This window comes from Leguminivora glycinivorella, chromosome 7 (assembly GCF_023078275.1).
Source record: "Leguminivora glycinivorella isolate SPB_JAAS2020 chromosome 7, LegGlyc_1.1, whole genome shotgun sequence".
Taxonomy (NCBI): Eukaryota; Metazoa; Arthropoda; class Insecta; order Lepidoptera; family Tortricidae; genus Leguminivora; species Leguminivora glycinivorella.
In genome coordinates this window covers 13,722,220-13,857,529 of record NC_062977.1, presented here as the reverse complement: position 1 = coordinate 13,857,529, position 135,310 = coordinate 13,722,220, and the positions used below count along the sequence as shown (strand labels likewise).

General features: G+C 36.7%; 1 protein-coding gene, 1 long non-coding RNA gene and 1 pseudogene across 2 annotated transcripts in view; all 3 read right to left on the bottom strand.

Annotated features, from left to right (window-relative positions):
- Positions 1-9,788: 9,788 nt before the first annotated feature.
- On the bottom strand, positions 9,789-11,595 carry LOC125228371. Its single transcript, XM_048132916.1, has 2 exons — positions 11,316-11,595; positions 9,789-10,546 (listed from the first exon to the last, which is right to left on the bottom strand). Exons 1-2 carry the CDS (start codon positions 11,523-11,525, stop codon positions 10,019-10,021), a joined length of 738 nt encoding a protein of 245 aa, XP_047988873.1. The 5' UTR covers positions 11,526-11,595; the 3' UTR covers positions 9,789-10,018.
- Positions 11,596-15,810: 4,215 nt separating this feature from the next.
- Positions 15,811-122,319, bottom strand: LOC125227836 (annotated as a pseudogene).
- A 12,652-nt stretch (positions 122,320-134,971) lies between these two features.
- The window catches only part of LOC125228149, a 3,517-nt gene continuing 3,178 nt past the window's right edge, over positions 134,972-135,310 (bottom strand). The window contains exon 7 of the long non-coding RNA XR_007177256.1: positions 134,972-135,310. This exon is cut by the window's right edge and continues 118 nt beyond it. This is a non-coding gene — a long non-coding RNA (uncharacterized LOC125228149).

Genomic DNA, 135,310 nt, shown 5'->3' with positions numbered 1-135,310 from the left:
ATTTTCATACATATACACATTAGGTAATAAAGGAAACGACGAAAAAGTTAAAACAATTTCGCAAAGAAATACCTTTACAGTGTATTTGACGCTACTTTTCCATCCTAGTATACGTAAAGTAATGAGTAGCAAAGAAAACTTGGCCGAAACTTTGAACGGGTAGGTACTAATAAACGTATACATACAATACACGTGCTTATGTATATGTAATTCGCAACTTCTGTCGATTTAAGTAGATGCTCGGTCGTTCGAATTTTATTCTAGTCACTCGTAATGAATTTCCTATTTTTCACTCTTCTCGTAATATACTAGAAGGAGAAAAGAATGAACCGTGAACACGTCACAAACATATGATTAAGTTACGCGGTGTCGCGGTACCGGAAAATTGTTTGTGACGTTCAGCTAACTATGCGCATATTGATACCACTCCACTATTCGCGGGTACTGCAAGCAAAATTCAAATGGGATATATCTCAATAATAAGAGAATTGTCAAATTTTCACGTCGCCGAGCATGCTAACAAGAGTATCGATATCATTGTTTCAAGCTTTTATTTTTAACTTGCAAGGTATGTAAACGTGGACCTATATATAGTACATATGTTTTTGTGGGTTAAGGGCCGGTTGCACCAAACCGTCTGTCTCCATTAAAGGGTTCGTTAAATTTTATTGTATGGGAAGTTCCATAGACGTCTGCTGCGTGACGATGATGTGTCTGTCAAGTGTGGTTGATGCAACTGGCCCTAAATCTTGCATGTTAAAATCTTAACTTGTTGTTCTCTTGTGTGTCAAAATTATGCAACTAAAATTATGCACTGAAGTTGATCCGATGATGAAGACAAGATATAATATGTGGCTGTCTGCTATAGACTCTTTCACCAAAAATGAAATTTTTGCCTATAACTTTTGTTTATAAGTTACTAGCTTTTGTCCGCGACTTCGCTCGCGTTAGAAAGAGACAAAAAGTAGCCAATGTCACTCTCCATCCCTTCAACTATCTCCACTTAAAAAATTACGTCAATTCGTCGCTCCGTTTTGCCGTGAAAGACGGACAAACAAACAGACACACACACTTACTAATTTATAATATTAGTATGGATAACTATCATGAGATAATATTTACCTTTAATTTTAAATAATAATCCATAATGCGCCTCTCATAAATGAGGACAAGTATTTGTTCGGAGAGGGTGGATAGAATTAATAATAGCTTTCCGCGTAATAGATACCTACCTCAGTGTATCGAAATGCTGATGGTTATTAGGTACAAGTACGTAACGTGTTCGGAAATGTTTGAGTAACGCATTATGTTCGAGGGCCCAAGATCGAATGTTCGTTAAACAATAGGCAGGACTCGCTATAATTATACCGGTATTATTTTCTTATTAATTCATGTTCGTATTTGCCCTGTTATAATTGGTACATTATATTATAACGACCCGGAATGTGAGTAGGAAATTCTAGTAGGTACCTATATGTTTTATTCATACAGTTTATGATCATTATTTACCTATAGGTACCAATTAGTAAACTTCAATCCAAGCACAATAGATGATATCAAAACATAATTGCTTGTAATGGTGTCAAAATGGCTACTAAAAACTTTGAATGTTGAATATCTTTCGGTCCCGTTAATTCAAACTTTAAAGAATCTTCTATAGGAGTATCTTAATGTATCTAAAGGGAAATGTGCGGAGGCAAACACTTTCCTGTGTTATCTGGGGCGTCGCCTGCAGGAGAGGGGTCACAATCTCCGCTCCGGGTCGTTCTTGGCGCAGACGTTGTCCATCGCGGTTCAGCGTGGAAACGCGACCAGCGTGATGGGCACCTTTACGTCAGGAACGATGCGGGGTGGGTTGTTTGATTAATGTTATGTAGGTAGTTTGTTTAGTTAAGATTTTATGTTTTGTTTGTTTTTTAACAATTGTAATATTTTACTGAGCAACAAAATTGTGTAGATGATCTAAAGAAACTGTATGTATTTGAAATGACAAAACTGAGAAGAAAGACTTAGCTCGCTATAATCTGGCTTGAAAAGATTCACCAGACCTAAATTAGTTTATTTGTACCCTATTTTGTTGCCAATGTGTTTCCAGTTCTGACTGTCCAGCTACTTCCGAACATCTTCCAAAATAATTTTTCCAAGCTCTTTTTTCCTTCAATTTCTCAGAGCTATAACAGTTACTTCCCTTTGGTTTTACGGCGTACCTACCTACCCTAAACTTATAACTACGAACAAATGAATAAGTAGTCAAAACTTTTGCATTCAGGCTTTTGATGTCGTGGGACGTGATATAACAAATTACCAACTGAAGCCGAGGTGTGCCGGTGGGTTCGTCCACAATTAACCTTTCCGAAGTACAAGCCACGCTATTATTAGAGTTCCGTATTTTCAACACGTTTTCATTTCTGGCGTCTCCTCTGTCACTGCTAACTTCGTGCAGTAATATTCTCACAGATGGCGATAAACATCTGCTAGTAGGCAACAGGGACGAATTGTATAAAACCTATAACCTGCAAACGGAGTTCCGAAAATCTGTTCTATTTAAACAACTTAGGGACTCAGACTCTGTATTGCCCGCCTCTGCCACCCCTATACTTTAAAGAAAGTACCGCCCGTTGCTCTAATGATCGGATAATTTATCTGTATAGATTTAATAAAGGGACTAATTGAGAGCCATTTAACATTGAATCCATCGTTTAGGTTAAATTAATGAATTTCCGGGAGTGTTTTCTTCATTATTTTCCTCTTCGTTCGTCGGTACAGGCGTCATCCATATATTACGTCACAGTGTAAGGGGGGGGAGGGGGTCATACTAAATGTGACAATCCCTGTTAAAGGGATACAAAAAAGCGTGACATAGGGGGGGGGGGGGTCCAAAAACCTGAAATTTGGTGTGACGTATGTGGATGATCCCCAATGCGTAATACGGATGTATTAATTATTCATTATTACGCGGGCTTTCTAAGTCCCCGGGTCAAAAATACTTACACATAAAGTATTTACATGTAGGAAATGTAATAATGCGGAAATATGCATGAAAATAGAAATAGGTTTGCCTTCACATTTTAAAGAGACGATAAGTTTGAATTTATGTTCAAAAGCTTTTACCGGTAGGTACAACTGCGGTATGATAAAGAGTACGATTTTCTCTAGAAGCATTTTATGCTACGATGTTATATTGCATACCCTACGTTTAGGATGCAAAAATCTGGGTTAATTTTTTAGTCTTGTATAAAATACATACATACATACATGTAATCACGCCTGTATCCCATAAAGGGGTAGGCAGAGCACATGAAATACTAAGTTTCTGTGCCACGGCAAAATAACTCCGCTTACGCTCGGACCAATCAATATCCGGACAACATGAGATGTCTACTTCTATAATCCTGTTAATAATTCCTTTCCTGATTATTTAGATTTTGTCCGGATGATTTGGTGACTTCTGTTCCTAGACTCACCAACAGAACAGGAACTTATGTTTGCCGCGTTTAAATACTTCTCTTTAAAACCAGCCAAGAGCGTGTCGGGCTACGCTCAGTGTAGGGTTCCGTAGTATCCCGTATTTTTTTCAAAAACTGTTCAACCTATCAAGTTCAAAATATTTTTTTTTCATATTTTTTGAACTTATGGTTCAAAAGTTAGATGCCCCCCCCCCCCCTTTTTTAAATTTACATTTGGGGCACATTTTTTTAACTTTAGGAGCGATTATTTCCGAAAATATGAACATTATCAAAAAATTACTTCTTAAAGCCCTATTCATTTTTAAATACCTATCCAACAATATATCACACGTTAGGGTTGAAATAAAAAAAAAAACAAATCACTCCCCACTTTACGTACGTACGGTTTGGGGGGGTTACCCTAATAAAACATTTTTTTTTACTTTTTATTTTACCACTTTGTCGGCTTGAATGATATACATATTGTTACCAAATTTCAGCTTCCTAGTGCTAACGGTTACTGAGATTATCTGCGGACGGACAGACAGACATGGCGAAATTATAAGGGTTCCTAGTTGACTACGGAACCCTAAAAACCACTTTTCAAGTTATCTCGAGAAGAACTTGACAAAAACCTGTTGCTGACTTGTTTAGGTCAGTCCATGCGGAATTGAGGATTGAAAACTTTGTTCACACAGAATAACTAATTGACTAACAATCTAAGCACTTTCTTGTTAATTATTTAACGGCTCTCCCGAGATCTCTTGATGAACAATTAATTCCGATGCTGGAATTTCTGATTTATTCGTATTATTACTCACTTAGCAGGTTTAGGGATTTTATGGAAACTTAATATTAAATTTTTATTTAAATTAGGTAACGGTCTTTTTTAGTGTTTTTTATTTTTATTAAAAAAAAAAGATTAATTACATAAAATCAAGTAGAAAAAACATAGGGGCCATATGCTATCAAAAAATTTAAGCGCTGACGTATAGGACAGGAAAAGATACTTTATTAAATGATTATTACCTTTCTGTCTTATCTTTTTTACAGCTTATTATTAGATTAAACGAACTTACCTTAAGTGAAGTTCTATCTTAATAACATGATTCTCTCTCCCTGTTAAGAGAGTCCCATCCCTTCCCTTGTGTATATATGCTAATATACTTTTCCCATTTACAGGGTTGCTCTAATAATCTACTGAAATATACTTTAAACGAAATGACTTGTCGTACCGGATGCCATAGACTAGACAACTGGAGCTGTTCGAGCTTCTTTTTTAAAATCTTTGAAAATTGTGATAAATGTTGGATACAATAAAGGTTATACAAGCAGTCCAATGGTAGTTTTAAAATTCATGTATCTCAGATGAGCTGAAGGCGAATATAAAGTTAGCACGTGACATTTTGATAGTCACGATGGCCGTATACAGAGTGGGACCTGTAACAAAGGCGAAGAATTGAACTATAGGCTATTCTCCTTATACTGATCAACATTTGTTCGGCGACTTTTAAAAATAACTTGTATTTTGATTTTTATTACCCTTGAAAGTCTTTTCTAAGAGGTAATGTATTGCTAATTCTGTTAAGTCTAAAGTGTTGAAGCTAATATTTATTTTGTATGAAAAATTAAAAATTTAAAGACTTCATAATTTTTAAAAGTCACTGAACAAATGTTGATCAGTATAAGGAGAATAGCCTACAGTTCAATTCTTCGCCTTTGTTACAGGCCCCACTCTGTATAAATGAGACGGATTTAAGATGTAAGTAGATAAACTTCGTAAAGGGACGATGAATGCCGCTGCTTCTCGGATATCATATTATTCATAAGATTTTTTTTTAATACCACGTCGGTGGCAAACAGGTATACGGCCCGCCTGATGGAAAGCGGTCACCGTAACCTATGGACGCCTGCAACTCAAGGGGTGTCACATGCGCGTTGCCGACCCATTAGAAACTTGTACACTCCTTATGTTCATAATTATGACGTGGACATAAAATGTGCCTATGCTACTGCGTCCAAAAAATATATGATATGAAAGACCACTCTGAATGTGATCTAACTTTGTGTGGTATGGATGGCTCATCACTTCGAGTGTGCATCCAATTCAGGAATATTAGAACTTTAGTGAGTAAATTATAAACTGAAATAGATACCATACACTAAAGAAAAAGCTGGTAGCGAAGCCGGGAATCGAACCCGGGTCTCCAGCTAACGCGGCTGACGTGATAAACCGCTACACCACCTCGACCGCCGAGGTACCCGTCGAAATTTCTCTAGTGTATGTTATCTCTGAAGGCTGGGCGCCTTTTTCTTTAGTGTATGGTATCTATTTTAGTTTATAATTTATATATAGTAGTGTTACTACTTAAAAAAAAACAAATCAAAAATATTTAATAAAATAATTTGATTTGTTACCAACATCGTTTAGTGAGTAAGTTCTTCTTATTACAGAAAAGTAGATACCTGTACGGACATCGTCTTCACAGTTATAAGGTTACCAACTAATCCATGAGTCCATGACGCACTGGTAACAATGTGTAAAATAAGCCACAAATAGAGCAATATAATTTCGATAGTGCAGATTAATTGTTTTACGCTTATAGTGACTTTGGTATTTTTATAAGAACAGCATGCACTTTCGTCCAGAACAGTGACATTTGGTGCAGTGGAACTGCTGATGATGGTCAGAACCGAACTCCTCAAATCTGAACGGCACGCTTATAGTGACTTTGGTATTTTTATAAGAACAGCATGCACTTTCGCCCAGAACAGTGACATTTGGTGCAGTGGAACTGCTGATGATGGCCAGAACCAAACTCCTGAAATCTGAACGGCACGCTTATAGTGACTTTGCCATTTTTATAAGAACAGCATGCACTTACGTCTAGAATAGTGACATTTGGTACAGTGGAACTGCTGATGATGGTCAGAACCGAACTCCTCAAATCTGAACGGCACGCTTATAGTGACTTTGGTATTTTTATAAGAACAGCATGCACTTTACGTCCAGAACAGTGACATTTGGTGCAGTGGAACTGCTGATGATGGTCAGAACCGAACTCCTCAAATCTGAACGGCACACTGATAGTGACTTTAGTATTCTTATAAGAACAGCATGCACTTACGTCCAGAACAGTGATATTTGGTGCAGTGGAACTGCTGATGGTGGTCAGAACCAAACTCCTCAAATCTGAACGGCACACTTATAGTGACTTTGGTATTCTTATAAGAACAGCATGCACTTACGTCCAGAACAGTGATATTTGGTGCAGTGGAACTGCTGATGATGGTCAGAACCGAACTCCTCAAATCTGAACGGCACACTCATAGTGACTTTGGTATTTTTGTAAGAAAAGCATGCATTTAAGTTCAGAACAGTGACATTTATTTAGTTATGTTTGTTAAGCATATTGAGTTTTCAAGTCAAAGTTTGTCAAGCTTTTCTTATAATCGGATTCATGAGGAATTGAGGAAACTCCTCAAACCTTAACGTTATACGTATATTCATTTCTGTTGCCATCTAATAATTAAAGCATTAAAAGCAGTTTTAAAAAATACCTACACATTTCTACATAATCCAACATTCGCAAGTAGCTTTCACCAGAACCCGAAAGGCGACGGTTTTTTTTTTATTAAAAATTATCCTATTAAGGTTGACAAAGTAAACTGAAATTAGAGAAACTATCACTAAAATATAAATTTAAGGCAATTAACGTATGCGGAATGAAATCTGGACAAAGTTTTGATACCGTATAGAGTAAGTAAATAAATAAACTAAAATAATGTATAAATGCCAGATTAAAGTTTACATATCTGTCATTTAAACTGGTAAGTTTGATGAGTATTGGATTCCTTTTCTTGAAATTATGGTCAATCGAGAAGAACGACCTCGCTAAACTGTTTATATTCTACATACCAATTTCCTATGGCCGAATGCGAAGTCCGTGGAAAGTTTTGTAGGAAGGGTTAGAAGCTAACAGTCGATTTATAATATTTTTGCGTCCTTTTTCTTTACAAAAACTACCGCAACAAAGCGTGGTTCAAGGAAACATTACGGCATTGGCAAATTTTCTGGGACAAATTTGATTAAAAGAAATGTCGGCCCCCTGAGGCACAAAATCTTACAGAGAGCTCGAGGAAGCATTCGAATGAGGCAGCGAAAGTGATTAAAAATATCTAGAAGACGTGGGTATCAATACACATTAAAAAAAGTTAAGCCTAATAGTCTTCAAAAATAAAATATTGGGTTGGTAAGAAAGTAATGAGCGATCGATTGAATTCCACATAAAATTTTTGAGAGAGTTCTAGAATCTTCTATGGTCGAAAGTATATAAAGGGCGAGTCGCACAGTTTCTCGTCAGTCATTCACTAGCTGTCGCCGAGCTAATATAAGGAAGAAAATGGACGAATTAAAAGTGCATGTAAGGCATTGCTTACTATATGAATTTCAGTCTGGCCATTCAGCCGCCGAAGCAGTGCGTAATATATGTCAGCGTGTTGCTCCTGAAGTTGTGTCTGAGGCCACGGCGAAACGATGGTTCCAGCGGTTTCGTAGTGGCGACTTTTCATTATCCGTGCCCTATCCCTCAAAACTTACAACTACAATTTTACAAGTGTAAAGTTACAAGTTTGTAGTAGTACAAGTGTGCGTACCACAAAATACAGACATTACAAAATTGTAGCGGAAAATTCTGACAAATATGTAAATTGTATCGACAAGTTTACAATTCATTGTATCACAAAACTTTACAAACGATACACATATTTTCCGGAAAACGTACAAATTTGTAGCTGACAATTGTTTTGTGCTACATTAAATTGTGGTAACAGTTTTACATATATGTATAATTGTACGTACAAGTCAACAAAACGAGTGTCACACCCTCTTACAAATTTACGAATAGACACATTGCGGTATATTTTATCATATTCACTAATATTTAGAGATTTCAACCCTTAATTTGTACCACGAAATGTTTAGTGCAAGTAGCAGTGATAGTGAAGAAGAATTCATTGTAAGACGTCCAAGAACATATAGGGAAAGAATAAATTTAACTTTGACCATGACGGATTTTACATTTAATCAAAGGTTCAGAGTGAGTAAATCTACCGTCGAATATCTATTGCAAACTATTGGTGGAAACCTTAGACATCCGACAAGAAGAAGTCATGCTCTTGATCCTAAACAACAGTTACTGACTGCTTTAAGATGGTTGGGCTCAGGATCCCAAATTCTATAAATATTAGTTTGTGGACCAAATTTAGAATTTTTTTATGTGAATGCACGATGGCCTGGCTCCGTACATGATTCACGGGTTTTAAGGTGTTCATCGTTATCTCGGCAATGGGATGACGGGTGGCGACCTTTCCCTAATGCAGTAATATTGGGTGACAGTGGATATAGTTTGAAAAAGTGGTTAATGACCCCAAATATTCCAGCTCGCATACCAAGAAACGCAGCATTGGATCGATTTCTAAGTGCTTTCAAATCGATGAGACGAATGGTTGAAAACGCACTGGGGATACTAAAAGAAAAGTTTCCGTATCTTAACCATTTAAGACTACAACCTAAGGTTGCCAGTACAGTTATTTTGGCATGTGTAATATTGCATAATTTGGAAAAGCGTATAGGCTCAAACGCTTACCTGGATACTCCATTGACAACGGACACAGAACAAGACATTCAATACAATATTGAAAATAATGACTTTGATGACATTGAAGCTATACAAGTATTAACCTCCTTAATAGAACACTTCAATTGAAAATTACTAATTACATTTTTTAATTTACCAATTAATGATTATAAAATAAAACAATAGTTTCGATAAACGATGTTTTTATTTTAATGTTCGATTACAGATTACAGTAAGTAAGTAAGTAAGTAAATATTCTTTATTGCACCATTTTACATGTTATATGTATACAGAATGTTTAGTGAGAGTATAACTAGGTAACAACAGACGGTCTTATCGCTAAAAAGCGATCTCTTCCAGACAACCTTAGGGTAACAGTCATAGTCAGATAATTAAAATCAAGATTTTTTATGATCAAAATCATTTTAAATCATCAAATTTAATATGTCAGTTCAATGGAAAAAATCTAGTATTTTTTAAATATCTGGCCATGACTATATAGTATTAACTTAGGTACATAAAACAATGTACATACCTACCTACTCGTATTTACAACGTGCAAAATTATCTCAACTTATTAAGATAAGCCCGCTTTATCTCTTGTTTATGCTACAGTGGCAAACAAGCATGTCGTCCCACCTCAATCCCTAGAGTATATTTTATTGTAAATAATAAATTATTATTATTAACATTAAACAGATGGGGAGGGTTGGGCGGTAACCCGATACGTCGACAGAATGGTTTTTGAAATTAGAACTACATTGTAAACTACAAGAAATTTCTATTTCAATAAAAAAAATTCTCAACTTATCGGGTTGTACCTCCAATCCCTTATACCTACTACCTTATACCTACTTTTAGAAACTCGTGGCCTTTAATCTGTCAATTAGGACACCACAGATTAAACTATGTATAATTTCTATACTAATTAAACTATTCAGACGTGACAATACTTTCTGTGCTCTCAGTCATTGTTTCTGAAGGCTCGTTTACCAAATTAATTTGAATAATGTTGTCATCTTGCATATACAAAGGCAATGTGAATTTGGAGGGTCTTGTAACATTTAACTCTTTTTCAAGTTTCATTAATTCTAAGTCCAATTTGTAGTTTTCTCTTTCCAACTTTGCAATTTCTAATTCAAGTTTCCGTTTCTTCAATTGTAATATCTCATTAGATATTTTTTCCCCTTCCGATGATCTGGTAGATGCTAACTTTTTTTTTATAGGTGTTGGTAAAACCTTTGGGCTTTGAGCAACATCTTTTTCTAAATTACACTCAGTTTCTACGGAAAATAATTCAGCTGATTGTGGAGCACTTGAACCGGAAGATTCAGCACAATCTATTCCGTTTATGACTGGGGACTCCTTACCAATAATGGTTATGATTAAGTCATCACTGGCATCATATTTCATTTTTTTTCCTCCTCCTGAACCCGTTTTAAAGCGATTGTCTCTTTTTTCCTGAAAGAAAATTCACGATCATGTTAGCAGTAAAAATTATTTAAACAATTTACGTATTAAATTTCATTTTTATAACTCTTCGTTTCGTTCGTTTTTGTTACTCTACTATTATAAAGAGTGTGGCCTGTAACAAAGGCGAAGAATTGAACTGTAGGTTATTCTCCTTATACTGATCAACATTTATTCAGTGACTTTTAAAAATGATGAAGTCTTTAAATTTTTTATTTTTCATACAAAATAAATATTAGCTTCAATGTACGCCATTATTGTTGTCATTGACGTTGTCTGTCACACTTTAGACTTAACAGAATTTGCAATACATTACCTCTTAGAAAAAACTTTCAAGTTATTTTTATTTTTAAAAGTCGCCGAACAAACGTTGATCAGTATAAGGAGAATAGCCTACAGTTCAATTCTTCGCCTTTGTGACAGGCCCCACTCTGTATACGTTAGGTATACTCGTACGATTATAAATTTATCACATTTGAGTTTCTAATGGGTGGCAATGCGCATGTGACACTGTTTGAGTTGCAGGCGTCCATAGGTTACGGTGACCGCTTTCTATCAGGCGGACCGTATACTTGTTTGCCACCGACGTAGTATAAAAAAAAAATGTTTTTTCAAGATAGAAAAAAAGGTATCTTCAATTGGTGCATGTGCCTTAAGGTTTTTTTGACATTAAGTATAGTATAGTTTACAAAATACTGGATAAAAACAAAATGCATATACTTACATTGAGAAACCGGTAAAAAGGAATGTAAGTACTTACCATTGTACGTCTTTTCCAATTCTGCCACATAGTGTCTCTTAAATACTTCCAATCTTTTTCCATTATCCCTAAATCGTTTAAATTTTGTGTTATCTCTTTCCATTTGTTAATTTTGATAGCGTGTGTTAATTTGTCAGAAAATTTGCCAAAAAGAATGTTTTTGTTTTCTTGAATGTGGTTTAAGATGGTCATTTTGTCTTGTAAGTCCATTGTAATTAAATATAATCAATCTAATTCCTTCGTAAGTATTGCGTAAAAAGTGAAACTACCTTCAATATCAAGAAGCTAAATAAATTGTTACATATTTGTAGTTGTAATATTACAATTTTTCGCTTGTATATTTTACAATTCACAGTCCTACAATTTTATAGGTGTCATGACATACCCTTATTCTTTGTGATACGCTTTCACAAAAGTGACTTATTTGTACACTGCACACTTGTAGCGAACACATATTTGTAATTATTGTGGTACATTATTATGTTTACAACTCAACAATTTTGTCGAATTGTACGCTTGTAAATTTTTGTGGGATAGGGCACAGATCAACCTAAGTCTGGTCGACCGGTGAAGATTGATGTAGCCAAATTAAAAACCTTAATTGAAGGAGATCCGAGGCTAACGAGTCGTACTCTTGCTACCGAGTTAGGCTGCTCTCATGTCACCATAGAAACACATTTACACGAGTTGGGAAAAAACTACAAATACAGTGTTTGGATACCGCACGAACTTGATAGACATCAACTAAACCGCCGTGCCGATATCTGCTTACAACTTCTGTCTTTTCGCCGCACATTCAACTGGTTGGACCATCTTATCACTGGAGATGAAAAATGGGTCTTATATATAAATCACACACGCAAACGTCAGTGGCTAGCTCCAAACGAAAAAGGAATAGAGGCACCAAAAACAGAGCCTCACCCGAAAAAGTTATGCTGTCCGTTTGGTGGGATATTCATGGTATTATTCACTGGGAACTCCTACCAAGTGGAATGACTGTTACCGCATCAGTATACTGTAATCAGCTTGAAAATTGAAACCAAAAAATCTGTCAGAATCGTCCACAGCACGCTAAAGTTTTTTTCTTACACGACAATGCTCGCCCACACATTGCAAAAGTGACTCGGCTAAAGCTATTGGAGCTAGGTTGGAAAGTGATACCTCATCCACCGTACTCTCCAGACTTGGCACCTACGGATTACGCATTGTTCAGATCGCTAAGCAATGCCTTGAATGAAAAAAAGTTCGATGATCAAGTAGAGCTCCTGGTCGTGACCGTGTTTCGTGTACCCGTAGCCGAATCTCCGTTGCCGTGTTACTCGGCAACGGAGATCCGCTCCGTTTGCTCCGTGTGATTCGGCTACGTGTAATTAAGATACGTAGCTACGTGTACACGGAGATACGTATCTTATTTATACGTAGATCGGATCCAGTCGTGACCGTGACGTTTAGTGTAGATTTTATGCGTGTCACTAAGACCCCCGAATGTAATGCAAGGGGCGAGTTTTTAATTTCAGTTTCCATATTTTTGCATTTTAAATAAAGTTTTAAGAGTGATCAAAAATAATAAGATGCAAATATTATGTTGGAGGCAAAAATAATAGACCAGTACAAATTGTAAAAGATGTGTATTATATTAAAAAAATTCGCGTATAATCAACATATAAAAAAATAGGTAAAATTCTTATTTTCATTCACATGACACAGACTATAATTAATCAACTTTTTTTAAATAATCTAACATGTACAGTCAGCGTCTTATAGTTGGTAGTATCCGAAGTAGTCAAATAGTTTGTTATTTTTGCTTTCACTTAACTTCACAAACAATAGGAACACATGGTACTTAACAGGTAAATCCCAAAGCTGCTTGAAGGTAATTATTATCAATGGCCCGCACACTATTGTTTGTTATCTTTATCTGCACGTGCAACTATTTCTTAGTATTTTCACCGACGAAAGACGGTTGTCCAGACAGTAATAATATTTATGAACAACAGTGTATATTATTATTTCACTTAAAATACTTTTAAATTGTTGCATTGGTCTACCTGTAGCATTTCTTACTAGGGAGTAAATATTAATTAGAGATATTAATATATTTATTTGGATGGACTTTCATATTCATCGACATCGCCAAGTAGCTAGTACCTACCTGAGGTGCGATTTTTGATTCTCATCGGGTGGCTTATTTCGTACTAAATAGTCATCGGCTGCATACAAAACAAGGCACCGGTGAGATTCAAAAATCCCACCAATACCACCTCTGGTTTTTTTTGTACAAACTCATAATGTCTGGTTATCAGAGAACAGAATAATACCAATATGTAATTACTTAAAAAAACACCTGGAATCAAATCAATGCAAAGACCACGAGTATAACACATAATGCGAAGGGTCCGTTCGACACTTACAAGCTCTCTTTCAACAACCGAGCGGAGAGGAGCCGAAGCCGAGATTCGCGGGAACGTAGCCGAATCAAGAAACGGATACGTATCTTTGACGTGACCGTGTAGTACGGGATCTTAGCACCGCCGGTGCTAAGGCTACGTAGCTACGGTTCCGCGTGTAACACGTATATCACAAGCCCTATGATCAAGCCCATCTACGACAATACATAGCTGAGTTTTTTGAATCTAAACCTAAGAACTTTTTCGCCGATGCTATTCATTCTTTACCAGAACGATGGAGACAAGTAAATAAAAATATTTTGAAAATGATTAAAATAATAAATTAAATAAAAATTACAATATTGGTTATGATTCGCTCACTTTCTTACCGTGCTAACCGTTAAGTCAATAAATGTAAAAAAGCAGCTGTTTTTGTATTTCTGGGTTTATGAATGACTAATAATATGTCGATTAAATGAAATTTCATGATAAGAAAACTATTATTTGCAGAACACTTAATGATCCTACGGACAAAAATGTGAAAAATGTCGAGCAAACGAAGCTTCTTTAAAAAGTTATCATATGGAAGATAAATTTGAAGCTTAACCTCGCATTGGAGAAAACTAACTCTTTTATTTAACGTTATTTAATACATAATTAAAATCATGAAAGATTTTAAAAACAAAGTATGTTATATTTATTTTATAAGAAATTGAATTTTGTCCAGATTTCATTCCGCATACGTTATGGTTACTTGATAATTGGATATCAAACGAACACGTGGCACCTGAAACAATGAGTCGTAACATTATAGCAGCAGTTGTAACACTAATGATTGATCGGTACTCAGAACTGCCAACTTTGTTCCAGTCGCCATGGAAACGGCGTGGCCTTGGCTACACTTATTAAAACTTCGGAGTGGCGTTTGACATATAGGGAGATAGATAGCTACGAAATAGATATAATCGGGAGCGTTTCGTGAGCGTTTGTGCATTCGGCTACGCACACGGGTCTAAAGCCAAGAGTAGACTCGTTGACGCTCTGTATCGCAGTTTTCTATATAGCTCTTCTGTATTGGTACGACAGAACGATTGTACTCTTGGCTAGAGGCTCTGGTCTAGTAAATATCGCTGCTCATGCCGGCATTCTTGGCACTTATGGACAAGATTAGAAAGTGACATAGACCTTTTAATATTGTGTTCAAATTTTCTAATAAGACTAATTTGGGTCATTTTTTTCAAAGTTTCAACCCCACTTTTTTTGGATTTGGAATTTTTTATGTGGTTTTCACTCAGAATCTCGAGCTCTTTCAATTCTAATAGAAGAAAAAAAGTGTCCCAAGGTTTTTTCCCATTCCGTTACCATTTTTTAATACATTTTGTATGGCGGTTCGAAAAAATGTATGGAAATCTTGGGACATTTTTTTTCTCCTATAAGGATCGAAAGACCTCGCATTCTGAGTATGAATCGCGTGAAAAATACCCACGTTACAAAAAAAGCGGGGTGGACAACTTTGAAAAAAATGGCCCATTTAAACAATCGATAGTTTCGATTACGTCTTGTTGAAATGAAAAATTTGCTTGAAGTTATCAAAATATGGGTTTGTAAGCTGCATATAAGGGTACCTACATAAAAGTAACATTTATTAAATTTTATTTTGCTAAATTGCTTACATGAAAGATGGTTTTATAAAATAATATATGTAAATCCAAACAAATATTTACAGTGAACACGTATATTTGGTACAGTTTTTTGGTGTCGTTGAAACATTAGGTACATCAGACGAACAACATAAATATTTGTATAATACAAAACAGTATATACAAGGCAGGTATAAAACTTACAAAAATATTTCACTCGTAAAGTGCCTATAGCAGATATGAACGTCCATTTGTAAAGCTTAGGCCCAGTTGCACCAACACTAACCACATTTATTTGTCAGACTGATTTACGTTGAAATTTCCCACAAAATCGCGAACGCTTAAGAGGATAGGGACCATCGATTCTCCGTACAAACCTAGTTTTGATTTTTCCGTACATTTAAAACGTACACTAGTTTTGATTTTTTGTCCCTTTCCGACATATTGGTGTGATAACACGGATATCGGCTTGATAACTTTAGTGTACGTTTATGAATAAGGGGGATTGTATTTTCATAGAAATGACTAGAAGGAGATTGGTAGATTTATTTATTTAGATTTTATATAATATTTATTCATGATTTTTATTTTTTAAATGTAAATTGGATTTTAATAGACATTATGATTTTTGTACAAAATTTTAGTTTTTGAATAATTGCTATGCCCTATCGTTCGATCTATTTCCAATTTTCAATTACTATGAGAATTAGGAGCATTTAAAAATTGTATAAAATAATCAGTCTTCCGCTCCTAATTTTTGCATTTATCAAAAAATAATGAGGAGGCACACTCAAAGGTTATGACTGATGGCACCACCTTATTAGTCCATTGCACAGATAAAGAATAGCCGTAGATTACTACGGCTATTCTTTATCTGTGCAATGGACACTATTAAGTGTAAAAATATTTTCAATATTGTCAATATCAAGGGAGAAAAAATAAGGACTAAGTACTTTTGTATGAAAACCAGATTTGAGATCAGTCGTCCTTTCCGTCTTAACAGTGATAGACGGTTCGGTGCAACCGACCCTAAAACTGTCAAACAAAACAAATTACTTCGCTTGTAGTATATTGGTTTAAACTAACACGATTTTCACTCATAATATTAAAACAGACGGCCAGAGTGCCTGATGTGACCACGAACATACCGTGACTTCAAATATAAGCGTAAGGGATACGCGATCAAGTCCATCTCTGTTTTAAAATTATTTCGCTGACATAAACAGTAAAATAACCTTAGGATAAAATAGATACAATACAAGATTTTATAATCATTTGAAATTAATTTTAATTAATTTTAATAATGTAAATAGTTATATTATATAAATAACTTAAGTAGTGAAATGAATAAATGATAAATAAATACATTTTGTAAGTGAACATTAAAATTAAATTAAATTAAGTTTGAACCTTCTTTTGCCGTACCTCTCGTCTGAAACACAGGGTTTCCCTAGTTCGGGCAAATGTAAATCATCGATAATTTTAAGTATTTGTTGGATGTAATGTAAATATGCAATACTTGTTTTCAATAAAAATATGTTTATGTTATTTTCCAAGTATTATTTCGGTATTATTTTCAAACGTTGAGTTTTATCCTATGTTATCAAAATTGAATTAAAATCTATGTAAGTATATGTTAAATTAGTGCTGTGTACATTAACAATCATCGACGATAAACGATGAGGACAGTAAATAGTAAATGCATTAAATAATGACATAGTTACTTCTCAAACTACGTTCGTAATAAATTTGTTTGGACCCTAATAGTAATAGTAATTAACACAATCATACTTAAATTGTCACCTACTTATATAAAAGGACCTAAGAGTTAATTTTATTAACTCATAATATTTGACTAACAATCCCACTAATATTTTACTTTACTAAATTATGGTATTTAAGAATAAACAACTAACCTATGGATAGAAAATAGTTTTCACGTCATGGCTCAAAAGACGCGAAGACTATTATCAGATCTGTTTACCTACTATGTACAAATTTACAAATATCTAAAACACTTAATGTTTATTTCCACTCTTAAATACATCTACAGTATTTTATTCATTATCTATACTATTAGTAGTCCTTACACAAATATCGATGTTTCTTTTTGTAGAGAGCACATCTGAAACAAAATACAATAATTAGTGATTGAGCAATATTCGTTCCCTCACTAATTTCGCTAAGTCGAAATTGTGCTACTAATAGTTATGACTAGCGAAATAAGAAGGCACAGTAATGAGATAGGTATTTGGTAACTCTACGGAATAATTGTGATTGCTAATGAATGTTTCGCTGGCAACGCTTTACTGAAACTCTCATACACTTAATCAAGAGATCTTTAGCCTAAATGGCTCAAAAGGAATCCTAATGTTTCATTATCTCCATGACTTCAACTGGCCTAGCCAAAGTGACAATCGTAGACGCTACGTAGCGATCCAAACGCAGCTGGCTCTGTCGCGCATACAGAAGAGCGATAGGAAGAGCTTACGAAGCCTAAGTGATTGTGACATTGCTAGATACCTTTATTATCCTGGCATATATCATTAGCTTTTTCATAAAATATAAAGACTATGAATTGTAATTTCACTTTAGGACTAAGTAATAAAATAAAAGTAACTATAATGTATTTTCTGTACATGAATGATTCCGAGAATTCAGTAATTTTATCATTATGTAGGCGTTACCGATAAATAAGTACACCACGGCGAAAGCGAAATCCAAACGACCTTTCGAATTAGGTAAAATTAGACATGTGTAGATTGTGTAGTGTATTAAACAATGTATTTGAAATTTCGAATGTTCACTCTTAGTTAACACGTTCGCTACGGCGTCGGATATATTCGACCCGATGCTGATTACGTTGAGAACTAGCGGAGGTGTTAACATAATGAAATCTAATTAATGTCACTCAATTAACCAGCGTTTCGGTTGTACAGATGGCGTTGCCAAGGTGACTATGACGAACACCTGCCCTACTATAACGAAACCGAGAAATCCTGTCTCCCTACACTGTCATATTAGTGCGACGTACCTAACTAAATAACATTCTTATATTAGGTACAGTGAGAATAAATAAATAAATAATAATAAATAGATATGCACCGTGTTTTTTGTTTTCCGTTAAATTCGACACGCAGTTAGGTTCATCATCAGGAACCACCCTGTATATCGCTTTTACTTAAATTCGAACAAAAAAAATTATTTTTTTTTCGTTTCTACACCGTGTTTCACTTAACACTAAAAACCTGAAAACAGTTTGTTCAGAATCGAGAGTAGAATCGATTGAGCTATATCTTGATGGGGGTAATATTTTTATTTTTATTTGTATTATTAGTCACTTTTTACGTGCCCATTCTATTATATTTGTAATACAACATTGTGTATATCGCATTGTTAGAGGTTGTATACCTTTTTCAGTCATCATCATTCGCCTGCCCTTGTCCCATTCATTTGGGGTCGGCGCAGCATGTCTTCCGCCTCCATACCTCCCTATCATCCGTCATTTCATCATTCACTTGCTTTCGCTTCATATCATCTCTCACGCAATCCATCCACCTTTTCCTCGGTTTTCCTCTCCCGTTACTTCCTTCCACACTCATTCGCAATGCTTTTCTCGTCACATGACTTTCATCCCTTCGCATCACATGCCCATACCATGCCAGACGATTAGCTCTTACTTTTTCTACTATCGGTGCAACTTTCAGGCTTCCTCTTATATACTCATTCTTTATCTTATCCATCCTTGTCACGCCACACATCCATCTTAACATTCTCATCTCTGTTACATGCAATCTCTTTTCATCCATCACCTTTAGGGCCCAGCACTCATGACGACAGGTCTGATGATGGATTTATAAATTTTACCCTTCAATCGAAGAGGCATCCGGGCGTCGCAAATAGTTCCCGTAACCTGTCGCCATTTCATCCACCCTGTATGTTTCAGTATTTAGGGGTATTAATACTGGCTGGTTACTTGGATGATTATTTTTTTCCGCTACGAGTTTGACGTTGTTTGTCAGTTTAATCTTAATGTTTATCATAAATCATAACAAATGGAACTAGTACCTAATTACAACCTTGTTATTTTGAATGTTGGGTTTAAATTAGCTTACTGTGATTACCTGTCGATTTGAAGTTTACTGTGACAAAGCTTTAAAGTGTTTTACAATGACATCATAGCTGTCTATTGGTAAACCTTATGTCGTTGCAGTAACGTACACAAATAAATAGTTTTAATGTTTATGATGGTAGTTAGTAATTATTTTATTGAGTGTAGAGTTAAAAGTCGAGAAGAGCTGTACAGAAAATTAAAAATTCAATTTAAAAAAAAAGTAAACATCAGATTAAAAGATGAATACTCTAGATAAGTTTAAAAAAATAAAAATCAGTTGGGGTGTCTGAGGTTTTGAGTGATACCGGAAACACGTTGTATACATAATAAATGGATTAATTAGTGTGAAAGGACCTTAATTATAACATCTTAATTATAACAATTATAACAGTCATTGTCAAGTGTTTGACGGCACATGTCAAAACGAATAACATTAGGAAGTGGTACGGGAATCGTTCTGCTACACACGTGTTCAGTTTTTTTTAATAATTCGATAACCGTAAGAGTTAAGAGGCTCTTAGAGAAATTGCTTGTATTTGAACTAAAAAATAAAGTTAACGGAATTCAATCAAAACAGGGTGTAGATAAAATTTCCGTTCGCAGTCAGAAGTATACAATTTTAATCATTTCATATATTTTATAGATACACGGATTTGAAAAGGGATGTTTTCGTTTAGCGGCTGTTGTTTATGTATTTTGATATTTGATTCAATAAAATCACCCGTTGACCACGAACGGCACGAACGCTGTAAAGAGTTCGAAACGTCGGGATGAATTTTAAATTCATTATACGCGATTTAATCCGTTTCCATAGTTTTATTTCATGAGCAACTATCGCGGTAACCGAAGACAATACTTTTTGAGCTTCTTTAAAATGTATGTATTCTAGACACGTTTGACACGTTATTTATCCCCAACATTTGAAACTGACTGTATTTATAATTCTGATGATGGAATGAAATATTGAAATGTAAGTTCAAATTGGTCTGAGAGTAGTTGAAAAGCGTTGCTTTTTGGCTAATGTATTGCTTTAAATTCATTATTCGTAAGTATAACATTAATTTAATATAGTTACCTTCTATGTGCTTTAATTCTACAACGCAGATATGTATCATATCATATTATATTAAAGATGAAAGGATGCTTTGAAGTTATGGCATTCAACAGGTGCATTTAAATTTCAAACGAATAACGAAAGAGATCAAAACTAATAAAGAATACACATCTTTATGATTGAATAACACTTAGTGATATACACTGTGTTTTTATTGAATTCCGTTAACTTTGGCATAATTATAGTTAGGTCTATGGCATAGTTAGTTTTCTTAAATTCGTGTTTCTAAAAAACCATATACGTGCGATAGGTGTTACTACAATTGCTGATTGAGAAACATAATTAACTCACACTAAGTAAGTGTCAAAACTAGGACATGTTAATCGCATATTGAACACACAAAGCCCGTTTCTTAATAGCAATTGATGTAACATCTACCGCAGATTTATGGTGTCTTCGAATTAAAAAAAAAACTAACTGTGCTATTCTGTTTCCCATAATGGATCTGTATGCCCAAGTTAACGAAATTCAACGGCCAAGAGCGTGTCGGGCCACGCTCAGTGTAGGGTTCCGTAGTTTTCCCTATTTTTCTCAAAAACTACTGAACCTATCAAGTTCAAAACAATTTTCCTAGAAAGTCTTTATAAAGTTCTACTTTTGTGATTGAAGTTAGAGGGGGGGGGTGACACTTTTTTTCCTTTAGGAGAGATTATTTCCGTAAATATTAATATTATCAAAAAACGATTTTAGGAAAGCCTTATTCATTAATATATAATAAATACCTATCCAACAATATATCACACGTTGGGGTTGGAAGGAAAAAAAAAATCAGTCCCCACTTTACATGTAAGGGCCAGGGGTACTCTAAAAAAACATTTTTTTTCACTTTTTATTTTACCACTTTGTCGGCGTAATTGATATACATGTTGGTACCAAATTTCAGCTTTCTAGTGCTAACGGTCACTGAGATTATCCGCGGACGGACGGACGGACGGACGGACGGACGGACGGACGGACGGACGGACGGACGGACGGACGGACGGACGGACGGACAGACAGACGGATAGACAGACAGACAGTTGAAGTCGACTAGTCTTGATTTTATTTGGACGTTGTCTAACAATAAAATTGTATATTAAAATATTACTTGTTATGTGGGAAATTGAGTCTTGAGGGATTTAGTCAAATCTGTGGAGTTCTATGAATAACATTTTGACGATTCAACTATTGAAAGTTTGTACGGAACCCTCGGTGAGCGAGTCCGACTCGCACTTGACCGGTTTTTTATTGTCTCTTTCTAACGACATCGACAGCAGAGCCGCGGGCAAAAGGTAGTGTCATATAATATTTATTTATTTATTTGTAACTTTTAGTTAATCAACAATGTGGTACCTTTTGCTTGAGAACGCCACATATAAGTACGTAACATACACGTGTAATCCGTGGAAGTCAGTACCTACGTTTGCTTATTAAGAGGATACGGTAGCGAAAATGCTAAAATGGAAAGGAGCCCAACTTGGGAATTTTAGTTAAATATACAAGTGTTATTAACTAGATTTTTCGAAAATCTTGTCCATTAAGAACAACTCAATCAAAAGATATTTCAAAAAAAAAACTTTAAAATCGAGGTTCCGCTCTCGACTCTTTCCTCCTTCAAAACTTAATCAATCGGAACGAAATTTGAGAATCTGAATAACAATGAAATAATCTATGTCGGACCGTTTAGCTTTTTTGGTTAATTGTTACCAATCTTGAGTATCACACCTTTTTTTGCGCCACAATGAAAACGGCCGTTTTTGGAAATTTTCGATTGGCTCTAGAATATTTAAAAGCAGAATATCAAAAAAATCAAAACGGTCCGACAGATAAAAATAATAACAATCTGTGTTGAAAAAATCATTGCTGTATCTTCAAAAACCAGGGAGGAAATAGTCGAGAGCGTTTGTATGGAGAATTGACCCCTACCTTATCGTCTTAAAAGCTTGTTTGGATTATCTCGCAGGTCTTCGTATAAGCGCAACATCCAACTCATAATAACTACAAAATAACATCGGAAGGCTTTATACGATGTTAACTCTCCTATTTCATTCACAGATTGGCAATCTCCATTATCATTTTACGTTAGTTTTACAATAACAAAACAATAATATTAATTTGCGCGCCGTCGCCGTTCATTTAAACTTAAGTTGTTGACTTTTGATAAATCCCTAAAGTTTGGTTAAAATTGCTTACGCATTCCGTTTTGTCGTCGGAAGGGCTGGAGTTTCTATATTCAAACAAAAACGGGTGTTATGGTACGAGAACCACCTAGCCAACGTCACAATCGCTTCCACTTCGAAAGCGTATCGCAGTTATTAACTCTCCTTATCGCTCACGTATTGCCGCGACAGAGCTAGACTGCGTTCCGATCGCCACTTAGCGCCAACAGTTGTCACTTCGGTGAGGTCGGCAGAGGCATCCGTTGAAACTTTTTAAATACCTACTTAAGCCTTCATTTTGACTGGCCTCTTCTTCTTTTTAAATATTTGCTAGATAACGTAGAGTTACAAGTAGTACTTTATTCTAAAATTATGTTAAAACTAGCTTTTGCCCGCGGCTTCGCTCGCGTTAGAAAGAGACAAAAAATAGCCTATGTCACTTTCTGTCCCTTCAAGTATCTCCACTTAAAAAATCACGACAATTCGTCGCTCTGTTTTGCCGTGAAGGACGGACAAACAGACACACACACTTTCCCATTTATAATATTAGTATGGAAGTATGGATTAGTATGTATACATCATTAATTTATTTTTGTTATTTATATTATTATTTATTTATTAATATTAAAATAATAGTTACTAATCAGGAGAATATCTAATTGAAAAAAAAAAGATATGGAAAAGAATAAAAACAATTTGCTACCTTCTAAACTTATCGCACACAGTCTTGATAACCGTCCCATAAGGGGTAAACCTATAAATAAATAATATAGGATATTCTTACACAGATTGCCCAAGCCCCACTTTAGGCTCAAGAAGGCTTAGAGTTAATTGATAAACATCTATCAATTTGACATAACCCCGGACGTGGCCTCCGCGTGCGTAGCCGAATGGCATTTCTCCGACGCCAAACGAAAACGAAACGCCGCGCCAGTTAGTCTGGCTCTGTCGCGCCAATACGCACGAGCGATAGAGATAGATATCTACTAGCGTTTCGTTTCGTGAGCGTTTCGTGAGCGTTTGTGCCATTCGGCTACGCACCCAGGCATTGCGGGCAAATAGATAATCCAGCGACATTATCAGCACGCACGTCCCAAAAGCCTCATTCTATTTTCCTTACGTGAAACCACGCTTTTTTCGTGGCCATTAGCGACAAAGGCCAAACATTAAACACGTAAAATACGGCGAGGATAAAATAGAGATACAATTAAACATGCTATTAAACATGTTAATATTAATATGGTTAAATGTGACGTTACATGCCTAAAAGATCCTTTTGATTTATCTGTAGGAAGGACGAATTAGTGCGTTTTCACAATATCCGATCCGATATCGGATGTCGGACCGATATCCCATACATTACAGGCGCCATCGTGGATTTTTTCTATTGAAATCCTTCCGACATCCGATATCGGATCGGATAATGTCAAAACGGCCTTATGTTGGGATTTCAGATGAAAATATCATTATTGACGACCAGTTTGGCGTAAAGGATAGTGACTTTCTTCGCTAAGCCAATGAATGGTCCGAGGTTCGATTCCCGGTAAGGGTACAGTCAAGTGCAAAAATACGTATCGATTTTATCCGCTCAAAAATATGTACCGAGACCTTATTCCGCCGACATAAAGTGCTATGGGACATATTTTTATTTTTACACTTGACTGTACTTACTTGTGTGATAAGCACAGATATTTTTTTCTGCGTCATGGATGTTTCCTATATATTTAAGTATCTGTATATGTATAATATTATACTCGTAGCGTTGTCTGAGCACCGACAACGCAAGCCTTCTTGAGCTTACTGTGGGGCTTACTCAATCTGTGTAAGAATATAAATAAATAATAATAAATAAATATTGGGGACACGACACCTTACACAGATCAACTTAGCCCCAAAAAGCAAAGCCTGTACTATGGGTGCTAAGCGACGATATACATAGTTACTTAAATAGATAAATACATACTTGTATACATAGAAAACATCCATAACTCAGAAACAAATATCTGTGCTCATCACACAAATAAATGCCCTTACCGGGATTCGAACCCAGGACCGCAGCTTAGCAGGCAGGGTCACTACCGACTGAGCCAGACCGGTCGTCAAATGTCATATTATATTCATTTATTTTTATTTTACTTATGCACTTGACTCAAAAGGCCTTCTTGTAATGGAAAGGCACAAATAGCTTACCTTCAATTTTAAATGATGCTCTCTTCTACCACCCTGATGAGGGCGGGACTTTGTCGCTATAGCGGCCCGGTCACCTGTGCGCGAAACACTTCATTAGTTATCATTAAGACGATACAGGAGGGGTCAATTCTCCACACAAACGCTCTGGACTATTTCCTCCCTGGTTTTTGAAGATAGAGCAATGATTTTTTCAACACAGGTAAATTTTTTTATCTGTGACGACCGTTTTGATTTTTTTGATATTTTTATTTTAAAAGACGCTAGAGCCAGTCAAAAATTTCTAAAAACGGCCTTTTTCAATATGGCTCACAAAAAGGTGTGATACTCAAGATCGGTAACAATTAGCCAAAAAAACTAAACGGTCCGACACAAATTATTTTTATTCAAATTTCATTCCGGTTAGTTAAGTTTTTAAGGAGGAAACAGTCGAGAGCGGAACCTCGATTTTAAAGATTTTTTTGCAATATCTTTTAACTGAGTTGTTCTTAATGGTAATTTTTTTTTGATAAATCTACTTAGTTAATAACACTAGTATATTAAACTAAAATTCCCAAATTGAAAGGGGGTTTCCTTTCCATTTTAGCATTTTCGCTCTGAACATGCACGATTATCAGCTTGGTTTGTTTCATTAGTGTTTTCCCAAGTTTTTATAATGCGTCCCATTCTACTTTCAGTAGTAGTCTTTTTCGATTTTGATGATATTTGTTGTTTGATTTCTAGTACATTCGGTATTCGTAATTTCGAATCTGTTCTCTTAATTGTAGTTCCATACAAACTTAGAATGAGATTAAAGACACGTGCATAACGAATTGGCCGGAGTAAGAGAAGGACACAAAACAAATGTGAGTGTACACGGAAAACGTCCCACTTTGTCGATTGATATAAAGCAGTTTTGTCAGTTTATTCATATGAAGATACAAGTAAATCTCGCCTTAATGACAACCGACAAAGTGGGACGTTTTACAAAACATACTCACAAATATACTACTTATTCAAAGATGACAAATGTCAAAGATGAATATGATGAAATAAGAACGAGTGACGATAACAGAAAAGTAAAATATTAGAAAGCTGAAAGAGCCTATATAAGGACTTGACGACAAAACGAAAGGGTTTCATAAAGTAGACTAGGCCTACGCATCATCATAATAAAGTAACTGCTCTTTCACATCGGCGTAGGTAGGAAAGTATAGGTTAGATGAACTTGTTTGCTCCGGTAAAAAGGTTTTGTCGTGTACTATCCCCAGAGGAACGCGAAGGTTTTCCATCAACGACACGTGAAACATGGACGTCGTTGACATAGCCTAAGTTTGTATATCGTAAAAAGTACCTATGTTGGTATAAAGGTGTACCTTAGTTACACAAGCCTGAGCTTTTACTATGAGTTTGCGACGTAGAAGTTACTACATATAATAGTTTCGTTACGTAAACGTCATCGAAAATAACATAATTATTATATTCATCCTCCTTGCGTTATCCCGGTATTTGCCACGGCTCATGGGAGTCTTGTTTACGAAAGCAACTGCCATCAGACCTTACAACCTGAACGGTAACTGGGAAGGTCAGATGGCAGTCGCTTTCGAAAATTTAGTGCCTACGCCAAATCTTGGAACTAGTTGTCAAAGTGGACCCCAGACTCCCATTAGCCGTGGCAAATGTCGGGATAACGCAAGGAGGATGACTAGAACTAAAAATTACACAGGTATATTTTGCGTGACGTTTACGATATCGAGTAACGTATTCTAAAAACTCATAGTAATGGCTCTGGAGGGAAAATAGAAAAGCTATAAAAAGAGCAAAAGTTACTTTGTGATAAATAGAGACACGGTCCTGGATGTTGAAATTTAAGAGTTCTCGGCTAGCTCAGCCGAATTACAGCTGCCATGCAGACGGAGTTTCGTTCTCGTTTGACTTTAGTTATACCCCTTTAAAGGGGCTCCACACGGTTTTCATCGATTTATGACAAGTTTCGAGTTGAAACTCCTAAATTTGCACTACACAGCTACATTAAACAGTTAGTGCCACTTGCACCAACGAAAATGGAGAATTAACCCGAGGGTTAACCCACCATTTTATATGGAATTTGACAGATGACAGCGCAGGTCTAAGTGGTTGGTGCAAGTGGGTCTTAGAATTAATAGACCAACTATTCGTAAGAGCCATATTATGAAAAAAAAGTACTTATTTTTTTTCCAGTGCGCCCATTTAAATATTTGACCTTAGTTTGATTGCTATAGGTACTAAAATGTTTACGCCCAATAGTATGCACTACAATAATACGTAATTTTTAAGAAAAACAAAAACCGCCACTTGGGGTTCTGGTGAAAGGTACTTGCGAATACCTATAGGATTATGTAGAAATGTGTAGGTATTTTTTAAAACTGCTTTTAATGTAAATCTTTGATTATTTGATGGAAACACAAATAAATATACGTATTCCGTTAAGGTTTGAAATCGAGCTTGACAAAATTTGAAAACTCAATATGTAAGCATAACAAAGAGAACAAATCTCCTAACAAATAAATGTGACTGTTCTGAACTTATATGTATGCTGTTCCTATAAAAATACGAACGTCACTACAAGTGTGGCGTTATGATTTGAGGTGTGGGTTCCTTAACACAGCAAAAGGGAATGTACAAGTTTCTAATGGGGTGGCAACGCGCATGTGACACTGTTTGAGTTGCAGGCGTCCATAGGTTACGGTGACCGCTTTACATCAGGCGGGCCGTATACTTGTTTGCCACCGACGTAGTATAAAAAAAAAAAAAAGTTCCGTTCTGATCATCATCAGAAGTTCCACTGCACCAAATGTCACTGTTCTGAACGTAAACGAAACCTGTTCTTATAAAAATACGAAAGTCATTATAAGCGTGCCGTTCAGATTTAAGGAGTTCCGTTCTGATCTTCATCAGCAGTTCTACTGCCCCAAATGTCACTGTTCCGGACGTAAATACATGCTGTTCCTTTAAAAACACAAAAATCCCTGTATGTATGCCTTTCAGATTTGAGGAGTTCCCTCAATTTCTCCAGGATCCCTTCATAGGAACTGGGTTCTGATAAAAATGGGACCAATCTGTATTCATATATAATCAATTAAAAAAAAATCGGTCCAGTAACGGCGGAGATATCATGGAACAAACATAAAAAAAAAAAAAAAACGAATTGAGTACCACTTTCCTTGAGATTTAAGGGCGGCAGTTAAATTAAATATAGCTAAAACAACTTCCGCTTGAAAATCTTAAACATACTGTATTTTTATAACGATGTTGTTGACTCTAAATAAGATAGTCTAAGAAAAAGACATAGATCAGTAACATTAAGAAAAAAAAATGCCTGATTAGATAGAGCAACACCTTCAGTTGATATTCGGTTAGATTGGTAACACTGATTAAAGTGATCATTAATTAACAAATTTTAATACACAGCTACAACAGCATAATTATAAACTGTCAACTGAGGTTTTAAAAAAATATCCAGAGGGAAGGCAACACCCCTTTTTGTTCAATATAAAGTACATCAAAGCAATTGAGATATTAGTTTTAAAATGAGAGCGTGACTAGGTTTATTTATTAGGAGAACAGACCTTTCTTACCCTCAAACATTACACTGTTGCCTAATAGCATAGCCCTTGAGGGTCTCACGGGTAATACAGCGAGATGGAAAAGTTTGGAACTACAGATTTAAAGGGATTCCTCGAGTACCTGCGTGGTCGGCTCAAGTTTTGTGGCGAACTTGTTCATCATACTAAACCATACATTAGTGGTAACATTTTTCCTAAAGGTCTTTGATCTTTTTAAAAGACCATGGAAAGTATAGCAGATAGCTAGAGATTTAAAGGAATACCCGTTGTCGGGTCTAGTTTGGTGTTGAAATTTTTCATCATAATAATCCATCCATTAGTTGATCTAATAAATATATATATTATATAATAATATATTATATATTTTTTTTTTTTTTAACATTTCAAAATGAATTATTTATTAACAACATAAAAATAATACAATAAACACTTAAATTAAAACTTACAATAAAACTTATAAATAAAATATTTGGCCCAGGTCTTGCTCGTTGGGTAAGGTGCCCAGAAGGCTGGCCGCATTGCCCCGCTGGATAGCAATGCTGATCCGCTGAGCAAGGTATTGACCAGCCCTCTGGTCACCAGAAGCGTCTATAAGGCGCTTAGATAGCTCCTTGTAGAGGCAACGCGCACTTGGCCCCCACGGCCCCATGGTTTCGACCCCAAACGCCGCAAATATGTAACTACTGCCGAGGGTGACATACTTGCGACGCTTGAGGTCTTCAGCCAATGATGCAGCCGCCCCAGCACCAACTTTGGTGCCTGGAACATGGGACGGCGCCAGGGTATCTACACAAGTAGCATCCCAGACAAGCGGCCGACCCATACTCCAAGGCACCAGCGTCATTCCGTCAGGCCTCTTGCCGTCAACCCTGGCCAGTCCATTGGGTTCGAGGACGGCCGGCACTTTTGCACTAACAAGGGCCCTCCGGATGACATCGTTGAGGCTGGCGTGGCGAGGAATTCTCCCAGCACTTCGGCTGCATGAAAGGCCGTGGTGGCCAAGATTATCCACCATAACTCCGCACTGACACCGATGGGGCACATTTGTTGATGCCCCTATTCTGAGGCAGGTAGCCAACCGGAATGTGGTATTGTCCAGCAATGTACCTATTGTGATGGATGGTAGTGTCTGCAGCCACAGACCCGACTCCCATTCCGCAGTAGCGAGGAGGCGAGCCCGATCTGTCGAATCAAGAGCCGTCTCTAGAAGGCGGTCCCTTGTTAGACGACAGAGAGGTTCGTCCCATTGCCTCTGCGAACATGGGTTGACAGGCGGGTCTGTGTTGGGGCATGTTAGCTGCCAATATATTATATTGTCATAAGTTCTAAACAATTTGTTTATCCAGCAAAAAAGTTTGAGAGCAATACTTCTCGTAAATTATTTTTAAATTAAAGGAAAATTAGAAAGAATTCGCACCTCCGGCAGGACTCGAATTTGTGAACTTCTGAAATACCAAACACGGAGGCCAACGGAATGTGTGCGAATTTTTCAATGCCTTCCCTCTAATCAGCATTGGTCGCAGAGTCGAGTCCTCCCGAAGTTGTGAATTATTTAATATGGTCTTTTTACAACATCATTGAGTACTGATGTGCAAGTTTTGGAAACTTTCCAAAAAAAACTAATATGTTCTTGGACATTTCATGAAAGTTTCACAAGAATAGGATTATTTTATGAAATGGAAAGTTTGAACCATACAAAAATGAGGAAAGTTTCACAATTTTGTATATGTTGAAAATTTCGAAATTTTGGAAAGCTGCCGTCGGCACATCAGTAATTTAGGGATACCTGCGTGGTGGGCTCCAGTTTGGTGGCGAACTTGTTGGGCTCGTCGGGCGTGGAGAGCATGCGGCGCACGAGGCGCGCGAACGTGCACCGGAACTGCCGGCTCATGCTGCAGTACAGCACGAAGTTCACGGACGAAGTGAACAACGCCAGCACGTCCATGAGGTCGCCTGTCGGAAATAATTCAAGTTGTTACAATAACGAATATCGGGTAGTTTGGTGTTGTTGACATTTTGCTGGGACATCAGTGTTCCGCGACCGCGGCTAGTGCAACCTAGCCGAAACGTTGGAAAAAAGTTTGAAATGTTATCGCGTTCGACCCGTGTGTGAATTTAAAAAAGTATACAAAACGCGAGAATTGGAAGTGTTATAATTAAAGTGATTAAATAATTGTTGGATAACTTTTTTTTTTCTTTATTCAGGGTGTTGATCGAAACGCAACTGTCGACGTCGCACTAACATGCAGGGATACAAAATGTTTTGTTTTCAAAGCAATTAGTAAGTGAGATCTTGGCTTGGGCGCTGATCCATCTGCCAGGCGGTAAAAGAAGCATATCAGCAGCCTGATTCGAGACCACGGGGACAATGCCGTCCTTAAAACGTCGGAGGTCAGTGTTAAAAACATAAAAATACGCGATTAAGTCCCGTTTGCAATTTTAAATATGTGTAAAAATCGTGTATGTTTCAATCAGTGTTTTAAAAGAAGCATAGTTTGTTAAAACAATAATAGTAGGTACTTATTAAGTTTTAATAATAAGAATGTTACTTAAAGAACATTACCAAAGACATATATAACTTCGTATAGACAGATAAAGTCTAAGAAAAAAACGTACCTCAGTACCATACAGAAAAAGGTACGGTGACCTAGATGGCATTACACCTTTGGGGTACGCTCAGCTAGATAGCACTAATATTAATATTTGACATTTTAACACATATCAAGCTAAGAATATGGACCAAATTGTCAAAACTGCATGAGGTTTAAAAGTTTTAAGCCTGTGTCAAGAGATGGCAGTCTATGCACTGTGATTACACATTTTACTTCGACAGTAACTCTCTTCGATCCTCTTTGACATTACGTAGGAAGTATTTAAGTGCCATTATCTATAAGTAAAATATATCTAGCATCTGAACGTTAACATTTTCTACCAGTCTGAAAATAATAGTATAAGAGTAGGTAGGTAATACGCATATCCCACACCGCAAATTCAACTCGAAACTCAATTTTACATTCCTGAATTTGTTATCGGAAACTTTATACACGTTCAAAAATATCGTGTTTTGTGTACCAGGTGTGCAACTTATTCCACAAAGCCAGCCAATTTGCAAACGTAATGTCTTCTCAAATAAATGGCAATGTTTTCCTATGAGTAGGCTGATATTTCTTCATAATATATTCGAGTCTCGTGCGCTGCTAAAGAACTCCTATAGACGGAAAAATATTGGTACGAGACGAGGAAATCTAATTATCCTTCAGCATCGTATCTCACTTATCAGTGTTTAGACGTTGAAAAATAGTTTAGCTATAACTTACTAACTATTTTGGCTCAGTGATCCAAAGTGAATCTTGGCCTCCGAAACGAGAGATCGCCACCTGTCCCGATCCTGCGCAGCCTCTTGCCAGTCACTGACTTGAAGCCGACGCAGATCCGCCACCACACTGTCCTCCCAGCGGTACCTGGGTCGACCCGCCGGGCGGCCACCAGCCGGTCGACCCAAGAAAGCTCTCTTGTTTAGCTATGGTGTATTAAATAGTAGTAGGTATTTTCCTCGCAGTTTGGTACAGGCAGGCATGGATGTCATATAGTATAGGCAAAATAGTCTTAGAGCAAGGAGTTGTCTCCAAAAACAGTGAACTCAATTCAATTTTTCAATTCAATACTTATTTGTTATACAAGAGTGCTAAGTTGTATTTTAACGCCGAGTGTGGAATTAAAATACATTTGCACTCGAGTGTAACACAAAACTTTTCCCCTCACTATAGCGAGGACAGTACGACGCAAAAAACGCGTTTATCACTGCTTCCAGTAGTTCCACAGGTGGTAAATCATCTTTATTACTAGATTCACCTACTTTTATCAATTTTAAAGCAGAAAATTTGCCTCTATTCAAGGTCAAATTACTTTGTCCACTAGTGGATAAAATGCGTTTTTACCCGCTGGTATTAAAGGACAAAACACGTGTTTCCGAGCTAGTGAGGGGAAAAATATCTTTATTCATGTAGTCCTAATTAATTCAAGCTCTTATGAATAGTTCATTACATATATATTATGACCTTAATCTAACCTAATTATCAGAGCAATTTATTGTTGTAATTATTGTTCATAATAATATTGAGTGTGGTAGAATAGCAAGGTGGTGGAAGTAACGGGAGGGGAAAACCGAAGAAGAGGTGGATGGACTGTGTGAGACATGATATGGAACTAAAACAAGTTAATGATGAGATGACGAGTGACAGAGATGTATGGAAGAGAAAGACATGCTGCGCCGACCCCAAGTGACTGGGATAAGGGCAGGAGAATGATGAATAATATTGAGTGTATAATATACAATTTCATATAAAAATACTCGTTAAACAAAAAAAATATAATCCATACTAATATTATAAATGGGAAAGTGTGTGTGTCTGTTTGTTTGTCCGTCTTACACGGCAAAACGGAGCGACGAATCAACGTGATTTTTTAGGTGAAAATACTTGAAGGGATGGAGAGTGACATAGGCTACTTTTTGTCTCTTTCTAACGCGAGCGAAGTCGCGAGCAAAAGCTAGTACGTTATAATTTCATAAAAACTAATATTAATATTTGACATTTTAACACATATCAAGCTAAGAATATGGACCAAATTGTCAAAACTGCATGAGGTTTAAAAGTTTTAAGCCTGTGTCAAGAGATGGCAGTCTATGCACTGTGATTACACATTTTACTTCGACAGTAACTCTCTTCGATCCTCTTTGACATTACGTAGGAAGTATTTAAGTGCCATTATCTATAAGTAAAATATATCTAGCATCTGAACGTTAACATTTTCTACCAGTCTGAAAATAATAGTATAAGAGTAGGTAGGTAATACGCATATCCCACACCGCAAATTCAACTCGAAACTCAATTTTACATTCCTGAATTTGTTATCGGAAACTTTATACACGTTCAAAAATATCGTGTTTTGTGTACCAGGTGTGCAACTTATTCCACAAAGCCAGCCAATTTGCAAACGTAATGTCTTCTCAAATAAATGGCAATGTTTTCCTATGAGTAGGCTGATATTTCTTCATAATATATTCGAGTCTCGTGCGCTGCTAAAGAACTCCTATAGACGGAAAAATATTGGTACGAGACGAGGAAATCTAATTATCCTTCAGCATCGTATCTCACTTATCAGTGTTTAGACGTTGAAAAATAGTTTAGCTATAACTTACTAACTATTTTGGCTCAGTGATCCAAAGTGAATCTTGGCCTCCGAAACGAGAGATCGCCACCTGTCCCGATCCTGCGCAGCCTCTTGCCAGTCACTGACTTGAAGCCGACGCAGATCCGCCACCACACTGTCCTCCCAGCGGTACCTGGGTCGACCCGCCGGGCGGCCACCAGCCGGTCGACCCAAGAAAGCTCTCTTGTTTAGCTATGGTGTATTAAATAGTAGTAGGTATTTTCCTCGCAGTTTGGTACAGGCAGGCATGGATGTCATATAGTATAGGCAAAATAGTCTTAGAGCAAGGAGTTGTCTCCAAAAACAGTGAACTCAATTCAATTTTTCAATTCAATACTTATTTGTTATACAAGAGTGCTAAGTTGTATTTTAACGCCGAGTGTGGAATTAAAATACATTTGCACTCGAGTGTAACACAAAACTTTTCCCCTCACTATAGCGAGGAAAGTACGACGCAAAAAACGCGTTTATCACTGCTTCCAGTAGTTCCACAGGTGGTAAATCATCTTTATTACTAGATTCACCTACTTTTATCAATTTTAAAGCAGAAAATTTGCCTCTATTCAAGGTCAAATTACTTTGTCCACTAGTGGATAAAATGCGTTTTTACCCGCTGGTATTAAAGGACAAAACACGTGTTTCCGAGCTAGTGAGGGGAAAAATATCTTTATTCATGTAGTCCTAATTAATTCAAGCTCTTATGAATAGTTCATTACATATATATTATGACCTTAATCTAACCTAATTATCAGAGCAATTTATTGTTGTAATTATTGTTCATAATAATATTGAGTGTATAATATACAATTTCATATAAAAATACTCGTTAAACAAAAAAAATATAATCCATACTAATATTATAAATGGGAAAGTGTGTGTGTCTGTTTGTTTGTCCGTCTTACACGGCAAAACGGAGCGACGAATCAACGTGATTTTTTAGGTGAAAATACTTGAAGGGATGGAGAGTGACATAGGCTACTTTTTGTCTCTTTCTAACGCGAGCGAAGTCGCGAGCAAAAGCTAGTACGTTATAATTTCATAAAAACGCGTTTTCGAATAAGTATTCGTAGGTTTTGAGTTTCTGTATTCTCTGTAAACTCTACGTCGTGTAAGTATTGTTCATTGTGTTTATTTTCATTATTCAGAAACAAAGCTTGAAAAGGTACACACGTCTGAAAAAGCATCGATCATCGGCCATCAATTTTATATGAAAAAATTGTGTGTGTTGTGTCAGTTTTATATTAAGCTCAAAACGATGGGTGTTTGCAATGGATTAAGGCACATTCAGTACGATTTTTAATATAAAAACTACTCGACTTTGAAAAGTAGTTATGGAGTGAAATAATAACCTATCATCGTAGTCGCTATAATTATTGTAAGTTGTACTATAATCCTATCTACCTACAGAATCTAGTTCATATAATTTAAAAACGTATTTATTTTCACCGTATACATTGCAATTTGTCAAGTAAAAATATAAGACTTTTTTTTAGGTCACTAATAAGTTTTTGCAAATTGCCTAACATGACAACAAAATACCAACGACATTGGGAGGTACGAATATAATTAAATTAAGTAAATGTTTCAAGATATTATGTTACAAGTAAATTGCCAACATTCACCCATGCAGCTTGAATTACAAAACAGGGAAGATAGCGAACAATGGAAACAAGGCAAAGCTCCCGGAGAACGGAGCCAACTTACGCTATTATAGTAAATCTACTTGTAAGTACTTTGATCTCCCAGAAATACATATCAATTGATGTTTGGCCTTCTCATATTATTCCTGAAACATATACATGCAAGATTGCTTTGTAAATATTAAAGTTCAAAATCTGAGGCATAATTATAACGACCCGGGTAAAGTTAGGTAATATTTTCTTTTTTATTGAGCCCTCATGGAACTTCGTTCCATGAATGGATTCCGGCAACTTAATGCCGGGATTTGGAATGGGAATTGATATATTTGTAAAGACGAGCTCAATTAAGAAGTTTTCCGAAGGAAATATTCAGAGTTTGCCTTACCGTCTGTATGAATATTTTCGTTATTCGTTTCGAGACAAATGGCACAAAAGTTGCTGAGAGTTAAGTGTGCACAAATGAGAGATTTCGCCAGCGGCGTAATTCATTAGGGAGCTTAATTTGTCGACAATATTGCGGTTCTTGAGTCATTTATATCTCTCCACTCGGGTCAGACAAGAATATTAGCTCCTCTTACTGTTCCTACTAAGATAGCCTGTAAAAGAACTTTACATTTTAATTTTCTTTTTTTAAAAGTTTTGTGTTGTACAGATATACAGATATACAGACTTTATTGGTAAATATAAAATATACATATTACAAGTCATAGCCTTAAAAACTAGTTAAAACTATTACACTGAATTCGTCCATTTTAAATGAATTAAAACAAATTTAGGACATTATACATACATTAGGTTCACAGAACTAAAAAAATGTAAATGTTGTAAAATATGTTAAATGTGTATTACAGTACTAATTACTTAAAACCAGAGGACGGACAGGGTGATCTGTTTTCTTTCTAATTTGACATGTCTGACGTAATTTTACATATAAGGCAAATAACTCACCCTTCCTAAGCTGTTTATAACGAACAATAAGATGTGCCGGTTCGATTCTGTCTTCAATCAGTGCATGACTCGTTACTCGTACATTTTTTCATTCGGTATGTACAAGTATGTCATTCATTTCAGTTTATTTACATACTTACTACTTAAAACGGCTACTGACTGACATAAATCACAATATTTTATAAAAAAATATTGGATTTGTTGACTACTTGTAAACACCAACAGGATCATGTTGTCTGTAAAGATCTTTCACGAACCTTCCATTTACACCCTACACAAGAGATTTCACGTATGAATAAATAGGCTGTCACTCATAACATAAAATTACCATCCATCTCAATGATCTCAATGATCTGTCTTAGCGCCTGAAAGAAAATAAAAGGCCAAAATAACCTCATAAAAGAGAGAAAACATAAGTATATATTCAAGCCTCTCGTTCATACAAAAATAAACAAATAGGAATAGGAATATATAAATAATACATGAAAACATCGGTGTTTTTGCAGACTAGAAACGTGTTGGTTTTAGCATCATAAAAGTTGAGTCAAATTACGTAATCATAAAGCTTTCGTTGTATTTTGGTACATCGTAAAATTACTCGCTAAATTCTCATTTATTATCCTAATCATAAACACCGCAAGTACATTATAGAAGCCGAGTAAGAAGCTCATTGAATGCAAATGTTTCATGAAGTGAAAACAAATTTATTAGCAGTTACTTCTTCTAATGCTCGGTAATCAAAGACAAGACAACGCATTGGGCTATAAAAGTTTTATTAGGGTCGGTTGGCAGGACCCTAGCATAATATATGTTATGTTTTGATACGAATACAGTGGTTTGTAGGATATCATGGACGTCGGACGACTTTATTTAGGATTAGGATAACTAGCAATTCCAGCCAGCCTAGCCGAAGAGACAATTGTTGACGTTAGGTGCGTGGCGTTTGAAGAGCAGTCTGGCTCTATCTCGCCACTACAGAAGGGCAACAGAGAGAGTGCTATAGTTACGATACGCTTACGAATCGTAAGCGATTGTGACGTTGGCTAGCTAGGTACCCAGCTGCGTTACTGTTTCGATGTTACTTTCGTGCCGTTTAAGTGGGGGTGCATGGGAACATTAGTCATTATCAATTTTCCTTATAAAATATTGACATAATAAAACGTTCACAATCAATTTACTGCCATGTTTCGAACTGCCAATCTGTTACTCAATATTCACAGTGACATAGCTTCTTTTAAGGCCATAGTAACTAGTAATGGTAATATCGCAGGTCGCAGCAAAATCGCAGTTACTTAGTCACGATCCGCATGTTACCTTAAGGTATCATTTAGTTCAATTAGAATATTCACACAAATAGATTTATTGTTTAACGTGCAAAATATAATTATCTAACATACGTCCTCAGCTGAAACTTTCCCTAACTTATGTGTTGTCGTAGAATAAACTTGGGTAATTGATTAAATTTGTACGAATTTCATAATGTTAGTAGTAAACATATTAATTTTGTGGGCAGAAGTTTTGGTTTCGAAACTTGTTTCAGACTTTTTTGTAAGCCGTAAACTATGTAGGTATAACAAATCGTATCATTTTATTTACAACTTAATTTTAGTATTTTAGAAGGCGCCATAATAGTAGGGAGTAAAGTTTGATTGAAAATATTCTCAGGAGCTTCCTTTAAAGTTTTACCAGAGGACAGATGCCTGTAAAAAAGATGGAGTATTAAGTTTAACAATAAAGTTCTGTTTGTGAAGACGGAACAGCAACCCTTGCGAATTAGTAGTTCGGAATCTTGCGAGATTGAATGACATAATTATTTCTTCTTGCGGCTTGTTATTTTTAACAATGTAATGTACGAGTATCAAAAATGTCAATGTGCTTAACTCTCTCGTTCAAACGTTATACATATATCTATCTCATAAAAATGATCACTTTCGGTTAAAACGCGATTCTTTAAAAAATATAATTACTTCAAAATTTTAATAATACCATAGCCAGGTTTTTGTTAATGTAGCACCGTCCACAATCTCTCCGCTTTGCTTAAAGGTTGACTGGTAAAGAAAGCCGTAAGGCGTTTAGTGCGCCTCTTGTACTTGAAGGTGTTATTTTGTGCAATAAAGGAAATGAATAAATAGTCATACTGACCGAACATTCCATAACAGTGTGTGAAGAAGTCAGGCGCGAGCGCACTAGCGAGGCCCAGGAGGCCCTGAGGCACCTCCGTGGAGAGGAACAGGCCTAGCACGGCCAGCAGCATCCGCGTCGTCCGGTCCGTGCGACTCGACCGCCGCGCGCACGGCTCCTCCGCTAGGCACTGCTTCTCAGCCTGGGGAAAACAAGGTAAATGTTGTAAGAAGGGGAACAAAATCTAAGTGAATTATTACCTACCTAACGCGTCAAGATAGAATTGTGTTGTGTTCCTGCCGGTGAGTAAGGCTGCCAGAGCTCAACGAGGGTGCGGTGTGCTGATGACGGGAGGACTTACGGAACTAACTTGTTCCGTCTATTGTCCTTTGAGTCGTCGGCAACCCGAACCCTCCTTAGAACTTGTACACTCCTTTTTGCTGTGTACTTAACACAGCAAAAGGGAATGTACAAGTTTCTAATGGGGTGGCAACGCGCATGTGACACTGTTTGAGTTGCAGGCGTCCATAGGTTACGGTGACCGCTTTACATCAGGCGGGCCGTATGCTTGTTTGCCACCGAAGTAGTATAAAATAAAAATTGATTGAAATAGAAAATTGTGTGTGAAAAATAAAAGTTTACATTTTTTAAACAAATTTAAAGGGGAACGTTTTCCTCGATTTGAGGCTTTTGTAGCCTGTAATTTTTTTTGGTCTCTTGCAGACTTTAAATCAAAACTTAGGAATGAGATCAATTTTCATAAAAAAAGTCAATAATGACCACTTTGTCGTATCCTGTAATCGTTTTTTTTAAACCTGTAAATATCAATCTTTAATTAATTTAAATGGAGGGAAAGTCTTCAAAGACCTTTTTTTACTTAACAGCATGGGATCGGGTTACAGAGCTAACAAGAAAAACAAATTTAAGATTTTGAGCTCCACGTGTAAAGTTTTCAATTCTTCGCATTTGTTTTATCTACATACATACATACAAACACGCCTGTATCCCATGAAGGGGTAGGCAGAGCACATGAAACTACTCAAGCTTCAGTGCCACTCTTGGCAAATAAGGGGTGATTGTGACATTGTAGTGATAGGTTGCCAGCCTCTCGCCTACGCTACAATTTAACCCATATCCCACAGTCGCCTTCTACGAGACAACGAGAAATACGAGATACTAATAAATTCCGTCAAAAGGGTTGGATAATCAACATGATGGTTTCACTTTCAAGCTAAGTGATAAATATAGTCCATTAATAACTATCCCTCATAATCCAAAAGATAAATTATGATAAATGACTGTTATGGAAAATCTACGACCATATGCTATTAAAACTTGGAGTTGGTATAGTCAGCATTATTAGTAGCGGATGAAACAACGCACCAAAAGTGTCTGAAATCCTGAATAAATCTTAAGAGCGCTTTCATGTGAAAAATAGTGAAACCGCAACCGAGCGCTTAATCATGCTGTGTGTGGTATCAATTAAAGGGCTTTGTGAGTAGTTTACAAATATATAACATATTATAGGACTTTTTCTACTTGGTCAACAAAATATGAGAAGATGTCCAAAAGTGGTAATAATTGTGACGGTGAAGGCTAGTTTTAAAAAAATTCACAAAAATATATAATAGAAATGGCATAAGAGCAATTTTAGATTGAACTGCTTTATTAGGGTCAAATAAGAATACATATACAAAAATTACAATTCCAACATTAAAATAAAACATAACTTTAACACATGCCGTATGTGAAAATTCATCCGCAACGCAGGCTTCGTCAGGTGGCCCCAAATCCAAATCAACAACATGCTTCGTCAAACAAACCAATGATGATAATCCGCAACAGGCTTCGTCATATATAAAATAATAAGTTTAAGGTAGGTAAATGAAACCATCCCGAATCGTACCTGGTTCAAATGTCCCCATCACACCGGCCGCGTTACCATGCTGAATAGCCAATGAGATCTGGGTGGCTAGCCGAATGGCACAATCGCTCACGAAACGCTCACGAAACGAAGCGCTAGTAGATATCTATCTCTATCGCGCTTGCGTATTGGCGCGACAGAGCCAGCGGCGTATCGCTTTCGTTTGGCGTCGGAGAAATGCCATTCGGCTACGGGGCCTGTTGGACCAGGTACGATCCGGACCGAGGGTCACACCCCTTGTCCCTTAGCCGCCGGCCCAAACCCCTTATAAACTCCTTCGCCTCCAGAGCCCAAGTTCCCGCAGTTTCGACTGCGACTGGCACAAAGTCGTACATTGGTTTCAGGGCAGAGTATTTGGCATGCTTCATTTTGGCCGCATACTCCGCGGCTGACCCTGCAGACCTAACCGTAAGGTTCAAGTGGGACGGCGCAAACGTGCTGACGCATGTCGCGTCCCACAAGAGACACCGACCCTTCTGCCATGGAACCAATATCAGACCGTCAGGCCTCTTTCCATCCATGCGGCACAACACTGGAGGTTCCAAAACGCAAGGAACGTTGGCCGACACCAAAGCCCGGCGGATTGCATCATTGATAGCATGATGCCTCGAGAAACGTCCTGCGCACTTCAAGAAGCTGAGACCATGGTGACCGTCTTCCTCAACTATGACCCCGCAAACGCACCAATGCGCCTCGCACACCTTACACCCCAACCGCAAGGCCACCGCGATCCTTAAGGAGTCATTGTCCAAAAGCGTGCCTAGTGACGGGGAAGGTAATGCGTGCAGCCACGCCCCTGACTCAACCCTAGAAGCGGCTTTAAGGCGGGCCAAGTTTAATCCCACCGCTTCCTCTAGCATGTTTGCAACAGTCTTCTTGCGCAACATGTCGTCCCAGCCCCTCTGCACAATGGGATTTTCGGGCTGTTCCCCGCCACCGTAGAAAGTAGTCCACTTGGCTAACGCCTCGGGAACAAACGGTACCTGGGTAATGTCACCATTGCCAGATAAGATCCGAGCAACAAGACCCAATGTCCCGTGAGCCGAAGCAAGAAATGCCACCACTCCCAACTCTCTACAGCGCCGAATTCCCAACCCACCGTGACGGACTGGAAGGGCTGCTTGACACCACTGCGTTTCATCCAAATGTACATTCAACATGGAAGCACCTCCTTGATTGTCTTGTCTAACGTTGCGACTTCAGATTGAAACAACCAGGTTGGAGCTGTTCTTAGAATGTACATTATACGCGGTGCAGCAAACAAAACAGTTCCGCAGCAGAATAAGCGCAACATGCGCAGACAAGTTTCCCAGGTGTTCCTTGGCCCGAACCAACGCTAATTTAGTAAACGTTAGCATTTTTAGTAAACGTTGCTGATTAATTTTGTACGAAAATAATTTCCATGTCATGTAGATTTTCAAAGAAATTGTCACTTAATTTTAGGTGATTTCTGAAAAATATTGAATTCGTCATAGCCTCGTTTACTCTTTTTCAAAACCTTGTAATGTAGTCTGAGAAGATTGAAGTACAGGATATACGTATTATAAATTTACCAGTTTCAGTATTCAAAATTGTCCAAATTTTACAAATAAGATCGACTAATTCAGCGCTATACGCGGCTTTTACTAAACATGCATCAGAGAACAATTCATAAATTTAATTTAGTGAGTTAGTTTTCAAAAATCCCGTCTGATAAGAATCAAGATAATAAGATGCTCTAATTGAAACTTGAATTAAATCATCTGTGCAGCTCGCGGTCAGAAGTATCAAATTATAATTATTCTATATATTTTACTCGTATATAGGTAGAGCGTGCGACTTTGGATCCGGAGGTCGCGAGTTCGAACCCCGGCTCGTACCAATGAGTTTTTCGGTACTTATGTGCGAAACGTCATTTGATATTTTCCAGTCGCTTTTCGGCGAAGGAAAACATCGTGAGGAAACCGGACTAATTCCAATAAAACCTAGTTACCCTTCGGGTTGGAAGGTCAGATGGCGGTTGCTTTCGTGAAACTATTAGTGCCTACGCTAAATCTTGGGATTAGTTGTCAAAGCGGACCGCAGACCCGACCGTGGCAAATGCCGGGATAACGCAAGGAGGATGATGATATAGGTAGACACACATCCGTTTTCAATTAGCGGTTATATTTTGATTGGTAGACTTTTGACGAGATATTTGTTCCGCTAGTTTTGATGCTGGCTGTACCCGTGGTAAAGCCAATGTTAAATGCGAACATTAACCGCATGTTTGTATCTTCGTTAGCATTGGTAGGTACGTGCACTTCTGATAAAAACAGATTTAATTGGGGTTTCGATCGACTAAATTAACGTTCACTTTGATTAATATTAAAGCTGTCGTAATTTGGCGTTGAGAGACACCTGATCGTTATCGCCCACGGTATACCGTCTAATGGACGTCTGCCAAAGCATCGTCAATCAGGAGTAGCAGCTTCGGCTGTATAATCAACTACACTGCAGCATTGCGCTTAAATACATATGGATCAGTATTTTTAAACTATACATGTTGACAAACGCCCGCCTGATGGTAAGAAGTCACCGTTGCCTATCGACGCTTGCAACTCCAGAGGTGTTACTTGAGCATTGCTGACTCTTAAAAATTCTATACACTCCTTTTTTGAAGGACACTTAACTATATTTAGACCCTCGGAAAAACCTTGGAATTTAAAAGATTTTTGAAGTTCCTATGTGAAGTCCACGGACTAAGACATCATTACGATAAGTGTCTATGCTCAAGTAAGGTAGAGTACATTTCCACACTCCTAAAAAAATCTTTCCTAACATAATTTTAATCCAAGACGAATGAGGACGAATGATGAGTCTATAGCGTAATTGAAGGCCATGCTTCCATGGAAATAGCCGTCCGTACTGAAGATTTCTATTGCGCACCTTTGTTTCCGCTCAATCACGGGATTCACGGGGGCTTCAATTCAAGAATTGTCATTAATGATACCCAGAAACATTTCATTATTTTTTAATTACATTTGTAATTATATCATTTCACTAATGACAAGAAGCGCTATCTAATGACGCCCAGAGGGATCGCTCAGGGACTTGATTTTAAATTCGATTAGTGTAGTTGAAGGCAGCTCCTGAATTATTAAACCCTCGAAGGCAGCGCGGAGCCTATTTCTCCTTACGCAACATGTAAATTGAACCTGGTTATATTAGCGACCCGCCGCAGACGCTTGGCAGTTTCAGTTATAATATCTGACTACGTTTTATTGAGCAACGCCATTGATTAATAGGGCGTTTTCCAAATTAAATCCCGAATATCGAATTTCACCAGATCTGGACGTGTTTGGGATCATTATTCTCAGAATCACGAGCTGATTCCATCTCGACGATAAAAAAATTTGTCCTTTTTTTTCCTTTTACGTCACGATTTTAGGGTGTGTAATGATTGGTATAACTTTTTTTGGTATAGTAACATTTGATATAACAACATTTGGTATATATGTAAAGGATATAGTTACTCATTTGACATAATTAACATTTGGTATAACCACAAAATATCTACTTTTATTTTGTATAATCATTATTTCGTATAACACTTATTTATAATAACCGTTATATGGTATAACTATCTATTGATATACGACTAGTATAATATAACTAGCAAACAGTATAAAACATTTCATGAATTAATTTTATTCTTTTTTGAAGGGATCACAGTTCTAACCTAACCTAACCTACTTTTATGATAGCAGTACCTATGTTTAAGGGTCACAGTTCTAACCCAACCTAACCTATTTTTCTGGTAGCAGCACGTTGTGTGTAGGGGTCGCAGTTCTAACCTAATTTACTTTTTCTGGTAAGTGATGGATTTAATTTATTGTACATTTTTTTGTTATTTTAACTGTGCTTTAGAAAGAATTTGTGTTATACAATTTATTTATTATTAGAAATAAGCACTATACTCAAAGTATGATATAATAAATGTTATTCGAATAAATGATCATTATATTAAATAAGAATTATACAATTTGTTAGTATATTATTTGTTGTTATATGATTCAATAATTATATCAAATGATCGTTATAACGACTAAAAATATATCAAAAAAAGTTATATCGACCGATACGCACCCACGATTTTAGTATGAACTTACCACGAGCGTGACGTATTGGAAACTCGAATTTTGTATGGAAAATTTGTGAAACATTTTTTTTACCGTCGGGATCGAATCAGCTCGTGATTATGAGAAAATGAGCCCAAACACGTTATGATCTGGTGAAATTTGATATTCGGGATTTAATTTGGAAAACGCCCAATAGACACAGTGCAAAGTGCCTTAGGTTTTAATTATTGAAACATTAGACATTTTTAAACTAAAGGAAATACATGTAATATCGCTCGCAGACGTTTCTGCATTATAAAAAACAAATTTATTGAAACATTATTTAAAGGTTTTACAAAAATATGGCATCTGCAATGTGTCACGCAGACAAGTGTAGTGAGCAACGATAAATCGCACCTCCCAAAATCCCGATACGTGGGACGCAACTCTAATGTAATCAAATTATGGAAATTGCAAGTGCAAATCCAAATGGAATTCGTTCCAGTTGTCTGTATCCAGCATAAACACGATTAATGCAAGAGTGAAGCGAATCCTCCCGCTGCTATCCATTACCTCTTCCCAGTAGGCCTAGCACATGATTGCCGCGGGAGTTGTCGCCGCGAGATAGATCACACGTCTTCTTCTAACTGTATTAATGGCATAAGGACGGGTAGTCTATCTCGCGGCGACATACTATCGAGGCAATCATGTGCTAAGCCTGCAGGTGCTGTAGCCGAATGGCTTTCTGCGACGCGAAACGAAAACGAAACGCCGCGAAAGGCTCTGTCGCGCCAATATTACGCACGAGTGATAGAGATAGATATCTACGAGCGTTTCGTGAGCGTTTGTGACATTCGACTACGTAATCCTGGTGCTAGAAAACGTGCCGTAACGTAATTCGGTAAGCTGTAATTGGTATAGGATTTTCAATAGCGCGGCAAGCGGAAACACAGGACCCAGCGTCTAAACAAATTAATTCAAAAATGTAATGTAACGTCTCTATAGTTATTTGTTTTACAAGGGGGCAAAGTTGTTGTTTAACCGCACGTGCCAATATTGATATCCGAGCAAGCGAATAAGTGGAATCTTGAGCGTTGCGAAGGTTTCAAGGCACGTAGGTTAAACAAACTTTGCCACCGAGTGAAACACAAAAATTTTCACCACACCAACACGAACAAAATACTGACTCCAAAACATCAAAGTAAATCAAATCCAGCAATCTATTCAATATTTATGATTTAAAATAATGATTTGTAGGTAAATTCTACTAGCCAGCTCAAGGCATCAAGTTAAAATTTGTATGAAATTACTTTGCACTCTTGTGGATAAAATACAATTTTGCTATCCGTTTTCGAATAGCAAATATGATCTTTACCAGTTGGTGTGGTGGAAAATATTTTTTGCACTGAGGACTCTTTGTTTTTGAGAACCCATGAGGTTTCAACTTTGTATTTTTTAATATATTTTGTTATACTAGATTTACAGGATAATTGCTAGAGAACCTTAATGACGAAATAAAACTTAATAAAATCTCAATTAATCAACAAAATCTTGGTAACAAAATAGGAATTTTCCCTTAATTTTTGTACAAAGTTGACGGGAATTGCTGTTATAGTATTGCTTTTGCCCGCGGCTTCGCTCGCGTTAAATTCGAAAATTGCTGAATGCTCTATACAAACGTCCGCCTCTATTTTAGGGAAGTGGGGGGTTCGAAAGAGACAAAAATTAGCCTATGTCACTCTATTCTCCATCCCTTCAACCATCTCTACTTAAGAAATCACGTCAATTCGTCGCTTTGTTTTCCCCTTAAAGACGGACAAACAAACAGACATACACACTTTCCCATTTATAATATTAGTAAGTATATATAGTAAGTATGGATGACGGAAAATGACAGCCTGCAAATGCTCTAAGAACAAAACAAATTAAATTATTTTCGTAGGAAATATTTTAATTTGTATTTGTGTATTGTAATTTTTCGACCCTTGCTTTCGTGATCCGATGGTCGAGTGGTTTAGGCATCCGTCCGGTAATCGGAGGACGCTGGTTCGATTCCAGCACGGGACACTTGGAGGCCTTGGTCGCTTTTTATTTGTATACATATGACATTTATTTCATGTTTTTTTGTTTATGTTTTAGGAACCAAAAAATATAAATGTATTTTGAATTGGTGTCAACCTTGTTGAAAAATATTGCCGATACATACCTACATTTTAACCAAAAAACTAACGACATTTTTTCGTGTACATATCGAGTAGCACATTAAAAACTCATAGTAGTCATATCGTTCTCCCCATGTGCATCCCACACTTTTCCGAGCTGAACTAGTAACAGTAATTAGTGCAATAACCTAGAGACCGACTGTGTGCAAAATTACTTGGTCAACACTCAAAGTAATATTTATGACTTTCCCGCTGACGAGAAAATAGTGCGCCGGTCCCTTAGGAATTGTATACGGAGCCAAACTAACCGTACCTACACGATTTCCTTTATAGCACGAGATCTTGTTCGTCAATTTCTAACCTCATGTAATTTAATGTAAAATATATGCACGAGCCACAGGTTGTATAGTAATAACATAGTAATAACGAGCTTTCTATATTATTTTGACAATCGAGATTTATGAAACCATCAGCATGTGTAGCTAATGCCTCTAAATAAAGGCCCAAATACGTAATTATACAAAGTCTCACAGCATTGACCCCTTATTAGTAATAATAATAAATCCGTTTATTGCAGACAACATGTAATGTAGAAATTGCAGAACATTCCCAAAAAGCGGAAACATTCTTGAGAATGTTCGCAGAACATTCCCGCAACATGCAATTTATTATTTAAACAAGAGAATATACTTGAAATAATGTTTAAATGGGCATAATATATACACTTCTCGCAGGTACACCAACGTTGTTAGACAGTAATGGTTAAATGGGTACTATATATATGTATATATATGTATATTATATATTTTAGTTAGTTTATGTATGTATATGATTGTACTTATTTATGTATGTATATTGATGATGCATATAGTATTTAGATAGTGACATATCTATTTAAATTTCTGTTTTATTTTCCGCACCAATTGTAAGTTTCTGTTTGGTCCAATGGTTGACTGGTAGAGAATGCCTTAAGGCATTAAGTTCGCCATTTGTACTTTATGTTGTGCAATAAAGGTTAAATAAATAAATAAATAAATATAAGACTATATGTTATCGTTATTAGGGTTCCGTAGTCAACTAGGAACCCTTATAGTTTCGCCATGTCTGTCTGTCCGTCCGTCCGTCCGTCCGCCCGTACGTCCGTCCGTCCGCGGATAATCTCAGTAACCGTTAGCACTAGAAAGCTGAAATTTGGTACCAATATGTATATCAATCACGCCAACAAAGTGCAAAAATAAAAAATGGAAAAAAATGTTTTATTAGGGTACCCCCCTTACATGTAAAGTGGGGGCTGATATTTTTTTTCATTCCAACCCCAACGTGTGATATATTGTTGGATAGGTATTTAAAAATGAATAAGGGTTTACTAAGATCGTTTTTTGATAATATTTATATTTTCGGAAATAATCGCTCCTAAAGGAAAAAAAAGTGCGTCCCCCCCCTCTAACTTCTGAACCATAGGTTTAAAAAATACGAAAAAAATCAGAAAAGTAGAACTTTATAAAGACTTTCTAGGAAAATTGTTTTGAACTTGATAGGTTCAGTAGTTTTTGAGAAAAATAAGGAAAACTACGGAACCCTACACTTAGCGTGGCCCGACACGCTCTTGGCCGGTTTTTGTCTATTACAGTTAGCTATTTTGTTGATAAGTGATAAGTTACCTAAATTCTCACTATACACACATACACACATACATACAATCACGCCTGTATCCCATAAAGGGGTCGGCAGAGCACATGAACTACTCAAGTTTCAGTGCCACTCTTGGCAAAAAGGGGGTTGAAAGAAAACAAAAATTGTGACATTGCAGTGACAGGTTGCCAGCCTCTCGCCTACGCCACAATTTAACCCATATCCCACTGTCGACTTCTACGACACCCACGGGAAGAAAGGGGGTGGTGAAATACATGCTCACTATATATACTATGCTTAAATTCTCATTATACTTCAGGGAACATTTCGACTTTCAGACTTCACAGTTTTAGTCCTGACTTTTTTAATTAGGTACCGAACTAATATTTCTTGATGCCTGTTTTTGGTCATGCCAATCAGGGACCGGCCCGCTATCCCTTATACGGGGTTTTGTATGGGTATTTCGTTAGGCTTAACTTACCCTACCCTTTTGACGCGATACCCTTTCATTTTGCTTTTAAAGCCCTAACGAAAGCGCTTAGCTAAAATAGCCCAATACCCTTTCAAAACCCTTATCATCGGCTCAGCCTAACGCCATAAGGGTAAGCCTTATATTGGGTTTTATTTGCTTTCCCTTATAGAATATCGTGCGAGTTTAAATCCTGTACCTCGCTCATAAAGCACACATTACTCCGAACGAAATAACATACGATCGTTACCTACGGCGGCACTGTGTGTGATATTTGCGCGTTTCTGTTTGATGGAAACGGCTGTAGATAAAATAAGGTTCAATTTTCAATACCAAATACTTATAGTTATGATAGGCTCCTGCTTTGCTCAGGTGTAACATTTCGTTCCGTAGTCAACTAGGAACCCTTATAGTTTCGCCATGTCTGTCTGTCCGTCCGTCCGTCCGTCCGCGGATAATTTCAGTAACCGTTAGCACTAGAAAGCTGAAATTTGGTCCCAATATGTATATCAATCACGACAACAGAGTGCAAAAATAAAACATGGAAAAAATGTTTTATTAGGGTACCCCCCCTACATGTGAAGTGGGGGCTGATAATATTTTTCATTCCAACCCCAACGTGTGATATATTGTTGGATAGGTATTTAAGAATGAATAAAGGGTTTACTAAGATTGCTTTTTGATAATATTGATATTTTCGGAAATAATCGCTCCTAAAGGAAAAAAAAGTGCGTCCCCCCCCCCTCTAACTTTTGAACCACAAGTTTAAAAAATATGAAAAAATCACAAAAAGACTTTCTGTTGAAGACTTTCTGGAAAATTGTTTTGAACTTGATAGGTTCAGTAGTTTTTGAGAAAAATATCGAAAACTTCGGAACCCTACACTGAGCGTGGCCCGACACGCTCTTGGCCGGATTTTTTTATCGGACTTGTCTTTATGAGTACCCGAAGTCTAGCTGATGCTGAACCCTGGCTGCACCTAGGGGAACTCGGGTTTAGTGTAATACAGGCAAACGCTGTTTTCGTCATCGGACTTGTCTTGATGAGTACTCGAGTGAGCAGTACCCGAAGTACGTCCAGCTGATGCTGAACCCTGGCTGCATCTAGGGGAACTCCGGTTTAGTGTAACACAGGCAAACGCTGGTTTCGTCATCGGACTTGTCTTGATGAGTACTCGAGTGTGCAGTACCCGAAGTCCAGCTGATGCTGAACCCTGGCTGCACCTAGGGGAACTCGGGTTTAGTGTAACACAGGCAAACGCTGTTTTCGTCATCGGACTTGTCTTGATGAGTACTCGAGTGAGCAGTACCCGAAGTACGTCCAGCTGATGCTGAACCCTGGCTGCATCTAGGGGAACTCCGGTTTAGTGTAACACAGGCAAACGCTGTTTTCGTCATCGGACTTGTCTTGATGAGTACTCGAGTGAGCAGTACCCGAAGTCCAGCTGATGCTGAACCCTGGCTGCATCTAGGGGAACTCGGGTTTAGTGTAACACAGGCAAACGCTGTTTTCGTCATCGGACTTGTCTTGATGAGTACTCGAGTGAGCAGTACCCAAAGTCCAGCTGATGCTGAACCCTGGCTGCACCTATGGGAACTCGGGTTTAGTGTAACACAGGCATTCAAACGCTGTTTTCGTCATCGGGCTTGTCGTGATGAGTACTCGAGTAAGCAGTACCCGAAGTCCAGTTGATGCTGAACCCTGGCTGCATCTAGGGGAACTCCGGTTTAGTGTAACACAGGCAAACGCTGTTTTCGTCATCGGACTTGTCTTGATGAGTACTCGAGTGAGCAGTACCCGAAGTCCAGCTGATGCTGAACCCTGGCTGCATCTAGGGGAACTCGGGTTTAGTGTAACACAGGCAAACGCTGTTTTCGTCATCGGACTTGTCTTGATGAGTACTCGAGTGAGCAGTACCCAAAGTCCAGCTGATGCTGAACCCTGGCTGCACCTATAGGAACTCGGGTTTAGTGTAACACAGGCATTCAAACGCTGTTTTCGTCATCGGACTTGTCGTGATGAGTACTCGAGTAAGCAGTACCCGAAGTCCAGTTGATGCTGAACCCTGGCTGCACCTTGGGGAACTCGGGTTTAGTGTAACACAGGCAAACGCTGTTTTCGTCATCGGACTTGTCTTGATGAGTACTCGAGTGAGCAATACCTAAAGTCCAGCTGATGCTGAACCCTGGCTGCACCTGTGGGAACTCGGGTTTAGTGTAACACAGGCAAACGCTGTTTTCGTCATCGGACTTGTCTTGATGAGTACTCGAGTGAGCAGTACCCGAAGTCTAGCTGATGCTGAACCCTGGCTGCATTTAGGGGAACTCGGGTTTAGTGTAACACAGGCAAACGCTGTTTTCGTCATCGGACTTGTCTTGATGAGTACTCGAGTGAGCAGTACCCGAAGTCCAGCTGATGCTGAACCCTGGCTGCATCTAGGGGAACTCGGGTTTACTGTAACACAGGCAAACGCTGTTTTCGTTATCGGACTTGTCTTGATGAGTACTCGAGTGAGCAGTACCCAAAGTCCAGCTGATGCTGAACCCTGGCTGCACCTATGGGAACTCGGGTTTAGTGTAACACAGGCAAACGCTGTTTTCGTCATCGGACTTGTCTTGATGAGAACTCGAGTGAGCAATACCCAAAGTCCAGCTGATGCTGAACCCTGGCTGCACCTAGGGGAACTCGGGTTTAGTGTAACACAGGCAAACGCTGTTTTCGTCATCGGACTTGTCTTGCTGACTACTCGAGTGAGCAATACCCAAAGTCCAGCTGATGCTGAACCCTGGCTGCACCTATGGGAACTCGGGTTTAGTGTAACACAGGCATTCAAACGCTGTTTTCGTCATCGGACTTGTCGTGATGAGTACTCGAGTAAGCAGTACCCGAAGTCCAGTTGATGCTGAACCCTGGCTGCACCTTGGGGAACTCGGGTTTAGTGTAACACAGGCAAACGCTGTTTTCGTCATCGGACTTGTCTTGATGAGTACTCGAGTGAGCAATACCCAAAGTCCAGCTGATGCTGAACCCTGGCTGCACCTGTGGGAACTCGGGTTTAGTGTAACACAGGCAAACGCTGTTTTCGTCATCGGACTTGTCTTGATGAGTACTCGAGTGAGCAGTACCCGAAGTCTAGCTGATGCTGAACCCTGGCTGCATTTAGGGGAACTCGGGTTTAGTGTAACACAGGCAAACGCTGTTTTCGTCATCGGACTTGTCTTGATGAGTACTCGAGTGAGCAGTACCCGAAGTCCAGCTGATGCTGAACCCTGGCTGCATCTAGGGGAACTCGGGTTTACTGTAACACAGGCAAACGCTGTTTTCGTTATCGGACTTGTCTTGATGAGTACTCGAGTGAGCAGTACCCAAAGTCCAGCTGATGCTGAACCCTGGCTGCACCTAGGGGAACTCGGGTTTAGTGTAACACAGGCAAACGCTGTTTTCGTCATCGGACTTGCCTTGATGAGTACTCGAGTGAGCAGTACCCGAAACTCAGCTGATGCTGAACCCTGGCTGCACCTAGGGGAACTCGGGTTTAGTGTAACCCAGGCAAACGCTGGTTTCGTCATCGGACTTGTCTTGATGAGTACTCGAGCAAGCAGTACCCAAAGTCCAGCTGTTGCTGAACTCTGGCTGCACCTAGGGGAACTCGGGTTTAGTGTAACACAGGCAAACGCTGTTTTCGTCATCGGACTTGTCTTGATGAGTACTCGAGTGAGCAGTACCCGAAGTGTAGCTGATGCTGAACTCTGTTTGCACCTAGGGGAACTCGGGTTTAGTGTAACACAGGCAAACGCTGTTTTCGTCATTGGACTTGTCTTAATGAGTATTTGGGTGAGCTGTACCCGAGATAGAGCTGATGCTGAAACCTGGCTGTACCTAGGGGAACTCGGGTTTGGTGTAACATAGGCAAACTCTGTTTGCGTCATCGGACTTGTCTTGATGAGGACTTGGGTGCGCAATAGCCAAGACAGCGCTGTAGCTGAGCCCTGGTGGTATCCAGGGCAACTCTGGTTTCGGTGCATTTTAATATAGAAATATTTCATGCAATATCAAATTAGGCATAAAACATAATATTAACTGAACAAAAATCCTATCAGAAGTTCAATATTAACATCAAGTAGTTAGAACAAATTTTTTAATTTGCCATACATAAAACACTTTATTTATGTCTAAAAAAATACGTATGTATATCCATTTGAATATCAAAATTAAGTACAGTCGATTTCACTAATAGTAACACAGGGAATAAAGAGAATACTGGAGTTCCAAGCGTCCATAGACTGCGGTAACTATTTACTATCAGACGGGCTGTATGCTTGATTGCCACCAGAAAAGTATTTCTGTTTCAAACGATCTTCATAGAATTCACAACAATCAACAGAAATAGTTTGACAGATTCTATGGTACTACTCAACTCAACCAAGTACCAGTCATAAAGACGAGTCTAAGATATTTCACACGAAATATACTATGAACAGAAAACGGCGTTTATTTATATTGCACCGAACCTGAGTTCCTCTAGGTACCACCAGGTCTGAGCTACAGCACTGACTTGGGTACTGCGCACCCAAGTCCTCATAAAGGCAGGGCCTATAACGAAAACCGGGTTTGTCTATGTTGCACCAAACCTAAAGTTCCCCTAGGTACAGCCAGAGTTCAATATCAGCTTTACCAGTACTAATCAAGACAAGTCCGATGACAAAAACAGCGTTTACCTATGTTGCACGAAACCCGAGTTCCCCTAGGAATAGCCAGGGTTCAGCATCAGCTCCACCTTGGTTACTGCTTACTCAAGTACTCATCAAGACAAATCCGATGACGAAAACAGCGTTTGCCTATGTTGCACGAAACCCGAGTTCCCCTAGGAATAGCCAGGGTTCAGCATCAGCTCTACCCTGGTTACTGCTCACAAAAGTACTCATCAAAACAAGTCCGATGACGAAAACAGCGCTTGCCTATGTTACACCAAACCCGCGTTCCCCTGGGAAAAGCCAGGGTTCAGCATCAGCTCTACCTTGGTTACTGCTCACTCAAGTACTCATCAAGACAAGTCCGATGACGAAAACAGCGTTTGCCTATGTTGCATGAAACCCGAGTTCCCTTAGGAATAGCCAGGGTTCAACATCAGCTCTACCTTGGTTACTGCTCACTCAAGTACTCATCAAGACAAGTCCGATGACGAAAACAGCGCTTGCCTATGTTACTCCAAACTCGCGTTCCCCTAGGAATAGCCAGGGTTCAGCATCAGCTCTACCTTAGTTAGCTCACACAAGTACTCACCAAGACAAGTCCGGTGAAGAAAACAGCGCTTGCCTATGTTACTCCAAACCCGCGTTCCCCTGGGAAAAGCCAGGGTTCAGCATCAGCTCTACCTTGGTTACTGCTCACTCAAGTACTCATCAAGACAAGTCCGATGACGAAAACAGCGTTTGCGTATGTTGCACGAAACCCGAGTTCCCCTAGGAATAGCCAGGGTTCAGCATCAGCTCTACCTTGGTTACTGCTCACTCAAGTACTCATCAAGACAAGTCCGATGACGAAAACAGCGCTTGCCTATGTTACTCCAAACCCGCGTTCCCCTAGGAATAGCCAGGGTTCAGCATCAGCTCCACCTTGGTTACTGCTCTCACAAGTACTCACCAAGACAAGTCCGGTGAAGAAAACAGCGCTTGCCTATGTTACTCCAAACCCGCGTTCCCCTGGGAAAAGCCAGGGTTCAGCATCAGCTCTACCTTCGTTACTGCTCACTCAAGTACTCATTAAGACAAGTCCGATGACGAAAACAGCGTTTGCCTATGTTGCACGAAACCCGAGTTCCCCTAGGAATAGCCAGGGTTCAGCATCAGCTCTACCTTGGTTACTGCTCACTCAAGTACTCATCAATACAAGTCCGATGAAGAAAACAGCGTTTGCCTATGTTGCACGAAACCCGAGTTCCCTTAGGAATAGCCAGGGTTCAGCATCAGCTCTACCCTGGTTACTGCTCACTAAAGTACTCATCAAAACAAGTCCGATGACGAAAACAGCGCTTGCCTATGTTGCACGAAACCCGAGTTCCCTTAGGAATAGCCAGGGTTCAGCATCAGCTCTACTTTGGTTACTGCTCACTCAAGTACTCACCAAGACAAGTCCGGTGAAGAAAACAGCGCTTGCCTATGTTACTCCAAACCCGCGTTCCCCTAGCAATAGCCAGGGTTCAGCATCAGCTCTACCATGGTTACTGCTCACTCAAGTACTCATCAATACAAGTCCGATGAAGAAAACAGCGTTTGCCTATGTTGCACGAAACCCGAGTTCCCTTAGGAATAGCCAGGGTTCAGCATCAGCTCTACCTTGGTTACTGCTCACACAAGTACTCATCAAGACAAGTCCGATGACGAAAACAGTGCTTGCCTATGTTACTTCAAACCCGCGTTCCCCTAGCTGGGAAAAGCCAGGGTTCAGCATCAGCTCTACCTTGGTTACTGCGCACCCAATTAACTCATCAAGGCGAGTTGGATGACGAAAACGGCTTGTTTTTATGTTGGCAATTAACGTTTTCAATGTGTAATGTTAATGGTTAATTGTATTGATTTTCGGCCAACACTGTATATTTACATGCATATATACATATTTATATAATTATATTCATACATACATAATTATATTCATACATACATACCTACATACATTCATACATACCTACATACATTCATACGTACGAACATACATACTGATCTATGGGCGACGATGATCATTTACCATCAGGCGATCCATCAGTCCCTTGTCTCCCAGTTCATTAAAAATAATTTCTAGCCGTGATCTACTTTTATCCAACGAAAACATGTTTCGTTGCAAAATTAAAAATGGGGCGCATAGTGCGGAATGGCAACAGCGCATTTTCCTTCCTGTTCTTACAATAGCTTAGATTCATAATCCTGTCTCTTTTACGCAACGCTCGACTACGCTTTAACAAAAGGGAAAGCCTTATAAATAGCGCTTAAAATAAGGGTAACCCTTATTAAAGGATTGCAAGCCGTATCGGATAGCGCTAAGCCAATGCACAGGGCTAGCTTTATTGTTTTGCTTAGTTTTTTGTAAGGGCTAGTCAAATGAATGGGCTTGCAGTTCGAAAGGGAGAGTCTCTCGATTGGGTCGTCCTTACGTTAGGGATTCCCAATGAAAGGCTTGTAGCGCGGAAGGGGTTGTCCGGTCCCTGATGCCAATACATATATGTATAAACAAAAAAAAAAGATCGCTGTCAGGATCGAACCTGAGAACATCGGCATACGAAGCCAGCGCACTACCACGGGGCTACGTCTTGACATGCTGAGTTCGACGAAATTATGGTATAAACTACGAAGTTACTAAGTATTCTGATATTTATTGAAAGAAAGAAGAAAGAAAACTATTCATGATTTAGTTAGTCGACATTGGTATTATTAGCAGGGTTTTGCATTTAGTAAATTTATTGGATTTAATCAAATAAAAGATGATTGTAGTAATTCTTTGTCGGTATCTTAGACTACAAAACAATTGAATCAAGTTTGCGTGAGACAGGTTACCCAATACCCATGTCTTCTTTAATACAAATACGATATTTATTCAGGCATTGAAAGAAAAAACTATTGTAACATAATAAACAAGTATTTAGAAACACGTCAATGTAACAGGTTACGATTGTGATTCGATTTAGATTTCTTTACAGAATGATAAAAAGTTTGTGGGCGGTGGAATAACGAAAACGTTTTTGTACATGTAACACCTGGTGCCGTAGCCGAATGGCATTTCTGCGACATGAAACGAAAACGAAACGCCGCGAAAGGTAGTCTGGCTCTGTAGCGCGCCACGATAACGAAAACGCAAGAGTCTGGCTCATAGAGATAGATAAATCCACGCGTTTCGTTTCGTGAGCGTTTCGTGAGCGTTTGTGCCATTTGGCTACGGCACCACTCTAATCACGCAAATAAATAATTTATGATTTAATCATAATTTACAGTAATCAATTTCAGGCCACTGCGCTAAATGCATAATGTGCACATGTCATGTCTTGCCTAGTAAATAAGAACGCTTCATAACACATATTTTTTTACCTCGGTTCGCCTCTGCCGATAATTACTAGTGATCTGTAATATTTAGTAAAGGGGTTAGTAGTAAAGGGGTTAGTAAAGTAAAGGTTATTCATTGTTAAGGGGCTGACAACACCCAATTGCGTAAAATTGATGTTACTTGCGCAGTTTTTTAAGACAAACTATTAGTCTTAATAAAGCAAGTAAATTATATGTATTCATTATATTTGAAAGAACATAGCCGTACTCGATACACGATTTAATGAAATCGGCTCGATAGAAAAAAATTGCAAAGATTGGTCTCGAGTTCGTCATTAAACGGTTGTGTGTCGTTCAATTATTCACTTAGTTGTCTTTAGTTAACACTTTCGAAACCGGGCTCTACGCGGCGCTACGACATATTCGCTACATACGGGGAAACCCATGTAATCGGCTACGCTTCTACGAGCGGTGTGCCCGACAGTCGGGTTCTTGGTAGCGAAAGTGTTAATATTATAATAACAAATATATACATATCTAAAACACTATCGAAACATTTTGCACAAATAATGCATCTTTCTATTTTATTTTGATATTTTTCCGCACTTTTTGTACCTATCCGCCCTTTTTTAGTGACATCGCGCTCTCACTTACTCCCATACGATTAGACAGTGTACGCTAGCGTCAAGGCCATTGGGTGCTGTCAGCGTCTTAACTGTGTAGGTACGTAAGATGGTATGATATACTAGTAGAGCGGCGAGAGGGTCTCGGAAAAAGTTGATGTGACTGGAGAGTATACTGCTGACAAGTGGTATCGTTGTGATCGGTAGACTTTACTGAGTACGAAATAATGACTTGTCGCATTCTCAGACTGTGGGGGGGTTAACTATGACGTCACAAAGATCGCGGTCCCGGGTTTCAATTTTTTGCCAATTTTTCTAGAACCCCTTATCCAATTTTGAAAAATGAGGTGTCGATCGAAAGCGTATAACATGCTGATTAAGATTTCTTATATGTGAAAAGTATAGTTTTGTTAGTTATTTTTTAATTAACAATAATGCAAAAAACACTTTTTTTTAAATCTCTTTTTTGATTTTTGTGACTCAAAAAGGCAATGAAAACGGCCCCTTAGCTAAAAAATATGTTATATAAATCATTTAACTACATTATTAAGCTATCTGTTGCTTTTTAAATTTTTACGATCGGATAATAAATAAGCAAACTACAACCACATACCTGTAGGCGGGGAGTACCACTTGACACGCGTTCCCATACATTCGGCGTCTACCAAATTACACCTCGCGCAAAATTCGTTTCAAGCAGGTATACCTCTTATCTTATTCGTTGTAACCTATCAATATTGGTATCATTTGAAAGGACAATTAAAGTACTTTAAGAAACAATGTCAATCATTTTCTTAAAATCAATAATCGCCAGGCTGCGGTGGTTACAAAGGAAAAAAAGTGGGTATGCAATTTGACTGGTTTCCTAGGTTTGATACCCTAGACGAGTTTAAAAAGGGAGGTAAAGGTGACATATGAGTTGCTCTCTGGCCTAAAAGCTACACAGAGGGTCAGGGGAGAAAAAAAACTAGGGTTTAAGTTTAGTTTTAAGTAATTTTTTCTTTTATTTGTTGATTTTATTGTGTTTAATTTTTTTGTAATTTTATCAAGGATAAACGTTGGTTTTTTTTTGCTGAAAATTCCCTTTTTTATGAGAAATGTTATGAATTTCATGGCATTTTCCGATAGAGACTAAAATTAACTTTCAAATAAGGCCACATAGTCATACTTTTACTTATATATTATTAAGGGTAATAGCCCCGGCGAAGTAGTGCAAGCGGGACAACAGTGTAGCAATCCATAGACCTGACTTCACTGGTTCCTCAGTGCCACACATATATAGGTATAATAGGTAGTCTTGCGAGGCGGCCTGCGTGCCCTGCTCTCTAATATGTGGGTCAATACTGCTTCGACGTAAACGATTAAGATGTGTGATTTTTTTGACACTGAGTGTATTTGCAGGAGCTGCATGTACTTAACAAGTGTACCTCAACAACTATTTCATATTTATAATACGCAATATTAATAATAAATATGCTCTTAATGTTATCTTGACTACTGTTGAATAATTATGTTTTGAGAAAAGTGGCTAAAAGTGAGGATCATAATTACTAAAACATTATAGGTAACTTCGTTTTAGTGTATAGTGTGTTTTAGTGTATAACGACCGAAGTCCAATCGTTTTGATTTTACGATTACTTTTTAATACCTACTGGGTCAAAAAACCACACCTCTAAGTCGTTTGAGTTCAAACGGTATTACTTGGTATTACCCTTAACATTATATAAGTAAAAGTATGACTATGTGGCCTTATTTGAAAGTAAATTTTAGTCTCTATCGGAAAATGCCATGAAATTCATAACATTTCTCATAAAAAAGGGAATTTTCAGCAAAAGAAACCAACGTTTATCCTTGATAAAATTACAAAAAAATTAAACACAATAAAATCAACAAATAAAAAAAAAATACTTAAAACTAAACTTAAACCCTAGTTTTTTTCTCCCCTGACCCTCTGTGTAGCTTTTAGGCCAGAGAGCAACTCATATGTCACCTTTACCTCCCCTTTTAAACTCGTCTAGGGTATCAAACCTAGGAAACCAGTCAAATTGCATACCCACTTTTTTCCTTTGTAACCACCGCAGACTGGTGATTATTGATTTTAAGAAAATGATTGACATTGTTTCTTAAAGTACTTTAATTGTCCTTTCAAATGATACCAATATTGATAGGTTACAACGAATAAGATAAGAGGTATAGGTATACCTCTTCAAGCAGGTGCTTGAAACGAATTTTGCGCGAGGTGTAATTTGGTAGACGCCGAATGTATGGGAACGCGTGTCAAGCGGTACTCCCCGCCTACAGGTATGTGGTTGTAGTTTGCTTATTTATTATCCGATCGTAGAAATTTAAAAAGCAACAGATAGCTTAATAATGTAGTTAAATGATTTATATAACATATTTTTTAGCTAAGTGGCCGTTTTCATTGCCTTTTTGAGTCACAAAAATCAAAAAAGAGAGTAAAAAAAAAGTATTTTTTGCATTATTGTTAGTTAAAAAATAACTAACAAAACTATACTTTTCACATATAAGAAATCTTAATCAGCATGTTATACGCTTTCAATCGACACCTAATTTTTCAAAATTGGATAAGGGGTTCTAGAAAAATTGGCAAAAAATTGAAACCCGGGACCACGATCTTTGTGACGTCATAGTTAACCCCCCCACAGTCTGAGAATGCGACAAGTCATTATTTCGTACTCAGTAAAGTCTACCGATCACAACGATACCACTTGTCAGCAGTATACTCTCCAGTCACATCAACTTCAAAACTAGACGACTTTTTTCAATTCCGCCGCCTTACTATACAGAAAATACAGTATCGACAGCTGCCCATTTCGAGCATACTTATTAAACCCCTATGAAGTCTGAATAAAATTTGGCATATTTTTGAATACACATAGTAGGTGTAGCAAAACGAGTCGGTGGTCCATTGAAAAATAAATAAATAAACCATTTTTTGGATCAATTATTAGTTTGATCGTTCATATTTTTTATACTTGTCGCAGCATGACGGCTGCGGATGTTGGAATGTCAAGATATAGTCTATGGAAATAGTCTATGCTTGAGTGTGTTTGACTGCGATACAGTGTCTGTTATTTATATGACCCGAACAGCTGTTAAATGGATTAGTTCCTGGCTGGTTAAGATGACCACTGTCATTAAGACAGCCGTGTGGAGTTGGATCCTGAGAGGAACAGTCAGTTAGATTTGAATTGGAAAGTATCGCAAGTATCGCAGTCAACTGCACTGCATTCTTTAAAATATTTTTGGTATATTTCTTTATTGAGGCTTTATTCAAGCCTCCAACATCAGAAGTGGGGAGTGTGCCGTGAGTTTCCCGTTGGTGGTTAGCCAATGAAGCGCATTGCGGGTTACGCAATGTGGGCTGTGTGCCGTGAGTTTCCCGTTGGTGGTTAGCCAATGAAGCGCATTGCGGGTTACGCAATGTGGGCTGTGTGCCGTGAGTTTCCCGTTGGTGGTTAGCCAATGAAGCGCATTGCGGGTTACGCAATGTGGGCTGTGTGCCGTGAGTTTCCCGTTGGTGGTTAGCCAATGAAGCGCATTGCGGGTTACGCAATGTGGGCTGTGTGCCGTGTGTTTTTCATTGGTCGTTTTGGCCAATGATGCAGATTGCGGGTTACGCAATTAGGGCATTGTTTCATTTTCATTAGTCATTTAAAAATGGTTATTGCGAACTTGTTTTGGCTTTTGCACGTATGATTATGGTCAGGATAACCGAGTGGATGTGTACTCCTGTACCTAAAGTGTTTACTTGAGCGGTCCTGATCGTATTCTCCACACGCGGACGTGTGGAAGGTCAGAATGGCCGTGTCGCAGCATGACGGCTGCGGATGTTGGAATGTCAAGATATAGTCTATGGAAATAGTCTATGCTTGAGTGTGTTTGACTGCGATACAGTGTCTGTTATTTATATGACCCGAACAGCTGTTAAATGGATTAGTTCCTGGCTGGTTAAGATGACCACTGTCATTAAGACAGCCGTGTGGAGTTGGATCCTGAGAGGAACAGTCAGTTAGATTTGAATTGGAAAGTATCGCAAGTATCGCAGTCAACTGCACTGCATTCTTTAAAATATTTTTGGTATATTTCTTTATTGAGGCTTTATTCAAGCCTCCAACATACTTATATCGACTTTCTGCGATATCTAAGTAAGGTGAATTAGGGTAATTCCGAAAGTCGTCTAATTTCGAAAGTCGCATAAAAATCACCATTATTTCCATCATATCAAGATTCCCCTTTCGAAATTGCCCGAGCATTTCTGTCATTCGTAATTACCCTAATACTCCTTACATGCTTATTTTATCAAAGAGTCTTGCGACAGGGCGTTTATCGTGGAAAATTGGTTTTATATGATATAAGATGTTGTCACAAAGATATAAATTATATCTTTGTGACAACATTTAATGTGATGTGATAATGAAACTGTCCGAAAATGGATAAATGATATGTCTAAAGATAGATGGCAATAACCTATTTGCCACCTACCTATTAGCAATTAAGCTTGTTTATTATGTTACTGTTCTTTCTATCATACATTTTATGTAATTAAGTTAATATTACGTCTTATGTCTGCTGTCAATTTACTTGTACAGTGGCGGTATTCCGCATCTGTTTGATATTTGTGCTGTCACTTATTTTAGTTTAGCTCTTATAGCTTAGTTTATTAAGTCCGGGACCCACTGAAAATCTGATCAGCGCTTCGGCATGCCGTGGCAATATGCTGAGTGGGCTCCCAATTTAACATCTAGATTGTGTTGTATTTATCTCTGTTATATTTGTCCAAACTGATGTTAAATAAAAAATATTCTATTCTATTCTATTCAAATAGCATTTAAGACATCCTGTCTTAAGTGTTATTATTGCAGTACGTAACCACTTGCCAGGGGCACGGTAATTATTTATCGTATAACTAAAATCAGGTATAATAGTTATTAATATGTATATCTCCTATCGGCTCGTTCCACATAACAGCACTCGTGTTTAATGCCTCTAATTATGCACCAGTCACATAAATAACTATATTGAAATAAGATTACAGCCAGCAATTCTAAATTACGATTCTGTCCTTTTAATACGATACGTCCTCTGCACGCTTACTGAGAGTCCTCTGTTTGTGCTAACATTCCAAGCATGTAAGCTGGCGACACGGTGTTTTCAGTCAAAGGAAATAGTAAATCCGATGTACTTAGGATGTTTAGGAAAATCAACGATAGAGGGCGTGAAAAACAATTATATGCCGTAGTGCAAGTTGTTCGGTAGATGTCACTGTTACCCTCGCAAACTGGGTAATGACTAATGACTTGTTGTCGTAAAATGTTGAGTATTTTTTGATGTCCAAATTTTTCGTTACATGTCGCTGTACCACCGCAAACTAGCGAACGGCATTCTACGGTTAATGATATGTAATTTTTAAATGGCAAATTTTATTATTGTCATCTTTTTTTGGCTTATAAGTCCGTGTAGAAATAGGTTATTTATGTGACTGGTTGAAAAATTCCGCCATAAATATGTGGCGTTCCATGTTTAAGGGGTCCACGTGCTTTATGTGCTATAAGGAACCTTTAGGCATGGAAAGTCACATGAAAAGTTGTCGTAACTTAATAATAGATGGCGCTGCATTCGAAAATCTTGACTGATAACTCTATACAGTGGCGTAGCGAGGGGGGGGCCGGGGGGGCCATGGCCCCGGGCGGCACATGACAGGGGGCGGCAAAATCGGCAATTAAATTTTTTTACATACATAGAGACAGAGTCGCACCATAAGTGTTCCTTTGTACCTTTTTGTTACGGAACCCATCTAATAAATAAAATTTTAAATTATGAGACCAACAGTTTTCAACTTGAGCTGAGAAACGTGCCAATTCTCTGTTTTGTGCTGGCGCCGAATGCACGATGTTCATAAGTATTGCACATTTCAAAGCGATAGCATAAGTAGTTCTCGAGATATTTAAATAATGTGACAGACAGACAGACAGACAGACAGAGTCGCACCATAAGGGCACAAATAAAAGGACCTTTTTGGTAAGGAACCCTAAAAAGGCGCGAAATTTAAATTTTCTATGGGAATTTAACCTTCACCCCTATATTTTCAATATTTTTTTGAAGTGTCAGGATATAGTTCGTCGATGATTCCGCCAACGTCAAGGACGTTAGGAAGGCACGCGTTTCAAGAAATTAACTAGCCGCGGAGCCCTCTATTTTACAAATTTGCCGTTTTTTTTAGTACCAAGATCTGGTTGACCGTCTTCTTTAGTAGGAACAAAAGACAAAAGCTATTGGTTTGGAATGTTTGGATTAAGTACCTCAAAAAGGAAAAACGGATCAGCCAATTTTCTCCAAAACTACTGAACCGATCAACTTGAAATTTGGCACAATATGTCCTGTGACCCAAAGACGGATAAGCAATTTAAATTAAGAAAATTTAATTGTAGGGGTCACTTTTTGTTGGCAAAAATGAAAATTAAAGTTTTTTAAACTATATTGTGTTACATATCAAATGAAAGAATTTTTTTATAAGTATTTCAAAAATATTTTCTCAAATAATTTTTCGTAAGTAATTTAAGAAACTAGGTAAAAAATGCACAAAAAAATACACGAGATAGCCTTCAATGTATGGATTACACACAGGCTCTAGGCGCCATATGGTAAGGGGGCGCCAAAATCGAGAATGTGGAAAAATCCATACAAAAATATTGCCATTCATAAAGCGCGGTTGCTAGGGCGCCGTAAAAGGAGGATTCTAGTCCTTGACGAACCACATTGTTGTGCGGCGAACGGCAAAGTAACGTCGCTATCCAAATACAAAAACATGAGTCTACCCGATAGTCCAAAGCGTTCCTCATAAAGCCAAGGGCGCAAATGTGAGTCACAGCAGATGGTGAGCGAACTTCAAAGCACTCAGATCACTTAGTGATGGCGAAATGTAAGGCCTAAAAGTATGTTCCCAAACATAGGAGCCCTGTGAAGTCAAAATACCCCAAAATATGTCAAAGACTGCAGCTCTGCAGACGATAAAAGCTTGAAAGTTTGCGGATTCCCCGCTGGCGAGTTGTCTTAATAAATCAGGTCAATAGGAAAAAAAATCGCGCTCGCTTCGCTCGCGCTTACTATTTATAATTATCTTCTCTTTTAGTTAGGACAAATTCCGAATCTGCTTTCCTGACTTGGCCACCATAGTGCTCCATTTTGTACTATACTAGGGTGCGACTACGAAAGTTCAACCTGTTCAACCATTTTTCCCTTTCGTACTCTGAAGTATCATGAAATCCATAAATTCTGTATTGTGTTAATATTCAAATTACGGCATTACTATGAAAAAAAAATTCGCGCTCGCTTCGCTCGCGATTTATTTTCCTACTTCGTGAAACTTCTTCCTAAGGGCGCCGAAACTCAAACTCGCTCTACCCTGATCCAATGTATTACGGGCCGGCGCTGATTACACAGGAAAGCAGGAAGGAAGGAAGATTATAAATATACCGTCAGCGTAAGTCGGACTTAAAAGAAAAAAAACTCAAATTTCAGTCTGCCGCTGAAAGGAGTTACCAAATCTCTTGAAATCTCCCTAAATTAATTTCCGTTTCGTTTTTTTAGAAATTGTTCAGAATATCGATTATTCTCAAAAATGATTTAAGTGAGTTCAAAAAACGAGGCGCTTAAGCCCTTCTTGTGGTGTACGAAGCCCTTACAACGATAGCACAACTCGCACTTATAATGACCAAATAATCTAGACATGTTGATCATAAGAGGGGCGGCATATCGGCAAAGTTGGTGATCGGCCCCGGGCGGCAATCACAGACGCTACGCCGCTGACTCTATACCATACTATTCAATATACTCTATGGCTGGCGATACCGTTTCAAATACGTCATATGAGTATCTTTATGTAAGTATGTACAATGGTCAAGATATTTTACTTTCGAAAACATGCACCAAATAAACAAAATAAGAAAAAAGGAAATGTTCAAAGGAGAGCTTTATCCCTAAATGGGATTTTTTCCATCCTTCCAGCTAATGCCTTGAGGAAATGATGAAAGATCTTGTACTAAAAGGAGAAAGACAACCAAGGGAAAATTGACTCGCATACAGTAAAATGGGGATAAAGATAAAAATTAATAAAAACAAAAAAGTTCCGAAATACAATTCTACGCATAAGTTTAAATGAGTGTTGTTTCTCTAATTTAAGAGGAAAAGCCAGAATTTAATTTAAAATTGCGAGGGCTTAATGAACGACTTTATGTAAAAATCTTTAAATATAACAAGGGCGAGCTTTATTTATAACTGAATTACCTTAGATTTTCAATCATCTAAGTCGAGTTTACTTGTTAAAATGCACAGATGTCATATATACCATAGATCAAGCAAACGTATCTACTTAGCGTGTCAAATGAACTCAGTGAAATCCACTGAGTTGTCCGTCTTTACTCGCAGCTTGCAGCTTTCGGGCGTCAATTTTTGTAAGTTGAAGTCAACCAAAACATAAAAAATGCCTCGTTACGTGATATTCAATTGCAACAACACAAAAATTATGAACAATCAAGAGCCTGAGACATATTTAAAATTACAGGCAAGAATCAACTTCAGTACAAAATTTGACACGCTCGGCCCCTATACAAATATATGAATTTGTTTCTTCTATCTAAATTAAGTTCTGTGTTAAAATGTATTTAAATGTAGGAACAATTTACTTGTTTATAAATGGACATCAATGAAGAATTTATTCCAATTATTTTTGGTCGTTGTCTGTATGGCATGCCGTAGGTATTATGGAAAATTAGAAACAAAATGTTAAATAAGATTTTGCAAAAATGTCATTTTTGGAACAAGCTTTTATTGCTGACTGTACCTTTCTTTCAACAGTCATCTACTGCTCTCCGAGACGTTTCTAAAAACCCCTTACTCGATGGGATACGACGTTTCACAACAGAGTTCCTATGACCACCTTTCTTCTTCATCATCAGATCAGCTCCATGATACCATAATATTGCATTGTCACGTGATTTACATATGTGTGAGAAATTTGAGCTCAATCGGAAATCGGGAAGTGGGGCAAATTTAGCTTCTACGTTTTGACGCACACTAACATACCAAGTGCGTTTTCACATTATCCGATCCGATATCGGATGTCGGACCGATATCCCATACATTACAGGCGCCATCTTGGATTTTTTCTATTGAAATCCTTCCGACATCCGATATCGGATCGGATAATGTGAAAACGGCCTAACAAGGCAAGTTGAATAAAAGCTTGTAAAAATAGTACATTTCGTTATAAGTGCGAGAAGTATGTCATTACAAAATACAATATTATAAGTATACCAACATGACGTATTTTAACGCACTCGTAGTTACGTAATGTCATAACGATTGCAATCGTGTAACTTTCCCTCATGTATTTATTTGTAGGTAATAAAGCTGAAGTAAAATATACAGTTTAAGTAATATTAATTTTAGTGAGCACCTTCTTACGTTACTTTAACCCCTTAATACGTTTAACTCTATCTTAAGTAAATATCGCCTCGCTACTTAACTCTAACTCGAGATAATAAACTTTTAAGCTAAACAGGCCAATTCAAACGTTCACCGATATCAGAACAATTATCGAAAATATGTCATTCCGTCATCGTGCGTCTCGCTCGCGCCAATACAACTACGGGCTAGCACGAGCGAAATGCACGATATCCGAATGACATCCTTTAGATGTCCTAAAAATATACCCGTGTAGGAATTGGCTTGATGTTCACTTGCATAGTAAGATCGTCGTAGGTAATTCAGTTGAGTAAGTACATCGCCTTAAGATAAATTGAATACAGATTTATTTACATTTCTAATTATAACTAACTTGAAATGAATTTTTAAGCAAATGGAATTTGTAAATCTAACTAAGTTTGAAAAATATACTGAAAATCTAGGATTACCACTAAAGCGAGTTGATTTCCTGTTCGCTGAACTTAAATTTACGGTCATCATGTAAATGCGAAGAATAAGGCTGCCAGAGCTCAACGAAGGTGTGGTGTGCTGGTGACGGAAGGACCTACGTACGGAACTAATTTGTTCCGTCTATTGTCCTTTGAGTCATCGGCAACCCGAATCCTCCTTGGAACTATAGGTTACGGTGACCGCTTTCCATCAGGTGGACCATATGCTTGTTTGCCACCGACGTAGTATTAAAAAAAAACCGTCAATGTCTCCGTTTCAATAGGTTCCAAAACGGGAAAAAAGAAATTCAAAGCACTTTTTTATACCCAAGTAAGTAAAAAATGCTTAGATTAATGACAAAATTGAGTTACTCATTTTACGCTCGGATATCTTCAATTATCAAATTTAGGCTTTTAGGTTGAAAACGGAAACATAATATAAGTATTTATATTTCCTAAGGCGATTATTATGAATTTGAAGCTAAGCTACTCAATTGTTTCAGGAGCAACGTGCCAACTTTGAGAACTGTTGTATGTTCAATTGCATTATTTTTAGGTGAGTGAAACTGTATAAAACTCTATTTTCAGAAACAGAAACAGAAAGTTACAAGCGGTAGTTTCTATCCAACTTGTCATATATACGCCGTGTCTTGCGTGGGCGACGGTCGCGCGACCGTCGCCGTCGCGTCTCATACTTCCATATCGATAAGGTTTGATTTCGTATGCGTCGTATCGCCGTCGCGCGACCATCGCGCGATCGTCGCCCATGCAAGCCATGGCGTTAGACATTGACTACCACTTGTAAATTGTAACTTGTAGCTTCGAGAAATGGGCCCCAGGGGCCCGTTTCTCGAAAGGTACAAGCCTTGTATTAGAAATGCGCGAACTGTCAAATCGTATGGGTTGTCAGGTCAGATTTCAAGACAGATTCTAAACAGTAAAATGCTTTAAATAGTTACAGAGTACACTTCGAGGTTTTCTAGGGTTAAAGGTAGTGGTAGCACTGTTTAACCTGTTGTCCTGAAAGAAGATAAAAAAATGGCAGAACTAAGCATTCGTAAAATTTCACTAATGTCTCTAGTTTTAAAAATAATTAACTCTTGGTATATACATATTATCACGTCAGTCGAGTTAATAACAGCAAACCTGCCTGCATTTTATTTATTTACTAGTCAGTTTTGAGAGATAGTTTACATAATGAATGTTTAGTTTGAAATGTTTATAAGAAATAATTACATACCTCGTTTGGTCCCACAGTTGAACGCTTCAAAAGTATCTGTCTTCTTCTTTCCGTGATAGTCAATTTAGAAATTAGACACAAACTTAGAATTGATAACGCTATACTAGGGACGAGTTTTAATATTACACTGTATATCCACATAACTGCCGTGAACGAATTCTACGTTCTTAGACATTTCTAGCACGTAAACGGTCCGATTTTCTGGCAGAGCTAAGTCCTCTGCAAACTCAGAATTGTTGTGATGCGTCACTTCACTTGGCACTATATTCATTGCAAAATATATAGGAAGACAAAGAAACGGACAAATCACATACGCGCTCACAATGGCTGTAGTCGTGTTTTTCTTGCTACACCAAGTCCGGTTCTTTTGAGGATACGCTATAGCGACGTACCTCCACACTGCAAGCGTAACTGTCAACCAGATCGATATTGTGTGAAAGGTCTGACTGAAGATAGAATGGAAGTAGACAAAAACCGCCCAAGTGTATGTGTTCTGATTGATTTGTGGCCAATTTTGATGTTCATGTGTATCACGTAGGGTATGTATTCGAGCATGACGAGGAGATCAGCGACGGCGAGGCCGGTGAGGATGGAGTTGGTTGAGCTGGTCATCTCGCGACGGCTGAGTACTGCGATGTTGATAGAGTTGGTGGCCGATCCGACGACGCAGATGACCAGAGCGATGTAGCCGTGCAGCCGGCTATAAGCCTTGTTGAAGTTCGTGGCGCCTGGCACACAGAAAGCGTCTGTGACATTCGCCATGTTGGATGTACCGCCAGCCGTCACGCCTTGTCATGGAGGTTGTGAGGATGGAAGCATTTCGATCCATGCGATTGAACTTTTCTATCAAGACGCGTAGTCATCACATCTGCAACAAAAAAATAACTGTTAATTTAATTGATAATATACAACAATATGAACCATTTATATTTCACAACTAATTAACGACTCGTTAATAACGAGTAGGAAGGTATGTTTAAAAAAAACACAAGACGCTAAAAACTCGTAAACATCTTAACGACTAGGATTATTTTGTAAAAATACAATGTAATAATACCTAACTATTTTGTTCGTAAATAGATGATACTTATACCTTGGTACGCGTATAATTAACAGTCGAGTCAGAACTAATTAAAATCGTCTAACTGGATCAAACTCAAACAGATTAATGAAAGGGATTTTCATTTGCTGCGTGGGCTACGTTTAAAGAAATAGTAAATATTTTGGTGACTTTATAAGTCTCGGAATAAAGGCAAGGTCGACGCGCTGGCTACGTAGATGATGATACATTCTGTCGTATAGGTCACACGTGTGCAAATACAGCGTATATTTTTTCTATTAATCTGGTAAACTATGCGTATTCGATCTGGTTCGTACTAAATTAATCCTAGCTTTATATTTCAGTAGTGATATACATAAACAAATACATGAATAGTTCTATATGAAAGTCATAAATCCTTGAAACCATGGATCTTTGCAGCCTAGGATATTGGAAATTCCGAGTATTTTATATCAAAGCGTTTTTAATAATGAGATTAATGAGAGGACGCGGCATCTCATAAAATTATTTATTAAAGCCGGTTTGTTTACTTCTTCACATAAACTCCGGGAAAACACAATGATAAAAGGTCCCTAAAGGTGTGTGTAATTATTTTGCATTACATAGGTATCTTTCCTGTTATTTTCAATGTACGTAACTTATACAGGTAGTCTCTCTCATCTCCTTTATATAGAAACGAATATTTTCTTTGATTGTTAATTTTGGATCAAGTACTTGCTTTTAACTTTTGCCTGAGGCTTCGGTAATAATGCCAAGATATTTTACTTAGTCTTACTGAGGGTTGCAAAAAAACAGTTTTTTTTCTGGCTTGAAAAAAAAAACATGAAAAAAAACAGTTTTTTTCTGGAGTATGTTTTTTTTTCTAAAGTACGAAATCTCAACATTTGCAAAGCAGTTAATACTTTTATACGGTTTTTTAGACTTAATGTCAACTATTAAACGAATTTAATCAAATAACTTTAATTTCTGGTCTTATAAAAGTAACATTTACGAAATCTGTAGTTGGTAGTTATCACTATTTACTGTTGGCAACACCACCGCCTCTCCACGCTGCATGCACGCAGCATCGGGGATTCCCCAATAAACGTTTGTATACTGAATGTTAATCGAATTAAAATGTATGTTTTGTTATTGAAACAAGTTACAAGTCACGAAAAACCGGTATTGTCGAATTATTTGTTCATCTGAAAAAAAAACATATGTAGAAAAAAAACCATGGTGCTCGGTTTTTTTTCATGTTTTTTTTTTCATAATTTTGAAAAAAAAACATTTGTTTTTTTTTCTATTTGCAACCCTAGTCTTACTTAACAAGATGGTTACAAGATTTCTTAGCGATACAATACCATATCCGTCAGAGGGTCAAATCCGATGTCTTCAACCAAAAATGTCACTTTTCACAAAGACAGATCTATTGGACCCTATCGTATTGCAGTGAATATTTTATTAGCTTTGTCCGAATACAGCCGTTATTTGTAGAAATTTCCTACCAAACTTAAACTTATGATAACACTGCGCCGCGCCATTATACAGGGTGGAAAAATCGAATGCCACATGGATGGCAACTACCTTAAATATTGTAAATAGCACATTTTGTGTCAGGGAGACTTTCCTTTGTTTTTAAAAACAATAAATTCTGCATTTAAGGATTTATGAAAAATCGCTTGCTTCAGTCGGGACTCGAACCGGTCAAATGTGACAAAAAATAACGTGCCAAATAATGTGCCAAATTTTCATGGCCTTCCGTTATTCTGATTGTATTTGTTATTTAGAGAAAAATTAACCTTATCAGTAACCCTTTCAATCTTCATCATAAAATACGGCACGTTATTTTTTGTCACATGTGACCGGTTCTAGTTCCGACTGATCCTTAAATTCAGAATTTATTGTTTTCAAAAACAAAGGAAAGTCTCCCTTACACAAAATGTGCTATTTACAATATTTAAGGTAGTTGCCATCCACGTGGCATTTGATTTTTCCACCCTGTATTATATTATTATGTCGCACGTGTAGTTAGGGTATATTTAGGACTGGCTTCTGGTTATAAACTTTCGAAAGGGCCTCTCTTCAGCTTTGCTCGAACTCTTGCTCCGAACGATTGTTGGCGTTTCGAAAACAAGAGTTCAAAAGTAGCTTGATTAGTTTTCGGCAGTGCTGTCTGACTGTGTGTATTTTTTAGTTGAAAAGTTAACGAGTACCTGTACAACCTACGAGTATATTTTTCTCAGGTCTTCTACACAATCGTATGAAACGGCGCTAGTATATCTATCTCTATCACGCTTGCGAATTGGCGCGACAGAGCCAGCGGCGTAGCATTTTTGGCGTCGGATTTCGGCTACGGGGCCTGGTCTTCTACAAATGGGAGTGGCAGACATTTATTTACAAACTGGCAGGGCAGGGGTAACCTTTTAATAAGGTGTTGCAGGTAATCTATAGATACATAATATTATATTTAGATAAATGTATTATGAAATTAGTTAATGTACTCGTAAGAGTCGTAAGGATGATTTTAAATGATTAGGAGTCATTTTTATTTTATTTATATAAATCATAAATAAAATTATTGCTTAAAATTAACCTCAATTATAAGGTTACAGTATAAGTAATACCACATCTCGGACACTGGCGATCAAATATATGAAAGTGGCGCGTTCCTAGCACACAGTCTAAGCTCGTGTAGGTGAACGCGTACCATGCTTGTATGAGTGAGATATGACAAGTCGACTGTTCGCGTTTTTGACAGGCGGTAACTGTGAGGTATTCGACAGGGGGTGGGCGGCACTTTCAACGGGGAGCGGGAGTGGCCATACTGTACGATAGTACTCTTTATTACACTGTGGTACTACATTAACTTTGAAAAAAAAAAAAAAAAAATTGTCAATTAATTAATTAGGTACAAAGTGCGAGTATTTTACATAACAAAGTGCGCCCGCCAGCTATCGGTAAGCGTTGTTGGTGCACGAGCGCCGGGCGTATTTTATTTTTATATTAATCACCTACTTTCGTAAGCTCTGTTTATTCTAATTAATGGATTATTTTTATAATTAATCTACGACGCGTTTGTTTATTTATAGTTTTCAATAGGTATCCTAGATAACAATTACGATAATGTATCTCTCTTAAAGATCAAAGCGAGTTGGGGTACTTCAACATCAGTAGCCGAAAGGTTATTACTTATTTGTTTGTGCAAAGATAAGTTTTCTACAATATTCTAAGCAGACACTCGTAGATAACAATAGTGCTTAATGTCACGGGATATTTAATGTGCATAGTAAATAATAATTATTATTGTACCTAACAAAGTTCAAATGACTTCAATTTAAAGTGCTTTCTATATGATTATAGTACTTAGAGGAGTTATAGGACTCATTGTCAAACTTTTTATTTGTATGCCACATTTTTTTTAATTACTTAAATCAACTTTTAAGGGGCAAATAAACCTCGTGTTAGAGATAAATGATGTAAAAGATAAAAAAAAATAAAAAAGGTAAAGAATAACAACAAATTTCTCGGGACTGTCAAAAACAGAAATTCATAATGTATATCTTGTTCGCAATTTTCCTTGTAATATACGGGAGATTTAATAAACTTAATTGTTTTAATTACCTAATAGCTTGATAGAGCGTTTTAATATAAAAAGATCTTATTATAATATGATGTTGAATTCTTCTTATAATACAAATCCAACAAATAACGAAGGCAATTTTCAACATAAACATTAAAAATAGAAAATATTCAATCTAAGCGGAATATCAAAGGGACTATACGAGTAAGTAATAAATTAGAGAGTACCTAAATTTCATATGATAACTAGAAACCAAATTGGGAAATTGACACTTCTGACACTGGCAATTTATTTCAAAGCGTAAAATAAGTTTGACAACTGGTTTGGCTTAGTGCCTGCTATGCATTATGCGGTAAGGGCATTAATTTGTGTGACGAGCACATAATTAATGATCAAACGAACTTACCTGTACGTGAAGTTCGATCATAATTATATGAGTAGCTTCATTCGACGCGATTTGTTTACATGTTGTAGCTGGGCTCCACGTCACAGCCTTGCACGGATATTTAAAGTAGGGAGGTTTAAAAAATCCCCTACTGGCAACACTCCTCAGTTCCCCGATCCATACCGTGTATCCCGATATTCATATTCGTTAAAAGCCTTTTTTTTTTTATGGGGTGGGAATTTATTGGGAGGGTTATTAATAATCGCGTCGAATGAAGCTACTCATATAATTATGATCGAACTTCACGTACAGGTAAGTTCGTTTGATCATTAATTATATTTCCTAGCTTCATTCTTAGCGATTTGTTTACATGTTGTAGATGTTGAGAGAAATAATATTAATACAAAAAAGAAAAAATATTTCAACATTTTATTTCGAAACGAAAAAATAAACTAGGTATCTTATTTATATTTAGCATTATTAAACAATTTTAATTAGTGTGTGAAGTACAAGACAGAACTGCTTGAGCAAATTGATTTTTGTGGTCGACTGCAATTTCCCTATTATAGAATTTAGCAAACACGGAGGAGGACGGAGTCCAACCCGCCGTTTTTCGAATCACATCTAAGTTTATGCCGAGCGAATTGATTTTTGTGGTCGACTGCAATTTCCCTATTATAGAATTTAGCAAACACGGAGGAGGACGGAGTCCAACCCGCCGTTTTTCGAATCACATCTAAGTTTATGCCGGCTCTGGATGTAGCCGCGTGCCGGGTGCTGTGTGCACCGAATATGGTGGTATCGTGTCTAAACCACTCTGTTTTAGTGTGTCCTTAATCCAATGGCTTAGTCGCTGGGATGATAATTTCGAGTGAGGTCTTCTGTAACTAATGAATAAATTGTCATGATCACCTGACCGCAGAGACCTGGTTTTGTTAATGTAAGAAATCAAACATCTCGCTGGACATATATTTGGATTTTGATCAAAAAATGGCAATTTTAATAAAGGTTGTGTTGAATTTAAGCGGGATGTTTTTATTAGATCTGGTATCCTAATTAAGACCTCTGTATTATCTATAATACTAACATTATTTAATTTAATCAAGGTCAAAGTTTGCACTCTATGTGCGGTTACAAGTGCCAATAATGTTGACAACTTTTTTGATAAATTTTCTAAATCAAGTGAATCATTTGGCCCTTTATTTGATAAATAACGAAGAACAATACCAGGGTCCCAAGTTAAATCATATTTAGGGGCAGTCGGTCTTAGACGAAATACACCTTTCATGAATCTTTAATTCGCTCGTCTTCTAGATATGCCGGACCTAACAACAAAGAAATCGCAGACTTATGCGAATTTATTGTACCATATTGAGCACCATTTTCATAAATAAATGCTAAAAAATTTATAACATCGGTAACAGACGGCTTCAAATAATTTATACAATGATTATTAGAGTAAATTAACCAATTATTTAAACAACTGTCATATTGCTTGTAAGTATTTTCTGAAAGGGATGACATTATAATCTCTATGGACGTATCGTTCAATAATTTCTGTGATAACGATTTCCGGACAATTTCACGGCAACCAATGTAAGCGTCTTGTTCAAGTTGTGGGACAATCTGAAAGGAGATTTTAACAAGTTAGGATTTGGTTCAAAATGTATGAAACTCGACGTGGCAATTTTTCTCAAAATTGGAAACCAGGGCTAAGTAGGCCAATATGGCACAACCAAAATTCCTACGGCTTTATCTAATATAATTTTCTGTAAGATTTTTAATATGATGGAAAAAGGTGGAAATGCGTAGAAGAAGGTATTATTCCACGTGATTGTAAATGCGTCTACTGCCCAGGCGTCTGGGTCGTTCTTCCACGACACATACCGGCGGCACTTAGCGTTGCTTCGGCTAGCGAACAAATCTATTGTAGGATAGCCGTAGGTATTTACAATCACTTGAAAAGCATCATCAGATAACTCCCATTCTGTATCAGTAAATTTTTTGCGCGAAAGATGGTCTGCCTCTATATTTTCATGAGTATTTATATAAGACGCAAATAGTATTATTTTTCTGTCTTCACACCATTGCCAGATGTCGCGACATATGCTATTTAAATGTGGGTATTGAATACTGCCCATGCGATTAATACAAGAAATGGCAGTAACATTATCAATCCTTAGTAACAATTCACAATTTGACACGTGTTTTGCAAATGTCTTTAAACCTAAAAAGGGCAGCTATTAATTCTAGGCTATTAATATGCATGTCTTTTTCATTATCTTTCCAAAAACCGTAAACTTCCTGACTATTACAAAATGATCCAAATCCGCTTAAAGAAGCGTCTGAAAAGATCTCCAATTTAAATTTGTTAAATCTAAAGGGATTGTTGGACCCTACATTGTCAATCCACCAATTAAAATCATCTTTAAATTTACTAGGCAACGAGATTACTTGATCGTAATTTGAGTTTTCTAAAAGGCAAAGATATTTATGTCTTTCAAATTGTTTAGTGTACAGCCATCCATATTGGACGGCTGGGCAGGCGGATGTCAGGAGTCCGATAAACGCGGCAAAGTCGCGTAACTTGCATTTTGTAAGTGATTTAAACTTAATTGATTGTTCTAGTATTTTAGCTTTCTTATTCTCCGGGAGACTAAGTGTCATGTTCACTGAATCAAATATAAATCCTAAGAATTTGCATTGCTGTTTTGGTGCCAAACAGCTTTTCTCAACATTAATTATGAACCCAAGATTTTCAAGCATATTTTTAGTAAAAGTTACATTCTCCTGCCATTCTAAGTAAGTTCTACCAAAGCAAAGTATATCGTCTAGATAGATAACTGACATGTAACCATTCGATCTCAAGTTTTCTATAACAGGTTTAAACAGTTAAGTGAAAACAGTACATAAACCAATTTAATGTACTTCACATTAAATTTATATAACTTATTGTTATATTTAAACCGAAGAAACCGTTGGTGATGTTCATGTACAGGGATTAAAAAATATGCGTCTTTCAAATCAATAGATGCCATAAAACAATTTTTGGTTATTAGTTTTGACGCTGTCCTATAATCCTCCATTTTAAAATGTTGAGGTTTTATAAATTTATTTAAACATTTTAAATTTAAAATAAACCTTTTGTCGCCATTTGGTTTTGGAACAAGAAATATGCTTGATAAAAAATCGTTATCTACGTGATCACATTCTGAGATAGCCTGCATTTTTAACAATGACCCTATTGCTTTAGAATATTCAGTATGCTCAGTATCTGATTTCGGATAAACACTTGGAGCATCAGGACGAAAAGGTGTACAAGTGAATGGAATTTTATATCCTTGTAACCATGATAAAACTGTCTGATCGTCCGTGATTTGTTCCCACTGTGACAAGTAATATCGAAGCCGGCCGGCGTACGCTACCTCTGCGTCTATCGTCTCCTGCTCCTCCAGGCCGGGCGCTCCGCGGTCCCCCGTCGTTGAGAGCCGTGGCCGTGGCGTGGCTCGCTGCGCTGCGACTGGCGACTCCTCCCGCTGTACGAGTAGTCGGCTTTCGGCCTTATTTTCCGAGGCGTCGTCTTCCAGTTTAAACGATTATTGCCATTGTAACGATCCGTTTTCACGAAGTTATTTATGTGAAATTTGTTGGAACGAAAATTTTTTGCTTGTTTCAGGTCGGCTCCGGACTGTTTTATTGTTTTTGCAGATTTTAATTTCTCGGATACATTATCTCCAAACAAAAACTTGTTGCGCTTGGTTTCGCTAAGTACATCTTTCATATCAGGGTTAATCGCTGAAATGACGAATCCGCGCCTCGTCTTAGTATCCGAACAGTGGCTATCACACAGGAGCCTGCAAGCGTCGCTAATCGGTTTCAAGATCTTGGTGTGTCGTTCTTTAGCAATTATTAACTCGGCCGCTTGATTAAGAGCGGCAATCGCTATGGCAATCTGATTTTGTTTCATCATAATGGCGTTGTCTCGTTTTACCAGATTTTCCGCTAACGCCGTTCTCACTTCCGGATTCAGCAATGGCGCAACTAATAAATCACAGTTTTCAGGAATAAGATAGGATTCAGTTAATTTATCTTTAGTCTCTTTGACTAACCCTTTATCTAGAATCTCTTGCCATCTCGATGCTAAATCTTTATGTGTCGGTTTCCCCATTTTTATTTCTGATTTCGGTGCGTCGCCTAACACTTCTAGAATCTCATCATCGAGATCTGTAGAGTCTTGTGTGTTCACAGGATCAGAAGTCGAAGGCGCATTAGTGACAGTTGGCGGCGCGGGCGCGGGTGGCGGCGGTGGCGGCGCGGGAGACGATGGCGGTCGAGGCGCGGGAGTGGGCGCGGGCGCCGGGCCCCGCGCGACGCGCGGCGGGGATGCGAAGGCACATAAATCACCTCGATCGAGGTTTTCTGACACATCGCTATCTGATCCTAAAACAATTAGTCTGTCTTAATACGCGTTATGCGACATCAGTTCTGTATGTATTTTGTGAAAGAGATAGCCCTGATGGCGTCTCGCATCACACATACAAAGTAGGGATTAATCATTTAAAATATATGACAGAGATAGCCCTGTTGGCGTCTCGCATCATAATTGGACATTTTTGCGTGAAAGAGATGGCCCAGTTGGCGTCTCGCATCACGAGTGAACACTAGCAATTTCAATATGTGCAGGCTTGTGTAGCTTACGAGCTACTTACACACTTAACATCATTACAAATTACTTTATACGATATGTATAATATAAAAAATAAAATATCACCATTATGAGGGTATCGTAACATATAAAAAGAAAAAAATATTTTTTGAGGGTAGGTTATTGACAAACTCACCTTCATTTTCGTGATCAGAATGAATCATGATTCTTTGTCGCTTGGAATTTCGTAGTAATTGTAATTCCAGTAATTTAATCTTCCTCCCGATGTCGTCATTTTCTTCACACATTTTTCGTTTCGACATTATGGATACTGAGGAGTGTTGCCAGTAGGGGATTTTTTAAACCTCCCTACTTAAATATCCGTGCAAGGCTGTGACGTGGAGCCCAGCTACAACATGTAAACAAATCTCTAAGAATGAAGCTAGGAAATATAATAAACAAGTATATTAGGAGGAGGAGGATTATTTGTTCTGAGTATCCACAACATCATAAGTAGCCCACGTCAGTACAGTACATGATCTGTGTAAGAATGTCTTATAATACGTATTATTATTATTTTATCTTCAACTTCTAACTTCTCGGGTCTTTGGAGCTCGGTCATTTATAAGGCGTGCAATGGGATATAAAATATAGATCCAGCACGTACGTACGTACGTGTCCATGTGGAGAAATTTAATGTCATGTATTTTTGTTGTTATTTAAAATGGTAAAATTGAATCAGTGTGGTTTTCAGTGCCTTACAAAGCTACATTTTTAATAAACAAATTGATTTCGTAACAATGAATTGGCATTCAAATTGCCTAGCCCCGTTCGTAATGGCTGTCGTTCCGCCTTCATTTCATTGCATTGAATTGGGAATGTGTTTGTGTTTTTTCACGTTTCTTTTGGTAAATAAGTCAATATTGATTAGGAGGACCGTCAACGAGACTCTTATATAGGTACATAGATATATTATACGATGTACGAACTTAACGACACACAAACTTTTGTATTTGTGCCATGAGTTGGTACGCTCTACAAATAGAAGGTATAATTTTTTTAAATTTATTCATTTTAATTGTAGAAAATGGCCAAAATGATAGCCCCGGCAAACTGTAAATTTCAAGTTACTAGGCCAAGTGGGGTATCGTTAGAAAGAGCTCAAATTGAACGTAAATAAACTATTTTTTATAATTTTTTTGTTGTGGAAAAAAAAAAGAATTTTGAAGGAAAATGTAAAAAAAATACCGTTCCCCCCTCTTATCTTCGAAGTTTACCAAAGAAAAAGTATAAAAATTTTAGGAAACATTGCTTTTATGCTAAATATTACAGGAAAAATATAATCGTGTTTGTATCTTGAAAACTTTTTTTTTAATTCACAAAAAACTTTTCAGATGTTTACTTTTAATTTACCCACCTTTGCGGATGTATATAGTAAAACCGAAATAAATTACACATATGAAAGAAAAAGTGACCAAGTCCTCTGGTGCCTGAGGCTGGACCAGAGGACTTGGTCACTTTTTCTTTCATATGATTTCGGTTTTAATTTATATACATAGTAGTGTGACTACTTTAAGACAGCACAAGTTGAAATATTTTCAATAGATTATAATTTAACTTGTGTTCATTGGAATGTATATAGTACTTAAAATTAATACGAGATGTTACGTAAATCATCTTCTTTCCAATAAAGTAAAAATTGTTTAAATCGGTTAACATTATAAAGAATGATCCCTGAAAAACCAACATACTATGGTCGCGCAAATTAGTTAGCGAATTCACCGAGAGATGGCGCTATACACAATAATGCTATTAGTACCTATACTTTTGTCTTCTAGTCAAGTCGTTAGAGGTATGTGAAAACATGAGATTATTTTAACTGGGGAGTTTGAAAGTTTGTACGGAACCCTCGGTGGGCGAGTCCGACTCGCACTTGACCGGTTTTTCAATTTCAAGCGCTCGATTTTGAGTGTTTAATTTTATTCTGTCTCACTTATTAAGCTTGAAGAAAATAGGAGTAAGTAAGGTACAAAAATTTGGGGGGAGCAAATATAACTTAATATAGACCCAGTTGGTACACGTTAGCTTACTGGAGCTACAAAATTTCCCCGCCGTGCATTTCATAAAGTGTCAAATGCATGTAAAACTTGCTCGCTTTTTATTGAAAGTTAATTTCAGATTGGAAAATACTCCAAAACTTTAATCATTGTACCGATTTGCCCTGCGGTTGAAAATCTTCACAAAATCAAAAAGGTTCTTGAATTTATTTGTTAATTATTACTATTACTTTTACAAAGTCTCAATATTAAATTGAAACTACAATTATTTGCTTTCAAAGTCAAACTTCGTAGAAGTTTCGTAGATTTGTATGAATTTATATCAAGTTTTGGTATTATTTACATGGTACAATTAATATTCAGTCAGCACCTAATCTATTGTGATAGCCAATGTGTCAAATATGTATTACCGTAACAGATCTTTGCTACCATAAATTAGTGCTAAAGATATGCACTGTTTAAAAAAATAGCTTTAGAAAAAAATTGATATCTAAAAATATATGTAGGCTTTGATATGTAAATAGTTGTTTAGGTAATATTTCAGTAAAAAGTTACTGCCCAGCTCACGTTCGATATAGCTGAACGTGAGGCCAAACTCGAAAATGAGCAAACAGTATTTACACTATTTACCGATCACCTTAACCGTAATGCGTCAGCACCATTGAAACAATACTTTGAATAAATCTTTTGCGATGGGTAAACTTACTTTAGTAAACGCAAATAATTAACCTTTTTTAAAAAAACAAATTTAAAAAAACCTTTAAAATGCTTACGTATTTTTAGTTGAAAAATCTTACACATGTCTCATTAGCTCATTACACTAATTTCATTGTAGAGTGTAAGTCCTCACTTACTCAGGAGATTGTGTTATGTTGCGTTGCGTCTTATGACTCACAATTATGCGAGTACGTTTTAGTGAATTAGTTTTTTTTTTATATTTATTTTAAATCAGGTAAATGTAGTACGGTGCCTGTGTCTCATTCAACTTTCTTAATGTCTTAATTTTATAATACTTTTTGTATTTTTCTATTTCGTTAGCAATACATCCATTGTTTGTTATTTTGCCGTGAACACGGTGTTAATCTATATAACAGTAAAACACAACATTTGGCTTGTAAGCTAATTAGGCTACTCGTTAAGCCCACAAATGCTGAATACTAATAACATCCAAATGAACTGAACACGTTTAGTCCGATTCGAACTTTAATAAACCTTAAATATTATTTAGAAGTATCAAGGCTTCTTTGTCCCTTTCTATCACACCAATACGTCGGAAAGGGACAAATTTTATCACTGCACGAAACGTAAAGAATAAGGGGCTAGTTTCTATATTAAAATAAAATATTTTAAGACAAATAGTTATGTTTAAACATAATTATTAATTTTTATTTATAAGTCAAAGAGAATGATATAAAGTAAATGAACTGACCGTGACGTCACTCCTCAGTATTTCATAGTAATTCCATATTAGCAAATCATTTTGACAGTTCTTAAAAAGAAGCTGATTTGACTAGTAGGAAACTAGCTTATTGGATACGATAATAGGCTAGTTTCCTACTAGTCAAATCAGCTTCTTTTTAAGAACTGTCAAAACGATTTTCTAATATGGAATTACTATGAAATACTGAGGAGTGACGTCACGGTCAATTCATTTACTTTATATCTTTCTCTTTGACTCATAAAATAGAAATTATGTTTAAAAATAACTACTGTCCATATTTTTCTTCTAAATATGTGGTGCTTTATTTCGTGCATTGCATAAAATGTTTTATTTTAAGTATAGGAAACTAGCCTATGATCGATATAGGTATAAATATCAAGAAAGAAGGACGTTTAAAGAAATGTCACTTAGTCTCATTTTGGTAATATTGTTTAAAACGGCAGTTGATGTTATAATTTAGTGTTAGTTTCAATAAGCACTTGGTCATGTAGTTTTACTACCTCTAATAAATCGTATCAGGCGCATCAAAACAACACTATAAAATATTTGGTAGTTTACGAAGTATTTGTAGAAATAAAACTATGCCTTTATGTGTTCTATTCTTGTTCGTCCCCAGTGCCACACATTTTTCTCACTGCGATTATATATTATCTACGATAGATGTAGCTTATTGTACCTATTGCACTATCGCCCGACTTAACTCACGCTCCACGGAAATAGACATTTAAAGCGCTGTGTGATGAAAATCGGATGCCAGAGCACATGCTAGTGGTGATCCTTTGCAACGAGTGGCATAAATTAAACCGACCATGTAACTGATTTTGTACTGTTTAGTATGTAAGTGTCATATGCTTTTTCTTTTTGGTTGCAATAAATGCCTTTTCTTTCTTTCTTTCTTTCTAAAACCATTTTTTATGTACAGTCGCATTTAAAAATATTATTATAGACTCGTCTGCATCTATGGGTATATATACAGGTGAAGTGCGAAAAGATTTTCCTTCGTATTCTCACGGAAACGAACGAACGTGTCATACTATATCAGTCGGTCTCAGTGCAAGACGTACTGACACTGTCTGAACAAGCATGACAAATACGAACGTTTCCGTAAAAATACGAAAGAAAAACTTTTCGCACCACATCTGTAACGACACACACCTATAACGTCTGTGTAATAGGGCAAAAAAGACAAATGTAACTATAACATTAATTTTACATTAACTATCGTGAAACAAAATATTTAGGTGCCTTCTACTTTCATAGGTACACGAGAATTAAAAAAAAAATGAGCCATTTGCTGTGTGGTGCCGGCTGAGAATAGTACCACCCCATCACCTCCCGTGGGTGTCGTAATAGGCGACAAAGGGATAAATAAAATAAAACCGACGGAGCAGCGTCCGTCGAGGATGTATTTACAGCTACTGCGGTCGCCAACCCGCCTGCCAAGCATGGCGACTATGGTATTTCCCTCCAAAGAACATCGCTTTGCGATTCTTTAGAGAGGCCTTCGTCCAGCAGTGGACGCTCTCTGGCTGATGATGATGATGATGACCCATTTCTAACTAAACTGACTTTAAAGGAGCTTACCGAAGTATTTAAAATTCTTATTCGCTTCACTCATGAAGACTGCTTTTTATGAGTATTTTCTTAAGACACTAAGGTGGATCTAAAGGCACTCAAGGCTCCATTAAATAACCCTTACTTTGGATTTACAACCAGCTGTTAACGCGAGCTGAGTAAATTTAAAATAGCACCGCACAGCGACTATTAACACCAAACGCATTTTCCGGAGTTGATACTATTTTCCATATATATTTTTCCTCATGAGTCTTAACAGCATTTGTTTTTTTATTTTTTTATTTGGAGCTCTCCATGAATCTATAAAAGTTTAAAATCGATTTTGGAATATCTGCCTACAATCATTTGTTTGCCTTAGAAGGTGAAGACCCATGATTTCGTCTGAGTGAAAATATAAGGATAGCGCATGATAACAAAATTTAGGCAATCATACAATTAGAGCAAGGTGTTCACATCAATTAACAGGCGACGCCTAAATGATCTTCCTTTCGAAGTGAAAGTAAGATAATTCTTACCCTCTTTGAGGTCAGATAAAAACTATACTTTGTCCATCCTGGAGACTCAAAGTATCTCTATTTAAAATTTTAACCAAATCAGTTCAGAGTTTAAGCGCGAAGAGGTACAACACATACAGGCTTCGCTCGCGTTAGAATGAGACAAAAAGTAGCCTATGTCACTCTCCAACCCTTTAACTATCTCCACTTTAAAAATCACGTCAATTCGTCACTCCGTTTTGCCGTGTAAGACGGACAAACAAACAGACACACACACTTTCCCATTTATAATATTAGTATGGATTAAGTAATGTAAAAGTAAGAAAACGTTGCTAACCGTACGAAATACATTGAATACCTACGACGGGGTTTTGAAAGTAATCCAATAAACGTAATGAACTGACATTTACATAAAAAATAGAAGTCCAATTACGATTTTAATTTCTCTGTCTGAAACTGGATTTGTATCTGTAAGCTGTCAAGAGGTAGGTAATTATTTAGAAAAAAAAAATGTATTTTCGTGCCTTGCCGCCGGTCACAATACAATTTTATAATTATAACAAAGGTATTTAATACAAGTACTCATCACGCACAATGGCAGAATCCGCTCTGTGTAGGTACCCAGAAAAGTTGTGGGATGAGCGGTTGATTTGCAGAGACACGCTGAGCAGGCTCGAAGGATATGCGGCGTTGGAGAGTTGAGTAAAACGTCGAAGTGATGTTAAGGGTTTATATTGAATATCTGTTTAGTCAATACAAGTTAACTCTGAGAGGAGCGGACCCGGAATGGTGTTCTGGGCGTCGCAGCACCCTTATATATGATTATCCACAATAGGTCGTTAGGAAATCGGCACTAATATGCGTAACATTCCCAAGGCTCACGTTGCAGCCTCACTTGTCATCGTATGAATACATATGCTCTTGACATAGGATTAGTCAAATTAATGGAATTCATTAGTATACGGCATTGTTAATACATAATATATATTATCTCAAAATCATACTCCTGGAGTCTTAGTCTCCATCTAGTTAATTTACTATTGGGTTCCTTCTTAGATTTCATTAAGGTATTTATTTATTTTATTTCATAAGGTACAATAACATGACATAAGCAGGATACATTTTAGTAGTATAAAGGAATTGATGACTATTAACTAATGCCTATATCACAATAACAATTGTACACAACATTTTATTTTAAATAATTGAAATCCAAACTATGTAAGTAGGTACTTATATAAATCTAATACTAACATACTAGTGCGTAATAAATGAATAGAAACAATTAATTTAATGTTCAAAAACCTTCGATTTTACAATATGGCTGGTGAAGCTAGACTATCCAAAGGGTAAAAGGGACTCTACGTGTTGGCTTTGCGGAACAAAGGTCCGGAATACCCAATGGTTTCCGTGATGGGAAAGGATCATAATATTATTCATGGTAGCTAGGTGTGTGCTACGGGTTAGGAAAGGTATTTTTTGTGCTGCATAAATCCGAAACAAAGGACCGACCCAAAATACTGCCATTCAGTGTTAATTGATATTAATAAAATATAATATACTAGCTTTTGCTCGCGACTTCGCTCGCGTTAGAAAGAGACAAAAAGTAGCCTATGTCACTTTCCATCCCTTGGACTATCTCCACATAAAAAATCACGACAATTCGTCGCTCCGTTTTGCCGTGAAAGGCCGACAAACAAACAGACACACACACTTTCCTATTTATAATATTAGTATGGATTAAAGAGCAAATTTATTAGACCCATTTTATATAGTTTTCAAACCAATATCGATAATGAGTTCGTTCAGTTTTACGCAGTAAATGTCGCTGGACTTTCATTAATAGCCTGAAGACCGATAGGAATGTAATAACTGTTTTGATTAGATAAGTTATTTATGGCAGTATTAATAATCCTAGCTTATGAAATAAAACTATGGAAACGGATTAAATCGCGTAGCACGACGAAGGCTGTGAGGCATTTGTGTTGTATGGTGTTGGACATTTGCAGTTTGTTTCTTTGTCAATTTTGTGTAGATTAATTGGTTAATTATTTTTTAACAGAGTAATGGTAAAATTTTTTGAATATTGTATAACTGGCTTTATTAATAGTGTGTGAACCTGCCTTAGAAATCTATATTATTTGTGGTCATGGTTCGTTAATATTTCTTGTAAGTGGGTAGCTTTTGCACATTTTAATTTTTTCCTCAGTCACCCGTTGACCACGAACGCTGTAAAGAGTTCGAAACGTCGGGATGTATTTTAAATTCATTATACCCGATTTAATCCGTTTCCATAGTTTTATTTCATGAGTAACTATCGCGGTAACCGAAGACAATATTATAATCCTAGCTTATATCAATGACACAAGATGGACTACTTAATTATTTCACTGAACAATTAGAGGTATACAGAAAACTTATTTAGGTCAAATATGTCCAGGAAACGTGTAGGACTTATTTACATGAAGCAAAACCTCATTCATTACATTGTGGTATTTTCTGATTGGTGTGCTGAATGGAACCTCAACAGTCCGCTATTTAACTAAAATCGCTTGTGGGTTTTAAATGAACCTTGTTTCCAAAACGTCAAAATACAAAGATTAACGAAAATGTAAAATATAAAACAATACAAAAGATAAAAATTGTAAAACGAAATGTTAAAGACAAATGAATTATTTAAGGTTAAGATAACGCCGATAGACAATGTAAAGGTTAACAAAATTAGTAAAACGCATTCTACGATAGACATTCATGATTATAAAACAAATTAATAATTATAAAATTAAATTAAACACAAACACACACAAATCAGGTATCTAAATAAACTAAACTACAAAATAAAATCCCCCAAATCCGTATGCCGATATGAACCAGATTTAAAGAAATTTCGCGCATCCTGACACCAAGGCCCTAAAGTTTCCACTGCAAACGCCGCAAATACGAATTTCTACGAATTAGAAAATTTGCTATTCCAAGAAACATTAAAAAGTTATTTTATTACGTAACAAAAAATAAAACAGTATCGTCTCATATTATAGTACATTTCGATATAAGTGCGAAAAGAAGAAAAGTTTTTACGCACTAGTACGAGAAGTCGTCCATTATATGCAAGGTCGAAACTTCGGAGGGCCATCTGTACTGAAAAACGTCGTACGATACACGTGCGAAAAGGAAATTCGTAACTCGTGTCGATTTAAAACACTCCCTTCGGTCGTCTTTTAATTTATCGACACTCGTTTCGAACTTCCTTTTTTACGCACTTGTATCGTAATGTACTATTTCGATCCATTTTAAAATGATTGAATTGAAAATAGAACTCGTGGTTTGCCCTTCTATTTAGGAGTGTCTTACAAATTGTTGAGATTGAGATACGACTTTGGACGGAACAAGAGTAAGTAAGGAATAGTTGAAATCACAAGTAATTCATACAGCGGTGATTAGAAGGAGACTAATCAACAGTGAAATGTATACCTACATTTTATGGTAATGAGAAGATTTTAAGACAAAAATACATTAGTATCATTTGACTAAAGTAGCTAATTTGTCCGACTACATAATATGTAAGTTAATACAAATTACTCTCGCGACACAAAATTATATTTTCAGTTTCAATTAACTAGGAATTAATCCCTAGCCTAATTATCTAATTAATCGATTATATAAGATTTACATCGAAATGCTCTATGCTGCATTGATTGGCTGTATAAAATGCGACGTCATTTACTATGAAATTGCTGATTGTAATATAATTACATAAGTTCAATACGGGTAAGTGTGTCATAAGGAGAAGTGTGTCTGGCTTTCACATTTGCCTGCTTAACCCAATGATCAGTGTTTAGTGAGAGATCATATGTTTCACACTAACTGTGACTAGCAACTCTAGCAAGTAGAAAAAGTATGAACTCGCAAAAACACGTGTGACAATGAGTAAAAAGGTCAAAAGTGAAGGCCAGACACTAAACTTCCCCTTATGACACAATTACCCGTATTGACCTTACCGTATAGTATAGAATATAATAGAATAGAATATACATTTATTCGTGAACACAAGCAAGACAAAATACACATAATAACAACAAGACAGAAAGTAATGAAGTGCCACAAAATGGCCTCATCTCAGCGTGTTGCTGGTGACTTCCAGCGCTGATCTTCCGATGAGACCATCAAGTGTATAGGTATACCGTCGACTAAAACCTAATGCAGGATTGCTCGAATAAAAAAATAATAAAAAGGTTTATCATTTATTGGAAGTTATTAGCACCTACATTGTGTAACATGGGGCGTAAGTAAATACTGCTACCAAGAGTATACTTTAATAGCGACGGCTTGCCGGAGCGACTTAAAGTCTCAACTGTCTCAAGCTAGCTATATTTTTGTGCCTCCAAATACACAATGTTTTATCGCCCTTGGAATAAAAATATGTAAAATATAATTAAAAAAAAACGTCATTTATGGTACTAGCAATATCATGACTCCATCGGGAAAAAGCTTTTCCTATAATTCCCGCCACGCCTGCTTGTAATTCTGCACACTTACTGAGGAGTGAGATGATGATGAAATATTATTTATTACCCTGTGTGGTGCCTGGTGAATAAAATGACTGAAGAATTTCACCACCCCTTAAAACTGTTTTTGTCTTGGGCGCTTGAATCCCTCACTGCACTCAGGACTCAATTCTATAACTCCCTCGCTACGCTCGGGAGTAAAACTGGGAGTCCTTCGTTACGTTCAGGATTCAATGTCGCGCCCGTGACATAAAACAGACTTTTGTGAGTGTCGTAGAATTCGACTGTGGGGTATTATGGGTTCAATAATTTATACATACCTAATTATGAGAGCCATTGTCGCCAACTAAATGACATCAATAAATAAACTGATCTAGTTTATAGAAATAAGACGTATTTATTTATTTTTAAACAAAAGTGACCTTCAGTAAACAAAAGAGTGTAGAAATAATTCAGTTGATAGTAGTAAGTCATAAAACAAATAATATTTTATGATAACGTGGTAAATATATCTCCTGATAAGCACGCAGACAGAATTTCAGACGGACAGAACGAATTGATTACGGTTAGAACGACCTGCCAGCGTAGCCGAATGGCAATATTGGCAATCGTCGACCCCAGACGCCGACAGACATGCAGTCTGGCTCTGTCGCGCCAATACACAAGAGCGATAAAGATAGATAGATACGAAACAGATATTATCGTGAGCGTTTCTGTATTTGACTACGTACGGCCTTTAGCCAAGAGAACAATCATTGACGGTCCGTAGCGTATCGTTGTTATCTTTCTCTGTCGCTCTTCTGTATCGGTTGAACAGAGTCACAGGAATGGTATTTATCTCGAATATTTGATTGAAGTGGTATATCTAAGTGCGTTTGAAATTGTAAGTAAAGCCTGACTGAATATAATCCAAACTAATATTATAAATGGGAAAGTGTGTGTGTCTGTTTGTTTGTCCGTCTTTCACGGCAAAAGGGAGGGACGAATAGACGTAATTTTTTTAGTGGAGATAGTTGAAGGGACGGAGAGTGACATAGACTACTTTTTGTCTCTTTCTAAGGCCAGCGTAAGCGCGCGCAAAAGCTAGTTATGATATATTTATGAGTATTGTCAAGAGGGCGCTTGTTTACCTCATGTATTAGGTATGTGGTGACAGTTTCTGTGTACAAATATACTCTGTAAATTGAAAAGCATAGTTCTCTTAAAAGTTCTCTTGCCGTGTTTTTGATGTTATTAGGTTTTTACTTTTTCTGTAATAAAATATTGTGCGCATGCCAATGCCTGGGTGCCGATTTTTTAATCTCGGCCATTCGATTTCGCGAAATTCGTTCAATAATATCTCCACTACTAGCAATTTACATTCTACTAACAGAATTAAAAATGAGTGGTCATTACCACTAGTTTTAAAATTACTAGCCGTCCTTTTTCAAAAATAGCATTAAGTCGTTTTCCACAGACTTTCGAACGGCGAATTCGTGAATACAAAAATCGATCCCCTGATAATGAATATACTCGTATTTACTTATAGTTTATACAAAACGCTTATTATAAAGGTATATTTGAATAAATTGTTTTATTAGTCTAAATTATAGCATTGTCTTTAACTTGTAGCCTTAGGTAGTTATGTACAGTTTGTACAGTGTATTATTATATTAAAAATTCCAAGCAACTAATTGCTCCTTTGAGATTCTCGCGACGGTCTCCAAGTAACTAAAACAATTTACTCTTTATGATTAATCCGTTTCTTACAAATTGTCTTTATTTTATTTTTTAAATTAAATCTAAATATATAAAAGAAGAAGCTGACTGACTGACTGACTGACATATCAATAGAGATTTCAAATTTGGCACGTAGGTTCCTTATATAGTGTAGAGGAGCACTAAGAAAGGATTTTCCAAAATTCACCTCCTAAGGGGGTCAAATGGGGGTTCAAAGTTTGTATGGGGAAACAAGATTAGTTTGACTATTTTATTCAAAACTTCACAGGAAGATTCCTTAAGACATATGACTGAATACGTGTTACAGGTTTTTTTGAAAATTTAACCCCGAAAAGGGTGAATAGGGGGTGATAAAGTCAAAAAATCAATATGGGTAATATGGTTTATCGGGTCGCTGATCACGATAAATACAACGTTTTTAAAATCTAACGAGGCGGAAGTGAAATACCTTCTCCCCTGTTGTGGTGCAATGGGGTTTAAATATCAAAAAAATATATAAAAGAAGATATTGACTGACTGACTGACATATCAACGCACAGCCGAAACCGCTGGTCCTAGAGATGTCAAATTTGGCACGTAGGTTCCTTATATAGTGTAGAGGAGCATTAAGAAAGGATTTTTCAAAATTCGCCTCCTAAAGGGGTCAAATGGGGGTTCAAAATTTGTATGGGGAAACAATGTTAGTTTCACTGTTTTATTCGAAACTTCACAGGAGGAATCCTAAAAACATATGACTAAAGACGTGTTTCAGGTTTTTTGAAAATTTAACCCCTAAAAGGGTGAAAAGGGGGTGATAAAGTCAAAAAACTATTATGGGTATCGTTTTTACGGTTTATTGGGTCGCTGATCACGATAAATACAACGTTTTTAAAATCTAACGAGGCGGAAGTGAAATACCTTCTCCCCTGTTGTAGTGCAATGGGGTTTAAATATCAAAAACTATATAAATGAAGAAACTGACTAACTGACATAATATATCAACACACAGCCGAAACCGCTGGTCCTAGAAATTTCAAATTTGGCACATAGGTTCCTTATATGGCGTAGAGGTGCTCCTCTACGCCAAGGATTTTTCAAAATTCACCTCTTAAAAGGGTGAAATGGGGGTTCAAAGTTTGTATGGGGAAACAAGATTAGTTTGACTATTTTATTCGAAACTTCACAGGAGGATTCCTAATGACATATGACTAAATAGGACTCTATAGCCATCAACAAAGATGCAAGCCCCCGTAAACCTACAAGCGCCGCAACAAACATCTACAATAGATGCTGTGGCCAATATATATATATATATGACTAAATACATGTTTCAGGTTTTTTGAAAATTTGACCCCTAAAGGGGTCCAAAGGGGGTAAAGTCAAAAACACAATATGGGTATCGTTTTTATGGTTTATCGAGTCGCTGATCACGATAAATACAACGATTCTAAAATCTAATGAGGTGGAAATGAAACTTTCTCCCCTGTTGTTGTGCAATGGGGTTAAAATATCCAAAATGGCCATAAGTATAGGTTTAGTTTTTATCTTTACTTCTGGTTCAAGAGATTTAAAATTGACACGGAAGTTCCTTAGAGGAGCACTAAGAAAGGATTTTTCAAAGTTCATCTCCTAGCATGATAATTTGACAGGGGCAAGGACAGGGACAGGGACAGGAACGGGATAGGGTTAGGGATAGGGACAGGGATAGGGATAGGGATAGGGATAGCGATAGGGATAGGGATAGGGATACGTATAGGGATAGGGAAGGGACAGGGATAGGGAAAGGATAGGGATAGGGATAGGGAGAGGGAGAGGGAGAGGGAGAGGGAGAGGGAGAGGGAGAGGGAGAGGGAGAGGGAGAGGGATAGGGATAGGGATAGGTATAGGGGATGGGGACGGGGATAGGGATAGGGGAGGGACGAGGACAGGGATGGGACATTGGGGTCGGAATAATCGGTCGGCAATCGATATCTAGGCAGTGTAATATGCAGGTGGCTCAGTAAATAGGAAGGGATTAGTAAGTAGGCATCGGCGAGTATCCTGCATCCGTAATAACTTTCACATTCAATGTGCTGTAAGAAGATGGTTGTTTGCTTGCCTTTTATATGTTTACGTTTGCAATAAGTATAAGCAAAATGGAAAAAATTGTAAGCGATAATGCAAGGAAGTACTTTTTACCTTACCGACCAATAGCGTCGAGATACTGGCTATGTGGGTTGTATGAAGTTTCCCCAGTATAAATATGTATATAGGTAAAATACATACATATTCGTACCTACTACCTACGCTGTGGTCGCTGTGTAACAATTCTACAATCCTTGCAAGAATTTCTTTTAAAACAATAGTAATATGTGTAAGGTACAGTCAGCCAAAAAAGTGGTTTACCACTTTTCGATCAATAGAGTCGAAAAGTGGTAAATCACTTTCTTGGCTGACCGTACAGCAAATAGATCAGTTACAATGGCCCCCCAGTCGAGAATTGCCCCGCTTTACCTTAATCGAAATAATCGCGGACAGATGTACCTACAAAGAAACCTACGGATCCAAATGAAAATCTTATTTTTTGTAAACGTTTCAATAAGAATACTTTTATTACGCGGGCGAAGCCGCGGGTAAAAGCTAGTATAAATATACGAACAATCACATATTTTTTCTACAAGAAATCCTAAAAATATATCGTTAGTTACCTGTTGTTTGTGTTGCTACTTACCTTTGCAATGCTGAATTTTATTTATCGAGGTATGCAATAAAAAGTATTTCTTATTGCATACCTCGCGACATAAATACATTCTATTATATTGTATTTATGTCGATAATGGACTATTTATCGTAGGTACATTATAAAACATTAATTATGGTATACGTCCTTGAGTGTTATGATATAAATACAGACAGAAATATCGTAACGTAAGGATTCTAAAATAAAATAAAAAAGGTTGTGTACTTTCCATATAAAATAAAACGGGTACAATGAGTTTCTCAGAAGTTTTGGAACGAAATATAATACATTTGATATATTACCGTTGCTTGAGGAAATTCAAAGATCTGTTTAAAGGTTTCAATTCACTTTCAATTCTTACGATTTGGGCAGGCATGGGGTCTTTTCCTAAACCCTTTTGTGCTGCAAGTGCCCATCTTAAGCATCCTCTTTACCTTGAGCGAGTGATCAATGTTATGTAGAAAATTGATACTATATGTTCATGGTCCGTTCATATTTTTAACTATTAGTACCGTTATAACAAAATTTAAATTTAGATCTTGGTATTCAGTGTGTAAATCTAATACAGGCGAATCTGTTAACGGTGGTTATTATATGACATAAGAAATGTTAGTAGGTACCTAGATAATATTTAGTTAGAATTGGTATTAAAATGTTATCCATACAAAATAATTAATGATAGACACTAATACCTAATTAATTATATGTCTAGTTTTATTTATCGCCGTTACTAGGCTTACACACTGTATATCAGCAAATGTCACCACAAATCCAAACAATTTCCACAAAATACGACAGCGTTAAAACCGATATTAATCCTTTTTGCCAACGTTCATTCACTGACCGCTATTAAATTCTCTCTTTCAGTTTAAAATGGAACTGTACAACGAATCGCCATCAAATAACTGTTCAATTTCAGAACCAAACTAAATCCGACGAAAAAAAACATGCTATGTTTATTCAACATTTGTTAAGAAAACGGCCCACAAGACTAGGTATGCGAAATTGCCTTAGTTATGGGCCCTGCGCTCCCATACTCGACTAAATATACTTACAAGATTACCTTCGTTCGTTCGAAAAAAATGGAAGACACAATTATTTTCGCCAAAAATGTAGAACTCATACTTATACAGAGTGGGGCCTGTAACAAAGGCGAATAATTGAAATGTAGGCTATTCTCCTTATACTGATCAACATTTGTTAAGTGACTTTTAAAAATTATGAAGTCTTTAAATTTTTAATTTTTCATACAAAATAAATATTAGCTTCAATGTACGCCATTATTGTTGTCATTGACGTTGTCTGTCACACTTTAGACTTAACAGAATTCGCAATACATTACCTCTTAGAAAAAACTTTCAAGGGTGATAAAAATCAAAATACAAGTTATTTTTAAAAGTCGCCGAACAAATGTTGATCAGTATAAGGAGAATAGCCTAGTGTTCAATTATTCGCCTTTGTTACAGGCCCCACTCTGTATTATATCAGATGACATTGAAGCACTGTGACATTGACATAAGTAGGTACAGCTTGGGACGCTTTCGAGCCAAATTGAAATAAAATAGAAAACTAGCGCATTCAGTAATATTTCTACATATAAAAAAGGTCTTGTTTTCTCTATTGCAGTGATAAATATAAATATTTAGAAGGAAAGAAAGAAAAAATGACCTATAATGAAATTTGATGGTTATTTGTGTTTATGCATACACATACACACATTATAATATGTTAATTAGGTACATAAACTCATGCCTGTATTTTCAAAGAGGTAAGCAGAACACACGAAACTGCTCAAGTTTCAGTGACACTCTTAGGGCCACTTGCACCAACCACTTAACTCAGGGTTAGTGGGATGTCAACTGTCAAATTCCACATAAAAAGGCTGGTTAACTCTACATTTTAGCCCCTAGCAGTTAATGGGTTGAAGGAAAACAAAATTGCGATAATTATTGCCAGCCTGCCAGCCCATTGTCCACACAACAATCAAACCCATATCCCACAGTCGACTTTTACGATATCCACAATGGAAAAGGGAGTGGATTTTTTTACTATATTTGTCAAATATGGACATTTGCGTCCATGTTATACAATTACCATATTACCGCTGTAATAAATCATGTAATAAGTAAACATCGTTCTCAGTTTTAGGGTACATCAAAAGAGTTTTTGGAAAAAGCACAGAACGCAGCTCCGGTAATTGAGTAAACTGTATACATAAATACACAATGTTAAAAAATGTTGCAATTTTATTGAAAAACCAGATTATCCTTGGAATATCAGAGAAATTGAATTGCGATGAGAAATATAAAATATTGTATTCAAATGTATTCGAGTTCAGGAGAGTTCATCAGAATATTGAATAAGGTTGGTTGATGCCATAGTTGCATATACTTAATTGGCTATTGAGATGTATTGCTACTGTGACTGCTTACTCTCAGGTAAGTCTTATGCTTGTTTGCCGCCTACCTACGTAGTATAAAAACTCAACATTGATAATTGTTTAAAGTTGATCTCTATAATAGTACATACATAAATTCACGCCTATACAGATGCCCAAACGGGGTAGGTACAGCACATGAAATGATGATTGGTTTGAAGCAAAACGAAACGAAATTATGATATTGCAGTGAGAGGTTGCCAGCCTAGAGCCTATTGTACATATCACGATGGAACTCATATCCCACAGTCAATTTCTACGACGCCCACGGGAGGAAAGGGGGTGGTGAAATGCTTAATCCGTCACCACACACGGGGAACAAAAATCTTACTAAATATAAAATAAATGTCCTATTGTAGGCTATGTAACTGAAGGCACACAGACCTAAATCCTAAATAGAGCTAAGTGGGCAAAACACAGCTCTTGAACGAGCATGACGTTAATACTGTAAGAGTGAGATTGATCTCTGTTTTATCCCAAACGCTTAACGATAGCGCGAATATTATTAGACATTATGTAATCCAGCGTTATATAATGCCACTGCAAATTATGACTGCAATGATATTAGTAACAACGGAAATGTGGTAGGTAGGACTTTTTGTAAGTACATTATATTTAGATGCTCAGAAATGTAGGTAATTAAGAGTCGCAACTCTGCACACCAAGTTGAATTTTTAATGTCTAAATAGTACCGTAAAACATATAAAAACTTCATATACAATAAAACCGTGAAATAAAGTGCAATTGGACATGTTCCAAATTCCAAAGTACCGAGACTTATTTTACTAAAGTTAGTTGCCGATACCTGGAATCCATAACGACGCCGAGCTCAATTAAAATTTTGTTTACAATTTAATGTTCAACATTCTGTTGTAATTATTATGTAATAATCTTTTAATTAAGTAAATTAACCCATCGTATGCTTAGACACGTATCCGTGCGGGGGATTCGATTATTTTAAATGTCAAGGTCACTTTTTCAATGATCAAAATTGATAGGCAGTATACGAGGGGTTAACTTTGTAAGCTGTCACTCCTTATGTGCAGCTAGATTGTAAGTAAGTGTTAATATAAGGAATAATAATAATTTATGAAGACTGAATGCCCAAAAAATACGATTCGGTCATGATTATTATGTTATAGTCGTATATTTTGCCCTTTTAAAATTATTAGGTTGGTTATTCTAAAGAGTCAAAAGGTACTGTAAATATTAATTGAAAATGAATAATATTACCCTATAGATGGTTTTTAGGGTTCCGTAGTCAACTAGGAACCCTTATAGTTTCGCCATGTCTGTCTGTCCGTCCGTCCGTCCGTCCGCGGATAATCTCAGTAACCGTTAGCACTAGAAAGCTAAAATTTGGTACCAATATGTATATCAATCACGCCGACAAAGTGCAAAAATAAAAAATGGAAAAAAATGTTTTATTACGGTACCCCCCCTACATGTAAAGTGGGGGCTGATATTTTTTTTCATTCCAACCCCAACGTAACGTGTGATATATTGTTGGATAGGTATTTAAAAATGAATAAGGGTTTACTAAGATCATTTTTTGATAAAATTAATATTTTCGGAAATAATCGCTCCTAAAGGAAAAAAAAGTGCGTCCACCCCCCTCTAACTTTTGAACCATATGTTTAAAAAATATGAAAAAAATCACAAAAGTAGAACTTTATAAAGACTTTCTAGGAAAATTGTTTTGAACTTGATAGGTTCCGTAATTTTTGAGAAAAATACGGAAAACTACGGAACCCTACACTGAGCGTGGCCCGACACGCTCTTGGCCGGTTTTTTAGTGTATCTAACGCAAAATAACGAATGTGACAGCAAAACGAAACGATTTGAGTCACAAACAATAGTTGATCACTGAAATAGCTATGCCTGGATTGTCTGGTGATGACAAAAAGCACTTTTGTTTACCTACTGCAAGTTTAAAAAAAAATGCAAAGCTTTTAGAGATCCATCGATCTGAAATGTTTATACCTAATTAGTGGCATTCTTCTAGCTTTTCAAAGTTGATGAAAGCGGCGGGTCAATATTTATTGAGAGTTTTCAAGCGAATTTCATCAACATTTTAAAATAGAACTCATCAAGTCTCGAAATCAATTTAGAGTGGAATGAAAGAGTAGGTTCTATTATAGTTTGGAGGGTGTTCAGCGTCGTGCCATCTGGTAATAACAATTGTTGCCAAGAGAAAACGTTTGACTCGTAGTACTTACGTTTAGGTTGTTCTCTTAACATATTTATTCTAAATTCGTTCATTTTCGGAGAATTTAAACCAACCATGTGACACTTGATAACATGGAAAAACGAAATCGTACTTACTCTCTGTGTATCCACTGAAGTACACTAAGTACGGAGTACTTTCCTCCTCCACATGCATTCAAGGGGGCCTGTTAATAAGATTTCATATTTAAAAAAAATCGAAGGATCTTTTGTTCAATTGTCAAACGTGGAATTAGGACAGAAATTCGTATTAATATTATACAATAGAGAGAGAACAATAAAATTGTTCGTTATACACGAATAGGTCCCCATTATTGCAATACAAATACCTGGAATTATTTGAATATACTAGTATACCTAGCAGCAGCGGCTTGTCCATACAAGCCGATTACCACAGGCTTGCCTAAAATTGATTACTACTAAAGTACCTAATGTTAAGGTAGGTTTCTTTTTGCTCAGTGTTGCCTAGCAGAAATTTTCACCAGCCGCCACTGATACCTAGTAACTTAAGGTGGCGCTGGACGGGATACGTTTTCTTTGCGCTGGATGACTTGTGGGTCAAAAACAAGTAGTAACAATCAGTATATAAATCATATTTCGACCTGTCGCTTGGTCATAACTTCTACACTTCTAGCGCGGCAAAAGGCTAGAAATGCAGACTTGCATCCGACTTGCATCGGGTGAGTTCCTCGCGCGTTCCTCGGTCTACGTTGGACGATTGCCTCACGACCTGCCTCGCTCTGAGGGGACCCGTGTAATGGAGTGTGAGGCAGATAAAGCTAATGCTTGAACTTGTGAATCCACCTCTGATCGCATAAGTAATTTGAACAACCGAGCACGTAGGCGGCACCCAACATGTTCGAACTTCATGGATTACACTCAGAAAGTAACTCGGCAATATCGAATTAAGTAAGTTGCTAGTTTCTTCTTTCCGCATATAAATTCTTATGAAGGTTAGAAATGCGTGGGTAGGTAATTATCTGTTAAGAGTCTATAAAGCTATAAATATAGAATAAAATTACAAAATGTATTTCCTGTAACACGGGCAAACAATTAAAACTTGTAGTCTTCAAACGATGATACTTTGGTTCAGTAACTTTTAAGTAAAGTACACAGTCTTTAGATTTATATTTTTTTTTCATACAAGTAAATCACTGTCGTCATTGACATTCCGTTTTATAATTAAACTTTAATTTAAAGTGTGATAAAAATAAAAATTACATTTTGAATGCTGAACTAATGTTGGTCAGTTTTGGGATATAGTTTGCTATTTAATTTATTTCTACAGTTACAGGAAACACCTAGTAGGCCTAAATACATTATTTAATAATATTTACGCATAACCTACCCATCAATCAAAATTATAATAACATCCAATAATACGTTGTGTTTTGTTTGCATTTCATTTTACATGCAATTTATTTAGGTACATAATTATGTGTTTTATGCCACCTATATACGAGGGAGTAACTGGGTACTTTCAAATAGGTATCTATTTAATATTTCGAGTCGCATGTTAATATTCTATCAAAAGAATATATATATAATACACCGTGTTTTTATTGTTTTCCGTTGAATTCGACACGTAGTTAGGTTCGTAACCAGGAACCACAGTATATATATCGCTTTTCGTTAAATTCGAAAAACATTTCCTTTCCCTTTCCATAGGTAGGTACATAAAAAATGAATTAATTAGTGTGAGGGGACCTTAATCATAACATTAAAGTCTGACGGCAAATGTAAAAAAAAATAACATAAGGAAGTGGTAAGGGATGCCACACACGTGTTCAGTATTTTTTTTTTAATAATTCGATAACCGTAAGAGTTAGGACGCTAGTTTCTTAGAGAAATTAATTGTATTTGACCTAAAGAACCTTCCCTTAAAGTTAACGGAATTCGATAAAAACAGGGTGTATATGTACCTATACATAATTCATACTAACATACCTATAAAAGTTGAGCAATCTACCTATCAACCATCTGTAGGTAGAAAGTATAATTTTGCTCTGAATTGTTGACTTAGGTATTCAAACTTGAGCAGCCTTCCGAGAATTTAGAAATACCTATTTCCTTTTCTTTTATACAACGCTCTCTTATTCAAAGTTACAACTTTATAAAAATGAAGATACATAATGTACTATATACATAAGTACATAACGTTCTGCCAAAATTTAAATGATAATACAGGTTGTCTGGAAGAAATCGCTCTTTAGCGATAAGACCGCCTGTTGTTTACCTTTGTTCGTGTTGCTTCCTTGTTTTGCATTGTTGTATTTTATCAAGGTGTGCAATAATGAGTATTTGTATTGTATTACACGTTCCCTGTGCATGTATCATATGTGTAGCATTTTAGGGTATACATGATACGTGCATGCATCATGGGTGATGCACGACCCCTCGTGAACATAAGGCATCGCCAAAAATTGCACGTGTGAGCTAGATGTTTTTTATTTGCGTGCACATATTGGGTACCAAAACTTTGACAGAAAACACGTGCGTCCGGAGGACATTTTCATAATGTTGCCAGGTGATGGCTGTTTAAAAAAAATATGTTTTTTATTTTAAATAACTAAACAATATTAATTATTTGCATTAATGTCACGTTATATTGAAAACAAAAGACTAATCAAATAAATTTGTAAACTGTGATGCAAGGATTCAACTAGATAAAGCTCCAGGTTGTCGGTTGTCAGACGTCAAATTTGGTACTGGCAGTACACATTCTGCATTTTGAACTAGAGGCGGTAAACCAGGTTCAGGCTATGTCTTAGTAAGTTTTTGCAAAGCCACGTAATCTCCAATTGTTTGATTCTGGAATCTTTAAGATAATCACGATTGATAAAGTATTTTATGTCATCAATAGTCCAAGGACGATACAGGTCCTATCACCAGAAATGTTAGAACCATCAATTTGCTCCAATTCGTCCATGATCTTTTCTATCACTCCCTCTAAAATTATCTATATTTATTCATAAGTAGGTATATGGCAAAAATTAACTGATCGCATTTAGTTTTGAAGAGTATTTCATGATTAACATCCGTCTTACCAAACACTTCTGACAATTGACTAGGCATATTCATATACCAATCAAACTTATGTGAAACTTTCTTCCTTCAAAAAAATGGCATAAACAAACGTAGCCACATATATAAAAACAAAAATAACGTCAAATTACTTAAAAATATGTATATAAATATAGGAGTGATGCACTCAGCAATGAGATAATACGTGCATGCATCACATTGTGGGCACTAGTTTAGAAGCCTATACGTGTGTGCATCACATGTGGGTCACTCGGAAAAATGGGAAAATAGGGAAAACGGTCGTCATAAAAGATGTATTTGTATATAAATATAACAATATAATACAGTTCCGAGTTAATTTACAAAAAAATAAAAATGCACGTGAGGAGTCAATTTCTGGTTGTCGGTTACACAGGGAACGTGTTAATGTAGGTAGTTGACGTGCTAAAACTGCTAAACCGTTACACCACCTCGACCGCCGAGGTCCGACCCGTCGAAATTTCTCTAGTGTAAGTATGTTGTCTCTGAAGGCTAGGCGCTTTTGACCAACTCTAAGGGCGAGCCATTTGTGCTTGCACCTCCTATATGAATCCTTTAAATATTTAATAAAATAATTTGATTTTCACCACACCAACTGGTAAAGGCTCTCTTTGCTATTCGAAAACAGATAGCAAAATTGCATTTTATCCACAAGAGTGCAAAGTAATTTCATACAAATTTTAACTTGATGTCTTGCGCTGGCTGTTAGAATTTACTTAAAAATAATGATTTTGAATTCTAAATATTGAGTAAATTGATGGATTTGATTTAGTTTGATGTTTTATAGTTTGTATTTTGTTCGTGTTGGTGTGGTGAAAAATTTTGTGTTTCACTCGGGGGCAAAGTTTGTTTAACCTTCGTGCCTTGAAACCCTCGCAACGCTCAAGATTCCACTTTTTGAACCTCTCGCTACGCTCGCAGTTCAATATTGGAATCTTTCGCTTGCTCGGGTATCAATATTGGCACGTGCGGATAAACAACAACTTTGCCCCCTTGTAAAACAAATAACTATTGTTCCTTACTTCAATTTCATTGTCAAAAATGGATAAGTCCATTAGAGTTGTGGATAAGATAGGCTAGTTTTTTTTTAATTTTATTATATTGTGTTGTGCAAAAGTCTAAACAATCTTTGACTTCATCTTTGTTCACTAATTATACGTACCTACATAGGTGTACGAGTACACTCGTATACCACACGAAACTTCCCATGGACTTTACGGCGTCGTCGCGCAAAACTTTGTACAACTTATAGACTTGTACATTAGCTGGTTACCAAGTAATATTAAATTTATGTTGATGCGTACCTACATAAACTCACGCCTGTATTCACAAAATGAGTAGACAGAGCATATGGAACTGCTCAAGTTTCAGGTTGAAAGAAAACAAAGTTGTGATATTACAGTTGCGAGCCCATCGCCCACGCCACAATTGAACTCACATTCTACAGTCGACTTCTACGACACTCATGTGGTGAAATCCTTAACCCGTCCCGTTGAATAAAGACAATATAATATTTGAAATGTCTGTTTGTAATCATGTCTATAAGTACCTGTGAAAATGCAAGCAAATTGGTGGGTCTAACCAAACATATGCGCCGAACGCATGCTGAGGCAGCACCCGCTGGGGTCGACAGAAAATTGAAGTTCAATTATAGTATTTTATGCAACAAGCGTTTAAAGGGGGTCAAAAAAGACGAGTGGCGTGGGTAACAATTTGAGGCGAAGCCGAAAATCGTTATTAAGACGCCTCGAGTATTTTTTGACTCAGTTAAACACGGGTGCATACAACACTTTTTCTACGACCATGCACTTATATAGTTTTTAATAGTTTTCTTGAATAAGTTTCGTGAAATTCACACTGTTTCCTTTATAAAGGTTAAGGTAAGGTTAAGGTTAAGGTTATAAATGTTGACGCAAAGGTTTGCACTGTCAGCTCAGCTGCCCAAAGCCTTCCCGCGCACGCGCGCAGTATCGTTATAACAATGCGTTGCCATGGTTACAGAGCCAAACAATGCGTTTTCAGTTTTTCGATACTGCGCACATGCGCTGAAAGCCGGCGGACGCTGACTTTGGGAATAGACTTTTATGTAGGGTTTTAAAGATCTATGCACGACCCTGTAAATGACGAATAACAGTTCGGGAGTAGAAAAAATTAAATATGCTATCAAGTAATATCAATATACTAAAATGTAATGTAGGTATCGTATGTGTTTTTGCTTTTTTATGTTTAATTGTACATTGACAGTTAGGTATGTTTGTTGTTTCTTTTGTATGTTGTTGTATTTGAGTGTCTTTTCAAAAGGACTTATAGAAATAAGTCAATAAGGTTTCTTTCTCTAGGAAGACATAATAATTAGATAAAAAGTAACCTCTGTTGACTTATAGAAATAAGTCCTTTTGAAAAGACACTCCTCATGAATTTGTTTCTGTTTGTGCCTAGTAGCGCCACCCATAATCTTTTGTACTATAAGTTTTCTATTGTGCAATAAAGTTTAAATACTTAAATATATATTTATAATCAATAACAGAAAAATACTTCTACGTATGAAAATATTAAAGTAAACAAACCATTAAGGTCAGGTGGGGTAAGGGGGACTATGGGGGAAGGGAAACACTGATTGATAACTCTGAATTTATAGACTGTAGCTGGGTCATTTGGTGGTCGGTAAGGTACTACCTAGGATTTAGTTCCAAAACAAAAACAAAAATAGCGCTAGCTCTAAGGAGTGTGCGTCCTTGACAAAAACAAAAAATCAGTTGTCGTGCTACAAGACCACGAGTTGGACGAGTATTATTTTTGTAGTGATTTGGGTAGCAAAAAGTCATGTCCGAAGACTTTTGATATCTGTAAATATTCCTTTATATGTTTAATGTTCATGTCTGGTATTTGAATTTAAGAAAACTATGCTGTAAATATGAAAATTCAACGTGATTCATAACACAACCTACAAATGACATACCGGGGTAACGGGAACTACCATAGCCGGGTTAAGTGGAACATATGTTTCCTTTTCCCGATTTCAGGGGTCATGAACATTTTCAGAGACACATATTCTATAAGTACAGAAATTTTGTATTAATCCAAGCTTCAGTATTTTAAATACAAATAATTCCTAATAATTAATAGTCGTTATTTAATTTGCAATACTGAAATTTGAATTTTCGAAAAAAACTTGTAAAAAAAATCTTTAAAAACAATTATAATTTTTAGTTAACTACCCCTGTCTCAAGACCATATGTTCCCCTTACCCCGAATTTCAATTTATGTAAATATTTTCTATTTTAAACTATATGTCAAAGAACCAAAGTCTCCATTTGATTGATGATGTTTTTTTTAATTTACATTGCCAGTATAATCCACACTAGCACCAATACTTTGAGATTTTAGCGAAGTGTTTCCCTTACCCCAAAACTCGGGAAAGGGAAACGGCAGGACCAGCCTAAACATTTTATAAATTTCCAGCTACATGCAATAAAGCTAGTTTCAAAATTAATTTCGCCCTAGAAAGCAGACTTAAAGAAGCGTACTTTGAGTCGGTCAAGATGAATATACGACATTAAATAAAGTGATTAGAGCTCGATGTAAAATATAAAAAATGAAGTATGTTTCCCTTACCCCACCTGACCTTATGCAAACATTAAGACAATGTTATTTAATCACACAGCTCGTATATAAATTGATACCGATGATGTGTGAAAAGCATTTAGATAAATAATGATATCTTTGTTTACTCATGTACTTTTTACCATTTAAATTAACCCTTAATTTGGCAAAGTCCGGTGGGACGGCCAGGTGATAAAAAAAAATATTTCGCTTTTTACTTAGGTAGAATTTTATTTAATTTAACATATGGAAAGAGACTCTTTTATGATACATGCTTTGTATAAAAATACTATTTGACCACTGTCAACACTCGTTTGACAGTTACTCGTCAAGATGGCACCGCATCAGAAGTCAACTGTTTTTAGCAAAATATTTATGCGTTTTTCTTTTGGTTTTTGTAAGAACAGGGTATTTCTGTTGTATAAATAATAAAATATATTACATAATAGTTGCAAGTGGTTATGTTTTCAATTTATTTCTCAATTTCTAATACTCATAATCATCATCTAAACAAGTTGTCCGCCGCACCGGACAGTGCCAAATATATACTAAATACGATTTGTCCGCCATGGCGGACTATGCCAATGTTGCGGTGGCACGTGTTGTAACAAATTATATATGATCAAACGAGCTTCGCAAGCGAAGTTCGATCGATATTATATGACTCGCTTCATTGGAAGATATAATTATTAAGTTTACATTATTGTAGTTTATTTAATCTACTGGCAACATATTGCACGCTTATTTTAGAGATTTATAAAAAATAAGTATTTCAATTGGCTCTAAACCTTCCCCCCCACCCTCAGGTCGGTGTCAACCGGCGGTGGGATCCTCATTATTTTCAGAGATTATTCTAAGCAAAACTTTGGAATCTGGGTGTATCGGGGGGGAGGGTAATTATATCTTCCAATGAAGCGAGTCATATAATATCGATCGAACTTCGCTTGCGAAGCTCGTTTGATCATATATTATATTTCCTCGCTTCATTGTTCGATATAATTATTAAGTTTACATTATTGTAGTTGTTTAGAGACAAAGTTTTGCGGATGCCAATTGTGAAAACAAAATTAAATATTTATCATTAAATTTTGTTACATAATTATTACTAAACAACTAGCAATTACATAATTATGTAATTTATACACAAGATCAGTCTTATTCAGTAACACAGTTCATAATTAATTATAGCAAACTGATCTTGCAAATAGGTCTTCGTCAACTATTTGACGATGGCAGAATTTAGGAAATATTTGCGAGGTTGAGGTCCAACCCGCAGTTTTTCTGATAATGTCAAACATTGACCCATGCCGAAACGGCAGTAGACGTGGTAGTATGGCGAGTGCCTGTGTGCACTAAATGTTGCCACGTCCATCCCGATCTCCGCTAGTACTTGTTTTATCCACCTGCTTATTGACTGTGCCATCGCGTCCCTGTGAGGGCGCTTCGCAGTTAATAAGAGGTGTTCTGAGTTCGGAGGCCTTTTATCGCTTGTTAGAGTGAGATACTCGCGAAGGACCGAAGTCGCGCGACACGTTTCTTTAAGGTACGAAAGGAACAGTATAAGTATGTCGGGGCAGATGGTTATATCTGACACGATAATTTTTACCCCATTTGGGTAGTGTATATTCACTCATTTAATCAGTAAGAATGTTGGCACGCGATGGGCAGTGCATAATGCCAATAATACGACAAGCTTTTTAGTACCTAGGTAATCTGCTCTAAAGATATAGTCGTATTTGGATACCATTCATCAATGTAATCCAATACTATTTTTGGATCCCAAGAGTGAGTAAGTATATTTTGGAAAATTAGGTCTCATTTTAAATATGCGTTTTAACAAACGTTTAACATGTTCTGTTTTTTTTTTTTTTTTTTTTTTTTTTTTTTTTTTTTTGTCCTGCGAAACAGGGATAATGCTGACCTTATGATTGTTTATGGATCCATAATATGACGATCCTGCTGTGATCAAAATGTCCACCATAGTTTAAATCACGTTTAAACGAAACGTTATATTGCTGAATGGTATTTTTAGAAATAGATGCGATCACATGAAGTTTCCTCAGATAACCTTTACCGGAGAGCACCGCTGCACCCAGGAAAAGGCGCTCGTGGAACGGATTCCTGGTGCTGTGATCAGAACAGACCTTATGTTCTTCGGGGCTCATGTAAATAATATCGGATTTTACTAGTGACATTAACAAAGGAAACTACGCTTGGGATTGCCAGACGGGGAAGCTAAACTTCCTGTTACTTTGTCATAAATTATCTTTTTTAAAGATTTTAAAATGATCGGCAATGGAGGGAAACTATAAAAGTCTAGTGTAAAAGCATCTACAGCTGATGCATCTGGGTATTTCCACCATGATAAGTAAGTGTACATTTGGCATTGGAGCGAGAAGAGAAAAGATCAATATCAAGCTCACCAGCAGTATACATTATGCGTAGCAGTATAAACGCTTCATGAGATAGTTACCATTCAGTATCGAGATTCACATTTCGTGATACCCGGTCTACTTCTATATTGTCTTTCGTATATTTAATATTTATATACGATGCAAAAAAAACCAAAGGTTTCGCTTCTTCGCACCACTCCCAAATCCGTCTGAAAGGGTCGTTCAAATTTCGAAATTGAACGCTGCCCATGCGATTTTCATCGCTTATATCAGTTATAGCTTTCGTATTGTCTATACGAATTAATATAAAACAGTCACAACGACGGTCATTTGAGAAATATTAAGAGGTAAACATACTGCTAACATTTCCAAATGGTTTATGTGGAAAGCTTTTTCCTCGGATCTCGACGCTCCGTGTGCAAGAGAATATAATATTCATCCCCCAGTTCGGATCATTTAATATTAGTTTCGGTAATTTAATTTTCTTACTATAGTTTGGGTCGCGTTGCAAGGCTAGAAATTTTTGGCGTTCTAGAATTTTAGTATATAGCCACCCAAATTTAGCTGCAGGGCATGCGTTAATAAGTACTCCGATCAGTTGAGATAATTCTCTAACGGAACAAGAGTGTAGTGACAGAGATTTTCTAACCATCACGTTGATTTTCTTTCGTTTTTCCCGTAGGTAAAAAAATCGACTGAGTTTGAACATAAAACCTAAGTCTCGACAAACCTGTCGTGGTTTTAATGTCCTATTAGTATAGTTTATGACAAAGCACAAGCATTCTAGTAGGTTAACGTTTACGTTTCGTAAACACTCTACATAAGAGTACCGACACATAAAATACCGCGCTAAAAAAGACCATAAGACAAAGCCGTAAATTCATTTAAGTTAATAAACTAGGGTTTTCATCTTCAAAATGGACGCTCAGATATTTGCGGCAATATCTCGCAATAAGAATCAGTGGGTAAGCTTCCTTCAAATCAACTGTAGCCATGAAGCTACCTGTTGGTAAGTATAAGCTTAACAGTTGGTCTGTGGTTTTCCATTTTGAAATGTTCTCTAGGAATAAATTTGTTCAGCTTTTCGAGATTTGGAATAAAACGTTTGGTGTCATAGATTTTTGTGACAAAAACGTTCTCGAAATAAACTGGTCATGCTGTGGGATGCAAGGGACAACTGCATCCAGCTGAATTAAATTTTGGACGTACCTCCATAACGGCTTTTCCACTACTCCAATTTATTTTTGGGGTATAACGTCTTGAAAAAACCGGACGTTCAAAAGTTACAGAGCAACCGTTTTTAAGCGAATCTAAAATAACTTCATTTGATGTTATTTTTGACCAGCAATCATAAAAAATATTTTATTTTACCAGCGTGAGGTAACTGACTCATTGTTGAGGAGTGGCCCGCTGGTCTAGCTGGAGGGTTCGGGGTTGGTTGACTGCTGTCCTTTCTCTGGGCCCCCCCGCCTTTCGACTGGTAACGAGGAGGGCCTGACCCGTTTCCCTGAAACTGGTATTGGTTGCGCGCCGACGTTGTTGTCGAAGTTGATGGAGCCGTGTTGCTCTTTCCCAAATATACAGACTTTTTATCTGTAGCCATTGTTTCTCAATTACTTTTGAGGCTTTTATGTTTTCCGGGAGTTTACTTCCATAGAGTAAATCGCCCGCATCTTGAATTATGGTCAAGAAGGGTTTTTATAACCTGGGTGTGACAAGCCTTGTACGTGCTTGGGTTTTGCAATAATGCAAGTCTGATAAGATGCGACAACTGTCGCTTAACAGCTTGATAGCAGTAATCTTATATATCATCAGACGTCAATAGAACAGTAATAGCTCGGTTTATGGCTGTAATGCCTACACCCAACTGGCAGCTGCCACAAACAGCATGGCTGTAATGGCCGCAGAAATTTCTGCATGAAGCATCTAAATGCGTACAATTTTCGGAGATAAGGTATTCTTTTAATATCTTATCCTTCAAATATTTGGTAAACCCTTGCGGACTAATGATAGCCAAAGGGAGGCTAAGTTACCGTGAATTTTTCCCCAAGTATGGGTGTATGTTCGGTATATAGCCTCACCTAAACACGGTAACCAGGTCTGGGTCCAAATCAGGTACTTTTGGAGCTGAATTTTCAGGAGTTGAGCCTGGCGCCGTACCCGCAAGGTGTTGCGTCTTCAGGTAAGATCTCCGGAACATTCTCGATGTATGGAGAATTCGAGTCCTGGTAATCGAGTTGGTTGTCCGGAATGTACCATTTCGGTCTCCGTGACTTCTTGTTCGAGAAAGCAACGATGCTTTCTGAACAGAACAAAAAACCAAGCCATAATTTAGTTTTATAAAAACTAAAATAAAAATAGTACCAAAATTGTGGGTACACTGAGAGAAAATACAACCAGTTTCATGTTCGTTCAACAAATTTTTTGGTTAAAATAGCACCTACGTGCTTTTTGGTTCAAACAACAAGCTACTTGTCATTTGAATCAACAAGTCGATTTTATAAAAACAACCTGACACATATTGTTTTAAACATACGTTTGGCTGATTCAAACGGATAAACCGCAACAAGTCGAACTTGTTAAATTCACAATGCAAATTTCTCTCAGTGTAGATTTCACCCATATGCGCGAATGCGCGTCTTACTTAGTGTTATCTCGCGGATAACATTCAGTAACTAATGTTCATATCAACATGTGTTCGTAATAGAATCACCATGTCTTACATGAGTTATGCCTTCGTGTTGACTCACGGTCAACCCCCGGCTGCCTTCGTGTTGACTCACGGTCAACCCCCAGGCTCGCGTCTTGTTAAAAGTACGCGTTGTGTGATCATCCGTAGATGATGATAAAAATACTAGTCCACTGTTTTTCTTGGTTAGTGCGTTTTACGCTTTGGCATTGCCAACAACCAAGATAAACTTAGTATCAAAAGATAGTGCAGTGGACGCGTGCGTCTGTTGCCGTGCACGAAAAAATAATGAGGATCCCACCGCCGGTTGACACCGACCTGAGGGTGGGGGGGAAGGTTTAGAGCCAATTGAAATACTTATTTTTTATAAATCTCTAAAATAAGCGTGCAATATGTTGCCAGTAGATTAAATAAACTACAATAATGTAAACTTAATAATTATATCGAACAATGAAGCGAGGAAATATAATTATATTGTTTTGTTTATTATTTTGATTTTCTTGTTTTGGTGGCCTGCTTTTATGCTTAGATTTTTTATTTAATCCAACAGCGTGTGGTGCTGGACCAAGCAGTTAAAATTTTGGCACTTTTAGGTATACGTAGTGCGCGGATATTGTGAATGTTACATGTCGCGCGAGGGGCAATAAACATTAAAGAAAACCGGGTAGATCAAAATTTATAATTTCTTTGTCTGCCCCGAACATTGATATAATTAATTTCGGGTAGTTTTGTGTTGTTTACATCTTCGACGACATTTTGCTGGGACATCACTGTCACATCAGTCTGTCGTGATCACGGCCTGTGCAACCTGGCCAAAAAGTCGGAAAAAAGTTAAAATAATGATATTTGACTATAAATATGTGTCAGTTTGATTTTCATACAAAATTATTATATTTGTTAATTTTTAAAATAAATATATGTTAAGAAATACTTGTTTATTTTAAATGACCGTATGTTTGGCAGTGTCCGCCTCAGCGGACATATTAATTTATCCCAATATTTGGCACAGTCCGCTGTGGCGGACATATTTTTTTTCCAAAACTAATAAATCTAGATTTTTTTAAATATTTTTCGGACGCTTTAAAAATACCTGTTATTCAATATATTAAGTAAAATCGGAAAATTTATGTCACCAGAGTCTCTGCCAAATTAAGGGTTAAGCCACAGAACACCCCACTAGAAGCCTAATGCAAGCGATATTGTTCGAGACGCAAATCACCAATCCTTGCGGGGCGAGGCGGGCGCGCACGGTGCTGCCATTGGTCGTTTCAAATAATGGCGCGCCTTTACGATTAGCAGCAGGGATGGGAATGGGACATGTCTATTATAGACAATGGTACCGGTACCAGTACTGTGGTGAATTTGTTTTGCAACAAATTATAATACAGTATGTAAACTAATGAAAACCATTTACTGTAACCCGTAAATGTCCAGGTGATACTGAGAAACTTTTAATATGGGACCATCACCCAAAACGCGAAATAAAAATTTACTCTCCCATAGGAAATACTTACTATAAAATAAAACTACCTATGAAACTGTCAGAAGATATTTTCGTGATTTCGGGGTTGATCCCATAGTAAAAGTTTCTCAGTATCACCTGGACATTTACGGGTTACAGTAAATGGTTTTCGTTAGTTTACATACTGTATTATAATTAAATTATAATAAGGCCTAGTTACCCTTCGGGTTGGAAGGTCAGATGGCAGTCGCTTTCATAAAACTAGTGCCTACGCCAAATCTTGGGATTAGTTTCCAAAGCGGACCCCAGGCTCCCATGAGCCGTGGCGAATGCCGATGCCGGGATAACGCAAGGAGGATGATGATTGTGATAGCACCTCAATAAAAATCATTCTAGTAACTAATAACTAAACTGTGCATTTTTACTTACGTTTACTAAGTTAAATTACCAACTAAATATTCTAAACTAATCAATCAACTAAATAACACTACAGACTCTACAGATTCTAGATAATTATTCACAATTACAAATCTGCTTTCTTTTATATTTCATAAAATGGTAGCACAGGGTACGAACGGTAGTACGAAGTTCCCGCAACAGACATAAACTAACATGGCCCCATCCCTAGTCGTTTACGTGAAAGGGATAGCATATCGCATTGTTAACTAGGCAAAAAGGGATGGACGCGCCTCGGCGCCGCTCAGTACAGCCATATTGACCAGTATAAATGAATTCCGCGGATAATAAACAATATTCAACAAAATAATTAATTTGACTTAACTGTGGAATGTTATTCCATCTTTTTTATATGTAGAAGTGTTAGAAGACTTGCCACACCACTTTATGCTGCAAGAGACCATTGTTTACAACCAAATTTGATTATTTAAGATTTTTTCCCGAGCGGACACGAACACTGTTAGCGGGTCGTATACTTGGGCGCTACTGATCGGTGTCGCACGCGTTCAAACTTTTATAAACCTGATTTGTCGTATGCTTGGTGACCGCGAGTCGCCCTGTAAGGGCCGTCTTGTTGTATTTGTCTGTGCATTAAGCAAAAGAAAGTAATGAATCAGGTCTGGCCCCGTAGCCGAGTGGCATTTCTGTGACGCGAAACGCCGCAGAAAATGTAGTCTGGCTCTACCGCGCCAATACGCAAGACCAAGAGCGACAGAGATAGATACTTAGCTACGAAAGAGATATTTTCGTGAGCGTTTCGTGAGCGTTTGTGCATTCGGCTACGCACACGGCGTGGTATGGCCTATCGCATCAGTGTATCCTTTTCGCATTTTTAGGCTATAGCACACTAGCGTTCTAGGCCCGCTGAGCCTCCATCGTGACTTTTTTGACATTTTAAAATACTAGAATTTTAGTTATCGTGATCATGAAAAAACAAAAAGTAATCACGGTAGGTATAAAAGCCGTGATATAATCCCCATTATAAGCGAAGTGAAACTAACCATGATTATTAATAGTACATTGTGGAGGTAGGTGTAAAAATATGGGTGCGTACAACTTATCAAAAATATGTCCCATAGCACTTTATGTCGGCGGAATAAGGTCTCGGTACATATTTTTGAGCGGATAAAATCGATACGTATTTTTGCACTTGACTGTACTACACAGCCGCCCTCTATATCACATAAACAATGTTTTTCATCACACTTCACGAAGTAATATAATAACCAAATATAAGACTAAATGTAGGTATTGAAATACCTACGCTGACAATTCAAACATTCGTTCGTCATCTTGTAATTTTTGACAGGTCGTGGAAGGCCCCACCCAGGTATTCACTTTACCGCCCTAGGGCGGTAAAACAGCTCATTACGTATCTATGCAGGCATGTAATAACACCGTTAACGAGCGAGTGTGATGAAAAACTTCTTATTATTAAAAGGTATACATATAATTTTTGGCTCCAGTTACTTAGTAACCGTTTGGAGGCCCTGTTCACTTTCTCCGTACAATGAAAGTCATTTTCCATTGTACAAAACGTCAAAAAGTCTTGATCGAGGCTAAAATTTGAGAACATTATAACCTAGAGTTTATTGATATGGCTAATACACGTCGGTATTTGACCAAGTGGCCATTAGGTGCTGTCAGTGATGGGCATTGGACAGGAAGTGAGTCAATTGACTAATATCTTCTCGTCAGGATCAGGGCCAGGTAAATGATAGATACCAATTTAGTATTGGGATCCTGTTAGCCAGGCTAAAGTTCATTCAAGTACTAGTAAATAAATTCAAAATAATGGGTAAGGGCGTTGAATTGGATGCCTGACTCTAACATTAAAACCGGCCAAGAGCGTGTCGGGCAATGCTCAGTGTAGGGTTCCGTAGTATTTTTGGAAATAATCGCTCCAAAAGTAAAAAAAAAGTGTCCATCCTCTCTAAATTTTGAACCATAAGTTTAAAAAATATGAAAAAAAAATCACAAAATTAGAACTTCATAAAGACTTTACAGTTTAAAAAAAATACGTTTTCTCAAAAACTGTTCAACCTATGAAGCTCAAAATAATTTTTCTAGAAAGTCTTTATAAAGTTCTAATTTTGTGATTTTTTTTCATATTTTTAACTTTTTTATTTTTACTTTTGGAGCGATTATTTCCGAAAATAATAACAATATCAAAAAATTGATTTTCGTAAACCCCTATTCATTTTTAAATACCCATCCAACAATATATCATACGTTAAGGTTGAAATGAAAAAAAAAAACACTCCCCACTTTACCCCTAATAAATTATTTTTTTCCACTTTTTATTTTTGCACTTTGTCGGTGCGATTGATATGCATATTGGCACCAAATTTTAGTTTTCTAGTGCTAAAGGTCACTGAGATTATCCGCGGACGGACGGACAGACATGTCTAGACTTTATGGGTTCCTAGTTGACTTCGGAACCCTAAAAAGGACGAATTTTGGTATATAATTTAAATAATAAAAGTATATAACTTTGGTATATAATTCTCGAAATAATTATTTCTTTACCTTAGTATAAAACTTGTGGACATAGTAGTAAAATAATAAAACCAACATTCAACAAATATAATACTTAGCCTATGTGAGACCGCACAAAAAGGTCATTAAGTTTCAAAAGGCTAGTCATCCCTTGTATAGTGCAGTGTACCTCAATTCAATGAATAGACATTCAATTTGCCCGTCATTTCAACCTTTTTTTAAACCGCTAAAAACAATACAGAATAACTACAGTTGTAATTTCCAGAGAGCAAACAATATCTCCACCAAATACACGTTTAAATAAGTTCAATTAAGGTTTTACCTACCCGTTTGTGACAGCACCGCTAAACGAAAAAGTTACTAGTCAGTAACGAGTACCTATAGGCACTTGTGAATATGAAGTTTTAATATGAAGTTTTGAGTTCAAGTTCTTTGGAACTTAAATAAGAATCTGTGTAACTCAAATGCTATTGAGAAGTTATTTTCAAGCATTATTAAACTGAAAATATAATTAGTAGTTTTAAAATAAAATTACCAGTTTTGTCCCCAAATTTTGGCACTGTAATTAACTATGTGTAGCTCATAACCTTGGAGGTAAAGCATTTACCTACGGATTTAACTGAATCAATTTGTCAATGTCAACCGTGTTTTTCATAAACTACACAGTTTCTTTCATTTTTTATTATGCGGGTAAAACACTATCAGTAACTATGACATTATTTTAGGCAATAATTAAATGACAGTGTAGTGATTGCAATAAGATAAGATGACATGACAAAACTAGACAAGATATATCTTTATGTAGTTATTTATAATTATGTAGTTATAAGCAATTGTGGATTGTTTTCCTTTAGGCGGGCCAGGGTCGCCGCGAGATAGATCACACGTCTTCTTCTAACTGTATTAATGACATAAGGACGGGTAGTCTATCTCGCGGCGACATACTCTCGCGGCAATCATGTGCTAGGCCTACAGGGCAGATTCGTATTGAGACAGTTTCGTTTTTGGGCCCGAAACTGAGTAAGCCCGACTCTGTAGAGGCCATATTCGCCATAGGTATCTTTCTAAATAAAACAATTTCGACATACGACTTATGATATGGCAGTCACTTTCTTTTTAAAACAATTTCTGAGTAGGTCAGATTCGTATAAGTATGGTCCCGTGACATGACAGTTGAAGTGTGGGGTGCTTCGGGTGTAATGATAACTCAAAAGTCAAGTCAATACTCTATATTTATTCAATAAAAATCGTGCTTATATACTATCCTGGTCACGGTCAATAGTCATTCCCATCTGTTTTAACATTATATTTTATTGTATGTTTTATGACCAATAATCATTACTTTAATTATACCATAAACTTTATGATTATTTATAATTACATCGTAAAACTCTATGATCCATAACACACAGCTGCATGAGCATAGGGTTGTCACTCTGTATGAGATGAGTTATATATCATCAGGGTTGTCACACTACACTACAGCTTTCCCCTTTTTTTTTGAGTCAAAAATAGTTGGATTATACATGACAACTGTTTTTGGCTTTTGACTTTTTTTTTTTTTTTTTTTTTACTTATTTCTACTGGGATACATTTTTAATTGATTATAGATTCTTAATTAAGATCTGAATATAATAAAAAATCTTATTGCTAGTTGGTTATGCAAAAAAAAAATCATTATAAGTTTAAGATAGCTATATGTGTATAGTGTATAGGTGTGTATATGTGTGCCAATGAGTGTTTTTTTTTTTTTAGCAATTCCTTACTTGGATGGTGTCATCTGATCATAATATGTTTTAATTTTACTAATGACATTATTCATAAACACTTTACAATCTTCCATTAGATCTGTTGTCTTTGCCTGTCATATTGACTTCTGTATTTATTTGAAAGGGATAAAAACAATTTTAACCTTATTTTTGTGTGCAGACGAAATGCATCACAAACGGTAAGGGTACACAACGCATTTTCATTTATGGCTATTACTCAGCTCAATAGTTCAATACATATTTATTTGCTCAGGATACAAGAAAAAAAAAATTATCGCTCACCCTGGCAATTACAACATATTATATAATATTTCATATATTGTGGCATCACTTTTAAAGCATCACACAATTTCACTAATAATTTCGTGTTTGTTTCGCGTTATGCTTTAGGTATTTTTTTGAAGTATTTTCTATTCATTTTTTTTTTGTCTAACTGCGTTGTGTTTGTGATTTTAGTTTTACTACTACACGCTATAGAAGAAAGGATGTAGTTGCGTAAAATTACACTTTTGGTTTTGGGTATTTATATTGTGGTGAAAATAGTTCGACTTCTAATTTTTTTTTTTTTGAATTTTTGATACCGATTAATTTGAAATTTATTGTTGGCTGCTTTTTACTTGTATTAAGTTGGTTGTTTTTTTTTGTTAACGTGTTTGTACGTGAGTTGTACTCGAGTTATGTATATTTTTGTCATTTTATTTTAGTAAGGTCTGATTATTTGTGGTATTTTTATAGATGATTTAAACTATTTTGTATAGCGTAATCACGCTATAGTATTTTTTTTTAACAAGAAAATGCCAAGAGATGTTAATTTATTTGGTAGTTCAGATTTTTTTTTTTTTTTTTTGCTCGAGATAAAATATAATAAATTAGTTAGTTTATTTGAACTTTCTAATTTTGAGGTTATAATATATATTATATGATATTTGTATTCTAGTTACTTTTGTGAGTTGTGTATGCAGTAATTCTGACTTGTGATTTGAGTTAAAAAAAAAATTTGTTGTACGTATAGCGATTGATGTAGTGAGTATTGTGGTTATTTTTATTTTTCATATTCTTATCCCCTCTTTTTTTTTTAAGGTGTTTTTTTTTTAGATTTGTATTCCTATTTTAATAAATTTTTATACCTATGTCGTTTTGTGATATCAATTTTGTTTGCGGTAAAAGTATTTGTTTTTAGTACCTACACCTCTTTTCCGCAGATAAAACCTGCTTACTAAACTTGTTAGAGGAGTTTTTTTTTTTTTTTACTACTGGCGATTACAATTATACTTTTAGTATTGTTCATACATTCAGGCATTGCTTTTAAGCATCACACTATTTTGTGTGTCCAAGAGTCTCCACGATTGATTCTCGATCGAATCATGGTCAGCCGTCAAGGATTTCATACCTGCTTGTATTACATAGAAATCAATTCCCATGAGCCATAGTACCTTAATGTCTGCATTGGGAAATAATGTAAGCTTCTTCGTGATACATGAAGTTCACTTTTCTTTTAAAGAGTACACTGCGCATTTTAGCGCATCCGGTCGGCCGACCCTACATTACAATACATAAATATTAAGGATACAAAAAATATATTTATTATAGCGCGCTGATACATACTCAATAAATGTAGTATGTTTTTCCAGACATATGCTTTCACACATTAGAACGCAATAGCTTTGCGTGTGCCCAAGGACCTTCACAATTGAGAGCTCGCTCGAATTGGTTTTGGTTTCAAGGGGGCTGTGTCTGGTTTGTATCCTGGTGTACTCTGCTTACATTATAATTTACCAGCTATACCCAGTATTGTTAATAATGTCGGTTTGAAAACATAAAAGCATTTAAGAGTCACAATAACTTTTAGGTGATCAGGCTAATCGTTGGTTGCGACACTTAACTGATTTTGCTTTCCCGACAAGACGTTTTTCTTATGTTTTTTTTTCCTGTTACTTGTAAACATACTTATGTAATTATTTATTTTTTTTATTTTTTTATTTAAGTTTATACAATTTATATTATCCTCTTTTTACTGTCATTAAATAATATTAATTTTACATATCAGCAGTTTAAAATTCTTTTTTTTTTTTATATATATATATATATTGATATTGTCCTTGTCCTTAGTACCTTACAGCCTGAGATCTGTCCGGTCTCGCTACTATTGAGAGAGAGAAAATAAATTATATCTATACATCACTTTTTTATTTTACGAATATTAAGTGATTACTGGATTTAGGCTATGTCAGTTTTTTTTTAACTGCCTGCCTGATTATTAAATAATAATAAATACGTTTGATAAGGTGTTTTTTTTTTCTATTAATATTTACGACCGGAAACGTACAATAAATTGGAAAGAATAAGATTAATTATATTTGATAAAAATCAGTCAATTTCAATAGCACGACTTTTATTTTGTATTCGATTACTTTAATTTTTATTATAGTACATATAGTACAACAACAAAACAGAATTATAGAAAAAAAAGAAGTTTTTTTTTTTTTTTTTTTTTTTTTTTTTTTTCATACCAATGGCATGGGACCATTTCTCGATTTTCGAATTTCTTTTGGGTCCCATATAAGCTTTTGATCTTGTACAGTAATGGGATATTTGAATGCAACAAGTTGTATGTTGAATAGATACTTTATATCTATATATATATATATATATATATATATTTTTTATCATGGAACATGAGTTCTGATTAATTTATTATAAGATGTCCTGACAGAGTTGTTTCACCTTTTATAGGTAGTTATTAATTATGTAAAACTTGATAGTTTCGTATGAATTTTCCGCGATCTACTATTTAACTTTTAGAAATTTTTATTATGATTTGTTTATTGAGTCTGTTTGTCTTTTCTTTTGTTATTTTGAAGTATTGTAATTTATGAACTAATCGATTTCTGGAGTCTGATAGACTCAAATAGTGTTAAAAAAAATCTGGTGCTTTTTATAACTCTCTATAAACATTTTTTTTTTTTTTTAAATACCTACAAGAACTTTAATATACTTATTTTTATATATATATATAAAAAAATTAAAACTTATTATGGAAACATAATAGCGATTAGTGTGAATATGTAATGGATTTTATATTTTACCCTGTTCCGCTGTTTGTGCGCTGGGCTGGGGCGGGTGTGGCACGCGGTGCCACCAAGTGCGTCGTGGTGCTGCGGTGCGAACCTGTGGCGTTGCGGAGGGACCGCGGTGCTGCGAAGGGGCCGTGGCGCTGCGGTGCGGAGTAGCTGGTGGACGATGTTGCGCTGGGCTGGCTCCGACGGCGCTCGGCTTACGCATGGCCACTTCAATATATTGCCGCTCGATCTTCTTATTGTCCATCTTTGTGGTGGTAGTGGTTGTGATGGTTATTTTTAGATTTTTGAACGCGTCTTCGCATTGTTCAGTCCAATTGAATGGCGACGATGACGGTTGCGGCTGGTAATTACATGCGCGGTTGTGGCGAGGACGTGCTTGGCTGTGGCGATGGTTTCTGTGGTGGTGGTGGTCCATACTTGGCTATAGCGATGGTGGTCGTGGTGTCGGCGGCGTTGGTGTTCGCGGTGGGTCACACATAGGCTGCTTCGAGCTGCCCAACTGGTAAGGTGACGACTGAGTTGATATGAGAGACAAAAGCGGCGCGGATTAGTTACGGCGGCGGGGGGTCGCACTCGGGCTGGCTCGAGTAGCACGACTGGCTAGGGTCGCCATGAAGTGTGGGGTGCTTCGGGTGTAATGATAACTCAAAAGTCAAGTCAATACTCTATATTTATTCAATAAAAATCGTGCTTATATACTATCCTGGTCACGGTCAATAGTCATTCCCATCTGTTTTAACATTATATTTTATTGTATGTTTTATGACCAATAATCATTACTTTAATTATACCATAAACTTTATGATTATTTATAATTACATCGTAAAACTCTATGATCCATAACACACAGCTGCATGAGCATAGGGTTGTCACTCTGTATGAGATGAGTTATATATCATCAGGGTTGTCACACTACACTACAACACTTGCGTTAAATTCGAAAATAAAAAGAGATATTTGGAATTAAAATTCCATCCTCCATTTTAGGAAAGTGGGGGTTCAAAAAAATAAGAAGTACCCAAAGCCCGCTTTTTTCAGGCATATAAGGAGTCTTTTTTGGAGGAAAAGGTAGGCAGTAGGATCGAATGGTGCAAATCTTTAAGATCTTCTAAGGACTCCTTGAAAATAGGCTGTATAGACTCAAAACTTTGTGCTACCTTTTCTTTACAACCAAACATTCAGATTCGAGGAGTTCCCTCGATTTCTCCAGGATCCCATCATCAGAACTGGGTTCTGAGAAAAATGGGACCAATCTGTATGCATATACATTCAATAAAAAAAAATTCAAAATCGGTCCAGTATCGACGGAGATATCGAGGAACAAACATAAAAAATAAAAATAAAAATAAAAAACATACAGACGACTTGATAACCGTCCTTCTTGAGAGATAAGAGGCGACGGTTAAAAATCTAGAAAAATTGACCTCAAATATGATAAGCACGTGCGAAATCTACTCACAGACGTGAAGCAAAAAACTATCGGGTTCGTAGATTTTCTCAAAAAAACCGGCCAAGAGCGTGTCGGGTCACGCTCAGTGTAGGGTTCCGTAGTTTTCCGTATTTTTCTCAAAAACTACTAAACCTATCAAGTTAAAAACAATTTTCCTAGAAAGTCTTTATAAAGGTCTATTTCTGTGATTTTTTCATATTTTTTAAACATATGGTTAAAAAGGTAAAGGGGGGACACACACTTTTTTTTCCTTTAGGAGCGATTATTTCCGAAAATATTCAAAAAACAATCTTAGTAAACCCTTATTCATTTTTAAATACCTATCCAACAATATATCACACGTTGGGGTTGAAATGAAAAAAAATATCAGCCCCACTTTACATTTAGAGGGGGTACCCTAATAAAACATTTTTTTCCATATTTTATTTTTGCACTTTGTTGGCGTGATTGATATACATATTGGTACCAAATTTCAGCTTTCTAGTGCTAACGGTTACTGAGATTATCCGCGGACGGATGGACGGACGGACGGACAGACAGACATGGCGAAACTATAAGGGTTCCTAGTAGACTTCGGAACCCTAAAAAGCGGCATACTTGAGCTATGAAAGACATGTAAAGAGAGAATTATTTGGCGATAACAAAAATGAGTCTAGCAGTGCGAGTTTCGAGAGTGAATTTTCCAGTGATTGTTCAAGTGATTCTGAAATATTTCGAATGATTATTATCGGATGGCGTTTAATTTATAAGTTATAGATATCTAACGCGTTCGAAGTAAAGGTTGAATTTTAAGAGGACCTGCTTACTTTGGTTAAGTTAAAAATGTTTCTAAGTTCTAAGCTACTGAAAACAAGTGGTATATTACGTTTTTTTATTAGATACCTGCCTGAAAAATATTGTAATAAATATATTTTTTTTATTAATATAACTAATATTTTATTTTTCCTTTGACTGTACATTCGCCTGACATTCCCAAAAAATGACTGACATATTACCTGACCTTCTCAGAATAAAGAGTAAACAGCATCCAATCAACATCGAATCGGTCGTACTCGGAATTGCACATACTAAAATTCTGGTTATGTGATTTTCTGACCTACTCAGAATCCGGCATTATGAGAATATGAAGAGCTAGGAATTTGAGATCTTAATAACCTGACATCTTAGGAACTTGGATAACTAATAAAATGCCCTATATATTATCGAACTTACTCAGAATCAGAATTAAATAGAAACTGGCAACATTAGAAACATACTTACTCAAATTTAGGCCTAAAACTCAACTGGTTTAAAACGAACCTGTCTTGCTTGATTATCTGCACAACATGCTAGCTGCGTTCCAACAACTAGAACCAGTCTAACTGTAACTCCGAGTGTCTTAGCATCCAGACCTAGCCGGAGATCTAACAACACTGGTTGTTGGTGACGATTAAAGTTACGCCCTTCGAAGCGATGGGGCGACAGATGCTGGGCGCATTAACACTATAGAGTTATTACAGAGTTGTTACAACCTCATTTTCCTACTTATTTTAATGAGTTAGTAGTGTATTTTGATAGACTGTAATTGAAGTAAGAAGTAAAATTAAACAAATGTATCTTAACAAAAAAATACATGCATAAAATTTTATAATCACTTTTTGTTAGATCACTCCCTGTTTGTCATTCCTTAGACGCTTGATTGACAGTGAGGTGTGTTAGATCTAAATTGTATAAAGAACAGATTTTAAATTTAGCAGAAGCGCACACTGAGCAGGCACTTTAAAAATAATCGTGTCTGATACATGATAAAATATCAGTACCAACCAAGTTTCAAATCATACAGTGTAACATTAAAAATGTGTACCTGCGGTTCTTTTTCTGCCTTTTATAATTCAATTATCGCAACCCTTTCACTTTGTGTTTTTTTAATCGGACCTCCAAACCTCAGTCTGGTTATTGGAATAAAAATGTTTACATTACCCACGTATGAAAAATTGGTGGAAAAAGCTCCTGGCACCTTTTCGGCTATTATACAGTTATCAAGAGCATCTAAATAAAACTTCAATTCTTTCAGTTTAAAAATAAACACACGCGTCGTGTTTATAGTGCTGACAAACAAAATGTTTTTACGATAATTATATTACGCAGCAAGTTTAATTTTTTTTAAATTAAAAACAGGTTTATTGTAACGGAATTGAAATTTAATTTCAGTAAAGTAATAACATACTTAAAATAAATTTAAGCAAAAAGTAGTTGGGTGTCAAATTTTTTTTGTTCCTCAGTAAACAACTTTTTAGAATAAATAAACTAAACTTAATTAAAATTAATAAAATAAGCGCAATATAATAACGTTAGTCAATAGTTTTTTACAGTAACTATTTAGATTTTATACCTAATTAATTTAATTCACTAGTATGTCAATTAATACTTTATTATAAATCACCAGTAACAAAAATTTCAAAGGGACAACAAGTACTTACCGAACGGGCCATCGTAAACACTTGTTATCATGGAATATTCGGTTCGCGGGCGCGCGGCGTCTGCGTCGGACGGGCGGCGTCGCCGCGGTCTGTGCGCGCACTGCCGCGCCGCGCCGTGCCGCCTCGTGCCGACGCCACACTTGTTTTCAAACCGGCTGGCAAGAAAACACACTTTTTTCAGAACATATGAAGGCGTTATGAAAAATTCAAAGGTTCAAATCCACACGAAATCGAAAATCGAAAGTAAATAATTCATTTTGCTGAGTGCAAACTAAACTCACCGCGGTCGATCGTAACTCGGGCAAATCTGCGATAGTCGTATTTTGACTTATATTGTCATTAATAAAATTCGAATTTGAGTCATGCAAAAATGTGGGACCGTTCCACCATAAATTGCAATCAATTAAGTTATCTAAAGAAACGCCTCTAGAGTCTCTAGACAATAAATCACTAGGATTTTCTTCGCTTCTCACATGGAACCATGTCGCATTACCGGTTAAATCGTTTATTTGTGTAACACGGTTTTGAACGAAAGGCTTCAGTAGATGCGGAGACATACCTAACCACGAAATCACTATAGTTGAGTCACTCCAGAAGTAAACTTTAGTGAACACTAACCTTAAGGAATCTGTTATTTTCTTATAAAGCTTAGCAGCAACGAGCGCGCCTGACAGTTCAAGTTTTGGAATCGTCAATGATTTCAGGGGTGAGACTTTGCTTTTCGCACACAATAATCTGACAGTGACATCTGACCCTTCATCATACGTCCGAATATAAGCGCACGCGCCGTATGCATGTAACGATGCATCTGAGAAAATATGCAGTTCCGTGTGTGCAGTGTGCACGCCCCTTACATGACGCGGAATTCGTAAATCGTTTAAACGGCTTAATGTATTTATGAAATTATTCCACATCGATGTAATGTCATCAGGGACCGGAGTGTCCCAATCAATACGACTTAACCACAATTTTTGTAGTAAAATTTTGGAAATGATCACCGCAGGCGATAGAAGGCCTAACGGGTCGTAAATCTGTGAAATAATCGATAACATTATTCGTTTATTTAAAAATGACGTGTTAGGTAAGGGATCGATTTTTGTGGTATAATACAATTCATCGCGTGTATTATCCCAACCTACCCCTAGGGTTTTGTTCTGGGTTGTATTTTTATCATGAAATAAAGAAAACATTGTTAAACATGGAAAAAAGAAAAGAAGGTTCAAATAATGTTAGTACAAGCGTTGTAACCGCTTAGAATTTTTCATACTCGTGTCGCCGCCGGTTACGAAGCTAGATATCCTAAGATTTGGTTATTTATCAGACTTCGGCGAAATGAGCAGGATGTTGTTTGTCTTATATATCAGATTACGGCGGTTACAGGGCATGTCGCAGAGACGATAGGGGTTAAGGGGGTGGAGCTAGCACGTCCTAACGTGAAGGCTCAATGTAATGCAGAATCCAGATTTCAGGACCACTCTGATTGGACCTCGGCCTGCCTGGAGAAAAATTGCAAATGCGTTTAATCCATATTGAGCTCATAATGTCTGATGAAGAATACATCAAATTATTTCAATTGCAGAATAGTGAAGTTAGACTATCAGCACAGCAATGTACTGAAGCTTGATACGAGTTCTCGCAGCGTGTAAATAGGCCCTTAGTGCCGATAAACTTAGCAAATTCTGAATAAAGTAAACTGGTCACCCACGATGTGCTGTCATGTTACATTTTCCCGGTAAGGGCATTTATTTGTGTGATGAGCACAGATATTTGTTCCTGAGTCATGGATGTTTTCTATGTATTGTATATAAGTATTTATATATTATATCGTTGTCTGAGTACCCACAACACAAGCCTTCTTGAGCTTACCGTGGGCCTCAGTCAATCTGTGTAAGAATGTCCTATAATATTTATTTATTTATTTATTTTAAAATATGTGTTAACCTATGATTACGACGTCTAAGTAAGTATAATTTTTCAGTTAGATCTCTATCATTTTGTCATGACGTTTATGTGACAAAACTTCACAAATATAATTATAGTGTAAAAGACGACTTCTAAAATGGTAGCACGGGAAGTGGTTGCGATAGACGATAAAATATCAAAGATCGCACTATTAGTAAGTGCGATAGGGACGGCCAGATGTTTTATCATTTATCGCGCGACCATGATTCCCGTGCAGTCGACTACAAAGAGATGTATCCACTTTTTCACCTTACTGCATTGTAATAAGGTGTTGGGTATTTACCTAGATGGTATACAGAAAATACCCGTACTCCTGTATAAGTTTTATTGCAGTCTATTATTAGTTATTACTTATTACCCAGAGTCTCAATGAGAGTATTATGTGGTAAAGTAGATCGGCGTGTGTCCGGCAATATCGGATTTATCCATTTATAGAACAAAAGCTGTTTGTTTTCTCAGAGTTTAAACATGTAGGAAGTTGGAAAAGAAGAGGTAGATGATGTTTTAATATTGAAAGCAATGAATCTTTATTTATTTTTTAATTAATTTGACAGCCAGTAAGTACAGAAATAAAACTAATAGGAAAAAAAGTAATAAAGTTAAGAAAAAATCACCCAAAATTTGCAAACGAAAAATTGATAAATCCGGTAACACCGATTATAAATCTTGGGATATCCCAATCCCTATTACATAAGTGATGCCATTTGGTTTCTGAATTCAGACTCTGCATAACTTTGCTATATATTATACTAGCTTTTGCCCGCGGCTTCGCTCGCGTTAGAAAGAGACAAAAATAGCCTATGTCACTCTCCATCCCTTCAACTATCTCCACTTAAAAAATCACTTCAATTCGTCGCTCCGTTTTGCCGTGAAAAACGGACAAACAAACAGACACACACACTTTCCCATTTATAATATTAGTATGGAAGTATGGATAGGTAACTCCCTCTTGCATATATGCTAATAAGATTTCCCCAGGAGGAACGCAAATTCAGCTGCAATTTGATGTTTGTTGTAATCGGCACTTTTTATAATGATCTAGACACCATTGTCTTCACTAATAAAATCTTATTATTTCTCGGGGCTAAAACTGTCAGAAATGTCACAATAGGTATTAAATTTTATCTAAACTGACCACTGACCGGTTCAGTGCTTATCACTTGTTTCCATAAAAAAAAAACAAGTCAACTGATTTAAAATCACTAATTATTTTAAATACCTATTTACCTAGAAATGTTTGCAGGTCTGGCCTTTAAAATAGGAGTAACGCTTTTTGTATTACTGTACGGTCGTATTGGTTCGAAAATAGTTCATTTCACACAGTTTTTGCGGCATTTCACAATTGACACTTGTTGAAGTAGTCGTCATTAATATTACTATTAACATTAATTTCAGCGATCTGTACTTCTTTTGTCAAGATTTTTGTATAGATAAGTGTCTACAAATTTGTAATGTTAAAGAGACATAAATAAAACGTAGTAGAGTAAATAATGTGTTTTTTTTGTAACCCACAAAATACTTGTAGATACGAGTGCGGAAAAGAGGAAAATCGATACGAGTAGTTTAGATGTGCGAGGCGGTCTCTGGAGAAACGCACAGTTGAAGACGACTGTCAACCATCTAAGCGGTAAAGATAGAAATGTTGTCTCGTGGGGAGATAATGTGATGTGAAAAATGTGAACAATTCTAACATAACAGTGTTAAGGAATCAGAAGCGCTGGTGGCCTAGCGGTAAGAGCGTGCGACTTTCGATCCGGAGGTCGCGGGTTCGAACCCCGGCTAGTAGCAATGAGTTTTTTGGAACTTATGTGCGAAATGTCATTTGATATTTGCCAGTCGCTTTTCGGTGAAGGAAAACATCATGAGGAAGCCGGACTAATCCCAATAAGGCCTAGTTACCCTCCGGGTTGGAAGGTCAGATGGCAGTTGCTTTCGTAAAACTAGTGCCTACGCCAAATCTTGGGATTAGTTGTCAAAGCGGACCCCGGTCTCCCATGAGCCGTGGCAAATGCCGGGATAACGCAAGGAGAATGAGTGTTAAGGAATCAGAAAAACATACTCATACACAGTAACTTAATTTTGTTATAGCTCAAAAGAATGTAATAAAAGTGATTAACTCTTTATAAATATGTGTAATTCCATGGGTCATGGAATCATTTTACACGAGACGTTAATTTTTGAATATAATATGCCAGAAAAAAATCGATCTAAATAAACATTATGATAAAATTAGAAAAGAAAATACTTATACCCAGTAACATAAGTTTGCTGCAGAGATAAAAAGAACGCCATAAAAGTGATTCACCTCGACTTTTCCGTTACAGGTGTAATTCCATGGGCCATCACTGCCGCCCGTTGCCCATGAAAGCCCTTTACACGCTATCTGAATAGCCGCGCTACGCCCCACAATCCCTACCCATTGTCTACGCGACGGCTGAAATGTATCACGGATCTTTACGCGATTCTTATTATTTGTATGTGGAAATAATTTACTTGTACATGTCTATTTGTATATGCTTAGCTGACTTTGTGCTTTTTAAGAATTCCGCACCTCAAAAGGAAAAAATGGAACTCTTATAGGATCCCTTTGTTATTCGTCCCCCCGCCTGTGTCTGTCTGTTAAGACCCTTTATATTGGAAACGCGTCGACGTATCGAATTGAAGTTCGAACCATAATTATACTCAGGAGGAGTTTCCGTAAGTCCAGTAAATTGTAAAAAAAGAACTTCTATGTTAAAGCTAAAAAATAAACTGACAACGCTCAGATGAGAAATCGCAGGATTTGAGGTGGCGCTTAAAAACGTCTTTATATCGCAGAAACTACAGCCTCCGGGATGCGAGCTGCGTTTTCCATTTGTGAAACGCAGGCAGCCAACAATTAGGGGCGCTCTTCGCTAAATGCGGTCCAAAAGGAGAAAATAGTACTGGGGTACCCCTGCCGACAGATGAAAACAGCATTCCATGTGTGGGCGAACCTAAATCTTATTAAGCTGTGGGCGGGAATCCATTGATTTTTATTTAAGTAATTTGTCTAAATATAATACGAAATCATTAAAGAATACTTCGTCAAAACATGTTTATGGTTTCCGACTGAATAACTACCCTACCTTAATCTACCCTAAGGTGGTCTGGAAGAGATAGCTTTTTAGTGATAAGACCGCCTGTTGTTACCTAGTTATACTCTCTCTCACTCACTCAACATTCTGTAATTTTTTTACATGTAAAATGGTGCAATAAAGAATATTTACTTACATTCCATTTACCATTTTTACCTAGGCACAATCATTGTAACCGAAATAAGTAACTACCTAAGGGTGATATTTTTTCTTTACTTATAAAAATAGTTTTCTGGGAACTTGGAAAGTGTGGTCAAATTGACTTTTATTTGTACTATTATATATTGTACATTATTCTGTGATTTTATTAATAAATTTGAAATCGCTTGAATATAACATGTTTTTAATTGCGTTAGACTTTTTTATTTATTTATTATCTTATTAGAGAAATACAAGAGCTTTCAGAAATAGACAACGAAAAGAGTTTTGACGTAAATACCAAATATTACTTTGTTAGTACGAGCAGGTAAGGTACTAAATGTTCCTGATGCATACGAGAAAATTCCATGGACGCACCATTTACCTTCAGATTCACCTTCTAGTGCTGGATATGAAATAGTTATGGATACATAAAAATACATTTTTAACTCAATGAAAAGTGTTTTCTTAGGATATACCGGAAAAACCTTTTTGCGAACCTCGAAGCCGTAAGCTGTTTTTTGTAGAATAATTTATGAAAATCAGTTTAAACCGGTATAAACCGATACATATTTCTATAGTCTTTTAAGTACCTTTACCGACGGGTCCTTTCCCAAATTAAAATCAATAATTTTATTAAATAAGCTTTTGGTATATAATAGAAAAATGGGTCGTGGGTTCGAAGTCCCCCGGCTCGTACTAATGAGTTTTCAAATATCAAATATCTTTATTTTGCATAAAATATGGTACACAAGGTGGACTTAATATAACTTTTTGGGAACTTATGAGCGAAATATCGTTTGATATTTGCCAGTCGCTTTTCAGTGAAGGAAAACATCGTGAGGAAGCCGGACTTATTCCAATAAGGCCTAGTTGCCCTTCGGGTTGGAAGGTCAGATATGGCAGTCTCTTTCGTAAAACTATAGTGCGCTATACCAAATCTTCTTCTTGAATATTCTTAATATGCTTCCTGAGTCCTATTCTTATTAATATTTTGGAAGAATGATATTTAATGCACGACACAACTGACTTTGAAGTAAGTTATATAAATACTCGTAAATAAAAGTTGAGGTCGGGATGCACTTCACTTGTATCCATATGGTTATAATTATGTACCTAGTACTAGTATTTACTTTAGTAATTGGGATAATTGTAAGCGAATAACGTACTTTTTTTTAAGTGAAAAATTTATTTAAATTAATGAGATCCTGGTTACATAATAAAATTAAATATAAAATGAATGACGTACTGTACGTACTATAATTAATTTAATTGTATAGGTTTTCAGACTCATCGTCTTCGCAATTAACCATTTTCACTGAAAAAATATTTTTCTGTAATAAAAGAAAGAACTTCAAAGAACTAATTACATTGCTATCATTAGAAAAAATATTAACAAGAAAATCTTATTTAATTCGTTTAGTGCCAGGCGTATTTTGAAACGCCTCACGTTTATTCCCACCAAACTTTCCACTCTCCAAAACTTAGGTACCCACTACCAAACTTAGGTACTACTATTTAAATAAATACGCTCATAAATAGTAGGGTAAACTCGCCCCATGCAGTGACACGCCTAATTCGGTGATACAAGCTTTGAAGCACTATTCCGGGAGACGATTTTTGGTTGTTTCACCGAATTAGGCGTGTCACCGAATGAGGCGAGTTTACCCTAAATTAAACTCCACGCACTAATTTTTTTAATCCATTAGTTCAAATTAAAAATCTCGGCATCTGAAACAATATAAAACGAAGTGGCCGTTGTTCAAATGTGTTGGCGATGGGTGTGTTTCATACAAGCGCTAATGAGGAGGCACACTCAAAGTTTATGACAGATAGCGCCACCCTATTTAATCCATACGTGAGAGCGAGGAAGATGATATGTTTTTTCTCTCTCACACATATGAATGACAGTGACATGCAAGGCGGCGCCTGTGCAAGTGTCTACTCGTGGCACTTGCACAGGCACCGCCTGGCGGAATAAAAAGTCAGTGTGCCTCCCTCCTCATTGCTATAGGCGCTAAGCAGCTTCATGTGTCTACCCTTTTGCGAATACATGCATTTGAATCTTCGATCACCAATTGTAAATATTTAATACATATATATTTAGTTAATGCTGCCAAGTGTGACGTAATCCCTAATAGAGAACAGCGGGATGAACACAATCTGGGCGACAATATCAGGACGGAAACTCGACAGGCATTTTCTGGAGAAGATCGCTCTTTAACGATAAGACTGTCTGTTTTTTACCCTCGTCACATTTTTACTTTTTATTTTGTAAGCACTTATTCCATGTTTTGCATGAGATGTACAAAAAAGCTGAATTGTCAATGTGAATAAATAAATCCAGTTTCATTTTACAAAATCCCTTCAAATCGCAATTTTAAATCCAATGTTGCCATAAATCGTGAGACCGTTCTAATTGCAAAGAATAATAAATACTTAATCTGATTTCAAATATCCATACTAATATTATAAATGGAAAAGTGTGTGTGTCTGTTTGTTTGTCCGTCTTTCACGGCAAAACGGAGCGACGAATTCACGTGATTTTTTAAGTGGAGATAGTTGAAGAGATGGAGAGTGACATAGGCTACTTTTTGTCTCTTTCTAACGCGAGCGAAGCCGCGGGAAAAAGTTAGTGGAATTATAAATGTGATTATAAAATAAAATGAGAATAATGAGAGTTTTGGTCTCCATTTAAATAAAAAGAAATGTTTTTGTCGCAAACTTTCTTTGCCCTCGGTATAGGTACAGTCGAGTTGGAATATGTATACATTTTTTCATCTTACTCGTATTGCAACGAGTTAAGGTGAAGAAGTATACCTACACATATTTATGAACTCAACTATACTTACACTATACATCCGGCTGTGGAATGAGCTCCCATGTCGAGGTATTCCCGATGAACTACAGTATGGGGTTCTTCAAAAAAGGAGTGTACAAGTTTCTAATGGGTCGGCAACGCGCACGTGACACCCCTTGAGTTGCAGGCGTCCATAGGTTGCGGTGACCGCTTTCCATCAGGCGGGCCGTATACCTGTTTGCCACCGACGTGGTATTAAAAAAAAAACATACCTACTTAGTTATCTTAATTATTCAGCTTCAGCGCACATTTTACGCTTAGATAGTGTCTCGCTCAACTAAAGAGACATTCAATGTTGCGGGCGATAGAATTGAAGCTTTACTTAACAAGACAAAATGGCAGCGCAAGGTAGACTCACAAAATACCAGACTCCGTCTTTAGAAGGCAAATTGCAAATTTGACTGCCGTGGGACAGTAAATATCTTTAAAAGTGAAACGAAGGCAAATTAAATGAATATTTGCTAGAATGATTTTCCGGATCAATCTACTCTGCCGAAGGTCCAAGTTTACTGTTGGGAATTAAATTTTGTAGATTGTTTCTTCTGATATTAATTTATTCCTACTGTGGGGCTAAGATTTAAGACGAAAATAGAATGACTGCACCGAAACTGGTTTTTTACACACAGTCCTAATTTTTTTTCAAATAAATATTTACTGTTTTATAGATAAATAATCGATCGTCCATTCGTCGCCTATCCTCTGACTGATTAAATGCCGTGTTTTAATCTGTCAATGTTTCATCAATAAATAGGTCCACAAAAAATCGAGTGTTGATTTTTATTGACTAGTGAACTTCATAAAATCGCAAAAAAAGTCTCATAGTCTTAATTGATACCTACTTGATGTAGGGAACAAATCAAATTATTTTATTTTTTGATTTGTTTTTTTAAGTAGTTACATTACTATAGGTGTATAAATTGTAAACTGAAATAGATACCATACACTAAAGAAAAAGCGATCAAGCCCACTGGTAGCGAAGCCGGGAGTCGAACCCGGGTTTCCAGCTATCGCGGCTGACGTGTTCGACCGCTACACCACCCCGACCGCCGAGGTACCCGTCGAAGTAGTGTATGTTATCTCTGAAGGCTAGGCGCCTTTCTATTTCTCTACTCTACTTATCTAAAAACTAAAAATAAAAGGTAGCAATTTCAAACAGTAATCCTGTTAAACTGACAAATATCTATTCGACGAAAGTCTGTTGCTCTAATAATCTGTGTTGTTGAATTTAAAAATAAACACGAGCATATAGGCCACCTAGGTATTTGCCACGAGACGAAAATCAAATTAAGTACCTATTAGTAGCTACGGGTTCCCATTATACAATAAATAAAGGGGTTAAGGAGGGGCGAAACATTATTTAAACAGTAAGCAACACGGTATTTGTATAATGAATCGTAGTAAAGCTAAAAGTGAAACGCGTTTAAACAGTTCAAATATCAACAATGGTTTCTTGCGCAAATTTGGTTATCGAGGCAGACTGTTGTGAAAGGCAACAGGCGTGGGAGCGCGGGCATGTGTCGAGTGATCGTTCCCAGCTCTCATAATCACTTTGTGCTAATTCGCTTTGATAGCGACTCGACTGGACTTTTGGGAACTCGAAAGGAATCAGTTGAATAAGTATAAAGTTTTTAAATTTCGCTTTGACAAAATACATATAATATATTATATGTAATACTATCTACCTTAGCGATAACGGCCTATTAGTTACAACTTATATAAACATTTTACAAATGAGATATAAACCGATTCATTCATTCATTCATTTATTTATTGATAAAATAATATATTTTACATGTCAGTGTTCTTACTTAACTTAATTTTAATTAAGTTTAAAATAGGCACTTATTATTATTATTAGTGTTTTACATAAATAAGTAGGTAGATGCATTATAATATTCTAGTTTTAGGTCATCGACCGCTATCAACAAATTCATCTACGTCGTACATGCAACAATACAATATAATTTTTAAGAAAACAAAACCGCCTTCCTTTGGGGTTTTGGTGATAAATACTTTCAAATGTTGGATTATGTTATCAATTCGTCTGTATATTTTTTAATGTTTGTTATTCGATATCTCCGTCATTTCTGAACCAATTTTGAAATTTGGATGATTCTGAAGTACTTACAGATGAGAATGATTATCAGAACGGAACTCTAACCAGGGGCGGCTCACTCTTCATCAGCAGTTCCACTGCACCAAATGTCACTGTTCTGGACGTAAGTGCATGCTGTTCTTATAAAAATACCAGTCACTATAAGTGTGCCGTTCAGATTTGAGGAGTTCCATTCTGACCATCATCAGGAGTTCCACTGCACCAAATGTCACTGTTCCGTACGTAAATGCATGCTGTTCCTTTAAAAACACAAAAATCACCATATGTATGCCTTTCAGATTTGGGGAGTTCCCTCGATTTCTCCAGGATCCCATCATCAGAACTGGGTTCTGAGAAAAATGGGACCAATCTGTATGCATATACATTCAATCAAAAAAAAATTTTTCAAAATCGGTCCAGTAACGACGGAGATATCGAGGAACAAACATTAAAAAAAATAAAAAAAATACAGACGAATTGAGAACCCCTTCCCTTGAGATTTGGAAGGCGGTTAAAAATCATACCTTTTTACCAATTGGCGCTCTCGCACACGAGTCCATACATCAAGTCGCGCTAGGTATGGTACGGAATCACCCGCGAGAAGGCAAGGTATGCTGGTGGGCTTCTTTAAACATGAGTAAATATATACTTTTAATAAAACTAATGACTGAGGTCAAGGAAAATATTATCTTCAGACAAGCAATAAACATGAGAAGGCCGATGCCCTAGCAAAAGACGCTTGCACAAAAGGCGCGGACGTGTATATTTTTCCAGACTTTAATTACTGAGAAACTATATAAATGTAAAAGAAAAATTCATTCTAGGAACACTTTGATGAACGTTGCAAATAAAAGGACGTACTAGACAAAACTATGCAATGAAATTTCCTCATATAAGTTATACATATATTATATATGTATATGTACTTTGATTTAGAAAAAGTTATCCAAGAAGAGAAGACTGCACTCTAAAAAAAATTTGTTTGCTCCTATCAATATTTTGATCGTCGTAGTCAAGCATCTTGATTCCATACGAGCCTGATAAGATCTTAGACAAATGGAATAAGGTAATTTTGATTGCTCTTACTTTTGCAACGTAACTGAGACAATTAAGATCTTGTTCAATAATTACATGAAAAATAATTAGGCGAACTAAATTACCTTAGTAAGTTCAACTAAGCACTTGATAATTATTATCATGATACGTAACTGTATCAACTAACGCAAACCAGTTAGTTCAACTATGACGTTGCTCAATATTAACATGGAGAATGATTGTATTAATTATTTGACCTAAATAAATTCAACTAAGAACATGATTACATCTACTTACGAACCTTGTGAGTCTGAACTAAGATATTGGTCAATTTGAATATTAATTGTTTAATCAATTCAACTAAGACATCTGTCAATATTAACATGAAGCATTACTGTATTAACTATTTAATCCGAATAAGTTCAACTAAGAACATGATTACATCTACTTACGCACCTTGTGAGACTGAACTAAGATATTTTTCTATTTGAACATGAATTGTTTAATCGATTCAACCAAGATGTAGGTCAATATTAACATGAGGCATTACTGTAGTAACCATTAAAACCAAATAAGTTCAATTAAGGACATGATTACATCGATATACACACTTTGTGAGAGTGAACTATGATATTGTTCAATTTGAATCTTTGTTTTGTTATACATTTCAACTGAGAAGCTTGTTCAGTACTATCATTCATGTTCAATTGTACTTTGACTTACTTTGTCTCATTTACTAAGACAACAACCCCTTATTGATAATTGTCATAAAACACCACGGGACTGAATTAGACAAATTATGTTTTATACCTATTTACAAATACATACGTTAACTTGACAGATAACATAAAACGATTCATATCTAATTCAGGCTGGTGATGCGTTTATGAATAACGCCATAAATAAAACAAAAGTTATAAAAAAATTACATTTATTCATAATATACTTGGCACCTACTACTACTACCTACTTAGAATAAATAGTTTTTTTCTTGCGGCGGTTATCACATCACAGCTAACCTAACAACTTACAAGTTCAATGGAGGAAGAAATCGAAATTTTAAAAACATGGGAGTTGGAGAACTTAAGACGCTACAGGAGCGAAAATGCTAAAATGGAAAGGAGCCCCCTTTCAATTTGGGAATTCAAATTTAATATACAAGTGTTATTAACTAGATTTATCGAAAAAAAATGTCCATTAAGAACTCAGTTAAAAAATATTGCGAAAAAAATCTTTAAAATCGAGGTTCCGCTCTCGACTGTTTCCCCCTTCAAAATTAAGTCAATCGTAACTAAATTTGAGAATCTGAATAACAATGAAATAATCAGTGTCGGACCGTTCAGTTTTTGTGGCTAATTGTTACCAATTTTGAATACCACACCTTTTTTACGCCATAATCAATAACACCGTTTTTGAAAATTTTCGATGGGCTCTAGCGTCTTTAAAAATAAGAATCTCAAAAAATCAAAACGGTCCGACACAGATAAAAATTATTATAATCTGTCTTGAAAAAAATCATTGCTGTATCTTGAAAAACCAGGAGGAAATAGTCGAGAGCGTTTGTATGGAGAATAGATCACTCCTGTATCGTCTTAATACCAGAGTTCACCAGTAAGTACAATGTATTATATTTTCATTGTATTATATATTTTGTAGCACGTATCTACTGCGTTCATAATGGACTGTCTTTCATAGATTATCGATCTGCTGACAACAACTAGAAATGATTCGATTTTTTCAAGAGACTCACCCATAACAATTATGTATGGCTGGCATGACAATCCTATTTTTTGAAGTGTGGCTATGCGAAGTTCGATGGTCTGGCTAATTTCTACACTAGAGCGGATATGCTTTATGAAACCTTCCCTTACTTCCATTTTACTG

What these genes read in the sequence shown, in the direction of transcription:
- LOC125228371 (XM_048132916.1), bottom strand. Translation starts at nt 11,525, where the DNA reads ATGGACTTACAAGACAAAATGACCATCTTAAACCACATTCAAGAAAAC. An exon ending in ATTGGAAAAGACGTACAATG is followed by an intron (nt 10,547 to 11,315) that starts GTAAGTACTTAC and finishes ATTTTCTTTCAG; the next exon opens with GAAAAAAGAGACAATCGCTT.